At 45.9% G+C, this 144,179-nt stretch overlaps 3 protein-coding genes across 3 annotated transcripts; 1 reads left to right on the forward strand and 2 right to left on the reverse strand.

Moving 5' to 3' along the window:
• The first annotated feature begins 22,317 nt into the window (after window positions 1-22,317).
• Window positions 22,318-81,123, forward strand: LOC125516229 (cellulose synthase-like protein E6). Its single transcript, XM_087529233.1, has 7 exons — window positions 22,318-22,619; window positions 42,584-42,594; window positions 78,823-78,966; window positions 79,072-79,182; window positions 79,775-79,987; window positions 80,070-80,645; window positions 80,731-81,123. The coding sequence occupies exons 5-7, from the start codon at window positions 79,814-79,816 to the stop codon at window positions 81,121-81,123; spliced, it is 1,143 nt and encodes a 380-aa protein (XP_087385359.1). The 5' UTR covers window positions 22,318-22,619; window positions 42,584-42,594; window positions 78,823-78,966; window positions 79,072-79,182; window positions 79,775-79,813.
• A 13,987-nt stretch (window positions 81,124-95,110) lies between these two features.
• LOC147964240 (uncharacterized) lies at window positions 95,111-98,289 on the reverse strand. The gene is made up of 2 exons (XM_087529891.1): window positions 97,500-98,289; window positions 95,111-95,193 (listed from the first exon to the last, which is right to left on the reverse strand). The coding sequence occupies exons 1-2, from the start codon at window positions 98,287-98,289 to the stop codon at window positions 95,111-95,113; spliced, it is 873 nt and encodes a 290-aa protein (XP_087386017.1).
• A 23,447-nt stretch (window positions 98,290-121,736) lies between these two features.
• Window positions 121,737-124,915, reverse strand: LOC147964241 (uncharacterized). Its single transcript, XM_087529892.1, has 2 exons — window positions 124,126-124,915; window positions 121,737-121,819 (listed from the first exon to the last, which is right to left on the reverse strand). Exons 1-2 carry the CDS (start codon window positions 124,913-124,915, stop codon window positions 121,737-121,739), a joined length of 873 nt encoding a protein of 290 aa, XP_087386018.1.
• Window positions 124,916-144,179: the final 19,264 nt, after the last annotated feature.

Here is a 144,179-nt window from a genome sequence, read left to right on the forward strand (position 1 = left end):
TGGTAGACCAGTTCCAACTGCTGTCTCAGTTGTACGTCTGGTTGGAGCGGCTGAGTATTTAAACTCGAGGACACACAGTCCCGGACACCCAGTCAAGGACACTTAGTCCAAGACACCCAGTCATCACCGTATTCTCCTTGAACTAAGGTCACACAGACCTCGTTCAATCACTCGTGGTAAGTCTTTAGGCGACTTCCAAACCTTCACAAACTTGGTCACTGGCGATCCACAATTCCTCTTGGATGCTCTAGACCATGACGCCTAACCGTCTGGAAGAAGCACAGTCTTCAAAGGTAAAAAGCGTTGGATCCACTCAGGATCAATCTCTTCAGTGATGCTCAATCACTTGGGGTTTGTAGGTGTTTGGGTTTTGGGTTTTTGGTTTTTCCTCACTTGATGATTTTCGCTCAAAGTCCTCGGAGGATGGGTTGCTCTAAATTGACAAGTGTCAGTTTCTTTCGGAGCAGCCAACCGGCTAGTGGTTGTAGGGGGCGGCTATTTATAGCCTAGGGAGCAGCCCGGCATGATAAGACATAAATGCCCTTCAATGATATGACCGTTAGGTGGATAGATATTTTGGAACAGCTAGCGCATAGCACAGCAACGGTCGGAATTTTGAGTACCAAAATCCTCAGGGCTATCATGTTCCTCACCGTGTAGGCAATCCGCACTGACGAATTCCTAACTCCTCAGTCAGGACAAATTCCTCAGAGACCAGAAGAACTTCGTCTCTGTCACTGAAGAAATTGACTGAACTGTATGAGATTTCCAATGGCTTCACTCGAAGGGATTGGTAGGTTTAGGATTTTGAGTTGAGCATCACATGAAATTTTTTCCTTAGTATTTCCTCGACCCCCTTTAACAGTACGGTGTTTCCTATGACTCAAGAAAGAGAAAAACAAAAGTATCAAAACGAAAGTCTTCAAGCTTCATATTCCTCGCATGAATATCAAGTCTTCACGGACACACCAATTTCTTCACTTTCAAAGTCTTCATGAAAGTCTTCAGAAATACCAAAATCTTCAGTCGAAGATATTCATTTTTAGGGGTCGACTTTTCCTGTAAATATCAAACTCCTCATAGACTTATAGACCTGTGTACACTCACACACGCATTAGTCCCTTAACCTATAAGTCTTCAATACACCAAAATCACTAAGGGGCACTAGATGCACTTACACTATGTCAAGAACAATGAAATCTACAGGCACATAGTTCCTATTTGCTACAATAAGAACATCATTAATTCTTCCCATAGGTTTCTTAATAGTGGAATCCGCAAGGTGCAAGTTTAAAGAACAATCATCAAAATCACGGAAACCTAGCAAATCACACAAAGTTTTCGGAATCGTGGAAACACTAGCACCCAAATCACACAAAGAATAGCACTCATGATCTTTAATTTTAATTTTAATAGTAGGTTCCACTCATCATAAAGTTTTCTAGGGATAGAAACTTCCAACTCAAGTTTTTCTTCATAAGATTGCATCAAAGCATCTACGATATGTTTAGTAAAAGCTTTATTTTGACTATAAGCATGAGGAGAATTTAGCACGGATTGCAACAAGGAAATACAATCTATCAAAGAGCAATTATCATAATTAAATTCCTTGTAATCCAAAATAGTGGGTTCATTGATATCTAAAGTTCTAATCTCTTCCATCCCACTTTTAACGATTTTTGCATCAAGGTCTAAAGACTCCGAATTTTTGGAACGCCTTCTAGGTAAAGGTGGCCCATCTTTAGTCCCATTATTATCAAGATTCATATTGAAAAACGAAGATTTAATAGGGGACACATGAATAACTCTTAGATCTTCATCCTTATTATCATGAAAACTAGAAGGACACGCTTTCACAAAGCAATCTTTCTTAGCACGCATCCTAGCGGTTCTTTATTTGCACTCATCAATGGAAATTCTCATGGCTTTGAGAGACTCATTGACATCATGCTTAGGTGGAGTAGATCTAAGTTTCAAATAATCAACATCAAGAGAAATTCTATCCATGTTCCTAGCCAACTCATCAATCTTAAGGAATTTTTCTTCAATCAAAGCATTGAAACTCTTTTGCGATGTAATAAATTCTTTAATATTAGATTCAAAATCAGAGGGCATCTTATTAAAATTTCCATAAGAATTCTTGTAGGAATTACTATAATTATTAGAGGAATTATTAGGAAACGGCCTAGAATTAACATTACCTCTATACGCGTTATTACCAAAATTGTTCCTACCAACAAAATTCACATCCATAGATTCATTATTATTCTCAATCAAGGTAGACAAAGGCATATCATTAGGATCAGTAGGAGCACTCTTATTAGCAAACAATTTCATAAGTTCATCCATCTTTCCACTCAAAACATTAATTTTTTCTATCGCATGCACTTTTTTACTAGTAGATCTTTCAGTGTGCCATTGAGAATAATTAACCATAATATTATCTAGGAGTTTGGTAGCTTCTCCTAAAGTTATTTCCATAAAAGTGCCTCCCGCGGCCGAATCTAAAAGATTTCTAGAAGCAAAATTCAATCCGACATAAACTTCTGTATAATCATCCATAAATTCAAACCATGTGTAGGGTAATTACGTATCATTAATTTCATCCTCTCCCAAGATTGTGCAACATGTTCATGATCAAGTTGCTTAAAATTCATAATATCATTTCTAATAGAGATGATTTTAGCGGGAGGAAAATACTTAGAAATAAAAGCATCTTTGCACTTATTCCATGAATCAATACTATTTTTAGGTAAAGACGAAAACCAAGCTTTAACATGATCTCCAAGGGAAAAAGGAAATAGCTTCAATTTAACAATATCATTGTCCACATCTTTCTTATTTTGCATATTGCACAAATCAACAAAGCTATTTAGATGGGTAGCGGCATCTTCATTAGGAAGGCCGGCGAATTGATCTTTCATGACAAGATTCAACAAAGCAGCATTAACTTCACAAGATTCAGCATCGGTAAGAGGAGCAATCGGAGTGCTAAGAAAATCATTGTTGTTGGTATTGGTAAGTCACACAATTTAGTATTATCTTGAGCCATCGTGACAAGCAAGAAATCCAACACACGAGCAAACAAGAAACATGCAAAAGGCAAATAGAAAAAGAGAAGGGGAACGGAAAAAGAGGGCAAATAAAACGGCAAGGGTGAAGTGGGGGAGAGGAAAACGAGAGGCCAATGGCAAATAATGTAATGCGAGGGATAAGCTTTTGTGATGGGTACTTGGTATGTATTGACTTGTGCGTAGACTCCGGCAACGGTGCCAGAAATGGCTCACTGTCAGGAGTCAAATCTTGACTTGACTTGGCGCGAATCTCCCCGGCAACAACGCCAGAAATCCTTCTTGCTACCTCTTGAGCACTGCGTTGGTTTTCCCTTGAAGAGGAAAGAGTGATGCAGTAAAGTAGCGTAAGTATTTCCCTCAGTTTTTGAGAACCAATGTATCAATCCAGTAAGAGATCACGCTCGAGTCCCACGCACCTACACAAACAAATAAGAACCTCGCAACCAACGCGATAAAGGGGTAGTCAATCCCTTCACGGTCACTTATGAGAGTGAGATCTGATAGATATGATAAGATATTTTTTTGGTATTTTTATGATAAAGAGAAATAAAGATGCAAAGTAAAATAAACGGCAATAGAAATAGCTAAGTGTTGGAAGATTAATATGATGGAGGATAGAACCAGGGGCCATAGGTTTCACTAGTGGCTTCTCTCAAGAGCATAAGTATTACGGTGGGTAAACGAATTACTATCGAGCAATTGATAGAATTGAGCATAGTTATGAGAATATCTAGGTATGATCATGTATATAGGCATCACGTCTGTGACAAGTAGACCGAAATGATTCTGCATCTACTACTATTGCTCCACACATCGACCACTATCCAGCATGCATCTAGAGTATTAAGTTCATAAGAACAGAGTAATGCTTTAAGTAAGATGACATGATGTAGAAGGATAAACTCATGCAATATGATATAAACCCCATCTTTTTATCCTCGATGGCAACAATACAATACGTGTCGGTTCCCTTTCTGTCACTAGGATCGAACACCGAAAGATTGAACCCAAAGCTAAGCACTTTTCCCATTGCAAGAAAGATCAATCTAGTAGGCCAAACCAAACTAATAATTCGAAGATATTTGCAAAGATAAACCAATCATACATAAAAGAATTCAGAGAAGAATCAAATATTGTTCATAGATAATCTGGATCATAAACCCACAATTCATCAGATCTCGACAAACACACCGCAAAAGAAGATTACATCGAATAGATCTCCAAGAGAATCGAGGAGCACTTTGTATTGAGATCCAAAGAGAGAGAAGAAGCCATCTTACTAATAACTATGGACCCGTAGGTCTGAAGTAAACTACTCACACATCACTGGAGAGGCCACGGAGTTGATGTAGAGGCCCTCCGTGATCAATGCCCCCTCCAGCGGAGCTCCGGAAAAGGCCCCAAGATGGGATCTCTTGGGTACAGAAGGTTGCGGCGTTGGAATTAGGTTTTCGTGGTGCTCCTGGATGTTTGGGGGGTACGTGGATATATATAGGAGGAATAAGTACGTCGGTGGAGCAATGAGGGACCCACGAGGGTGGAGGACGTGCCCAGGGGGGGGGGGGTAGGCGCGCCCCCTGCCTCGTGGCTTCCTCGGTTGTTTCTTGATGCACACTCCAAGTCTCCTGGATCACGTTTGTTGAGAAAATCACGTTCCCGAAGGTTTCATTTCGTTTGGACTCCGTTTGATATTCCTTTTTGGCGAAACTCTAAAATAGGCAAAAAAACAACAATTTGGGCTGGGCCTCTAGTTAGTAGGTTAGTCCCAAAAATGATATAAAAGGGTAAAATAAAGCCCACTAACATCCAACATAGATAATATAATAACATGGAGCAATCAAAAATTATAGATACGTTGGAGACGTATCAATCCCTCTTTGTGAAAATTGTTCAAGCTTGCGAGGCAAATTGCCAGTATTTTACTCAAAGAAGAAATGTTGCGGGCTTAAAGGGATTTAGTGCATATAAAAAAATCTCTGCAGCTATGCGGGTGATTGCATATGGCGTTCCGGCTGACTATGCCGATGAGTACCTTCACATTGGTGAAGGTACTACAATTGAGTCAGTGCGTAGATTTGCAAAAGTGATCATTCATGTCTTTGGTCCTGAGTATCTTCGGGCACCCAACGAGGATGACACGAAGAAATTGATGGCATCTAACGAGAGGAGAGGTTGGCCTGGCATGCTAGGTAGCATTGATTGTATGCATTGGACTTGGAAAAATTTCCCAAAGGCATGGCAAGGAATGTATTGTGGCAAGTCTCGTGATGCAACAATTGTGCTAGAGGCCGTAGCATCTGAGGATTTATGGATTTGACATTGCTTCTTTGGTATGCCGGGCACTCTCAATGATATCAATGTGTTGCAACAGTCTCATTTGTTTGCTACGCTTGTGTAACGCCCACGATGCACCTATATCTCCCACGTGTCGAAGCATGACTTAGAGGCATAACCGCATTGTAAGCAATGTCGCAAGTGAGGTAATCTTCACAACAACCCATGTAATGAATAAGGGAAAGAGATACATAGTTGGCTTACACTCGCCATGTCACACAGTAGCATAGATATCATTACATTCATCCAGATACAATCAAGGTCCGACTACGGAACCAAAATAAAGAACAACCCCAAATGCGACAAAGTCCCCGATCGCCCCAACTGGGCACCACTACTGATCGTCTGGAAAGGAAACGTAGTATATATCGTCCTGAGTCCTCATCGAACTCCCACTTGAGCTCAGTCGAATCTCCTGGAGCGGTATCATCGGTCCCTGCATCTGGTTTTGGAAGGAATCTGTGAGTCACGGGGACTCAGCAATCTCACACCCTCGCGATCAAGACTATTTAAGCTTATAGGAAGGGTAAAAGGTATGAGGTGGAGGTGCAGCAAGCACTAGCATATATGGTGGCTAACATACGCAAATGAGAGCGAGAAGAGAAGGCAAAGGCACAGTCGAGCAACTGTGATCAAGAAGTGATCCTAGAACAACCTACGTTCAAGCATAACTTGAGACCGTGTTCTCTTCCCGGACTCCACCGAAAAGAGACCATCACGGCCACACACTCAGTTGATTCATTTTAATTAAGTTAAGTTTAAGGTTTTCTACAACCGGACATTAACAAATTCCCATCTGCCCATAACTGCGGGCACGGCTTTCGAAAGTTCAAATCCCTGCAGGGGAGTCCCAACTTAGCCCATCACAAGCTCTCACGGTCAACGAAGGATATTCCTTCTCCCAAGACAATCCGATCAGACATGGAATCCCGGTTACACGACATCTCGACAATGGTAAAACTAAACCAGCAAAGCCACCCGAATGTGCCGACAAATCCCGATAGGAGCTGCACATATCTCGTTCTCAGGGCACACCGGATTGTCCAAACTTCTGGTAGGCCAGCCCAGAGTTGCCCCTGGTGGCCACCGACGGCTGACAGGTTGGACCAACATTCAGAGGAGCACTGGCCCGAGGGTTTAAATAAAGATGACCCTTGAGTCCGCGGAACCCAAGGGAAAAAGAGGCTAGGTGGCGAATGGTAAAACGAATGTTGGGAATTGCTGGAGGAGTTTTATTCAAGGCGAACTGTCAAGGGGTTCCCATTATAACCCAACCGTGTAAGGAACGCAAAATCAAGGAACATAACACCGGTATGACGGAAACTAGGGCAACAAGAGTGGAACAAAACTCCAGGCATAAGGCCGAGCCTTCCACCCTTTACCAAGTATACAGATGCATTAAAGTAGACAAGATATAATAATGATATCCCAACAATAAACATGTTCCAACAAGGAACAAACTCCAATCTTCACCTGCAACTAGCAACGCTATAAGAGGGGCTGAGCAAAGCGGTAACATAGCCAAACAACGGTTTGCTAGGACAAGGTGGGTTAGACCTTTGACATGGCAATATGGGTGGCATGATAAGCAAGTGGTAGGTATCGTAGCATAGGCATAGCAATAGAGGAGCATCTAGCAAGCAAAGATAGAAGTGATTTTGAGGGTACGGTCATCTTGCCTGCAAAGTTCTCTGAGTTCACGTTAGCTTGATCCTCGTAAGCGTACTCGACGGGCTCCTCAATCACGTACTCGTCTCCCGGCTCTACCCAAGCAAGAACACAAGCAAAGGGAGACACAATCAACCATGTGCAATGCACAAGCAACAATGATGCAAAACAATGCATGACATGCGAGATGTAATATGCGATGCATATGCATGCTTCGGAAAGGAAAGATTGAACATGGCCTCAACTTGGAAAACCAAGAGTGCCACTGGAAATGGGGAGTTGATTTCGGTCGAAATCGATATAGATATCACCGGAATCGGATGCATGGTTTGCAAATGGCAAGCAAAACAAATATGACACCGATCTGCGGTTAACAGCATGAGTCCATCTAAATGCATTAAGAACAACTTGCTACAACACTCTAATATAGCAACAAAATACATGGCAGGGATCCACTCAAGATGCTTGACAAAATATGAACACTGAGCTACGGCTAAATCACTCAATAGTAGGTTCAAACAAGCATGGAAAAAGTGCAAAAGATATCAGGTTACAGACTTAGTGAAATTAACAACAAGCCAGGAATTTAACATTAGGAAGCACTCTTTAGAGCAAGATAACAACATGCTATAGGAACTTATCATGGCAAAGCAAGGCATGGCATGAAGCTACTCAAAGCATACAACAAAAGTCCCTTATTGACCATAAGCCAAAAGGGATCAGAAAATACAATGGCAACCATGTGAGCATAACAATTATCGTTAACAGATTCAGACTTAGTAGAAAACTGGAACATGGCAAAACAGATATTGAGTAGGCATGTTTACGAGCTCGATGCACTCACCACAAGGCATTGCATGACAAACTAAGCATACACCCAGCAAGTAGACATGTCATAGAAGCTAAAAATGGCAAGAACAACATCATAGCATGCACGGATCAACCACAACAAGCTCGGCAAAAATGCTTAACACGTAAACATTCTGCCAGGAACATTTTATAGCAAAAGTAGAGCTCGATCGACTCAAGCTTGGGTGCTCCATAATTGCAAACAAAGACATGAATGGATAGAGGACAACAATATCTAGAAAACATCCTTACTGATCATGCTCAAAAGAGGCATGGATCACTCTGTAGCAACATGAATACATGGCATAAAAATATTAACAGGGCAAAGACTTAGAATATTTTTAAGTCCCTGAAATCAGCAACATCAAGAGAGCTACTTTGCGTGCTTGTGCTAGTCACCACATAGATCACAAAAATACATGACATACACCCCTGTAAAGATGGCATGGCAAACTTCAAAACACATGTAGGGCTCAAGTTCATAGGAGGCACCAAACAATCATGGCAAAAATGACAAATGTCCAATTACTAATATGAATCTGAAACTAACAGAAACTAGCACTCTTCCAACAGCATTTAGGGCATCAAGATGAGCTCAAATGAACATGTTGCAATGAGACAAAATGAAGTACTCGTCGAGACGAACAATTTGATATGCTACACGCCCAAAATGGAGCCACGGTTGCAGAGTTATGATGCGATGAACTTATGCAAAAATATTAGGGTTAGGGCAAAAGTCAACCCTAGCGGATCTCAGATCCAGATCGGCACGGACTTCGAGGCGCTCACCGGAGTTGTGGTCGCGATGGCCGGAGCTTCGAGGGGGCCGGAGGAGAGGCCAGGGTGGAGAGGAGCTCGCCGGACGACGAGGTGGCCACGGTGGAGCGGCGAGGCGGCGCGGTGGTGAGGCGCGGGCCGGCCGCGGCGCTGCTCAGCTCCGGCCGGCGAGGAGCGCGGCGGCGGCGCGGCGATCGGAGCGGATCGGGGCGGCGCGGGCGCGAGGAGGAAGACGGCGGGCGCGCGGGCGCGAGGGCGGCGAGGAGATGGGCTCGGGGGCTCGCTGCGGGCCGAGCGGGCCTCGGCGGCGGCGGGCACCGGCCAGGGACACGTGGTAGCGCACTATTGGCGTGGGGCAGCGGCAGCGGCTTTGCCCGGCGCGGCCCGGACGTTGTCCGGCGCGCGGAGAGGAAGGGGGCTAGGTTAGGGTGCGAAATGACCCGGGATTTTTGGTGGAGGGGCCTTTTTATAGGTAGGAGGAGCTAGGAGGCTCCAAATTGAGCACGGTTTTTGGCCACGCGATCGTGATCGAACGCTCTAGATGATGGAAGGGGTTTAGGTGGGTTTTGGGCCACTTTGGAGAGGTGTTGGGCTGCAACACACACGAGGCCTTATCGGTCCTTCGGTTAACCGTTGGAGTATCGAACGAAGTCCAAATGGTACAAAACTTGACAGGCGGTCTACCAGTAGTAAACCAAGGCCGCTTGGCAAGTCTCGGTCTAATCCAAGAACGTTTAATACCCACACACGAAAAGAGGTAGAAAGGGACACCGGAGGACATAGGAGCGTCGGAATGCAAAACAGACAATGGGGAAAATGCTCGGATGCATGAGACGAACACGTATGCAAATGCAATGGACATGATGACATGATATGAGATGCATGACAAAGACAAAAGCACACGAAGACAAAAACCCGACAACGAGGAAATAACATAACTTAGTGCCGGAAACGACAAGAGTTGGAATACAAATATGGCAAGTTACATGCGGGGTGTTACAACACTCCACCACTACGAAATGATCTCGTGCCGAGATCTAGGACTGGAAAAACTCTGGGTACTCAGAATGGAGGTGATCCTCGCGTTCCGAGGTGGCTTCACGGTCGGAATGATGTGACCACTTGACTTTCAGGAATTTGGTAGACTTGTTGCGAGTCTTGCGCTCAGTTTCTTCAAGAATAGCAACGGGATGCTCATGATAAGACAGGTCTTCCTGGAGGTCAATCTCTTCGAAGAAGACGGTGCGGTCAGGAGTCTTGAAACACTTGCGGAGCTGAGAGACATGAAACACGTTGTGCACATTTGCAAAGTTGGACGGAAGCTCAAGTTGATAGGCGAGATCACCTCTTTTGCCAATGATCTTGAAAGGACCCACGTATCTCGGGGCAAGCTTCCCTTTGATACCGAAGCGACGAGTACCTTTCATTGGAGAGACGCGAAGGTAGACATGGTCTCTGATCTCGAAAGCCAAGTCACGATGCTTGCTATCACAGTAACTCTTCTGGCACGATTGCGCAGCTTTGAGATTTTAACGAATGACTTTGCACATTTCCTCATCCTCTGTGATCAAGTTATTGCCAAGGAGTTGACGTTCACCAGTCTCTGACCAGTTAAGAGGAGTACGACACTTGCTGCCATAGAGAATCTCGAATGGGGCCTTGCCTGAACTCGCTTGGAAGCTGTTGTTGTAGGAGAACTCGGCATATGGAAGACAATCTTCCCACTTCATACCAAAAGAAATGACACATGCCCTAAGCATATCTTCAAGAATCTAATTTACTCGCTCGACTTGGCCACTAGTTTGAGGATGAAAGGCTGTGCTGAAGCGAATGTTGGTGCCCATGGCCTTGTGAAAAGAATCCCAGAACTTAGAGGTGAAGATGCTGCCATGATATGAAGATATCAACTGCGGAATGCCGTGCAGAGAGACAATCCTGGAGGTATATAGCTCTTCCAACTGAGCTGTTGTGATAGATTCTTTGATAGGAAGAAAATGAGCCACTTTAGTGAGTTTGTCGATGACAACGAAGATAGCATCTTTTCCACGCTTGGACTTTGGAAATCCAGTCACGAAGTCCATCTCAATATGGTCAAACTTCCATTCTGGAATGGCAATGGGTTGGAGGAGACCAGCTGGTCGTTGGTGTTCTGCTTTCACTCTTCTGCAGACATCACATTCATTCACGAACTGAGCAATCTCGTGCTTCATTCGAGTCCACCAATGCGACTGCTTGAGGTCCTGGTACATCTTTGTACTTCTAGGGTGAATAGAGAGGAGTGAATTGTGAGCCTTGTTCATAATGACTTTACGAAGGTCACCCTTAGGCACAACAATGCGATCCTCGAAGAATAGAGTATCCTTGTCATCAAGACGATAGCACTTGTACTTGGGTTGACTCTTGGCAATGCCAATCTTCACCTTCTTCACCATAGCATCAAGAAGTTGAGCCTCGCGAATCTGATCTTCCAAAGTAGGAGAGACTTGGAGGTTGGCAAGAAATCCTTGAGGAACAACTTGTAGATTGAGTTTGCGGAAAGCTTCACAAAGCTCTGGTTGGTAAGGCTTGATAATCAAACTGTTGCAGTAAGCCTTCCTGCTCAATGCGTCAGCAATTACATTGGCCTTGCCTGGAGTATATTCGATACTCGGATTATACTCTTGAATCATTTCAACCCAACGAGTCTGCCTGGGGTTGAGGTTTGGCTGAGTGAAGATGTACTTGAGACTCTTGTGATCAGTGAAGATGTCCACTTTTCTTCCCAATAAGAGATGTCTCCAAGTTAACAGAGCATGAACAACTGCCGCCAACTTGAGGTCATGAGTGGGGTAGTTCTTTTCGTTGGGCTTCAACTGGCGAGAGGTATAGGCCACAACTTGCTTCTCTTGCATCAACACTGCACCAAGACCTTGAAGGGAAGCCTCACAGAAAACCTCGAACGGTTCTGATTCATCAGGAGGAGTCAGAACTGGAGCAGTGACTAACTTCTCTTTGAGGGTGTTGAAAGCATGTCACATTCAGGCGACCAGACGTACTTCACATGCTTCTGCAGGAGGTTGGAAAGAGGCTTCATGATCTTTGAGAAGTTCTCAATGAACCTTCGGCAATAGCTTGCGAGCGCAAGGAAGCTGTGGAGTTGCTTCATGTTCTGAGGTGGTTTCCAATTCACAATTTTAGACACCTTCTCAGGATTAAAGCTATGCCCTTGACAGAGATGATATGCCCAAGGTAGAGAACCTCATCGAGCCAAAACTCGCACTTAGAAAACTTCGCATAGAACTGATGTTCTCTGAGTTTATCCAGCACCAATCTCAAGTGCTTAGCATGATCCTCCTTGTTCTTGGAAAAGACCAAAATGTCATCGAGGTAGACCAAGACGAAGTCATTTGTGTAGGCATTGAAGATGAAGTTCATCATGCGGGAGAATGTTGGAGGAGCATTGATGAGGCCGAAAGACATGACAGTGTATTCATATGAACCATAGCTTGTTCTGAATGTTGTCTTGGGGATATCTTCTTCACGAATGCGAATCTGATGATAGCCCATACGGAGATCAAGCTTGGAGAATACTTGAGCACCTTTGAGTTGTTCAAAGAGCTCATTGATGTTGGGAAGTGGGTACTTGTTCTTTATGGTCTTCTTGTTTAATGGACGGTAGTCGACACAAAGTTGGTACGTTCCATCCTTCTTCTTGACAAAAAGAACACCACAACCCCATGGAGAAGAACTTGGTCGGATGAGACCCATACGGTCTTGAATATCGAGTTTCTTCTTCAGCTCCTTCAACTCTTCAGGTCCAAGCTTGTAAGGACGTTTGCAAAAAGGTTCCGTGCCAGGCTCAAGATCGATGACGAATTCAACTGGCCGATGCGGAGGCATTCCTGGAAGCTCTTCTGGAAAGACGTCTTGATACTCACAAACGACCGGAATCTGAGAGATGGCATCCAGCTCACCCTTATCGTTAAGAGAAAATAGTCGGATGGTATCATCACGAGCAGCAAAGACGATTACATCCTCAGACGAATGTGTCAATTGAATCTGTCTGGCAGCACAATCAAGCTGAGCCTTGTGCTTAGAAAGCCAGTCCATTCCGAGAATAAGATTAATATCCGAGTTACCAAGGACCATTGGAGAAGACAGAAACTTATAGTCGCCCAACATGATAGAAACTTCTGGAACCACGTAGCTTGCATGCAAGCATTTACCCGGTGAGACAACTGCTAACGGTCTATGCATATCTTGGAAAGCCAACTCATGCTTAGATGCAAATGGTCTCAAGATGAAACAATGCGAAGCACCAGTGTCAAAAAGAACTTTTGCAGGAATATCGTTAACAGGAAGGTTACCCATAATCACATCTGATGAGTCCTCTTCCTGAGCTGCGTTCATCATGTTGACCTTTGCAAACTTGGGATTATGCTTGACCACTGCAATGCTAGCAGATCTCACGGGAGGAGGAGGAGGAAGACGCCTCTGATTGAAGCATTTGTTAGCATAGTGACCCTTCTGCTGACACTTGTTGCACGTGACCTCCGAGAGCAGACGGTGATACAGAGCACTTGATCTTGGAGCATGAGACGAAGTCTTGTTCTGAAAGCCTGGGTTGGGTGGGTGGGAAGATCCATTGCCACCTTTGCTCTTCTGCTGATAAGGCTGACGGAATGGAGGAGGAGGAGGCAACCAATACTTTTGCTGCTTGGTTGCCACTTGAGTTGAGGAAGAAGGAGTTGCATCCCTGACTCGTTTCTTGGAAGCATCGCACTTGAGTTGAGCAGTCTCTTGTTTTAGTGCCATATTGTAAAACTCATCATACTTCTGCGGCTCGAAAAGCACAAGAGCTAGTTGAAGATCTTCTCTGCGGCCACCTCTGGACTGATAAATCATGCTCTTCTCATCAGGGACATCTTGCTTAGCGAAACGAGCGAGCTTCTGGAACATGATGTTATACTGGTAAACAAACAAGCTGCCTTGCTTCAGGTTGCGGAATTCCTCACGCTTGCTCTCAACAACACTCTGAGGAATGTGGTGAGCTTTGAAGTCTTGACGGAATTCATCCCAGGTAATCACACGACCTCCTCTGGAATCTTTGTATTGCTGATACCACTCTGCAGCTTGGTCTTTGAGTTGGAATGAAGCAAACTTGACAAAGTCCTCAGGCCTGACGTTGCTGCACTCGAAATGCTTGCAGATATCCATGAGCCAAGCATCAGCGTATGTTGCCTCGACACAGTTGCTGAAGGTCTTTGGCTGGTTTGCGAGGAATTGGTTGAGTGTAGCAAACTGATTCTGATTGTTGCCATGGCCTTGGTTCCCTTGGTTGCGCTCTTGCAAGAGTTGCATGATTAGCTACGTGTTTGCATTGGTAGCGGCCATCACAACTTGCCATGCCTCCGGAGGTGGAGGTGGTGGTGGCGGTTCAGGATTCTGACGCGTTGGAGGAGCCATCCTAAAGAGGGTGACATCCGTTAGCATCTTGATAGACATATATTTAAGCTGAATCAAATGGATCGAAATTGCAACATATAATCTTAACATCTGAACAAAATGAACGAATGCATTCCAATTGAAATGGTCACACTTCCATAAATTGAGAAGCCACTAAGATAGAGGTAGAAGAATAAAACAACAAGGTACGGACAAGAACAAACACTTGGTAAGGATTACCCAATCACAAACCAAATATCCGCGGAAGAAATACTAGAGCTACAAGAATTCCCACCTATGAAACTCCCAAACCTTTCCGGTTATGCAACCAGGTGTTGGGGATACAGGGGAAGCATAATATCTCACCCAAAGCTAGCAAATCGTACATCCAGCTGTATCCATCCTTCAACACATAACCAAGAAAACTTCGGAAATCATTTACCTCAACCTTCGAAAAGCATCCGTTATACGAGTTATGACGATACTCCCGAACTCCCACCCCAGTACTGGGTCGCGTCGAGGTTATCTCACCAACAACTGCATAAAAGAGATTTTCGATGTCGGCGGAACTCAGGTATTCCAGAATTGCAACGATAAAATTGTGACGGCAACACCTCGGAGCTCAACTCCCCGGGACACTGCCACAACCCCTAAATGTCAGGAGGCACCAAGAATAATGTTCTCGTCACAAAACCATCGGAAAGATTCCAAGATACCCGCGTGATCCTAAAATTTTTTTAGTGAAATTTTGAGAAGAGAAGAGTCAAAACTCTACGTCAGGATGCCTCACCAGAGCGACGAAGGGACTGCGGAGTAAAAAGAATCCTACTCTCCGATATATATAATCCTAAATGACTCAAAACATTTTTCTAGACTCAACAACGCCAGTGATTCGATCAAGCAGGGGGCTCCTAAGGTCGGGGAAGGCTCTAATTACCAACTTGTAACGCCCACGATGCGGCTATATCTCCCATGTGTCGAAGCACGACTTAGAGGCATAACCGCATTGTAAGCAATGTCGCAAGTGAGGTAATCTTCACAACAACCCATGTAATGAATAAGGGAAAGAGATACATAGTTGGCTTACACTCTCCATGTCACACAATAGCATAAATATCATTACATTCATCTAGATACAATCAAGGTCCGACTATGGAACCAAAATAAAGAACAACCCCAAATGCGACAAAGTCCCCGATCGCCCCAACTGGGCACCACTACTGATCGTCTGGAAAGGAAACGTAGTATCGTCCTGAGTCCTCATCGAACGCCCACTTGAGCTCAGTCGAATCTCCTGGAGTGGTATCATCGGTCCCTGCATCTGGTTTTGGAAGGAATCTGTGAGTCACGGGGACTCAGCAATCTCACACCCTCGTGATCAAGACTATTTAAGCTTATAGGAAGGGTAAAAGGTATGAGGTGGAGCTACAGCAAGCACTAGCATATATGGTGGCTAACATACGCAAATGAGAGCGAGAAGAGAAGGCAAAGGCACGGTCGAGCAACTGTGATCAAGAAGTGATCCTAGAACAACCTACGTTCAAGCATAACCCGAGACCGTGTTCTCTTCCCGGACTCCGCCGAAAAGAGACCATCACGGCCACACACTCAGTTGATTCATTTTAATTAAGTTAAGTTTAAGGTTTTCTACAACCGGACATTAACAAATTCCCATCTGCCCATAACCATGGGCACGGCTTTCGAAAGTTCAAATCACTGCAGGGGAGTCCCAACTTAGCCCATCACAAGCTCTCACGGTCAACGAAGGATATTCCTTCTCCCAAGACAATTCGATTAGACTCGGAATCCCGGTTACAAGACATCTTGACAATGGTAAAACTAAACCAGCAAAGCCACCCGAATGTGCCGACAAATCCCGATAGGAGCTACACATATCTCGTTCTCAGGGCACACCAGATTGTCCAAACTTCCGGTAGGCCAGCCCAGAGTTGCCCCTGGTGGCCACCGACGGCTGACAGGTTGGACCAACACTCAGAGGAGCACTGGCCCGGGGGTTTAAATAAAGATGACCCTTGAGTCCGCTGAACCCAAGGGAAAAAGAGGCTAGGTGGCGAATGGTAAAACCAATGTTGGGCATTGCTGGAGGAGTTTTATTCAAGGCGAACTGTCAAGGGGTTCCCATTATAACCCAACCGTGTAAGGAACGCAAAATCAAGGAACATAACACCGGTATGACGGAAACTAGGGCGGCAAGAGTGGAACAAAACACCCGGCGTAAGTCCGAGCCTTCCACCATTTACCAAGTATATAGATGCATTAAAGTAGACAAGATATAATAATGATATCCCAACAATAAACATGTTTCAACAAGGAACAAACTCCAATCTTCACCTGCAACTAGCAACGCTATAAGAGGGGCTGAGCAAAGCGGTAACATAGCCAAACAACGGTTTGCTAGGACAAGGTGGGTTAGAGGTTTGACATGGCAATATGGATGGCATGATAAGCAAGTGGTAGGTATCGTAGCATAGGCATAGCAATAGAGCGAGCATCTAGCAAGCAAAGATAGAAGTGATTTCGAGGGTACAGTCATCTTGCCTGCAAAGTTCTCCAAGTTGATGTTAGCTTGATCCTCGTAAGCGTACTCGACGGTCTCCTCGATCACGTACTCGTCTCCCGGCTCTACCCAAGCAAGAACACAAGCAAAGGGAGAAACAATCAACCACGTGCAATGCACGAGCAACAATGATGCAAAACAATGCATGACATGCGGGATGTGATATGCGATGCATATGCATGCTTCGGAAAGGAAAAATTAAACCTGGCCTCAACTTGGAGAACTAAGAGTGCCATTGGAAAGGGGAGTTGATTTCGGTCGAAATCGATATAAAGATCACTGGAATCGGATGCACGGTTTGCAAATGGCAAGCAAAACAAATATGGCACCGATCTGCGATTAACAGCACGAGTCCATCTAAATGCATCAAGAACAACTTGCTACAGCACTCTAATATAGCAACAAAATACATGGCAGGGATCCACTCAAGATGCTTGACAAAAGATGAACACTGAGGTATAGCTAAATCACTCAATAGCAGGTTCAAACAAGCATGGCAAAAGTGCAAAAGATATCAGGTTACAGACTTAGTAAAATTAACAACATGCCAGGAATTTAACATTAGGAAGCACTCTTTAGAGCAAGATAACAACATGCTACAGGAACTTATCATGGCAAAGCAAGGCATGGCATGAAGCTACTCAAAGCATACAACAAAAGTCCCTTACTGACCAAAAGCCAAAAGGGATCAAAAAATACAATGGCAACCATGTGAACATAGCAATTATCGTTAACAGATTCAGACTTTGTAAAAAACTGGAACATGGCAAAACAGATATTGAGTAGGCATGTTTACGAGCTCGATGCACTCACCACAAGGCATTGTATGACAAACTAAGCATACACCCAGCAAGTAGACATGGCATAGAAGCTAAACATGGCAAGAACAACATCATAGCATGCACGGATCAACCACAACAAGCTCGACAAAAATGCTTAACACGTAAACATTCTTCCAGGAACATTTTATAGAAAAAGTAGAGCTCGATTGACTCAAGCTAGGGTGCTCCATAATTTCAAACAAAGACATGGATGGATAGAGCACAACAATATCTACAAAACATCCTTACTGATCATGCTCAAAAGAGGCATGGATCACTCTGTAGCAACATGAAGACATGGCATAAAAATATTAACGGGGCAAAGACTTAGAATATTTCTAAGTCCCTGAAATCAGCAACATCAAGAGAGCTACTTTGCATGCTTGTGCTAGTCACCACAGAGATCACAAAAATACATGGCATACACCTCTGTAAAGATGGCATGGCATACTTCAAAACACATGTAGGGCTCAAGTTCATAGGTGGCACCAAACAATTATGGAAAAAATGACAAATGTCCAATTACTGATATGAATCTGGAACTAACAGAAATTAGCACTCTTCCAACAGCATTTAGGGCATCAAGATGAGCTCAAATGAACATGATGCAATGAGATGAAATGAATTACTCGTCGAGACGAACAATTTGATATGCTACACGCCCAAAACGGAGCCACGGTTGCAGAGCTATGATGCGATGAACATTTGCAAAAATATTAGGGTTAGGGCAAAAGTCAACCCTAGCGGATCTCAGATCCAGATCGGCACGGACTTCGAGGCGCTCGCCGGAGTTCCTGTTCGCCGGATTTGTGGTCGCGATGGCCGGAGCTTCGAGGGGGCCGGAGGAGAGGCCAGGGTGGAGAGGAGCTCGCCGGACGGCGAGGTGGCCGCGGTGGAGCGGCGAGGCGGCGAGGCGCGGGCCGGCCGCGGTGGTGCTCGGCTCCGGCCGGCGAGGAGCGCGGTGGCGGCGCGGCGACCAGAGCGGATCGGGGCGGCGCGGGCACGAGGAGGAAGACGGCGGGCACGCGGACGTGAGGGCGGCGAGGAGATGGGCTCGGGGGCTCGCTGCGGGCCGAACGGGCCTCAGCGGCGGCGGGCGCCGGCCAGGGACACGTGGCAGCGTGCTATTGGCGCGGGGCGGCGGCGGCGGCTTTGTCCTACGCGGCCCGGACGTTGTCCGGCGCGCGGAGAGGAAGGGGGCTAGGTTAGGGTGCGAAATGACCCGGGATTTTTGGTGGAGGGGCCTTTTTATAGGTAGGAGGAGCTAGGAGGCTCCAAATTGAGCACGGTTTTCGGCCACGCGATCGTGATCGAACGCTCTAGATGATGGAAGGGGTTTAGGTGGGTTTTGGGCTACTTTGGAGAGGTGTTGGGCTGCAACACACACGAGGCCTTATCGGTCCTTCGGTTAACCGTTGGAGTATTAAACGAAGTCCAAATGGTATGAAACTTGACAACGTTTAATACCCACACACGAAAAGAGGTAGAAAGGGACACCAGAGGACATAGGAGCGCCGGAATGCAAAACGGACAACGGGGAAAATGCTCGGATGCATAAGACGAACACGTATGCAAATGCAATGCACATGATGATATGATATGAGATGCATGACAAAGACAAAAGCACACGAAGACAAAAACCCGACAACGAGGAAATAACATAACTTAGTGCCGGAAACGGCAAGAGTTGGAATACAAATATGGCAAGTTACATACGGGGTGTTACAGCTTGCTAGTGGTGATGCTCCTGCTTGCAACTACACCATCAATGGACATGAATACATAAAAATGTACTACCTTGCAGATGGTATATACCCTCTTTGGCGCACCTTTGTCAGGAGCATCAAAGATCCCAAAACTAAAAAATATTGTGAATTTGCAAGGGTGCAAGAGACAGCCCGAAAAGACATTGAAAGAGCATTCGGAGTTTTGCAATCTAGGTTTGCCATTGTTCGTGGTCCTGCTCTTTTTAGGATAAGAGAACCTTGAAAAATATCATGACATGTTGTGTTATCCTTCACAATATGATTCTCGAAGATGAGAGAGGAATGTACTTGCAATTCTTCTACGACAATGTGGGTAGCCGTGTCAAATCAGCTAGAGACCCTAACCGCATTAGAGCCTTTCTTCAGACATACAAAGAGATTAAAAATGCAAACATCCACTTTCAACTTCAGGAGGATCTCATTAAGCACCATTGGCAAAGGGCTGGACAGTAACTCATTTTTGTATTCATTTGTATTTGTATTTGTGACAAGTTTTGTATTGCATTATTTAAGTTTGCTTCGGTGATTTGAATAATTATTTGTAATGTAGATGATTGTTGTATTATGTTGGTATTGAATAATTATTTAGTTTGCTTTCGTGATTTGAATAATTATTTTGTAGTGTGGATGTTTGTTTTTATTTTTGTGTTGTGGATTTGATATTTGCGGGCCGGTGGGATGCGGCATGCAGCGGCGCAAGAGCAGACCCCGCAAAGCCAACCCGTAAAAAAAGCATATTCTGCGAATGTACTTTTATACGGGTCCGTTTGGGGGGTCTGCATCTGCGGCCGTCCGCGCCGACCCGCAAAGGCCGTTTTCGCGAACTGCAAACGCGTTTTGCGGGCGGGCGAGATGCATGGTCAAGCGTCTCCAAGCCTTGCTGGTCTTGCTTGAAGGAATCACCACGTTTCCACCCTTGTCTGTAATTATTGTACAATAATAAAAAATCAATATATTATATCCAGTCAATATATTATGATAATATTTTAATAGATCTACTAATATTGATTTAGTTGTCTAAACTCTTTTTTTTAATAATTTTGGTCAAATATGAAGTCGTTGGATTTAAGAGACAAGACTAAGCAGTCTCGTATACATGATGAAATACATGTGGAGTCACTATATTTGGAACAATAGCATTTGATTGGGACTTAATAGAAAATATAAAATGGACTCAGATTGTAAAGAAAATCCAGCTAGATGAGACTTAATAGAAAATATAAAATATATAGCTAGCCAATTACTAGTACGCTACAAGATGGCATACTATGGCATATGGTTATTTCAAAATTGTAGATCTATGTTGTTCTTTCATATATACACAACAAAACAGCTTTAAGCGTGACGAAAACTTTGGTTATGACTAAGGTTGTGAAAATGATTGAGCTGCTGGTGATGCCTATTTACCTTGTTATTCAAAAGAAAAGCTTTTTAAAGCAAAAAAAATGCATTAACAAGTCGGCTGTGCGACTATATGACGCACACCACCCACTAGGTTAAAAAATCAACACTGAACACATTGCACAATTTATATTTCAGTCTGTACTCCTTCATTTCTTTTTTGGTCTGCATATAAAATTCTATGAAGGCACATTTTACAAAGTTTGACCAACTTTGTAGTAAAAAAATATCAACATTCATATTACAAAATCGGTATCATTAGATGCATTATGACATAAATTTTCATACCATATAGTTTTCATATTCTAGATGTTGATATTTTTAATATAAATTTGGTCAAACTTTGCATTGTTTAACTTCAAACAAAGCTTATAAGCAGAGTAAAAAAACCCGGAGGAAGTATCAAGGTTACCTGATTTTACGTTATGCTGTATGTCCCTATCTAAGACCTTAAGATAGCGACGTACGATATACACCCCAGCCGGCGGCTTTCAACAAAAAATTCGTTGTTGTCACCTCAAAGCTAAGAGATTGCATTCGATGGCTTAAGAAAATTCAAATATCCATTGTTTACTGACTGAAATCAAAGCTAACAGGATGCATGGTTGGTTTGTCTCACGCAGAAACTCGCCCGACCACACAATTACCTCGCGGTCCGCAAAGTCGTTGGATTCTGCATGAGGGCACTCCAAATTTTAAGTTTTATTTTCTGAAACTTGAGATTTTGTCACTCGCTTGTGTCGGGTTTCAATAGTTGAACCTAATGAAGTTTTAAAAACTCGCTAAAACTTACTCAAAACGGATCTTATCTGAAAGCCCTTGCCCCCTTGTCACGAGGAACACGAATATACGAACAAAACTTAATTTAGACTTTTGATTAAAAATATATAAAAATTAAAAATCGAAAGCCAAAAGAAAAATGTGGTCGTGCCCCCGCACTTGCGTACCACAAATCCCCTCCCTGTCTCTTGCGTCTAAACAACTCTAAAGGCACGGATAAAACGACTTCCCTTGTTTACTCCTTTTTAACTCAAAGTTAGTCCAACTAAGAGACATAGCACGATATTATACGCATGGGGCCTTTTTGGCTCTAGGAAGCATATGCTCTCGAATAAACATTAAATTCAGAATGAATAATAATAAAACTGATTTTTTAGACTTTCGTGTTAGTGTAGCAAGTGTGCTTGATAATTCTCATGCGGAATGGGATATCAATGCTTCATCATTGAAAAAAAATCAAAACTATGTGCAAATTCAAAACTATGGGATATCAACGGTCACATTTATACACACTCATCCCTATAAAGACATACATGCACATCCTATCCCTAGAGTATCTCTGAGAGATTAAACCGATAAATCTTAAAATTGACAAAGTCACCACAGGCATAACCTTCTAGTCGATCAGACCGTCGTCTCCCACTAATCAAAGACCACGGAGAAGTCTGAAACAAATTCAAAAAAAAATGTGGACATCTATGTCAAGTATAGAACTTTGAACCCAGTGGGCTGACTCCACCACAAAGAACTCTTGTATTGTTTTTGACATGTACACTAAGATTGAAAGATACGCCATGCTTGGCATTAACACAGTTACAATTGTCATTTGGATTTGGAGAAGGTACGGAGACAGGCTACCTGGTGTGGACATCTTTGTATGCACTGCAGACCCACTTTCAGAGCCACCAAGTCTCGTCATCTCCACCATCCTATCGGTCATGGCATACAATTACCCAGCGAAAAAAATTAAGTGTGTACCTTTCTGATGACGGAGGCTCAGTCCTCACTTTCTACGCTATGTGGGAAGCCTTCTTATTTGCAAAGCATTGGCTACCATTCTGCAAGAGATATAACATTGAGCCAAGGTCATCAGCTGCTTATTTCTCAGAGTCAGATGGGCATCAAGATTTGTGCACCCCAAAAGGACGTGCTCCTCGCCCCCCTCGTCCCTCTCGTGTCGCCCTCGCGGGCGATCCAGGGGGAACCCTAGCCGCCATCCTCTCGGCCCTCCTCCGCCTCCACCTCTCCATGCCGCCGTCCGCAGCGCCGCCGGGCAAAGCTTGGCCGGCTGGGCGGTGGCGGGGCATCTCTCCCCCTTGGAGCGTCTTGGCAGCACCGGACAACCAAATCGCGAAGAGGCGTCGGGCTAGCGCGGGGTCTGGCGGCACGGCGGGCGAGCATCTTGGCGGCGGCGTGTTGCGGCGCCGGCGTGTGGCGCGGCAACTGCGGCTTGGATGCGACTCCACGGCGAGGTGGTGGCTGCGTGGTCTTCAGATCAGGTGGTCGCGGGCGCCGCCATGTCCAGGCTGGATCCATCTGGATCTAGCGCTTGGATGTTGTCGGCCGGTGCAGGGTGGTGGTCTACGCCGCTGGCCTCGTCGGACCATTGGATCCGGCGCCTAGAGATCTACGATGGCTGTCCTTCTTGATCCTCCTTCCTGGTGGGTTGAGCCCCATGGCACTTGCATCTCTGCTGGTCTCGGTTCATCTCGCTGTCAGATCCGGAATAGTCGGAGGTTTGGTGGTATAGGTCCGGCTGGTCCGGCCCAGCATCGGCGGCGTCCCTCGATGCCGTTACCCTTCCTGGAGGCGAAGCCGAGGTCCCTCCTATCCACATCCAAATCCCTCCCGGACGAAAGTCCAAAATTAAGTCTGGATTGGGCGGCGGCGGCGCCCTGCGCGTCGTAACCTCCATGGAGGCGCCGTCTTGGGAGGCTCAGATGGTCGGGCGAGAGATGCTATGGGTGGTGGGCGCCGCGTGGATCCAGCAGCGGCGACGGTGTGAGCTCCGGGGGAAACCCTAGATCTGGGTCTACCGGATCGGACGATGATGGCACCTCGATGCCGTTGTCCCTCCCGGGGCATCGTTTTGGAGCACACGCTGGCTGGGGGGGACAAGAGGAGGAGCGGTGTTACATTTACCGCGAGGCCGACGGCGGATCCTGGCGGCATGGCATCGCGGAGGTTCGGCGACGGGCGTGTTTGGAGATGGACTCGCACAGGAGGAAGAATCTGTCTGGCGTCATGGTGGCGTTGATGGTAGAGAGGTCTGGCAAGGTCGGTGCAACAATTTTTGTGACGCCCTTGATTTGACCGTACACTAATCATACACGCAAACGTGTACGATCAAGATCAGGGACTCACGGGAAGATATCACAACACAGCTCTAGACACAAATTAAAATAATACAGGCTTTATATTACAAGCCAGGGGCCTCGAGGGCTCGAATACAAGAGTTCGAATACACAAGAGTCAGTGGAAGCAACAATATCTGAGTACAGACATACGTTAAACAAGTTTGCCTTAAGAAGGTTAGGACAAACTGGGATATAGATCGAAAGAGGCGCGGGCCTCCTGCCTGGGATCCTCCTAAACTACTCCTGGTCGTCGTCAACGGCCTGCACGTAGTAGTAGGCACCTCCAGAGTAGTAGGAGTCATCGTCGACGGTGGCGTCTGGCTCTTGGACTCCAACGTCTGGTCACAACAACTGGGTATAGAAAGGGGAAAAAGGGGGAGCAAAGCAACCGTGAGTACTCATCCAAAGTACTCGCAAGCAAGGAGCTACACTACATATGTATGCATTGGTATCAAATGGGAAAGGGGTAGCATATGTGGACTGAACTGCAGAATGCCGGAATAAGAGGGGGATAGCTAGTCCTATCGAAGACTACACTTCTGGCAGCCTCCATCTTGAAGCAGTAGAAGAGAGTAGACGGTAAGTTAACCAAGTATCATCGCAGAGCATAATCCTACCCGGCAATCCTCTCCTCGTCTCCCTATTAGAGAGCGATCACCGGGTTGTATCTGGCACATGGAAGGGTGTGTTTTTATTAAGTATCTGGTTCTAGTTGTCATAAGGTCAAGGTACAACTCCGGGTCGTCCTTTTATCGAGGGACACGACTATTCGAATAGATCAACTTCCCTGTAGGGGTGCACCACATTTACCAACACGCTCGATCCTCTTTGGTCGGACACACTTTCCTGGGTCATGCCCGACCTCGGAAGATCAACACATCGCAGCCCCATCTAGGCACAACAGAGAGGTCAGCACGCCGGTCTAAATCCTATGGCGCAGAGGTGAGCAGACCTAGCAACCTCCATTACAAAGGAAGTTGCGTTACGCGGTCCAACCCGGCGCACGCCGCTCAGTCGCTGACGTCATGAAGGCTTCGGCTGATACCACGACGTCGAGTGCCCATAACTGTTCCCGCGTAGTTGGTTGCTGCGTATAGGCCAGTGGCCAGACTCAGATCAAATACCAAGATCTCGTTAAGCGTGTTATCTTGAAGTAACCGCGAACGCCGACCAGGGCCAGGCCCACCTCTCACCTGGGTGGTCTCAATCTGCCCTGTCACTCTGCCACAAAGATCCACACAGAGGACCATCGGGAAAGTATGTCCTTTCAGTTCCCAATTCATGAATCAACCATGGGTACTCAACGAGCCGACCCGACTTTAGTCAGAACATGTATCATGTGCAATATGTATAGTATATACCCATGATCAACACCCGACGTGATCACGACCCGATAGTATAGCATGGCAGACTGACAAGAATGTAGGGCCACTGATGATAAACTAGCATCCTATACTAAGCATTTAGGGTTGCAGGTAAGGTATCAACAGCTGTAGCAACAATGACAGGCTATGCATCAGAATAGGATTAACGGAAAGCAGTAACATGCTACACTACTCTAATGCAAGCAGTAGAGAGAGAAATAGGCGATATCTGGTGATCAAGGGGGGGCTTGCCTGGTTGCTCTGGCAAGAAAGAGGGGTCGTCAACAACGTAGTCGATCGGGGCACCAGCAGCGGCGTCAGTCTCGTAGTCTACCGGAGAGAAGAGGGGGAAGAAACAATGAATACAATGCAAACAGATGCATAACGATGCATGACATGACAATGAGCGGTGCTAGGTGTGCCCTAACGCAGTAGGAGATGATACCGGCGAAGGGGGGAAATATTCGGGAAAATACCCCCGGTGTTTCGCGTTTTCGGACAGATGAATCGGAGGGGAAAGTTGCTTGTTCGCTATTCTAGGTATATGCGACGGACGAACGAGCTGCGTATCAGGATTCGTCTCGTCGTTCTGAGCAACTTTCATGTACAAAGTTTTTCCATCCGAACTATGATTTATTTTGTATGATTTTTCAAAGTTTTAAACATTTTTCTGAAATTTCTGAATTTATTTTAATTCGAAAATAAATAGTGCAATACTTTTTATACCCAGAGGCAGCCAGCCACAGTCCATGACATGTGGGGCCCCTGGGCTGGGTTGACCCAGTCAATGATTGACTAGTCAACCAGTGAATAGTGCAAGCGGGCCCAACTGTCATACATAGAACGTGTTTAATTTGCTTTAACATGTATTTAAAAAGGAGGGCCCCACGTGTCACACAGCTAGCTAACTAATTAACTAAAGGGCCTAATCTAATCCTAAGGACATGTACAATGGTGCTATCTTAGGAGTGCCACGTAGGATAAATGATGAGGTGGAGGAGAGAGAATTTGTAAGAAAAGGCTTGTCTTCTCTTATTTAAGATAAGACAAGAGATGATCTCTTAGCACAATTTGTTTCACCATGTTTTAAGGAATTGCTAGTTATTGAAGATAAGGCTAAGATATAACTCATTGTAGACATACTTTTTTGTCATCTCTAAATTACATGCAAGACTTAAGATAAGACTGTCTTATCAACCATTGTACATGCCCTAAACCTAATACTAATCGGGCCGGGCCCAAAATAAGGGAGCCAGCGAGCCGCGGCTTCGTCCAGGCACGGCAAACGACGCAAGGGGCGGCGAGCGGCCGGGACCAGCAGGTCGCGCGGGCGGCCGGGAGAGCGGGTGGCGCGGCCGATCGGAGGGGCCCTAGGCGGCGGGGAGCCAGTGGGGCAGCGCTCACGGCGACGGCCTACAGCGGCAGCAATAAGCAGGCAACAGCAGTAGCGAAAACAGGGAGCAACAAAGCGGCAGCGCGCGAGAGGCTGAGCGTCAGTGGGCACGACCAGTGCGGGCTTGGCGCGCGAGCGCACGGCCGGGGCGCGAGGAAGGGAGGCGCGCTGGGGCGTGGTGAGGGCGAGCTTACGGGGAACTCGGCCATGGCGGTGCGGCGTTGCGCGGCGGCATCTAAGGCGATGAATCAAATCGGGGAAACAGGGGAAACGGGAGAGGAGCTCACCGCGAGCCAGAAGAGGTGCTCGAGGAAGGCTGAGGTGGACCAGAGAGGCGCTGGTGACGGCGAGGTTGGGACGGCCGGACGAAGAAGAAGATGATGACGCCTTGTACGCAGCTCCCCTGATTGCTCCAATGGCCGGAACGGACGCTGTTGACCGCGACGGACCTCCAGGACGTGCCCCCCGCACGTCGGAGGGGCCGATGGACGCGTCAATCAACGGAGAGGCAGCGGTCACCGCGGATCTTCCGAGCTCGAAATCAAGCAGTAGAGGTAGGGGCGAAGGGGGTTGAGGGGGGAAAGGAAGGGGGTGCTCTAGGGTTTCGGTCGACATCTATATAGGTCATGGAGAGGGCGCCATCCATGGCCAAGGCGCCATGGATGCACGCCACGACCTCTCTGCCTCCTGTAGCTAGAGGCAGAAGGAGGCCTGCGTGGGCTGGGCCTGCTATGGTGCTAGATGGGCCAAATCTTCCAGTAGAGTAGGTCCTCCTCTTTTCTATTTTCCTTTAGCTAGTCTTTTCTGTTTTTCTTTATTTGTTTACTATTCTTCATTTTAATTGAGTGACTAAATGAATTTAGTCAAATGTGAAACTTCACACAAAAATCCAGGGCAATATTGTTGAGCTACACACAAGTCTGTAGAATATTTGGAAAAGGATAATTATTTTTAGAATTCGAAATGGCCGGGTTATGTGCTATTGCACCACTTATTAATTTGTTAAGGGCATTTTAATAATTCAAATGAGGTTGATTAATTCACCACAATTTCTTATTGAATATTTTCAACACAACGGACATTTTTGTTTTACCGTTTGAAGAAATAAAATTTTGTCTTGCAATTTAAATTTGAATTTGGGTTAGATTTGGAACAAAGTGATGATTAAAAAAATAATTGTGATGACTTGGCAGTCATTAGCACGAGGTTATTGTAGCATGATTATCGGGGTGTTACAAATCTCCTCCACTACAAAAAATCTCGTCCCGAGATTTAAGAGGTAGAGTAAGGGGGAAAGGTCTGGTTACGAAATTCTAACGGATCTTCTCAATCTTGGCTGCTCTTCTCGAAGAGATCGATCCAATACATTGATGTCTTCACTCCACTACTTCAGGTCATCATGATGAATTCGGCATCCTTTCTTCGGGAACTCCATCGTACTTATGAAAGAATAAAGGGTGGTTATTCTGGAAGAACGGACCTTTGCAAGGTTGACTAGCTGGTAGCTAACATCGGGGAGGGTGGCGGAAAGTAACTCTCGAACTGAAACTTAAGAAAATTTCGAGAGCAAAGTAAGAAGGTACCATAAGAATTTTCAAGCGGATAGACAGTCGTTGTGTGCCTAATCAGAAGGTGAAAGGGCTTCAGGGCAACGAGAATAAGTATTGCGTCTGATACCAGAATAGATCACTAGGAAGGTGGCTCGCGAATTACATACGAAACCAAGCGCAAGGGATAACTTTGAAACAGGTATGTACAGGAGAGTCAGGTTTCGATCCTGTGGAACTGTGGGTTATGGGCCCACCATGTGGGTTAAAAGTAGGGAGGGCGCTGTCTTCTTGCACGATCATGATAGCAAGGCATGTCAGAGAAGAGACTGTCAGTTATGTCGGCAACAACATCGGTACCAAGGGCGAGGGACGAAGAGAACCATTTTTCTGCTTGTTGAACGAGGTGGACCAATAGGCAAAGTTCTCGTCCATCGGCAGATACCCGAATTCCATCAACAAAAGCAACAGGGTCTTACTGACACCGTTGTACACTAAGGTTTTTACATAAGCAGAAGAATGTTACTACTTAGATCATATAGATCACAAGAAAGGTTAAACAAAACAAAGGAAAGGAAAGTGTGATCATCAGATTAAACAAACCAATGGAAAGGAAATTTTGTTTAAACACAAGTAATAGGAGTATATCATTCCCAAGGTTAAGCGGGGCATGATTTATGTGCCAGGAGATCAAAGACATGACCAATTAGATAAAGGGGTAAGAAGAATTATGATATGTAGCCATACAACGGTGTTTGGATAACTGAGCAAGAAACATTTAGCATTGGGCTTCAAATGTTCTTGTTGAAAATCGGAGTACCACAGACATGCTTCAAGATAGCATTGACATGGTCATGGGGTAAAGGTTAGACTTTGGATTCACAAAGGATCCATCAGGAACAACTTATAGAATAAGTCTTACAATTTCCTCATGGAAGAATGGATAACCTTGCTGAAAAGGAATCTATAACAACGGGGCCTCGGGCCAGGTGTGCTAGGCACGACATCACCTTACTGGGTCACATAAAGACCACGTGATAACTCTTGGAAGTATGTTCCAACCATCATATCTAACCGAGATTCAGATCCGATTAGTGTCAGGATACCTCAGACTTAGGATGCTTGAGAAGAAAAGGTGCAACACAAATTGACAGGATGACATTGTAAGATCCTCGGGAAATGAATTATGGAAGTGAGTTCCGAAACAAGAGTTCATCATTAACCAAGGAGAAGGTGAGGAGGTGGTTGATGGACTCGGCGACATTTCAATGAGATTAACAAAAGATGGATTTCCACAATTATTTGAACAAGGAGGTAACACTTGTCAGACCAAATGATATAATGATGTATGCTTGAGGAAAACATACACAATTAAACATTGATTGAAAGGTGCACCCGAAATATGGGCTTAGGTAGCATGATCAATGTTAGAATGGTGATTCGATAACCAATGGTCTAAGATTGAAATATCGACCATTAACTTGAAAGCAATAGGGTTGCTAGAAGTTTTGAAGTCGCACCTGATAGTTCAATTGTCAGTTTTTCGGTTAGAAACAACACGGGAACTGTCGGTGTCAAAACCGGCGGATCTCGGGTAGGGGGTCCCGAACTGTGCGTCTAAGGCGGATGGTAACAGGAGGCAGGGGACACGATGTTTTACCCAGGTTCGGGCCCTCTTGATGGAGGTAAAACCCTACGTCCTGCTTGATTTATTCTTGATGATATGGGTATTACAAGAGTTGATCTACCACGAGACCGGAGAGGCTAAACCCTAGAAGCTAGCCTATGGTATGATTGTATGTTATCCTACGGACTAAAACCCTCCGGTTTATATAGACACTGGAGAGGGTTAGGGTTACACAAGGTCGGTTACAAAGGAGGAGATATACATATCTGTATTAACTAGCTTGCCTTCCACGCCAAGTGGAGTCCTATCCGGACACGAGACGAAGTCTTCAATCTTGTATCTTCATAGTCCAACAGTCCGGCCAAAGGATATAGTCCGGCTGTCCGGAGACCCCCTAATCCAGGACTCCCTCAGTAGCCCCTGAACCAGGCTTCAATGATGATGAGTCCGGTGCGCAGTGTTGTCTTCGGCATTGCAAGGCGGGTTCCTCCTCTGAATACACCACGGAAAAATTTGAATACAAGGATAGTGTCCGACCCTGCAAAATAAGTTCCACATACCACCGTAGAGAGAATAATATTTCCACAAATCTAATCTGCTGACACGTTTTGGCAACATGACATTATGCCATGGCCAGGTGATCATTCGAACCGTTTTCCAGCCCCGCACATAACGCGAGGCAGTTTCTTGACACGTCTTGTCAAAGCAGAGATCGTGTCCCCCTTATTATGGAATTCTCATCAATACGGGCATGGGTAACCCAACCGCGCCATCAATTATGGCGCTTGGGGGATAAGCGAGTTTTACCAGGCTAGTGGGGGCGCATAGTTTCGGCCGCCCTTATAAGGGGATAAGGCTTAACCTTTATCTACCCACGCCTTCTTCCTCCTTGCTCATCCATTCTTGCGCACTGGAGCTCCAACGCCCAAGTCCACATCCTTCCCCTCAACCTTCTCCAAACATGTCCGGAGCGGGAGGCAAATGGATGGCTTCCGCCGTTACGGAGGGACACATCAAGAAGCTGCACGGAGCCGGATACTTAGCCGCGAATATCGCGCATCGGCTGCCCATTGCGGGGCAGATCGTTCCTACCCTGAAACCTCACGAGAGGGTAGTTTTCCTCCACCACTTCCTCCGCGGACTGGGGTTTCCCCTCCATCCATTCGTCCGCGGTCTCATGTTCTACTACGGGCCGGACTTCCATGATCTGGCCGCGAAGTTCATCCTCAACATTTCGGCGTTCATCGTCGTGTGTGAGGCTTTCCTCCGCATCCGGCCCCACTTCGGCCTGTGGTTAAAGACCTTCAATATCAAGCCGAAGGTGGTGGGAGGCCAACAAGCGGAATGCGGCGGAGCCATGGTGGGCAAGATGCCCAATGTTACATGGCTTGAAGGCTCCTTTGTGGAGACCATAAAGGGGTGGCAATCGGCGTGGTTCTACATCACCGAGCCACACAACACCAACTGGGTGGTGGCCCCTGAGTTTCGATCCGGAATCCCCACGCGGCTCACCTCCTGGAAAGAGAAGGGCCTATCCTGGGTTCATCGGTGGAGCTGGACGGACTCCAAAAATGTATCCGGAATATGGCAAGCAAGAAGCTCAAGCTTGTCAACATAGTCCAGGTCATGCTCTTCCGCTGGATCCTCCCGTGTCAACAATGGGATTTCAACTTGTGGGAGTTCGACCCGGCCCAGCACCAGACTTTGAGCGAGCTCTTCGACACGACGCACAAGGACGTCTGGAGGATGCTGTTCAAGGGTGCCGAGGTCCCTCCCCCTCTCACCAAGGACCGCGGGCTAAGCGCGAAGCGCCCTGCGAATCCGGTAAGTTTTGTACATCTGGTAGGATTTTTTTAATTCCCATAGCTTAACCACGCGTGGGGTCTGAGCTCCCATGCCTTTGACAGGACTGGGTGGGGGCATCAGAGAAGATCGACTGTCCGACCCCTCTGCCCGAAGACACCGCGGACGCTCTCCTGACAGAGATGCTGACTCCGGCTCCATACAAGGTGCCGGAGAAGACCAAGAAGAAGGCCAAGGGAACCCGAAATAGTTCCTGGCACCAGGTGATATCGGGCTCATCGTCGAATGACTCCACGACGCACTCCTCCCCCGAAGACGAGAAGGAAGATGAAGATGCTCCCCCTTCAGCCGGGGGAGATAAGAAAAGAGGCCTCCCCAACCGGGGGGCCGAAAGGTCCAAGAAGGGAAGGACTCTCCTTCCAGACTACTCCACCACCGCCGCCGAAGACGAGGACGAGTGGCTGCTCAGGGCCAAGCCCCTGGCGAAGTCATAAGGATTCGGATACCAGAGTAACTCATAGCATACCTTTGATGCACTGCTTCTCCTAACGTCGAATATGATTATGCAGACCGCCCCAAGCCCGTATCGATGTATCTTCGTCGGGTGGCTCCTTGGACTCGTCGGATATGGATAGCGATCCACTTCCGACCGCCACCTCCCCTTGCCCTACGGATAATGACGAGGTGCTATCTCGAGAGGCACCGGGTCGAGGGGAGACAGTTCCGAAGGCGCCTCAAGGCGACCTTCCGGACTCCGGGAGCAGAGGGGGTAAGGCTCCCGAGGGCTCCGAGTTCGGCCTTCAGCCGAATACTGCGCCGGAACCCCCAGTGGTTCCGGACTCGGGCAGGCGGCCTCCTTCCAAAAGGGGCAAGACGCCCATGCCGGTGACCTCTGTCCATCCAGAGGCACCGGACAATCTGCTAGGAGTGCTTCACAGCGCTTCCATCGACGAAGAGCACCGCACTATTAGTGCGGTGATCCAGAAGGTTCAGTCCGCCAAGAGCGGACTGACTGAAGCCTGTGCCAGCCTTCTAACAGGCTTTGAGGTAAGTATTTGAAATATAGGAAAAATATTACCTCTTAGACAGTAGCCCCTGATGCTCTGTTCGGTGTTCACAAAGAAAAGCCGAATAGAGGATCAAACAATATCGCAGGAGTCTAATATAAATATGTCTATATGCGTATGCAGGCTTCGCTGCTGGCCTTTGCCGCACTGACTGCGGAGGTCGCCGCACTGAAGCAGGACCTCGAAGGGTCCAAGAAAGAGCTCGGCCTTTCCAAGAGGCAGCTCGAGGAGAACAAAGGTAAGTAGTACCTAGTCTATGGGTATAATAAAAAGAATGCGATTGCAAAATGACATGATCATCGTAAATTTTCCAGGGGCCACGACCGAGGTGGCGACCCTGAAGCAAGCGCTATCCGAGGCCGAAAACAAAGTGGCCAAGAAGCGCACTGAGTGGGAAAGGCAGGAGGCTCGGGTGGGCGAGGTGCAGCAAGAGCTCCACGCTCTCGTGACGAAGCACAAGGCGTTGGAGCTTGACTTGAAGACGCGAGAGTCCGAGCTTGTCGCGGCCCTCGAGAGCGCAAAGAATGCCAAGGCTGAGGCCCAAAAGGCCCTCCAGGAGATTGATGCGATGAAGAAGATAGCGGTGGGTAAGGCATTCAATATGCAAAGCAAGCATGTGAAAGTAAATTACTTGTTACTTACCCTAGTCCGGCGCTCTCCAGGAGCATTCACAGATTTGCCCCGCAGCGTGCCGGATGCCGCATAGTTTTACCAGGCCGTGGAGGGAAGCTCAACGGAGAAGCTATTCTGGTCTCAGTATACTGAGACCGAACACCCGATGCCTCTGAGCGACCAGCTGAAGCAACTGGTCGAGCTGCACAAGGCGGCCGAACAGGCCATGAAGGGCTTTATAGTCCGGATGTGGCCTGGTGACGCCCTTCCCAACAGCTACTTCAGCCTGGTGAGGCGGCTTGTGGATGCCTGCCCACGGCTGGAAGTCATCAAGCGGTCCGTCTGCATGAAGGTGCGCGCCGGGCTTTCGACCGTGCGAAGGTGCACTGGGCCAAGATGGACGCCGTGAAGCTGGTGAAGGAAGGGCCACCGCAGGGCAAGGAGCATCGCCACCCCGAGATGTACTATGAGGGTGTCCTGAAGGGTGCCCGTCTTGTAGCGGACGAGTGTGCGAAAGATGTAATATTTGAGTAAACTAGCTCGTGTAATCCTGTATTATGAAAACTTGTTCATATGCGCTATGCAACACTTGTTTGAATTTAAAATATTGCCTTCTGTTCGGCTGTTTATCAAATCTGGGAGATGGCTAGTCGTCGGCTTTTGCCCCCACGCCACGAGTGCTGGGGTGTTCGGGATAAACCTGAGCACTCTTGTTCCCATTGTTGGATCCTTCGAGGGAGGTGCTCAGCACAACGAACAAGGCAATCGGACTATAATGCGTTATCACTCTCACTTAGCCATAGAATTCTATAATTTTAAATTTCGGCGAAGCCCCTTGTATTCGGAAGGCCAAATTCGGGGCGCGATACAGGCCTTAAGCTGGACAGGGCCGACTCGTCGCTCTAAGCGGCATAAGTCTATAGGGACTTGAAACCTCTCGAACAGCGACCAGTCTCTCTCCTTATCATGACAATCAGTTTTAGCTTTCTCTACTGAGGTGCTTAGCCCAGCAGAACCGGGGCACAATCGCAGTAGTTCTTACAGTGCTACCTTAGCCGATATAGCGGAACGTAAGGTACCAAAACATGGGAGCCGGTCAAACCCAACTATTGACCCAAGACATGATTTGGAGCTGGTGCATATAATGCTATAATTTCGGGGTGCCGCACTGTCGAAAGTGTTCAGACTTCTCACGCCGCATTATGGGGTATGCTTAAGCCCCTGGCGTATTGGCCGTACCAGAGTGTACGGGTGCTACATGTCATGAATGAACATATATATATATATGTAAAGGAAGAATGCAATAATAGTCTTAATGCTATGCATTGTTTTATTCAAAAAGGTGCGTTAGGGCAGAATGATACAAGTAATGCGATAAGCTAAAAAGTAGGACTATTTGACATGTCCCTTCCAAGGGCGAGCTGAGGAATAGTATTAAAACAAGTATTTCACTCGGTATCGTAATCCACCTGGGAGTTCCGTGGTGTGACATAGCTCTCTGCCTCCTTGGTTGCTGCATCATGTGTTCGGCAATCATGCTATCGGACAGGGTTTCCAGGGGTTGAAGTCCTGAAAGAGAAAAATAACAAAGCGGGAAGCCCCTAGTGCGGTTTAAGCCGCGTCTTGGGGCGTGCCGTAGTCGTGCCCCCCTCCCCACCTGTGCCCATGGTATTTTTAAAGCGTAATTATGTACGCGTGGCACGGATTTCACCGTTTGGCTGGGACCGGGGTGAGGGCCACATTGATATGCGTGAAGGAAATATGCCCTAGAGGCAATAATAAAGTTATTATTTATTTCCTTATATATCATGATAAAAGTTTATTATTCATGCTAGAATTGTATTAACCGGAAACATAATACATGTGTGAATACATAGACAAACAGAGTGTCACTAGTATGCCTCTACCAGGCTAGCTTGTTAATCAAAGATGGTTATGTTTCCTAACCATGGACAAAGAGTTGTCATTTGATTAACAGGATCACATCATTAGATGAATGATCTGATTGACATGACCCATTCCATTAGCTTAGCACCCGATCGTTTAGTATGTTGCTATTGCTTTCTTCATGACTTATACATGTTCCTATGACTATGAGATTATGCAACTCCCGTTTGCCGGAGGAACACTTTGTGTGCTACCAAACGTCAGAACATAACTGGGTGATTATAAAGGAGCTCTACAAGTGTCTCCAAAGGTACATGTTGGGTTGGCGTATTTCGAGATTAGGATTTGTCACTCCGATTGTCGGAGAGGTATCTCTGGGCCCTCTCGGTAAAGCACATCACATAATCCTTGCAAGCATTGCGACTAATGAGTTAGTTGCGGGATGATGGATTACGGAACGAGTAAAGAGACTTGCCGGTAACGAGATTGAACTAGGTATTGGATACCGACGATTGAATCTCGGGCAAGTAACATACCGATGACAAAGGGAACAACGTATGTTGTTATGCGGTCTGGCCGATAAAAGATCTTCATAGAATATGTAGGAGCCAATATGAGCATCCAGGTTCCACTATTGGTTATTGATCGGAGACGTGTCTCGGTCATGTCTACATTGTTCTCGAACCCATAGGGTCTGCACGCTTAAGGTTTCGATGACAGTTATATTATGAGTTTATGCATTTTGATGTACCGAAGTTTGTTCCGAGTCCCGGATGTGATCACGGACATGACGAGGAGTCTCGAAATGGTCGAGACATAAAGATTGATATATTGGAAGCCTATATTTGGATATCGGAAGTGTTCCGGGTGAAATCGGGATTTTACCGGATTACCGGGAGGTTACCGGAACCCCCCGGGAGGTATATGGGCCTTAGTGGGCCTTAGTGGAAGAGAGGAGAGGTGGACAGAGATGGGCCGCGCGCCCCTCCCCCCCTTGGTCCGAATAGGACAAGGAGAGGGGGCCGGCCCCCCTTCCTCCTCTCTCCTCTTTCCCCCCTCCGCGAATCCTATTCCAATTAGGAAGGGGGGGGAGTCCTACTCCTGGAGGGAGTAGGACTCCTCCTGGCGCACCTCCTCTTGGCCGCCCCCCCCCTTTTGAGCCTTTATATATGGAGGCAGGGAGCACCCCTAGAGACACAAGTTGATCCATGTGATCATATTCTTAGCCGTGTGCGGTGCCCCCTTCCACCATAGTCCTCGATAATATTGTAGCGGTGCTTAGGCGAAGCCCTGCGACGGTAGTACATCAAGATCGTCACCATGCCGTCGTGCTGACGGAACTCTTCCCCGACACTTTGCTGGATCGGAGTCCGAGGATCGTCATCGAGCTGAACGTGTGCTAGAACTCGGAGGTGCCGTAGTTTCGGTGCTTGATCGGTCGGGCCATGAAGACGTACGACTACATCAACCAAGTTAACGCTTCCGTTGTCGATCTACAAGGGTACGTAGATCATACTCTCCCCTCTCGTTGCTATGCATCACCATGATCTTGCATGTGCGTAGGAATTTTTTTGAAATTACTACGTTCCCCAATAGTGGTATCAGAGCCTAGGTTTTATATGTTGATGTTATATGCACGAGTAGAACACAAGTGAGTTGTGGGCGATATAAGTCATACTGCTTACCAGCATGTCATACTTTGGTTCGGCGGTATTGTTGGATGAAGCGGCCCGGACCGACATTACGCGTACGCTTACGCGAGACCGGTTCTCCCGACGTGCTTTGCACATAGGTGGCTTGCGGGTGACAGTTTCTCCAACTTTAGTTGAAGCGAGTGTGGCTACGCCTGGTCCTTGCGAAGGTTAAAACAACACCAACTTGACAAACTATCGTTGTGGTTTTGATGCGTAGGTAAGATTGGTTCTTTCTTAAGCCCGTAGCAGCCACGTAAAACTTGCAACAACAAAGTAGAGGACGTCTAACTTGTTTTTTCAGGGCATGTTGTGATGTGATATGGTCAAGACATGATGCTAAATTTTATTGTATGAGATGAGCATGTTTTGTAACCGAGTTATCGGCAACTGGCAGGAGCCATATGGTTGTCGCTTTATTGTATGCAATGCAATCGCCCTGTAATGCTTTACTTTATCACTAAGCGGTAGCGATAGTCGTAGAAGCATAAGATTGGCGAGACGACAACGATGCTACGATGGAGATCAAGGTGTCGCGCCGGTGACGATGGTGATCACGACGGTGCTTCAAGGATGGAGATCACAAGCACAAGATGATGATGGCCATATCATATCACTTATATTGATTGCATGTGATGTTTATCTTTTATGCATCTTATCTTGCTTTGATTGACGGTAGCATTATAAGATGATCTCACATTAAATTTCAAGATAAAAGTGTTCTCCCTGAGTATGCACCGTTGCCAAAGTTTGTCGTGCCCAGACACCACGTGATGATCGGGTGTGATAAGCTCTACGTCCATCTACAACGGGTGCAAGCCAGTTTTGCACACGCAGAATACTCAGGTTAAACTTGACGAGCCTAGCATATGCAGGTATGGCCTCGGAACATTGAGATCGAAAGATCGAGCGTGAATCATATAGTAGATATGATCAACATAGCGATGTTCACCATTGAAAACTACTCCATTTCACGTGATGATCGGTTATGGTTTAGTTGATTTGGATCACGTGATCACTTAGATGATTAGAGGGATGTCTATCTAAGTGGGAGGTCTTGAGTAATATGATTAATTGAACTTAAATTTATCATGGACTTAGTCCCTGATAGTATATTGCTTGTTTATGTTAATTGTAGATAAATGGCCCATGCTGTTGTTCCGTTAAATTTTAATGCGTTCCTTGAGAAAGCAAAGTTGAAAGATGATGGTAGCAATTACACGAACTGGGTCCGTAACTTGAGGATTATCCTCATTGCTGCACAGAAGAATTACGTCCTGGAAGCACCGTGGGGTGCCAGGCCTGCTGCTGGAGCAACACCAGATGTTATGAACGTCTGGCAGAGCAAAGCTGATGACTACTCGATAGTTCAGTATGCCATGCTTTACGGCTTAGAATCGGGACTTCAACGACGTTTTGAACGTCATGGAGCATATGAGATGTTCCAGGAGTTGAAGTTAATATTTCAAGCAAATGCCCGGATTGAGAGATATGAAGTCTCCAATAAGTTCTATAGCTGCAAGATGGAGGAGAACAGTTCTGTCAGTGAGCATATACTCAAAATGTCTGGGTATAATAATCACTTGATTCAGATGGGAGTTAATCTTCCAGATGATTGCGTCATTGACAGAATTCTCCAATCACTGCCACCAAGCTACAAGAGCTTTGTGATGAACTATAATATGCAAGGGATGAATAAGACTATTCCCGAGCTCTTCGCAATGCTGAAAGCTGCGGAGGTAGAAATCAAGAAGGAGCATCAAGTGTTGATGGTCAACAAGACCACTAGTTTCAAGAAAAAGGGCAAAGGGAAGAAGAAGGGGAACTTCAAGAAGAAAAGCAAGCAAGTTGCTGATCAGGAGAAGAAACCCAAGTCTGGACCTAAGCCTGAAACTGAGTGCTTCTACTGCAAGCAGACTGGTCACTGGAAGCGGAACTACCCCAAGTATTTGGCGGATAAGAAGGGTGGAAAGGTGAACAAAGGTATATGTGATATACATGTTATTGATGTGTACCTTACTAGAGCTCGCAGTAGCACCTGGGTATTTGATACTGGTTCTGTTGCTAATATTTGCAACTCGAAACAGGGACTACGGATTAAGCGAACACTGGCAAAGGACGAGGTGACGATGCGCGTGGGAAATGGTTCTAAAGTCGATGTGATCGCGGTCGGCACGCTACCTCTACATCTACCTTCGGGATTAGTATTAGACCTAAATAATTGTTATTTGGTGCCAGCGTTGAGCATGAACATTACATCTAGATCTTGTTTAATGCGGGACGGTTATTCATTTAAATCAGAGAATAATGGTTGTTCTATTTATATGAGTAATATCTTTTATGGTCATGCACCTTTGAAGAGTGGTCTATTTTTGATGAATCTCGATAGTAGTAACACACATATTCATAATGTTGAAGCCAAAAGATGCAGAGTTGATAATGATAGTGCAACTTATTTGTGGCACTGTCGTTTAGGTCATATCGGTGTAAAGCGCATGAAGAAACTCCAAACCGATGGACTTTTGGAACCTCTTGATTATGAATCACTTGGTACTTGCGAACCGTGCCTTATGGGCAAGATGACTAAAACACCGTTCTCCGGTACAATGGAGAGAGCAACAGATTTGTTGGAAATCATACATACAGATGTATGTGGTCCGATGAATGTTGAGGCTCGTGGCGGATATTGTTATTTTTGTTGGGGAACGTTGCAGAAAACAAAAATTTTCCTACTCGTTTCACCAAGATCATCTAGGAGTTCATCTAGCAACGAGTCATTGGATGCATCTACATACCTTTGTAGATCGCGCACGGAAGCGTTCAAAGAATGGTGATGATGTAGTCGAACACGGCGTGATCCAAATCACCGATGACCAAGCGTCGAACGGACGGCACCTCCGCGTTCAACACACGTACGGGATGGGAGACATCTCCTCCTTCTTGATCCAGCAAGGGGGAGGAGAGGTTGATGAAGATCCAGCAGCACGACGGCGTGGTGGTGGATGCAGGGCGTCACAGTAGCAGGGCTTCGCCTATACTACGAGAGAGAGACGTAACGGGGAGAGAGGGAGGCGCCAGGGGCTGGTGTATGAAGTCCCTCCTCTCCCCCACTATATATAGGAGGGACAAAGGGGGGGTGGTGCGCAGCCTAGGAGATCTGATCTCCTAGGTGCGGCGGCCAGGGGGAGGTTTCCCTCCCCCCCAAGGCACCTCGGGGTGCCTTCCACTAGGTGGACTCCTCCCCCATGGAAACCCTAGGTGCATGGGCCCAGTGGGGCTGGTGCCCTTGGCCCATGTAGGCCAAGGCGCACCCCCTACATCCCATGTGGCCCCCCGGGACAGGTGGCCCCACCCGGTGGGCCCCCGAGACCCCTCCGGTGGTCCCGGTACAATACCGATAACCCCGAAACTTGTCCCGATGGCCGAAACAGCATTTCCTATATATAATTCTTTACCTCCGGACCATTCCGGAACTCCTCGTGACGTCCGGGATCTCATCCAGGACTCCGAACAACATTCGGGTTTCTGCATATACATATCTTCATAACCCTAGCGTCACCGAACCTTAAGTGTGTAGACCCTACGGGTTCGGGAGACAAGCAGACATGACCGAGACGATCTCCGGTCAATAACCAACAGCGGGATCTGGATACCCATGTTGGCTCCCACATGCTCCACGATGATTTCATCGGATGAACCACGATGTCGAGGATTCAATCAACCCCGTATGCAATTCCCTTTGTCAATCGATATGTTACTTGCCCGAGATTCGATCGTCGGTATCCCAATACCTCGTTCAATCTCGTTACCGGCAAGTCACTTTACTCGTACCATAATGCATGATCCCGTGACCAGACACTTGGTCACTTTGAGCTCATTATGATGATGCATTACCGAGTGGGCCCGGTGATACCTCTCCGTCATACGGAGTGACAAATCCCAGTCTTGATCCATGTCACCCAACAGACACTTTCGGAGATACCCGTAGTAGACCTTTATAGTCACCCAGTTACGTTGTGACGTTTGGTATACCCAAAGCACTCCTACGGTATCCGGGAGTTACACGATCTCATGGTCTAAGGAAAAGATACTTTGACATTGGAAAACTCTAGCAAACGAACTATACGATCTTGTGCTATGTTTAGGATTGGGTCTTGTCCATCACATCATTCTCCTAATTATGTGATCTCGTTATCAATGACATCCAATGTCCATAGTCAGGAAACCATGACTATCTATTGATCAACGAGCTAGTCAACTAGAGGCTTACTAGGGACATGTTGGTGTCTGTTATTCACACATGTATTACGATTTCCGGATAACACAATTATAGCATGAATAAAGACAATTATCATGAACAAGGAAATATAATAATAACGCTTTTATTATTGCCTCTAGGGCATATTTCCAACAGTCTCCCACTTGCACTAGAGTCAATAATCTAGTTACATTGTGATGAATCGAACACCCATAGAATTCTGGTGTTGATCATGTTTTGCCCTAGGGAGAGGTTTAGTCAACGGATCTGCTACATTCAGGTCCGTATGTACTTTACAAATCTCTATGTCTCCATTTTGAACATTTTCACGAATGGAGTTGAAGCGACGCTTGATGTGCCTTGTCTTCTTGTGAAACCTGGGCTCCTTGGCAAGTGCAATAGCTCCAGTGTTGTCACAAAAGAGTTTGATTGGCCCCGACGCATTGGGTATGACTCCTAGGTCGGTGATGAACTCCTTCACCCATATTGCTTCATGTGCTGCCTCCGAGGCTGCCATGTACTCCGCTTCACACGTAGATCCCGCCACGACGCTCTGCTTGCAGCTGCACCAGCTCACTGCTCCACCATTCAACATCTACACGTATCCGGTTTGTGACTTAGAGTCATCCAGATCTGTGTCGAAGCTAGCGTCGACGTAACCCTTTACGACGAGCTCTTCGTCACCTCCATAAACGAGAAACATTTCCTTAGTCCTTTTCAGGTACTTCAGGATATTCTTGACCGCTGTCCAGTGTTCCTTGCCGGGATTACTTTGGTACCTTCCTACCAAACTTACGGCAAGGTTTACATCAGGTCTGGTACACAGCATGGCATACATAATAGAACCTATGGCTGAGGCATAGGGGATGACACTCATCTCTTCTATTTCTTCTGCCGTGGTCGGACATTGAGCTGAGCTCAATTTCACACCTTGTAATACAGGTAAGAACCCCTTCTTAGAATGATCCATATTGAACTTCTTCAATATCTTATCAAGGTATGTGCTTTGTGAAAGACCTATGAGGCGTCTTGATCTATCTCTATAGATTTTGATGCCTAATATATAATCAGCTTCTCCAAGGTCCTTCATTGAAAAACTCTTATTCAAGTAGGTCTTGATGCTGTCCAAGAGTTCTATATCATTTCCCATCAAAAGTATGTCATCCACATATAATATGAGAAATGCTACAGAGCTCCCACTCACTTTCTTGTAAACGCAGGCTTCTCCATAAGTCTGCGTAAACCCAAACGCTTTGATCATCTCATCAAAGCGAATGTTCCAACTCCGAGATGCTTGCACCAGCCCATAAATCGAGCGTTGGAGCTTGCACACCTTGTCAGCATTCTTAGGATCGACAAAACCTTCCGGCTGCATCATATACAATTCTTCCTTAAGGAAACCATTAAGGAATGCCGTTTTGACGTCCATTTGCCATATTTCATAATCATAAAATGCGGCAATTGCTAACATGATTCGGACGGACTTTAGCTTCGCTACCGGTGAGAAAGTCTCATCGTAGTCAACCCCTTGAACTTGTCGATAACCCTTAGCGACAAGCCGAGCTTTATAGATGGTCACATTACCATCCGCGTCTGTCTTCTTCTTAAAGATCCATTTATTTTCTATGGCTCGCCGTTCAACGTGCAAGTCATTCAAAGTCCATACTTCATTTTCATACATGGATCCTATCTCGGATTTCATGGCTTCTAGCCATTTTTTGGAATCCGGGCCTGCCATCGCTTCTTCATAGTTCGAAGGTTCACCGTTGTCTAACAACATGATTTCCAAGACAGGGTTGCCGTACCACTCTGGCGCGGAACGTGTCCTTGTGGACCTTCGAATTTCAGTAGGAGCTTGATCAGAAGCATCTTGATCATTATCATTAACTTCCTCTCTAGTCGGCGCTGACACCTCAGGAACATTTTCTTGAGTTGCGCCATTTTCCGGTTCAAGAGGTAATACTTCATCAAGCTCTACTTTCCTCCCACTTACTTCTTTCGAGAGAAACTCTTTCTCCAGAAAGAGTCCGTTCTTGGCAACAAAGATCTTGCCTTCGGATCTTAGGTAGAAGGTATACCCAATAGTTTCTTTAGGGTATCCTATGAAGACGCATTTTTCCGACTTGGGTTCGAGCTTCTCAGGTTGAAGTTTCTTGACATAAGCATCGCATCCCCAAACTTTTAGAAACGACAGCTTAGGTTTCTTCCCAAACCATAATTCATACGGTGTCGTCTCAACGGATTTCGACGGAGCCCTATTTAAAGTGAATGCGGCAGTCTCTAAAGCATAGCCCCAAAAGGATAACGGTAAATCGGTAAGAGACATCATAGATCGCACCATATCTAGTAGAGTGCGATTACGACGTTCGGACACACCGTTACGTTGAGGTGTTCCAGGCGGCGTGAGTTGTGAAACTATTCCACATTTTCTTAAGTGTGTGCCAAACTCGTGACTCAAGTATTCTCCTCCACGATCTGATCGTAGAAACTTGATTTTCCTGTCATGTTGATTCTCAACCTCACTCTGAAATTCCTTGAACTTTTCAAAGGTTTCAGACTTGTGTTTCATTAAGTAGATATACCCATATCTACTTAAATCGTCAGTGAGCGTGAGAACATAACGATAGCCACCGCGAGCCTCAACACTCATTGGACCGCACACATCAGTATATATGATTTCCAATAAGTTGGTTGCTCGCTCCATTGTTCCTGAGAACGGAGTCTTGGTCATCTTACCCATGAGGCATGGTTCGAACATGTCAAATGATTCATAATCAAGAGACTCTAAAAGTCCATCTGCATGGAGCTTCTTCATGCGTTTGACACCTATGTGACCAAGGCGGCAGTGCCACAAGTATGTGGTACTATCATTATCAACTTTACATCTTTTGGTACTCACATTATGAACATGTGTAGTAATACGCCCGAGATTCATTAAGAATAAACCATTCACCATAGGAGCATGACCATAAAACATATCTCTCATATAAATGGAACAACCATTATTCTCAGATTTAAATGAGTAGCCATCTCGAATTAAACGAGATCCCGATACAATGTTCATGCTCAAAGCTGGCACTAAATAACAGTTATTGAGGTTTAAAACTAATCCCGTAGGTAAATGCAGAGGCAGCGTGCCGACGGCGATCACATCGACCTTGGAACCATTCCCGACGCGCATCGTCACCTCGTCCTTTGCCAGTCTCCGTTTATTCCGCAGCTCCTGCTGTGAGTTACAAATATGAGCAACGGCACCGGTATCAAATACCCAGGAGTCACTACGAGTACTGGTAAGGTACACATCAATTACATGTATATCAAATATACCTTTGGCGTTGCCGGCCTTCTTGTCCGCTAAGTATTTGGGGCAGTTCCGTTTCCAGTGACCCTTCCCTTTGCAATAAAAGCACTCCGTCTCAGGCTTGGGTCCATTCTTTGGCTTCTTCCCGGCAACTTGCTTGCCGGGCGCGGCAACCTCCTTGCCGTCCTTCTTGAAGTTCTTTTTACCCTTGCCTTTCTTGAACTTAGTGGTTTTATTGACCATCAACACTTGATGTTCCTTCTTGACTTCTACCTCCGCTGATTTCAGCATTGAGAACAACTCAGGAATGGTCTTTTGCATCCCCTGCATGTTGAAGTTCATCACAAAGCTCTTGTAGCTTGGTGGAAGCGACTGGAGGATTCTGTCAATGACCGCATCATCCGGGAGATTAACTCCCAGCTGAGACAAGCGGTTATGTAACCCAGACATAGTGAGTATGTGCTCACTGACAGAACTATTTTCCTCCATCTTACAGCTGAAGAACTTATCGGAGACTTCATATCTCTCGATCCGGGCATGAGCTTGAAAAACCATTTTCAGCTCTTCGAACATCTCATATGCTCCATGTCTCTCAAAACGCTTTTGGAGCCCCGGCTCTAAGCTGTAAAGCATGCCGCACTGAACGAGGGAGTAGTCGTCAACACGTGTCTGCCAAGCGTTCATAACATCTTGGTTCTGTGGGACGGGTGGATCACCTAGCGGTGCTTGTAGGACATAATCTTTCTTGGCAGCTATGAGGGTGATCCTCAGGTTCCGGACCCAGTCCGTATAGTTGTTGCCATCGTCTTTCAGCTTGGTTTTCTCTAGGAACGCGTTGAAGTTGAGGACTACGTTGGCCATTTGATCTACAAGACATATTGCAAAGATTTTAGACTAAGTTCATGATAATTAAGTTCATCTAATCAAATTATTAATGAACTCCCACTTAGATTAGACATCCCTCTAGTCATCTAAGTATTACATGATCCGAGTTAACTAGACCGTGTCCGATCATCACGTGAGACGGACTAGTCAATGTCGGTGAACATCTTCATGTTGATCGTATCTTCTATACGACTCATGCTCGACCTTTCGGTCTTCTGTGTTCCGAGGCCATGTCTGTACATGCTAGGCTCGTCAAGTTAACCCTAAGTGTTTTGCATGTGTTCCGAGGCCATGTCTGTACATGCTAGGCTCGTCAACACCCGTTGTATGTGAACGTAAGGATCCATCACACCCGATCATCACGGCGTGCTTAGAAACGACGAACTTTAGTAACGGTGCACAGTTAGGGGAGAACACTTCTTGAAATTGTTATGAGGGATCATCTTAATTACTACCGTCGTTCTAAGTAAACAAGATGCAAAACATGATAAACATCACATGTAATCAAATAATTAACGTGACATGATATGGCCAATATCACATAGCTCCTTTGATTTCCATCTTGGGGCTCCATGATCATCTTGTCACCGGCTTGACACCATGATCTCCATCATCATGATCTCCATCATCATGTCTCCATGAAGTTGCTCGCCAACTATTACTTCTACTACTACGGCTAACGCGTTTAGCAATAAAGTAAAGTAATTTACATGGCGTTTCTTAATGACACGCAGGTCATATAAAAGAATAAAGACAACTCCTATGGCTCCTGCCGGTTGTCATACTCATCGACATGCAAGTCGTGATTCCTATTACAATAGCATGAACATCTCATACATCACATATAGATCATTCATCATTCATCACAACTTTGGCCATATCATATCACAAACCACTTGCTGCAAAAACAAGTTAGACGTCCTCTAATTGTTGTTGCAAGTTTTACGTGGCCGAATTAGGGTTCTAGCAAGAACGTCTTCTTACCTACGTTAAAGCCACAACGTGATTTGTCAAATTCTATTTACCCTTCATAAGGACCCTGTTCATCGAATCCGCTCCAACTAAAGTGGGAGAGACAGACACCCGCCAGCCACCTTATGCAACTAGTGCATGTTAGTCGGTGGAACCGGTCTCACGTAAGCGTACGTGTAAGGTTGGTCCGGGCCGCTTCATCCCACAATACCGCTGAAGCAAGAAAAGACTAGTAACGGCAAGAAAGTTGACAAATCTACGCCCACAACAAATTGTGTTCTACTCGCGCAAGAAGAACTACGCATAGACCTAGCTCATGATGCCACTGTTGGGGAACGTTGCAGAAAACAAAAATTTTCCTACTCGTTTCACCAAGATCATCTAGGAGTTCATCTAGCAACGAGTCATTGGATGCATCTACATACCTTTGTAGATCGCGCACGGAAGCGTTCAAAGAACGGTGATGATGTAGTCGAACACGACGTGATCCAAATCACCGATGACCAAGCGCCGAAAGGACGGCACCTCCGCGTTCAACACACGTACGGGACGGGAGACGTCTCCTCCTTCTTGATCCAGCAAGGGGGAGGAGAGGTTGATGAAGATCCAGCAGCACGACGGCGTGGTGGTGGATGCAGGGCGTCACAGTAGCAGGGCTTCGCCTATACTACGAGAGAGAGACGTAACGGGGAGAGAGGGAGGCGCCAGGGGCTGGTGTATGAAGTCCCTCCTCTCCCCCACTATATATAGGAGGGCCAAAGGGGGGGTGGTGCGCAGCCTAGGAGATCTGATCTCCTAGGTGCGGCGGCCAGGGGGAGGTTTCCCTCCCCCCAAGGCACCTCGGGGTGCCTTCCACTAGGTGGACTCCTCCCCCATGGAAACCCTAGGCGCATGGGCCTAGTGGGGCTGGTGCCCTTGGCCCATGTAGGCCAAGGCGCACCCCCTACATCCCATGTGGCCCCCCGGGACAGGTGGCCCCACCCGGTGGGCCCCCGAGACCCCTCCGGTGGTCCCGGTACAATACCGATAACCCCGAAACTTGTCCCGATGGCCGAAACAGCATTTCCTATATATAATTCTTTACCTCCGGACCATTCCGGAACTCCTCGTGACGTCCGGGATCTCATCCGGGACTCCGAACAACATTCGGGTTTCTGCATATACATATCTTCATAACCCTAGCGTCACCGAACCTTAAGTGTGTAGACCCTACGGGTTCGGGAGACAAGCAGACATGACCGAGACGATCTCCGGTCAATAACCAACAGCGGGATCTGGATACCCATGTTGGCTCCCACATGCTCCACGATGATTTCATCGGATGAACCAGGATGTCGAGGATTCAATCAACCCCATATGCAATTCCCTTTGTCAATCGATATGTTACTTGCCCGAGATTCGATCGTCGGTATCCCAATACCTCGTTCAATCTCGTTACCGGCCAGTCACTTTACTCGTACCGTAATGCATGATCCCGTGACCAGACACTTGGTCACTTTGAGCTCATTATGATGATGCATTACTGAGTGGGCCCGGTGATACCTCTCCGTCATACGGAGTGACAAATCCTAGTCTTGATCCATGTCACCCAACAGACACTTTCGGAGATACCCGTAGTAGACCTTTATAGTCACCCAGTTACGTTGTGACGTTTGGTATACCCAAAGCACTCCTACGGTATCCGGGAGTTACACGATCTCATGGTCTAAGGAAAAGATACTTTGACATTGGAAAACTCTAGCAAACGAACTATAGGATCTTGTGCTATATTTAGGATTGGGTCTTGTCCATCACATCATTCTCCTAATGATGTGATCTCGTTATCAATGACATCCAATGTCCATAGTCAGGAAACCATGACTATCTTTTGATCAAAGAGCTAGTCAACTAGAGGCTTACTAGGGACATGTTGGTGTCTGTTATTCACACATGTATTACAATTTTCGGATAACACAATTATAGCATGAATAAAGACAATTATCATGAACAAGGAAATATAATAATAACGCTTTTATTATTGCCTCTAGGGCATATTTCCAACAATTTTCTCACCTTCATAGATGATTTAAGCAGATATGGGTATATCTACTTAATGAAGCATAAGTATGAAACATTTGAAAAGTTCAAAGAATTTCAGAGTGAAGTTGAAAATCATCATAACAAGAAAATAAAGTTTCTGCGATCTGATCGTGGAGGAGAATATTTGAGTTACGAGTTTGGTCTACATCTGAAACAATGCGGAATAGTTTCGCAACTCACGCCACCCGGAACACCTCAGCGTAATGGTGTGTCCGAACGTCGTAATCGTACTTTACTTGATATGGTGCGATCTATGATGTCTCTTACAAATTTACCGCTATCATTTTGGGGTTATGCTTTAGAGACGGCCGCATTCACGTTAAATAGGGCACCATCAAAATCCATTGAGACGACACCTTATGAACTATGGTTTGGCAAGAAACCAAAGTTGTCGTTTCTTAAAGTTTGGGGCTGCGATGCTTATGTGAAAAAGCTTCAACTTGATAAGCTCGAACCCAAATCAGAGAAATGTGTCTTCATAGGATACCCAAAGGAGACTGTTGGGTACACCTTCTATCACAGATCCGAAGGCAAGACATTCGTTGCTAAGAATGGCTCCTTTCTAGAGAAGGAGTTTCTCTCGAAAGAAGTGAGTGGGAGGAAAGTAGAACTTGATGAGGTAACTGTACCTGCTCCCTTATTGGAAAGTAGTACATCACAGAAACCTGTTTCTACGACACCTACACCAATTAGTGAGGAAGCTAATGATAATGATCATGAAACTTCAGAACAAGATACTACTGAACCTCGTAGATCAACCAGAGTAAGATCCGCGCCAGAGTGGTACGGTAATCCTGTTCTGGAAGTGATGCTACTAGATCATGATGAACCTACGAACTATGAAGAAGCGATGGTGAGCCCAGATTCCGAAAAATGGCTTGAAGCCATGAAATCTGAGATGGGATCCATGTATGAGAACAAAGTATGGACTTTGGTTGACTTTCCCGATGATCGGCAAGCAATTGCGAATAAATGGATCTTCAAGAAGAAGACTGACGCTGACGGTAATATTACTGTCTACAAAGCTCGACTTGTCGCAAAAGGTTTTCGACAAGTTCAAGGGGTTGACTACGATGAGACCTTCTCACCCGTAGCGATGCTTAAGTCTGTCCGAATCATGTTAGCAATTGCCGCATTTTATGATTATGAAATTTGGCAGATGGATGTCAAAACTGCATTCCTGAATGGATTTCTGGAAGAAGAGTTGTATATGATGCATCCGGAAGGTTTTGTCGATCCAAAGGGAGCTAACAAAGTGTGCAAGCTCCAGCGATCCATTTATGGACTGGTGCAAGCCTCTCGGAGTTGGAATAAACGCTTTGATAGTGTGATCAAAGCATTTGGTTTTATACAGACCTTTGGAGAAGCCTGTATTTACAAGAAAGTGAGTGGGAGCTCTGTAGCATTTTTGATATTATATGTGGATGACATATTACTGATTGGAAATGATATAGAATTTCTGGATAGCATAAAGGGATACTTGAATAAGAGTTTTTCAATGAAAGACCTCGGTGAAGCTGCTTACATATTAGGCATAAAGATCTACAGAGATAGATCAAGACGCTTAATTGGACTTTCACAAAGCACATACCTTGACAAGATTTTGAAGAAGTTCAAAATGGATCAAGCAAAGAAAGGGTTCTTGCCTGTGTTACAAGGTGTGAAGTTGAGTCAGACTCAATGCCCGACCACTGCAGAAGATAGAGAGAAAATGAAAGATGTTCCCTATGCGTCAGCCATAGGCTCTATCATGTATGCAATGCTGTGCACCAGACCTGATGTGTGCCTTGCTATAAGTCTAGCAGGGAGGTACCAAAGTAATCCAGGAGTGGATCACTGGACAGCGGTCAAGAACATCCTGAAGTACCTGAAAAGGACTAAGGATATGTTTCTCGTATATGGAGGTGACAAAGAGCTCATCGTAAACGGTTACGTTGATGCAAGCTTTGACACTGATCCGGACGATTCTAAATCGCAAACCGGATACGTGTTTACATTAAACGGTGGAGCTGTCAGTTGGTGCAGTTCTAAATAGAGCGTCGTGGCGGGATCTACGTGTGAAGCGGAATACATAGCTGCTTCGGAAGCAGCGAATGAAGGAGTCTGGATGAAGGAGTTCATATCCGATCTAGGTGTCATACCTAGTGCATCGGGTCCAATGAAAATCTTTTGTGACAATAGTGGTGCAATTGCCTTGGCAAAGGAATCCAGATTTCACAAGAGAACCAAGCACATCAAGAGACGCTTCAATTCCATCCGGGATCTAGTCCAGGTGGGAGACATAGAGATTTGCAAGATACATACGGATCTGAATGTAGCAGACCCGTTGACTAAGCCTCTTCCACGAGCAAAACATGATCAACACCAAGGCTCCATGGGTGTTAGAATCATTACTGTGTAATCTAGATTGTTGACTCTAGTGCAAGTGGGAGACTGAAGGAAATATGCCCTAGAGGCAATAATAAAGTTATTATTTATTTCCTTATATATCATGATAAAAGTTTATTATTCATGCTAGAATTAACCGGAAACATAATAAATGTGTGAATACATAGACAAACAGAGTGTCACTAGTATGCCTCTACCAGACTAGCTTGTTAATCAAAGATGGTTATGTTTCCTAACCATGGACAAAGAGTTGTCATTTGATTAACAGGATCACATCATTAGATGAATGATCTGATTGACATGACCCATTCCATTAGCTTAGCACCCGATCGTTTGGTATGTTGCTATTGCTTTCTTCATGACTTATACATGTTCCTATGACTATGAGATTATGCAACTCCCGTTTGCCGGAGGAACACTTTGTGTGCTACCAAACGTCACAACGTAACTGGGTGATTATAAAGGAGCTCTACAAGTGTCTCCAAAGGTACATGTTGGGTTGGCGTATTTCGAGATTAGGATTTGTCACTCCGATTGTCGGAGAGGTATCTCTGGGCCCTCTCGGTAATGCACATCACATAAGCCTTGCAAGCATTGCGACTAATGAGTTAGTTGCGGGATGATGGATTACGGAACGAGTAAAGAGACTTGCCGGTAACGAGATTGAACTAGGTATTGGATACCGACGATCGAATCTCGGGCAAGTAACATACCGATGACAAAGGGAACACCGTATGTTGTTATGTGGTCTGGCCGATAAAAGATCTTCATAGAATATGTAGGATCCAATATGAGCATCTAGGTTCCGCTATTGGTTATTGACCGGAGACGTGTCTCGGTCATGTCTACATTGTTCTCGAACCCGTAGGGTCCGCACGCTTAAGGTTTCGATGACAGTTATATTATGAGTTTATGCATTTTGATGTACCGAAGTTTGTTCTGAGTCCCGGATGTGATCACGGACATGACGAGGAGTCTCGAAATGGTCGAGACATAAAGATTGATATATTGGAAGCCTATATTTGGATATCGGAAGTGTTCCGGGTGAAATCGGGATTTTACCGGATTACCGGGAGGTTACCGGAACCCCCCGGGAGGTATATGGGCCTTAGTGGAAGAGAGGAGAGGTGGCCAGAGATGGGCCGCGCGCCCCTCCCCCCTTGGTCCGAATAGGACAAGGAGAGGGGGCCGGCCCCCTTCCTCCTCTCTCTCCTCTTTCCCCCCCTCTGCGAATCCTATTCCAATTAGGAAAGGGGGGAGTCCTACTCCCGAAGGGAGTAGGACTCCTCCTGGCGCGCCTCCTCTTGGCCGCCCCCCCTTTTGAGCCTTTATATACGGAGGCAGGGAGCACCCCTAGAGACACAAGTTGATCCACGTGATCATATTCTTAGCCGTGTGCGGTGCCCCCTTCCACCATAGTCCTCGATAATATTGTAGCGGTGCTTAGGCGAAGTCCTGCGACGGTAGTACATCAAGATCGTCACCACGCCGTCGTGCTGACGGAACTCTTCCCTGACACTTTGCTGGATCGGAGTCCGGGGATCGTCATCGAGCTGAACGTGTGCTAGAACTCGGAGGTGTCGTAGTTTCGGTGCTTGATCGGTCGGGCCGTGAAGACGTACGACTACATCAACCAAGTTAGCGCTTCCGTTGTTGATCTACAAGGGTACGTAGATCATACTCTCCCCTCTCATTGCTATGCATCACCATGATCTTGCGTGTGCGTAGGAATTTTTTTGAAATTACTACGTTCCCCAACAATGCGAGCTCGGAACGTGCCAGGCGGTCCAGTTGCCGATTACTCCGGGCGCGCTTGAAGGTGTCCGGGTCCTTAATCGCCGAACTAGTGGACATCCTTAAGAGGCTGCTTTGCGCTTCTGCTGCGAGGGCCGCAGTGTGCTCCTCCGTGCGGAGAGAGCGCTTTGTGTTTCCATTGACTGTTATGACCCCCTGAGGTCCTGGCATCTTGAGCTTGAGATATGCATAATGCGGTACCGCATTGAATCTCGCAAATGCGGTTCGCCTGAGCAGTGCATGGTAGCCACTGCGGAACGGGACTATGTCGAAGATTAACTCTTCGCTTCAGAAGTTATCCGTAGATCCGAAGACCACTTCCAGTGTTACTGAGCCTGTGCAATGGGCCTCTACACCTGGTATGACGCCTTTAAAGGTCGTTTTGGTGGGTTTGATCCTTGAGGGGTCTATACCCATTTTGCACACTGTGTCCTGATAAAGCAGGTTCAGGCTGCTGCCGCCATCCATAAGGACTCGAGTGAGGTGAAATCCGTCAATGATTGGGTCTAAGACAAATGCGGCGAATCCGCCATGACGGATACTAGTGGGGTGGTCTTTGCGGTCGAAGGTGATCGGGCAGGAAGACCATGGGCTGAACTTTGGGGCGACTCGCTCCAACGCATATACGTCCCTGAGCGCGCGCTTCCGCTCCCTCTTGGGGATGTGGGTTGCGTATATCATGTTCACCGTCCGCACTTGTGGGGGGAACCTCTTCTGTCCTCCGGTGTTCGGCTGCCGGGGCTCCTCCTCGTCATCTCTATGTGACCCCTTATTTTTGTTTTCGGCATTTATCTTGCCGGCCTGCTTGAACACCCAACAATCCCTGTTGGTGTGGTTGGCTGGCTTGTTGGGGGTGCCATGTATTTGGCACGAGCGATCGAGTATACGGTCCAAACTGGACGGGCCCGGAGTGCTTCTTTTGAATGGCTTTTTCCGCTGACCGGGTTTAGAGCCTTTGAATCCGGCATTAACTGATGTATCCTCGGTATTGTCACTGTTAATGCGGTGCTTATGTTTGTTGCGACGTGACCTGCCATTGCCATCCTTGGTATCCTAAGTACCATGGTTCTTTGATATGTTATTGCAGCGAGCCAGCCAGCTGTCTTCTCCTGCACAAAAGCGGGTCATGAGTGTCGTGAGGGCTGCCATAGATTTTGGCTTTTCCTGGCAAAGGTGTCGGGCGAGCCATTCGTCGCGGATGTTGTGCTTGAAAGCTGCTAGGGCCTCTGCATCCGGACAGTCAACGATTTGATTTTTCTTTGTTAGGAACCGTGTCCAGAATTGCCTGGCCGATTCCTCTGGCTGCTAAATTATGTGGCTCAAGTCATCGGCATCTGGTGGTCGCACATAAGTGCCCTAAAAGTTGTCGAGGAATGCGGCTTCCAGATCTTCCCAACAGCCAATGGACTCTGCTGGCAAGCTGTTGAGCCAATGACGAGCTAGTCCTTTAAGTTTGAGTGGGAGGTATTTGATGGCGTGTAGGTCATCACCGCGGGCCATGTGGATATGCAGGAGGAAATCCTCGATCCATACCGCAGGATCTGTTGTGCCGTCGTATGATTCTATATTTACGGGGTTGAAACCCTCTGGGATTGATGATCCATTACTTCATCTGTTAAGCATAAGGGGTGTGCGGCGCCTCTGTACTGGGCTATATCACGACGCAGCTCAAATGAGTCCTTCCCGCTGTGTTCGGCCCGGCTGGACTTACTTTTACTGTATCCGGCGTGACGATTATCATCTCGCATAGTGGCGCACCCTCGTTATCCGTAGATTGATCTTGCGTGTTTTGCTTTGTCCTCCAATACGTCTCGCAGGTCTGGCGTATTTCCCCATGCCTTTTTATTTGAATGGCGTCGGGGTGCGGGCTGAGCTTTTGGCTGGAATGCCTCTCTGTCGCGGCCACGAGGTGGCCGATCAGCCGCGTCATACACCGGGGATGGTGCTTCCTCCTCCAGTCGGGGTAGCAACCTGCACTTTGGGTAACTCTTGGAGGGGCGTTCGAGTTTATATTCGTCGGTCGCCAGGACTTCGGTCCATCTGTCGGCTAGCAAATCTTGATCAGCTTGAAGCTGTTGTTGCTTTTTCTTAAGGCTATTTGTCGTGGCTATAAGCCGGCGCTTGAAGCGCTCTTGATCAACGGGATCCTCAGGCACGACGAATTCGTCATCGTCGAGGCTTGCCTCATCTTCGGAGGGAGGCATGTAATTATCATCCTCCGCCTCTCCATCTGCCGCTCTCTCTGGAGGGCTGGCTTCTCCATCCTACTGCCCTAAATCTTGCTGGAGGGGATTGTTGTCGTCTTCGGCACTGTCCGGAGTGCTATTATCTCCTGTGCCGATATCACCGCTTTTGCCTTGGCGGGACTTAGAGCGGCGCCGCTGACGCCGGCGCTTGGGTTGCTTCTTCGAGGGGTCATCCTCCGTTGTCTCGTCACCATTGCCTTCTTTGGGTGTGTCCACCATGTATATATCGTATGATGAGGTGGTTGTCCAGTGCCCTGTGGGCAGTGGTTCCTCTTCGTCTCCCGCATCATCGTCCATACCGTCGATGTCTTCGGAGTCGAAGTCGAGCATGTCGGTTAAGTCGTCGACAGTGGCTACTAAGTGGGTGGTGGGTGGGTGGCTAATTTCTTCGTCATCCGCATTCCAATCCTGCCGGACATAGTTTGGCCAGGATCCTCCTGACAAGGAGAGAGACCTTAATGAGTTCAGTATGTCGCCAAAGGGTGAGTGCTGAAAAATATCCACGGAGGTAAACTCCATGATCGGCGCCCAATCGGATTCGACAGGAACGGGCGCAGGCGGTTCGGAGTCCGTGGCCGGAGAAGGATCCGGCAGTTTAGCAACACGGCTCTCGTGAAGGGTAAGGTCGATATTCGGCTCGATCGCCGCAAAGGATACGGCCTCCGTGGCGGGGTCTATCCACCCGTCCATGGATGGCGCAACTGGCTCCGAATTGAGGGTCGGAGCGGCTGCTGGTGCGATTTCTTGAACACTGTCCGATGGTAGAGCTAGATCATACTCATCGTGACCGCGTGGCGCACAAGGCAAGGGCTCGAATCCGTCGAAGATCAAGTCTCCGCAGATATTGGTTGTGTAGTTTAAGCTTCCAAACCTGACCTGGTGGCCAGGGACGTAACTTTCGATCTGCTCCAGATGGCCAAGCGCGTTGGCCCGCAGTGCGAAGCCGCCGAACACAAAGATCTGTCCGGGGAAAAAAGTCTCACCCTGGACTGCATCGCTATCGATGATCGTAGGATCCATCAAGCCTAACGGCGACGACACAGAGGAACTCTCAATGAAAGCACCAATGTCGGTGTCAGAACCGGCGGATCTCGGGTAGGGGGTCACGAACTGTGTGTCTAAGGCGGATGGTAACAGGAGGTAGGGGACACGATGTTTTACCCATGTTCGGGCCCTCTTGATGGAGGTAAAACCCTACGTCCTACTTGATTTATTCTTGATGATATGGGTATTACAAGAGTTGATCTACCATGAGATCGGAGAGGCTAAACCCTGGAAGCCAGCCTATGGTATGATTGTATGTTGTCCTACGGACTAAAACCCTCCGGTTTATATAGACACCGGAGAGGGCTAGGGTTACACAATGTCAATTACAAAGGAGGAGATATACATATCCGTATTGCCTAGCTTGCCTTCCACGCCAAGTAGAGTCCTATCCGGACACGAGACGAAGTCTTCAATCTTGTATCTTCATAGTCCAACAGTCCGGCCAAAGGATATAGTCCGGCTGTCCGGAGACCCCCTAATCCAGGACTCCCTCAGGGACCAAGCAGTGAATGGATATGGCAAGGAGTATCACCTGTATCAAGAATTCTTAAGAGGTGGTGAAATTCTCACGACATTCTTGACATAAAAGATGGTAATACTCCAAGGTAAAGAATAAATGCTGGGTAGCAAGGATCTCGAGGTATATCAGGAAACACGAACTAGTTTGTGTTGAACGGAAGGCAATAAGGTGGTCGATGATAACCCAAATCATCGAGGGAAAGGATGGTACTTCTCATCAAGAATCCAATTGATATCCTGGAAGGAGTCAAAATGTTGACGATGATCACGACATACTTGTCGAGGGGTTTCATCAGGTTATAATCGATCATCGATGACATCAAGCAAAAGGAAGGGTGAAGCGAAAGTTATCAGGACCATGGGTATGAAACAAACTCAAAATCAAGTTTGCTATTCAAGGAGAAATGATATGACAAGGACGATCGACGTAAGATTAGCTCACTGTCGAAATTTGTGCTCCGTGAAGAAGGACCTGGTAGCCAGTTAAAAATTAGCCCAATAATGGTATAGCCGATCAGGCTAGGAATGACGTGATGGAGTATTAAACGTCTCAACAACAAAGTACTAGGAGTATTGAATCACAGTGTTGATTCGATTCACTAATCCGTGTTCTCGATTGATGACAACCCAGAACCCGTGGAGGGACTATTACGGGGAAAGCTACTACTTCATCAGAAATGCATAACATGTAGTGCAATGGGGTGAAATCCTCGAGATACCAGGGGTAATACTCGAAGGTAGATCAAAATAGTGGTTGGGCAGGCGTACCGATCTGAGAAGCCAAGTATTTTACTCGTCCGAGAAATGGGATCAAAGAAAGACAATATGGTTGAAACCACGATTGCAAAGGATCAATTCATAGACACAAGATGATATTATATCAAGGAAACAGTTATTATTACAAGAAGCTTACATGATAGGATCTACATCATGTCCATGGGCATGAAGATAAGTTCAAGGTCGACTTCCACTTCTTCAATGTATAACATTCCATTCACTTCTCGCTTTTCGAAAATGGCATTAGTTGTTGAAAGTTTTACCTAGTGCAGTACGAGATAAGTATGACCCGTGAAATCTTTCGGGTTTGCACAGATTAGGGAAGGCATTGGTTCAACCCATCGGGTATCTTAGGAACATATACTACAAACTTCAAGAGCAATTAACTCAAGCTCGGAAGTAGAGCATGGCTGACAAAGCAGAAGATACAGATTGCCAAAGACATTATGTATCATGGGAATAACTGTTGGGGAACGTAGTAATATCAAAAAAATTCTATGCACACACATGATCATGGTGATGCATAGCAACGAGAGGGGAGAGTGTAGTCCATGTACCCTCGTAGACCGAAAGCGAAAGCATTAGCACAACACGGTTGATGTAGTCGTACGTCTTCACGATCCGACCGATCAAGTACCGAACGTACAGCACCTTCGAGTTAAGCACATGTTCAGCTCGATGACGTCCCTCGAACTCCGATCCAGCCGAGCTTTGAGGGAGAGTTCCGTCAGCACGACGACGTGGTGACGATGATGATGTTCTATAGACACAGGGCTTCGCCTAAACACCGCTATGATATTATCGAGGTGGACTATGGTGGAGGGGGCACCACACACGGCTAAGAGATACAAGAGATCAATTGTTGTGTCTAGAGGTGCACCTACCCCCGTATATAAAGGAGGAAGGGGGAGAGGCGGCCGGCTAGGAGGAGGCGCGCCACTCCCTCCTTTCCTAGTTGGAGTAGGAGAAGGGAGAAGGAGGAGGGAGAGAAGAAGGAAAGGGGGCGCCGCCCCCTCCTTGTCCAATTCGTACTAGAGGGGGAGGGGGCGCGCGGCCTTCCCTGGCCGCCCCTCCTCTTCTCCACTAAGGACCATCTTGGCCCATTAAACCCCTGGGGGGGGGGGGTTCCGGTAACCCCCGGTACTCCGGTAAAATCCCGATTTCACCCGGAACACTTTTGATATCCACATATAGGCTTCCAATATATCAATCTTTATGTCTCGACCATTTCGAGACTCCTCGTCATGTACATGATCTCATCCGGGACCCCGAACAACCTTCGGTACGTCAAATCACATAACTCACAATACATATCGTCATCGAACGTTAAGCGTGCGGACCCTACGGGTTCGAGAACTATGTAGACATGACCGAGACACGTCTCCGGTCAATAACCAATAGCGGAACCTAGATGCTCATATTGGCTCCTACATATTCTACGAAGATCTTTATCGGTCAAACCGCATAACAACATACGTTGTTCCCTTTGTCATCGGTATGTTACTTGCCCGAGATTCGATCGTCGGTATCTTCATACCTAGTTCAATCTCGTTACCGGAAAGTCTCTTTACTCGTTTTGTAATACATCATCCCGCAACTAACTCATTAGTTGCAATGCTTGCAAGGCTTATAGTGATGTGCATTACCGAGTGGGCCTAGAGATACCTCTCCCACAATCGGAGTGACGAATCCTAATCTCGAAATACGCCAACCCAACAAGTACCTTCGGAGACACCTGTAGAGCACCTTTATAATCACCCAGTTACGTTGTGACGTTTGGTAGCACACAAAGTGTTCCTCCGGTAAACGGGAGTTGCATAATCTCATAGTCATAGGAACATGTATAAGTCATGAGAAAAGCAATGGCAGAATACTAAACGATCGTGTGCTAAGCTAACGGAATGGGTCAAGGTAATCACATCATTCTCCTAATGATGTGATCCCGTTTAATCAAATGACAACTCATGTCTATGGTTAGGAAAATTAAGCATCTTTGATTCAACGAGCTAGTGAAGTAGAGGCATACTAGTGGCACTCTGTTTGGCTATGTATTCACACATGTACTAAGTTTCCGGTTAATACAATTCTAGCATGAATAAACATTTATCATGAAATAAGGAAATAAATAATAACTTTATTATTGCCTCTAGGGCATATTTCCTTCAGTCTCCCACTTGCACTAGAGTCAATAATCTAGTTCACATCGCCATGTGATTCAACACCAATAGTTCACATCACCATGTGATTAACACCCATAGTTCACATCGTCATGTGACCAACACCCAAAGGGTTTACTAGAGTCAATAATCTAGTTCACATCTCTATGTGATTAACACCCAAAAGAGTACTAAGGTGTGATCATGTTTTGCTTGTGAGAGAAGTTTAGTCAACGGGTCTGCCACATTCAGATCTATATGTATTTTGCAAAAATCTATGTCAACAATGCTCTGCACGGAGCTACTCTAGCTAATTGCTCCCACTTTCAATATGTATCCAGATTGAGACTTAGAGTCATATGGATCAGTGTCAAAACTTGCATTGACGTAACCTGATAACCCACAAGTATAGGGGATCAATTGTAGCCTCTTTCGATAAGTAAGAGTGTCGAACCCAACGAGGAGCTAAAGGTAGAACAAATATTCCCTCAAGTTCTATCGACCACCGATATAACTCTACGCACGCTTAACGTTCGCTTTACCTAAAACAAGTATGAAACTAGAAGTACTTTGTAGGTGTTTTTGGATAGGTTTGCAAGAATATAAAGAGCACGTAAATAAAAGGTAGGGGCTGTTTAGGTAAAGACACAACTAAGTTAGTTTTAGTAAAGAGCTTTTTGTTACGAGAAAGTTATTTGTCCCTAGGCAATCGATAACTAGATCGGTAATCACTATTGCAATTTTATATGAGGGAGAGGCATAAGCTAACATACTTTCTCTACTTGGATCATATGCACTTATGATTGGAACTCTAGCAAGCATCCGCAACTACTAAATATCATTAAGGTAAAACCCAACCATAGCATTAAAGCATCAAGTCCTCTTTATCCCATACGCAACAACCCCCTTACTCGGGTTTGTGTTTCAGTCACTCACGCAACCCACTATAAGCGAATCATGAACGTATTGCAACACCCTGCAGCGGGGATCCCTCACGCTTGTGCGACACGGAGAGCACCATAGGACAGCCCCAATAATAAAACATGCAACTCAAACCAATCTTGATCATCAAATAGCCCATAGGACAAAACGGATCTACTCAAACATCATAGGATAGCCATACATCATTGGGAAATACTATATAGCGTTGAGCACCATGTTTAAGTAGAGATTACAGCGGGTAAGAGAGAGGTTACACCGCTGCATAGAGGGGGGAAGAGTTGGTGATGATGGCGGTGAAGTTGTTGGTGAAGATTGCGGTGATGATGATGGCCCCCGGTGGCACTCCGGTGCCACCGGAAGTGAGGGGGAAAGAGCCCCCTCCTTCTTCTTCTTCCTTAACCTCCTCCTTAGATGGGAGAAGGGTTTCCCCTCTTGTTCTTGGTATCCATGGCATGGAGGGGCGAGAGCCCCTCCGAGATTGGATCTGTCTCTCTGTCTCTCTCTGTTTCCGCGTTCTCAGATTCTTCCCTTTCACCGTTTCTTATATTCCCGGAGATCCGTAACTCCGATTGGGCTGAAATTTTAACACGATCTCTATCCGGATATTAGCTTTCTTGCGGCGAAACAAGGGCATCAACTGCCTTACGGGGTGGCCACGAGGGTCAGGGGCGCCCCCCTGCCTCGTGGCCCACTCGAGCATCGTCTCGCGTGGATTTTTCTTCCCAAAAATCATAAATATTCCAAAAAAAATCTCCGTCAGTTTTTATCCCGTTTGGACTCTGTTTGATATGGATATTCTGTGAAACAAAAAACATGCAACAAACAGGAACTGGCACTGGGCACTGGATCAATATGTTAGTCCCAAAAATAGTATAAAAAGTTGCTAAAAGTATATGAAAGTTGTAGAATATTGGCATGGAACAATCAAAAATTATAGATACGACGGAGACGTATCGTAACCCTTTACGGCGAACCTTTTGTCACCTCCATAATCGAGAAACATATCCTTATTCTACTAAGGATAATTTTGACCGCTGTTCAGTGATCTACTCCTAGATCACTATTGTACTCCCTTGCCAAACTCGGTGTAGGGTATACAATATTCTGGTACACAGCATGGCATACTTTATAGAACCTATGGCTGAGGCATAGGGAATGACTTTCATTCTCTTTCTATCTTCTGCCGTGGTCGGGCTTTGAGTCTTACTCAATTTCACAGCTTGTAACACACGCAAGAACTCTTTCTTTGACTGTTCCATTTTGAACTACTTCAAAATCTTGTTAAGGTATGTATTCATTGAAAAAACTTATCAAGCGTCTTGATCTATCTCTATATATCTTGATGCTCAATATGTAAGCATCTTCACCGAGGTCTTTCTTTGAAAAACTCCTTTCAAATACTCCTTTATGCTTTCCAGAAAATTCTACATTATTTCCGATCAACAATATGTCATTCACATATATTTATCAGAAATGCTGTAGTGCTCCCACTCACTTTCTTGTAAATACAGGCTTCACCGCAAGTCTGTATAAAACTATATGCTTTGATCAACTCATCAAAGCGTATATTCCAACTCCGAGATGCTTGCACCAGTCCATAGATGGATCGCTGGAGCTTGTACTTTTTGTTAGCACCTTTAGGATCGACAAAACCTTCTGGTTGTATCATATACAACTCTTCTTTAAGAAATCCATTAAGGAATGTAGTTTTGACATCCATTTGCCAGATTTCATAAAATGTGACAAATTGTTAACATGATTCGGACAGACTTAAGCATCGCTACGAGTGAGAAAATCTCATCATAGTCAACACCTTGAACTTTGTCAAAACCTTTTTCGACAAGTCTAGCTTTGTAGATCGTAACACTACTATTAGCGTCCGTCTTCCTCTTGAAGATCCATTTATTTTCTATGGCTTGCCGATCATTGGGCAAGTCAACCAAAGTCCACACTTTGTTCTCATACATGGATCCCATCTCATATTTCATGGCCTCAAGCCATTTTGCGGAATCTGGGCTCATCATCGCTTCCTCATAGTTCGTAGGTTCGTCATGGTCAAGTAACATGACCTCCAGAACAAGATTACCGTACCACTCTGGTGTGGATCTTACTCTGCTTGGCTTACGATGTTCGATAGTAACTTGATCTGAAGTTACATGATCATCATCATTAGCTTCCTCACTAATTGGTGTAGGAGTCAGAGGAACAGATTTCTGTGATGAACTACTTTCCAATAAGGGAGCAGGTACAGTTACCTCATCAAGCTCTACTTTCCTCCCACTCACTTCTTTCGAGAGAAACTCCTTCTCTAGAAAGGGTCCATTCTTAGCAATGAATGTCTTGCCTTCGGATCTGTGATAGAAGGTGTAACCAACTGTCTCCTTTGGGTATCCTATGAAGACACATTTCTCCGATTTGGGTTTGAGCTTATTAGGATGAAACTTTTTCACATAAGCATCGCAACCCCAAACTTTAAGAAACGACAACTTTGGTTTCTTGCCAAACCACAGTTCATATGGTGTCGTCTCAATGGATTTAGATGGTGCCCTATTTAACGTGAATGCAGCTGTCTCTAATGCATAACCCCAAAACGATAGTGGTAAATCGGTAAGAGACATCATAGATTGCACCATATCTAATAAAGTACGGTTACGATGTTCAGACACACCATTATGCAATGGTGTTCCAGGTGGCGTGAGTTGCGAAACTATTCCGCATTGTTTCAAATGAAGACCAAACTCATAACTCAAATATTCTTCTCCACGATCAGATCATAGAAACTTTATTTTCTTGTTACGATGATTTTCCACTTCACTCTGAAATTATATGAACTTTTCAAATGTTTCAGACTTATGTTTCATCAAGTAGATATACCCATATCTCCTCAAATCATCTGTGAAGGTCAGAAAATAACGATACCCGCCGCGAGCCTCAACACTCATCGGATCGGATACATCAGTATGTATTATTTCCAATAAGTCAGTTGTTCGCTCCATTGTTCCGGAGAACAGAGTCTTAGTCATCTTGCCCATAAGGCATGGTTCGCAAGCATCAAGTGATTCATAATCAAGTGATTCCAAAATCCCATCAGCATGGAGTTTCTTCATGCGCTTTACACCAATATGACCTAAATGGCGGTGCCACTATTAAGTTGCACTATCATTATTAACTTTGCATCTTTTGGCTTCAATTTTATGAATATGTGTATCACTACGATCGAGATTCAATAAACTATTTATATTGAGTGTATGACCATAGAAGGTTTTATTCATGTAAATAGAACAACAATTATTCTTTGATTTAAATGAATAACCGTATTGCAATAAACATGATCGAATCATATTCATGCTCAATGCAAACACCAAATAACATTTATTTAGGTTCAACACTAATCCCGAAAGTATAGGGAGTGTGCAATGATGATCATATCAATCTTGGAACCACTTCCAACACACATCGTCACTTCACCCTTAAGTAGTCTCTATTCATTCTGCAACTTCCGTTTCAAGTTACTAATTTTAGCAACTGAACTAGTATCAAATACTGAGGGGTTTCTATAAACACTAGTAAAGTACACATCAATAACATGTATATAAAATATACCTTTGTTCACTTTGCCATCCTTCTTATCCGCCAAATATTTGGAGCAGTTCTGCTTCCAGTGACCATTTCCTTTGCAGTAGAAGCACTCATTTTCAGGCTTGGGTCTAGCTTTGGGATTCTTCACGGGAGCAGCAACTTGCTTGTCGTTCTTTTTTAAGTTCCCCTTCTTCCCTTTGCCCTTTTCTTGAAACTAGTGGTCTTGTTAATCATCAACACTTGATTCTTTTTCTTGATTTCTACCTTCATCGATTTCATCATCATGAAAAGCTCGGGAATCATTTTTATCATCCCTTGCATACTATAGTTCATCACGAAGTTCTACTAACTTGGTGATGGTGACTAGAGAATTCTGTCAATCACTATCTTATCTGGAAGATTAACTCCCACTTGATTCAAGCGATGTAGTACCTAGACAATCTGAGCACATGCTCACTGCTTGAGCTATTCTCCTCCATCTTTTAGCTATCGAACTTGTTGGAGACTTCATATCTCTCAACTCGGGTATTTGCTTGAAATATTAACTTCAACTCCTGGAGCCTCTCATATGGTCCATGACGTTCAAAACGTCTTTGAAGTCCCGATTCTAAGCCGTTAAGCATGGTGCACTAAACTACCAAGTAGTCATCATATTGAGCTAGCCAAACGTTCATAACGTCTGTATCTGCTCCTGCAATAGGTCTGTCACCTAGCGGTGCATCAAGGACATAATTCTTCTGTGCAGCAGTGAGGATAAACCTCAGATCACGGATCCAGTCCGCATCCTTGCTACTAACATCTTTCAACTTAGTTTTCTCTAGGAACGTATCAAAAATAAAACAGGGGAGGTAAACGCGAGCTATTGATCTACAACATAGATATGCTAATACTACCAGGACTAAGTTCATGATAAATTAAAGTTCAATTAATCATATTACTTAAGAACTCCCACTTAGATAGACATCCGTCTAATCCTCTAAGTGATCACGTGATCCAAATCAACTAAACCATGTCCGATCATCACGTGACATAGAGTAGTTTTCAATGGTGAACATCACTATGTTGATCATATCTACTATATGATTCACGCTCGACCTTTCGGTCTCCAGTGTTCCGAGGCCATATCTGCATATGCTAGGCTCGTCAAGTTTAACCTGAGTATTCCGCCTGTGCAACTATTTTGCACCTGTTGTATTTGAACGTAGAGCCTATCACACCCGATCATCATGTGGTGTCTCAGCACGAAGAACTTTTGCAACGGTGCATACTTAGGGAGAACAGTTATACCTTGATAATTTAGTGAGAGATCATCTTATAATGCTACCGTCAATCTAAGCAAGATAAGATGCATAACAGATAAACATCACATGCAATCAATATAAGTGATAATATGGCCATCATCATCTTGTGCTTGTGATCTTCATCTCCGAAGCACCGTTATGATCACCATTGTCACCGGCGCGACACTTTGATCTCCATCGTAGCATCGTTGTCGTCTTGCCAACTTATGCTTCCATGACTATCGCTACCGCTTAGTGATAAAGTAAAGCATTACAGGGCGATTGCATTGCATACAATAAAGCGACAACCATATGGCTCCTGCCAGTTGCCGATAACTCGGTTGCAAAACATGATCATCTCATAAAATAAAATATAGCATCATGCCTTGACCATATCACATCATAACATGCCCTGCAAAAACAAGTTAGATGTCCTCTACTTTGTTGTTGCAAGTTTTACGTGGCTGCTATGGGCTGAGCAAGAACCATTAATAGATATCACAACGATAGTTTGTCAAGTTAGTGATGTTTTAACCTTCTCAAGGACCGGGCATAGCCACACTTGGTTCAACTAAAGTTGGAGAAACTGACACCCGCCAGGCACCTGTGTGCAAAGCACATCGCTAGAACCAGCCTCGCGTAAGCGTACGCGTAATGTCGGTCCGGGCCGCTTCATCCAACAATACCGCCGAACCAAAGTATGACATGCTGGTAAGCAGTATGACTTATATCGCCCACAACTCACTTGTGTTCTACTCGTGCATATAACATCTACGCATAAAACTAGGATCGGATGCCACTGTTGGGGAACGTAGTAATTTCAAAAAAATTCTACGCACACACAGGATTATGGCGATGCATAGCAACGAGAGGGGAGAGTGTTGTCCACATACCCTCGTAGACCGAAAGCGGAAGCGTTAGCACAACGCGGTTGATGTAGTCGTACGTCTTCACGATCCGACCGATCAAGTACCGAACGTACGGCACCTCTGAGTTAAGCACACGTTCAGCTCGATGGCTGATACGTCTCCAACGTATATATAATTTTTGATTGTTCCATGCTATTATATTATCAATCTTGAATGTTTTATATGCATTTATATGCTATTTTATATGATTTTCGGGACTAACCTATTAACCTAGAGCCCAGTGTCAGTTTCTGTTTTTTTCCTTGTTTTAGAGTATCGCAGAAAAGGAAAATCAAACGGAGTCCAATTGACCTGAAACTTCGCGGAACTTATTTTTGGAAGGGAAGCAACCCGGGAGACTTGGAGTCCACGTAAGGGAAGCAACAAGGAAGCCACGAGGCAGGGGGGCGCGCACACCCCCCTGGGCACGCCCTCCACCCTCGTGGCTCCCCTGACGTACTTCTTCCACCTATATATCTCCATATACACTAAAACGATCGGGGAGCACAATAGATCGGGAGTTCTGCCGCCAGAAGCCTCCGTAGCCACCGAAAGCCAATCTAGACCCGTTCCGGCACCCTGCCGAAGGGGGAAACCCCTCTCTGGTGTCCATCTTCATCATCCCGGTGCTCTTCATGATGCGGAGGGAGTAGTTCTCCCTCGGGGCTGATGGTATGTACCAGTAGCTATGTGTTTGATCACTCTCTCGTGTTCTTGAGGTGGTACGATCTTGATGTATCGCGAACTTTGCTATTATAGTTGGATCCTATGATGTTTCTTCTCCCCCTCTACTCTCTTGTAATGGATTGAGTTTTCCCTTTGAAGTTATCTTATCGGATTGAGTCTTAAAGATTTGAGAACACTTGATGTATGTCTTGCCGTGCATATCTATGGTGACAATGGGATACCACGTGATTCACTTGATGTATGTTTTGGTGATCAACTTGCGGGTTCCGCCCATGAACCTATGCATTGGGGTTGGCACACATTTTCGTCGTGATTCTCCGGTAGAAACTTTGAGGCACTCTTTGAGGTTCTATGTGTTGGTTGAATAGATGAATCTGAGATTGTGTGATGCATATCATATAATCATACCCACGGATACTTGAGGTGACATTGGAGTATCTAGGTGACATTAGGGTTTTGGTTGATTTGTGTCTTAAGGTGTTATTCCAGTACGAACTCTAGGGCTGTTTGTGACACTTATAGGAATAGCTCAACGGATTGATTGGAAAGAATAACTTTGAGGTGGTTTCGTACCCTACCATAATCTCTTCGTTCGTTCTCCGCTATTAGTGACTTTGGAGTGACTCTTTGTTGCATGTTGAGGGATAGTTATGTGATCCAATTATGTTATTATTGTTGAGAGAACTTGCACTAGTGAAAGTATGAACCCTAGGCCTTGTTTCCTAGCATTGAAATACCGTTTACGCTCACTTTTATCATTAGTTACCTTGCTGTTTTTATATTTTCAGATTACAAAAACTATTATCTACCATCCATATACCACTTGTATCACCATCTCTTCGCCGAACTAGTGCACCTATACAATTTACCATTGTATTGGGTGTGTTGGGGACACAAGAGACTCTTTGTTATTTGGTTGCAGGGTTGCTTGAGAGAGACCATCTTCATCCTACGCCTCCTACGGATTGATAAACCTTAGGTCATCCACTTGAGGGAAATTTGCTACTGTCCTACAAATCTCTGCACTTGGAGGCCCAACAACGTCTACAAGAAGAAGGTTGTGTAGTAGACATCAAGCTCTTTTCTGGTGCCATTTCCAAGGAGGTGAGTGCTTGAAGGTATATCTTTAGATCTTGCAATCGAGTCTTTTAGTTTCTTGTTTTATCACTAGTTTAGTTTATAAAAGAAAATTACAAAAAATGGGATTAAGTTTGCCTCATACGCATCATCTTTTTAATATCTTTCGTGAGTATGATGGAAAGGAAAATTGTGCCAAAGTGTTAGAAGAAGAATGCATTAAAATGGTTTGCACTAAATATTTGAATGATGAGCATGATTGCAATGTTGTTAGTATGAATTCCTTGAATATCCATGATGCTAATGATATGCAAAGCCACAAGCTTGGGGAAGTAATGTTTGATGAAGATGATATTTTTTGTCCCCCAAGTTTTGATGAGAAAATTCATTATGATGAAAGCATGCCTCCTATTTATGATGATTATATTTATGAAAGTGGATTTGGAGAGGTCATGACTTTATTTAGTGATGTATCCATTATTTCGGAAGAGGTTTCAATTGGTTATGATGAGAACGAAGTTGCTACTTATGATGATTATTGTGATGAAACTGATGCTATAAAGAGTAGTGATTATTATATTTATAAAACTTGTCATGAATATGAGTACCCTTTCTCTGAACATAAATCTTTTAATGTGGAAATAATTTATAGTATTCAAGTCTCTTATGATACTCCCACTATTCCGAATGAGAAGAATTTTGCTTATGTGGAGAGCAATAAAATTTCTATGCTTGTAGATCCAGAAAAGAATGCTTTAGGGGTTGGTTATATTGTTGAATTCATTCATGATGCTACTGAAAATTATTATGAGGGAGGAACATATGCTTGTAGGAATTGCAATAATATCAAGTTTCCTCTCTATGTGCATAAAGTTTTGAAGTTATGCTTGTTTTGCCTTCCTATGCTAGTTGATTATTGTTCCCATAAGTTGTTTGCTCACAAAATACCTATGCATAGGAAGTGGGTTAGACTTAAATGTGCTAGTAATATTCTTCATGATGCTCTCTTTTTGTTTCAATTCTTATCCTTTATGTGAGCATCATTGAAATCATCATGCCTAGCTAGGGGCGTTAAACGATAGCGCTTGTTGGGAGGCAACCCAACTTTATTTTTGTTACTTGCTTTTTGCTCCTGTTTAGTAATAAATAATTTATCTAGCCTCTGTTATGATTGAGTTTTTATGTTTTAATTAGTGTTTGTGCCAAGTAAAACCGTTGGGAAGACTTGGGGAAAGTCTTGTTGATCTTGCTGTAAAAAACAGAAACTTTAGCGCTCACGAGAATTGCTGCCACTTTTATTTGGAGAGTGATAATTAGTTAATTATTCTTGCAGACGATTAATAGATAAATTCCTCACGTCCAGAAATTTATTTGGGAATTTTATGAGTTCCAGAAGTATACGTTTGATTCAGATTACTACAGACTGTTCTGTTTTTGACAGATTCTGTTTTCATCGTGTTGTTTGCTTATTTTGATGAATCTATGAGTAGTATCGGAGGGTATGAACCATAGAGAAGTTGTAATACAGTAGATATTACACCAATATGAATTTATAATGAGTTCATTACAGTAACTTATGACGGTGATTTCTTTCTTATACTAACGGAGCTTACGAGTTTTCTGTTAAGTTTTGTGTTGTGAAATTTTCAAGTTTTGGGTAAAGATTCGATGGACTATGGAATAAGGAGTGGCAAGAGCCTAAGCTTGGGGATGTCCAAGGCACCCCAAGGTAATATTCAAGGACAACCAAGAGCCTAATCTTGTGGATGCCCTGGAAGGCATCCCCTCTTTCGACTTCGTTCATCGGTAACTTTACTTGGAGCTATATTTTTATTCGCCACATGATATGTGTTTTGATTGGAGCGTCATTTTATTTTCTTTTGTTTTGCTTGCTGTTTCGATTAAATAACAAGATCTGAAATTCTTAAATGTTAGAGAGTCTTCATATAGTTGCATAATTATTCAAGTACTCATTGATCTTCACTTATATCTTTCGAAGTAGTTTGTTGTTTGCTCTTGTACTTCAATTATATCTTTTAGAGCATGGTGGTAGTTTTATTTTGAAGAAATAGATGAACTCTCATGCTTCACTTAGATTATTTTGAGAGTCTTAAATATCATGGTAATTTGCTTAAATAATCCTAATATGCTAGGTATTCAAGATTAATAAAAACTTTCATATAGAGTGCATTGAATACTAAGAGAAGTTTGATACTTGATGATTGTATTGAGATATGGAGGTAATAATATCAAAGTCGTGCTAGTTGAGTAGTTGTAAATTTGAGAAATGCTTGTGTTGAGGTTTGCAAGTCTCGTAGCATGCACGTATGGTAAATGTTGTGTAACAAATTTGAAACATGAGGTGTTATTTGATTGTCTTCCTTATGAGTGGCGGTCGGGGATGAGCAATGGTCTTTTCCTACCAATCTATCCCCCTAGGAGCATGCGCGTAATGCTTGATTTTTGATGACTTGTAGAATTTTGCAATAAGGATGTGAGTTCTTTATGACTAATGTTGAGTCCATGGATTATACGCACTCTCACCCTTCCATCATTGCTAGCCTCTTCGGTACCGTGCATTGCCCTTTCTCACATTGAGAGTTGGTGCAAACTTCGCCGGTGCATCCAAACCCCGTGATACGATACGCTCTGTCACACATAAACCTCCTTATATCTTCCTCAAAACAGTCACCGTACCTACCTATTATGACATTTCCATAGCCATTCCGAGATATATTGCCATGCAACTTTCCACTGTTCCGTTCATTATGACACGCATCATCATTGTCATATTACTTTGCATGATCATGTAGTTGACATCGTATTTGTGGCAAAGCCACCATTCGTATTTTTTCATACATGTCACACTTGATTCATCGCAATCCCGGTACGCCGCCGGAGGCATTCATATAGAGTCATACTTTGTTCTAGTATCGAGTTGTAAATAAATAGAAGTGTGATGATCATCGTTAATAGAGCATTGTCCCCAAAAAAAGCCAAAAAAAGAGAAAGGCCAAATGAAAAAAAGAAAGGCCATATACATATAAGGGACAATGCTACTATCCTTTTTCCACACTTGTGCTTTAAAGTAGCACCATGATCTTTATGATAGAGAGTCTCTTGCTTTCTTACTTTCATTTACTAGTGGGAATCTTTCATTATAGAACTTGGCTTGTATATTCCAACAATGGGCCTCCTCAAGTGCCCTAGGTCTTCGTGAGCAAGCAAGTTGGATGCACGCCCACTTAGTTTCTTTTGTTGAGCTTTCATACATTTATAGCTCTAGTGCATCTGTTGCATGGCAATCCCTACTCCTTGCATTGACATCAATTGATGGGCATCTCCCTAGCCCATTGATTAGCCTCGTTGATGTGAGACTTTCTCCTTTTTTGTCTTCTCCACATAACCCCCATCATCATATTCTATTCCACCCATAGTGCTATGTCCATGGCTCGCGCTCATGTATTGCGTGAAGGTTTATGAGTTTGAGATTACTAAAGTATGAAACAATTTCTTGGCTTGTCATAGGGGCTGTGCATGATGAGAGCATTCTTGTGTGACGAAAATGGAGCATGAACAAACTATATGGTTTTGTAGGGATGAACTTTCTTTGGTCATGTTATTTTGAGAAGACATGATTGCTTAGTTAGTATGCTTGAAGTATTATTGTTTCTATGTCAATATTAAACTTTTGTCTTGAATCTTATGAATCTGAACATTTATGCCAAAATGAAGAGAATTACTTAGAGAAATATGTTAGGAAGCATTCCACATCAAAAATTCTGTTTTTATCATTTAGCTACTCGAGGACGAGCAGGAATTAAGCTTGGGGATGCTGATACGTCTCCAACGTATCTATAATTTTTGATTGTTCCATGCTATTATATTATCAACCTTGGATGTTTTATATGTATTTAGGTGCTATTTTATACGATTTTTGGGACTAACCTATTAACCTAGAGCCCAGTGCCAGTTTCTGTTTTTTCCTTGTTTTAGAGTATCGCAGAAAAGGAAAATCAAACGGAGTCCAATTGGCCTGAAATTTCACGGAACTTATTTTTGGATCGGAAGCAACCCAGAAGACTTGGAGTGTACGAAAGGGAAGCAACGAGGAAGCCACGAGGTAGGGGGCACGCCCTCCACCCTCGTGGGCCCCTCGTGGCTCCCCTGACGTATCTCTTCCGCCTATATATATCCATATACCCTAAAACAATCGGAGAGCACAATAGATCGGGAGTTCCGCCGGCAGAAGCCTCCGGAGCCACCGAAACCCAATCTAGACCCGTTCTGGCACCCTACCGGAGGGGGCAATCCCACTCCGGTGGCCATCTTCATCATCCCGGTGCTCTCCATGATGAGGAGGGAGTAGTTCCTCCTCGGGGCTGAGGGTATGTACCAGTAGCTATGTGTTTGATCTCTCTCTCTCTCGTGTTCTTGACGTGATACGATCTTGATGTATCGCGAGCTTTGCTATTATAGTTGGATCTTATGATGTTTTCTCCCCCCTATACTCTCTTGTAATGGATTGAGTTTTCCCTTTGAAGTTATCTTATCGGATTGAGTCTTTAAAGATTTGAGAACACTTGATGTATGTCTTGCTGTGCGTATCTGTGGTGACAATGGGATACCACGTGATTCACTTGATGTATGTTTTGGTGATCAACTTGCGGGTTCCGCCCATGAACCTATGGATAGGGGTTGGCACACGTTTTTGTCGTGATTCTCTGGTAGAAACTTTGGGGCACTCTTTGAGGTTCTATGTGTTGGTTGAATAGATGAATCTGAGATTGTGTGATGCATATCGTATAATCATACCCACGGATACTTGAGGTGACATTGGAGTATCTAGGTGACATTAGGGTTTTGGTTGATTTGTGTCTTAAGGTGTTATTCTAGTATGAACTCTAGGGCTGTTTGTGACACTTATAGGAATAGCCCAACAGATTGATTGGAAAGAATAAATTTGAGATGGTTTCGTACCCTACCATAATCTCTTCATTCGTTCTCCGCTATTAGTGACTTTGGAGTGACTCTTTGTTGCATGTTGAGGGATACTTATGTGATCCAATTATGTTATTATTGTTGAGAGAACTTGCACTAGCGAAAGTATGAACCCTAGGCCTTGTTTCCTAGCATTGCAATACCGTTTATGCTCACTTTTATCATTAGTTACCTTGCTGTTTTTATATTTTCAGATTACAAAAACTATTATCTACCATCCATATACCACTTGTATCACCATATCTTCGCCGAACTAGTGCACCTATACAATTTACCATTGTATTGGGTGTGTTGGGGACACAAGAGACTCTTTGTTATTTGTTTGCAGGGTTTCTTAAGAGAGACCATCTTCATCCTACACCTCCTACGGATTGATAAACCTTAGGTCACCCACTTGAGGGAAATTTGCTACTGTCCTACAAACCTCTGCACTTGGAGGCCCAACAAAGGCCTGCATGGGCTGGGCCTGCTATGGTGCTAGATGGGCCAAATCTTCTAGTAGAGTAGGTCCTCCTCTTTTCTATTTTCCTTTAGCTAGTCTTTTCTGTTTTTCTTTATTTGTTTACTACTCTTCATTATAATTGAGTGACCAAATGAATTTAGTCAAATGTGAAACTTCACACAAAAATCCAGGGCAATATTATTGAGCCACACACAAGTCTATAGAATATTTGGAAAAGGATAATTATTTTTAGAATTCAAAATGGCCGGGTTATGTGATGTTGCACCACTTATTAATTTGTTAAGGGCATTTTAATAATTCAAATGAGGTTGGTTAATTCACCACAATTTCTTATTGAATATTTTCAACACAACGAACATTTTTGTTTTACTGTTTGAAGAAGTAAAATTTTGTCTTGCAATTTAAATTTGAATTTGGGTTTGATTTGGAACAAAGTGATGATTAACAAAATAATTGTGATGACTTGGCAGTCATTAGCAGGAGGCTACTCTAGCATGATTATCAGGGTGTTACAGTTTTGCTCTGATGATGGACTGAGGGATGATGGAGGTGACAGCCCTTGTAGCGTGCGGTGCTCACTGGGAGTGTGCCTGACCGGTGTGGGACCCAATCTAGGTAGTGGCTTGGCGGGGAGACCCGGCTTTAGATGTTAGGCTTTAGTGCAATGTCTATTTGGTATTAGGCCCGAACATTCAACACGCCTTCATCAAGGAGATAGGAGTAGCAACGGTGTTGTCAGGATGGTGGCTTCAGCCTTATTGATGTATCACCTTGTATGGTCTTTATGAATAATTAACAATATGGCTGCATGCATCGTCCAGATGCAGAGGCCGGGGTACATCCTCCTTTTCTAAAAAAAGAATAGTCATTTTTTGGAACATAGACGCACGGCGCATCCGGCTTTAAATTAATAAAGCCACAAGGCAGCATCCACATCAGTTCAACCTTACAACCAAACTAACATAAGTTCAGCGGGCTCGCAGTCCCGATAATGATAAAGCTAACAATTCACACGGGCGAAGATATAACATAGCTTAGTTCGCAACTAGATAAATAGAACGCAAAAGAGTTAAGCTTGCAGCGCTGGTGATCTTGATCTCGTCATGCACCGCTTGATCTTCTCCAAAGTCTCGATCATGCGTCCCTCGTCACGCTGCTTCCCCAATGGCGCACAAGCCTGTAAGAAAGTATGGCATTTGAAAAGAATCTCAATGGGGTGAGCAGGGAACATGTGTTCGATAGTAATTTTGTTCCGCACGGTCCACATTGACCAAAGCATCGCCCCTACTCACCGCCACACCACCCGAGCATTCGTACCCCTCTGCGCGGTTAGTATGGTAAGAAGGTCGTTGCTAGGTTGCGGATTCCAGTTCTGGTTAAAAGCCTCTTTGGCTGCACTCCACGCAAATCTAGCGAGACAACATCTGAAGAAGACGTGATTAGCATCCTCCCCCAGCCCACAGATGGTGCATGTCTCATTTGTCGGTCCGTTGCGCTTGGCCACGTTATCCGATGTAGGGAGGCGATTACGGAACATTGGCCACATAAAGATCTTAATCTTGAGGGGAATGCCAGCCTTCAACAGCCCCTTAGCCATGTCCAACTCATTCCCCTCCGTGAGCTTCTCGTATAAGGATTTGACCGAGAATTTCTGAGAGGCCGTCAGCTTCCACGAGATCTCGTCATTATCCTTGTTGAGAGTCCTCCCCTTGAGCTCAGCAACTAATGCATTCCAGGCAGCCGCCTCTCCCATCTCCAACAGCCTGAAAAAGGAAATCACCGGAGGGTGCACTCTAAGTGCATCAGCGACCAAAATGTTTGTGTCTATGGCCAGCTGATACAGCTCCGGGTGAGATTGCCACAACGGGGATTGTCCCCTCTAGCTGTCCAGCCAAAATCGCGCGGACGCTCTGTTGTTGACAGAGAATTGGTCCCCAACCGTAAAGGCATGTCTCATCGCTTGAATGCCATTCAAAAAGGTCAATCCCTTGGCCTTGGCCTTAAACAGGTTGCCGTCCGGGAAGTATTTTGCCCGAAGAATGTCCGCCCAGAGACCCTTCTCGTTTTGGGCTAGCCGCCACCACCACTTGGTTAGCAGGGCAACGTTCATCAGTTTCGAATTTGTGATCCCCAAACCACCGAACTTCTTCGGCCTGCAGACCGCCGCCCACTTTAACAAGTGATATTTGCGTTTCGTCCCAGTTCCTTCCCAAAAGAACCGGGCGCGCGGCGTGTCAAGTTTAGCATGCACTCCATTGGCCAGGAGGAACATGCCCATTGTAGACAGAGGAAGAGAGGATAAGCTAGAGTTGGTCAAAATTAACCTAGCGGTCGAGGACATAAACCTTCCTCTCCAAGGACTAACTCGATTCACCACTTTGCCATATAGTGGCGCCCATTCAGCTATAGTCAGGCCCTTGTGCATTATCGGCAGTCCAAGATACTTGATCGAGAACTTGCCAATCTTGCAATTGAGCAAGTTTGCGACCCTCCTACTTTCGTGCTCCTCCATCCCTATGGTGATCACTTCGCTTTTGAGAAAATTAATCTGAAGGCCCGACAAAATTGCAAAAACGATCAACAGTAACTTAATCGAGGCAATGTTATGGTCATCCGGCTCGAATAACAACATCGTGTCATCTGCATATTGTAGATGTGTCACACCGCTTGGAATAAGATGAGAGATTAGCCCTTTGATGTGCCCTGCATCTCTTGGCTTGCTAATCATCGCTGCAAGCACATCCACAACAAAATTAAATATCAAAGGCGAGCTCGGGTCCCCCTGCCTGAGGCCACGCTTGTTGCGGAAGAAATTGCCTATCTCACCGTTGATGGTCACCGCCGTGTGCCCACTGCTCACGAGGTGCATGATACGGTGAACAAAACCCCCCTCAAAACCCTTTTTGATGAGGACCTCTCGCACGAACTCCCAGTTCACGCGATCGTAGGCCTTTTCGAAATCTAACTTAAGAAGGACGCCACGCGACTTGGTACGTTTAAGCTCGTGAACGATTTCCAGAAGCGCTAAAGGTCCTTACAGGATGTTACGGTGCTTCAGAAAACTTGTCTGACTAGGGCTAATCAGCCGTTGAGCTACGGGCGCCAGGCGAGAGGCGTAAGCTTTCGCACAGATCTTGAACGGGACATTTATCAGGGTGATTGGTCTGAAGAGTTTAATATTGTCAGCCCCTTTAACTTTGGGGATCAAGCTGATGGCCCCGTAGTTTAATCTAGCCAGGTCAACAGTACCTAACGCGAACCCATTCACTATACCATACAAAATGTGTTTAAGGTTAGGCCAGATCTTTTTGAAGAACTCTACCGGCCACCCGTCCGGACCAGGAGCCGTGTCCGTTTTCATATCGTGTAAAGCTCGATCAATTTCCTCCGGGAGGAATGAGAGAACGAGCCCGTCGTTCTCCTCCTGAGTGACACGTTCGGATGGGTCCCAAAGGTCATCACGGAGGCAAAGAGCCTTTTCCTCGGCCGTCCCCAAAAGACCGATGAAAAACTCATAAATGTGGGCGACAATGCGATCGTTGGTAACTAAGAGACCTTGATCAGATTGTAACTGAAGGATCGTACTTTTACGTTTCCTACCGTTAGCGTAGGCATGTAAATAATCAGTGTTAGTGTCTCCTTTGGTGACCCACTTGATACCGCCCCTACGGCGCCAATACTCCTCTTCAGCTCGGAGGATGGCTAATACTTTGCGTTCTAGGTCGTAACGAGCGGCCCATTCCCCCTCCGAGAAGGGCCGCTGATCAACCTCCCAGTCCATCGCGGCTATTGCCTCAACAATGTTAGCCCGCTCTTTCTTAGTCTCACTGCCGTGGTTAGCCCCCCACCCATGAAGGAAAGCCCAGAGTTTGCTAGCCGCCGTGATCTAGAACTCAGCTGGTCCGCATTGTGGCCCAAGCTGGGCGCAGATCGTAGACCAACGATCCGCAACCATCTGAGCAAACCCCTCGGACTCAAACCATGCCATTTCGAAGTAGAACCGTGGGCTACGCCTAATGAATTCCTCCCCGGAGGAGAATATCAACGGGACATGGTCCGAGCCGATACGTGTTTCGGCAACTAGTGTGCATAAGGGAAATAGAACCTCCCATTCGGGAGTAAAGGAAACCCTATCTAACACACTCCAAACCGTCCGCGTTTGTTTGTTAGTCCACGTAAATCTCGCACCGGTCCGAGCCGCCTCACGCAAAGCCATTGCCGCAATGGCACCATTGAACATGGACACCCCAGTCCAATCAATGTTGGTGTTGCTTTTGTCCGCCCCGAACGGATTAGATTGAAGTCACCACCCACCACAAGTGACAAAATTATTGATCGTTTGCCCCCTACCAAGTTGGTTAACTCCATTAAAAAATCTGACGAACGCGAATGGTCTGCAGGTCCGTATACGCACACAACGACCCACGAGAGGCCCGTGACACGATGACGCACGGTAGCCGCAAGAAAAAAATACACCTACATCCCATTGCAATACATCACAAATATCAAGGTTACAACCCATAAGAATGCCACCCGAGTGCCCCGACGAGGGCACCCAGTGCCAAGAGAAACGTTGCAGCGGGTCGAAAGAAAGGAGCTCACGAGACGAGAAGTCATATTTAAACATTTCCTGAAGCGCAACTACGTCGATCCTCTCCTTGGAAATATATTCCTTGAGCTGTGTACGTCTCCCACCGTGGCCACACCCACGGATATTCCAAAATAGATAACGCATTTATATGATTCGATTACGCAGACGCACCCCCCTGGATGTCACCGCCTTCGCCACTCGCTTCCGCGCCGGGATCCAGCTGGAAGAAGGTAGGTCAGAGGCATCCCTCGCCTCTGTCTCCTCATCGGGCCCTGCCTCGCAGCCAGCCTCTACCGGCATGATGGCAAGTTGATTGAGTCAGCACAGCGCGCGACCCCACCCGCGAGCATGGCCTGCGCTTCCTCCCGCGTGTGCACCAGTGAGATGATCTCACTACACGGAGCACTAATCGCAACTCCACTATCGTCTAAGATGTTCGCAAGATGTTCATCCGAAAAAGCGTTCAGAATGCGGTAAGATGGTAAGGAATTACCTGCAGCCTCCAAATTCTTGTCAGCAAGCCGAAGTTTGGCGCTCTCCAGTGAGGTCAGCTCCCCAAGCTTGGCCTTGGCTCGTGCGCTGGGCGCCCGCTGTGCAACAGGAGTCGCCTTGGAACGCCTGGCCTTGGTGCCCACTTCTGCCGCACCCAGCGCCGCCCCTAATTCGCCACCTATGGTTGCCGCCGCTCTCGTCTCCCCCGCCTCTACTGCCACCTGCTTATTGGCCGGCTTTCTGCCCGCCGTCTTCTTTGCCTGACGCCCCGCACTGTTGGAGCCACGCTTGTTGGCGGGGGTCAGGTCACAATCCACGACACACCCAGAGTCCGCCCCTGTTGCCACAGCCAGAGATGGCACGGGGACAATAGTCATTTATCAAGGTAAGCAGATATTACAAACGTCTTCTTTCTTTTGTTTTTCTGAAACACATGCCAAATGACTATTTAACAGGGAATGAATTGACACACCCACAGACGTGACAAAATCAATATATTATTAATATTAGTGCTCAACATTTGTCGTGGCAACTAATGAAACTATTTCATTTATTTTGAGCAGGACACGTATGACGAAATGACTGAGCGCATAGATACGGCTGTCATACCATGCAAAATTCGTAGCGAGATCAGAGCAAATCATAAAGGGTTTTATGAATGAAATCCAGAAATCACCTCAAAAAATCACCAGTCAATTGTGCAGGTAGATTTCGTACCCCAATTGGAGTAAAGGTTTCCAGCATTCTGGAGTAAATAACTTACAGGTATTGGGGGGTGTTCGAGGTTCTAAAGTTGTTTCTTTTGTTAGATTCTGATAGATGGCAAAGACCAAAAGGCAGTTGATAGTGAAGGAAATGTGCTTCCAACCCTTGTTTACATGGCACGTGAGAATAGTTATAATTATTAAGCTCATTATCTTGTACTGACCATTCTTGACGAACATAATATTTGCACCATATTCTAATTCACAACCTTGAAGTCTTTGATAAACAGTATTGCTGGACAAGAGTAACCAAAATGTTATGGTGTACTTTCTTTCCTTTGAGAAAATTGTAGCATAAAGTTGACACCCTGATAATTCAATTTTCCAGCATTGTATCAATAGTCCACAATAGAATTTTCCCAAGTACTACCCCCTACCTAAATATAAGACGTTTTTGCAGTTTAAATTAAACTGCAAAAACGTCTTATATTTAGTTACGGAGGTAGTATTTGGGAGTATGAGAGTTGAGGAAATGTAAGAACCTCCACTTTTACAGACTTTTTGTGAAAAAGTGTGGTGAATATATGAGTATCTTGGTTTTACATATAGACAAAAACTCATTCATGAATGCTAGACACTAGTACTACCAAGTACTAACTACCAGTCTTGTCTGTATGGTATCCAGTCTTGTCCGTATGGTACAATGTTATCATCCAATTAGATGAGCAGTTTATACCATGAACTGTTGTAATACCTTCATCATAATGGACTTAACTAAAATGTGTCAATTTTTTCCATCGAAACGCAGATAAGGGTATCATCAGTGATAAGCAACAACCCTGTCATCATGAATGTGGACTGTAATACGTATTCCAGCAACAGCAATACGGTCAGAGATGCATTGTGCTTTTTCCTTGACGAAGAAATGGGTCACAAGCTCGGATTTGTGCAGTATCCTCAGAACTATGACAACATGACCAAGAATAATATATATGGTAACTCTCTCCATGTCATCAATGAAGTCAGCATCATTAAACTGTAACTTGAGTACCATTGTCATGTTCGCCATAATATTTCCACTAACATAGCTACTCAATTTAAAGGTGGAGATGGGTGGTATGGACAGTTTGGGTGGACCTCTGTATGTTGGCACTGGATGTTTCCACAGAAGGGAGATCCTTTGTGGCAGGAGGTTCACCAAAGAATATCAAGAAGACTGGAACGGAGGGATCAAGGGCAGAATACAAGATACTAGCATAGATGAGATTGAAGAGAAAGCAAAGTCTTTAGCAACCTGCACATCTGAACATGACACGCAATGGGGAGATGAGATTGGGTTGAAATATAATTGCCCCATGGAGGATGTAATCACTGGATTGGCGATACATTGCAGAGGATGGGAGTCAGTCTACAACAATACTACAAGACCAGCGTTTATGGGTCTAGGTCCAACGACACTTGCTCAGACACTATTGCAACACAAGAGATGGAGTGAGGGTAGTTTCTCAATCTTTCTATCAAAATACTGCCCCTTCTTGTTTGGGCATGGAAAAACCAAGTTAAGACATCAAATGAGCTACTGCATCTATGGGCTATGGGCACCCAATTCACTCCCTACCCTGTATTATGTTATCATCCCTTCACTAGCCCTCCTCAAAGGCATCCCCCTTTTCCCCAAGGTAATGATTCATAATATGAGCAAAGCGTCACCTTGGTTGCATGTGTTTTCTATTAAAACTAATGCAGTATTTACGTGTCCTTCAGATTACGAGTCCACGGATCGCACCCTTCATATATGCCTTCTGTGTGAAGAACATGTACAGCCTATATGAGGCATTATCATGTGGAGGCACATTGAAAGGATGGTGGAACGGACAAAGGATGTGGTTGGTTAAGAGAATAACCTCGTTTCTCTTTGGAGCCATTGACATTGTTCGGAAGCTACTAGGGCTATCAAAGATGACATTTGCGGTTACACCAAAGGTAAGCAGTGAAGATGAATCCAAGAGGTATGAGCAAGAAATTATGGAATTCGGGTCATCGACTCCGGAATATGTGATCATCGCAACTATTGGCCTCTTTTGGCTTATACCATTCACAGTAACATTAGCTTCTTTTGGCTTTGTGATGTTGGACTTTCTGGTGCCAATAGTTTAAGTCCCCACAGGAGGCATCAGTGTCTAATAAAGTACTCAAGTTGGTAGGCTTTATGGTTCTCTTGAAATATATTTCATCTAAGAAACTTCATGTGTACTTGTGTTTATATGTGGCACCGCCTTGGTGGGCGGACGCAATTTGTCCAAGCCCTTCGACTCGAGATTAGACCAAATTACCCTTGCAAAAATTAAAAATACCCAAATGGAAAATGTTAATAATACTAATACAATCAACAAGAGATCTAACTCTATTTATTGCAGGAAATATCTAAGTCAATACTACTCCTCTAGCAATAGTAAAATCCTGGTATGGGACTTGTATATAATCAAGGCTTTAGATGGACCTATGAATACAAAGGATCCAACCATTCGTATAACTGAATGAAGAATGAGTTTTCTAGATTTAGCAAGGTGGCTAGGGCATGGACTTTTTGTAAACCCCTCTATTTTTATCCACAATGCTTAATCAACAACTACACTCTAAGATGCCACAACACTCCCTCTCTTATATCCTGTCATTTCTTAGATCTTGCTAATGAGGGAATTCATTAATTTGAAACTCTTCACAACAGCTGAGTAAAATTGTAGCATTAGATTTGTGAAAATATTTTTTCCATATTTTCCTAACCAGCATATTCGTATGAATATTAAATATGAAAGTAACTTGTTGAAGAGTATGCAATGTCAAAACCACCATCTATTTTGGTACGAATTAATTTTTAACATGTGTCCATGTGAGCGTAATATTAGTGCACTTTTACAATACATTTTACTTGGGAGTAACTTGTATAGGACCGGACTTTTAGAGTGAATACATAAGATCTAGCCATTTGGGCTGCTGAAAGGTGGAGACAAAGCAAGGAGTGACCAGAATGTACATATCACATATGAATCCCTTGGTTCTGTCGCAATAACGTTTAGGTCTTTCGCTTACTTAGTTTTGTTTAAAATATGAATGACTGTAAGGTGTCTGGTGTATATTGTAATGTGCCAGCCTTCACAAAAGAAGGTAAGATGGATGAAGCAAGTTTATCATAAGGTAAAGGAAGACGACTCCAACCTTCGACATGTATCTAAGAACATTAAAACTATTATCTGATTGCTCTTCTTTAATGCGCAGCACTGTCTTTCAGATAATTTAAACAGGAAATATAAAGCAAATGATTAGTAAGTGCAGTTTTATGTAGAAAACCATAGAGGGGCAAATCTTTAAAAAAACCCATTCATCAAAATTTGTACACATATGGCTACACTAAGAAATTTGGGAGAAAGAGAAAAATTAAAGGATTACACGTGAATATTTAATTGCGATATGTAGAACTTCTTCACATTGATTCTTGTTTTTACCTCAACAAAAAACTCTTTACCCCTTGGGAAGATGACTAGAACATTCTTTCACAACAACTGAGTTCCATTCTCCCAAGTAACCAAGGAAGACAAGTCCAAACCCGCCCTTTCCATTCTCTTGGCTGGAGTTATTTGTAATATGCTTTAGTTCTTTGTAAGAGAACTCTCGGTTCTCAAGTAACGCCAATTCATCTTCATAACAAGTAACCTTTCGCTTAGCTGAATACATGCATAGAGTAATTAAAGGCAAGAACTTTTCCTTTCATATAACAAACACTACTAGGAAAAGGCATTGCTAGTGGCGCACCGGATTTGCCTTCTAATGGCGCACTATCGGTGCGCCACTCGCATCACGCCATTAGAATTAAATTCTAATGGCGCACCACCGGTGCGCCATTAGTATCTGATGTTCTAATGGTGCACCACGTAGTGCGCCATTAGTATAGCCTGCAGTGCGCCATTAGAATGCCTCCCAGGGGGTCATATGTACCCATGTGCTTTGGCATTCTAATGGCGCACCAGCAGTTAATGCGCCATTAGTGTGATGATCACAGTGCGCCATTAGTGTCTTGTGTGGTGCGCCATTAGTATGAATATTAGGTTTTTTTTTTGCTTTTCTGATTTTTGCACAGGTTACAAAATATATTATTGGACAGAATATAGACAGCAGCACACAGCAACATCAGATTCATCGAATACAATAGAAGATTAGTCTCCGAATACAATTCATCATATTAGTCTCCAAATTCAAAAGACCAAACAAAGATAAAACATTACAAGTCTCAAGACCGCGAGTATCGAGTTTGCCTTCACATTACAAGTCGATATCGATCATCTAAACTACCATCACATAGAAGAGAGCTGTGGTCATCACGATGAGCATCATCGCGATCAAACTGGTCTTCATCCGGTTCCTCCAACGCTCCCTCCTCTCTCCCTCTAGATAGCGGGCGTATCTACATTCGGCCTCCGCCCTAGTGGTGTACCCTTTGTAACTGTTACCGCTGAAACGGTGAACCTGTCTCCAACACTCCTCCCAGTCGTCGTAGACTCCGGGAACCTTACCCTTGTACACGACATACGACGGCATCTCTATGCACAAGCCAAACAACAGACAATACATAAGCAATATGTAAGTATGCAACAAAAGGATCGGAAGAGAAAAGCAAGACATTAATAGCACGATTCATGGTCCTACTAATAAATAGCATCGATTACATCTAAGTTGAACGACTGTCCAAACCAAAGAGACATACGAATTCATTAAAGTATAATTACAACATGACCCAATCAATGTTTCAGAACTACACATCACTACTTTCGACTCGACTCATCGGACAGGAACGTGGATGAAGCCGCCGTCTGTCGTGATGGTCATGAAATCGCGGTCGTTGTCACCCTGCATTTGTAGCATTTCATCTATCTCACTGTTGGACGGTTGATATCTGAGGAAGAACTGCCCCGAGGTATGAAGGACATCTTGATGGATGATGTCCGCAAACTCCGACTGGATGCGAAAGAATTCTTGTCTGAGGTCCGCGTCCTGGACTGCCGACAAGCTCGCGGCCCAATCTTTGAGATTATCTGGTAGCAGAAGTTGATGATGGTCCCTTACGATCGCCCGCATGTGATGGAAGGCGTAGTAGGCATCCTTCTAACCGCCAGGCGGCTGCTTGACGCAGCAGAACTTCGTATTGTGTGAGAACATGTGCTTGCCGTACTTACGAACTGCCCTGGTGAAGGTGCCTCCAGATTTGGCGTAGGCGGGGAGAACATCATCAAGAACTTTCTTGACATTTGTGTAGTCTATCTTGGAGTTACGGTTCGGGTCTAAATACGTGGCCATGGAATATTTCGGGCTTAAGAGGATGAGTGTGCAATGTGTGTCACTGCACAGAACACGGAATGTTAGAAAAAAAAGAACGATCGAAATCTAAGAAATCATATGTTACGGGGCGGTTAAGGGATGACTTACTCAGGAAAGTAAGCCACAAGGAAGTTATCCTTATCTGGGTTTGCCAGAATGACGCCTTCGAGGTGTGAACTCGCAACTTGGCGGTCCCCAGTGCTGCTCAAGTGCTTGGCACGCATGTAGAAGGGGTCGACTATCACGATGTCCGGGGTCTTGTCTCTAATGATCTGCATCTCCATACTCAGCGAAAACAGCCGAACGAAGGTGTACTACAGCGGATGAAGGTTAAACTAGCAAAGATGTCATCAAACCGCAGGACGATCGTACCCCCGATGTCGCCATCCACAAAGCCCTTGCCCTCTGGCACCTTGGCCACGAAAACCGGGTATGCCACATCCTTCTCTCTGAGACGCCTTTTGCTTCTTTCCCGACAGTGGGCAGTCTTTCCAATTTTTCAACAGCTCGTCTATTTCCTCGCCGCTCCTCGTACACGGGCGTTTTCGGGGTTCGGTTTCACCATCGAACAGATCCTTGCGTTTCCTCCACGAGTCATCGTCGCGAAGCCACCTTCGATGTCCCATGAACACGGTTTTCGAAGACCCGGGATCTCTATCTAGCTGGCGATACGTTGTGTCATCCATGCACCTTACGCATCCAGAAAATTCGTGGACTACCTGCCCCGCGAGATATCCGTAACCGAGATAGTCGTGCACCGTCGTGAGCAGTGCGGCTCTCATAGGGAAATATTCTTTCTCTGCGGCGTCCCACGTATTGGCTGGCGTTTTCCACAGCGTGTCTAGCTCCTCCTTCAGCAGCCCCAGATACAGATTGATGTCATTCCCGGGTTGTTTCGGCCCTTCAATTAGCATACTCATGTGAATGTACTTCCTCTTCATGCACAACCAGGGGGGAAGGTTGTACATCTACACAAACACAGGCCAGGTGCTATCTGTGCTTCTCTGGCTGCCAAACGGATTGACTCCATCGGTGCTCGCGCCCAGCACGATGTTCCTTGGATCCTTCCCAAATTTTGGGTATTCGAAGTTCAACGCTTGCCACTGGCTCGCATCCTTAGGGTGACTCAGCATCTTGTCTTTTTTATTTATCTCCGGATCATTTCCGTCATCTTCCCGCTTCTTCTCCTCCCTATCCGCGTGCCAACGCAGGAGCTTTGCTAGCTTAGGGTCCGCGAAATACCGCTGCAGACGAGGAGTGATTGGAAAGTACCACACCGATTTTCGAGCAGCTTTCTTCCTCTTCTTGTATCGAGTGATGCCGCACACCAGACATATGGTAGACTCCGCGTGCTCGTCCTGATAAATGATACAATTGTTCATGCATACATGGTATTTCACGTGCGGTAAATCCAGAGGACACACGATTTTCTTCGCCTCCTCGAAACTGGTCGGGCACTTGTTCCCCTTGGGAAGACGTTCGTGCCAGAATGACATGTTCTCGTCGAAGCATGCGTCGGTCATTTTGTGTTTTACCTTCATCTCCAGAGCCATGAGCGTTACTTTCAGGCGGGTATCCTCGGGCCTGCATCCTTCATACAATGGAGTAACCGCGTCTATCTCCAGTTGATCCAGCTTGGCTTTCTCTCAGGCGGCAGCTCTTGCGTTATCCGTCTTCTTGAGAAGCAGCTCTTGAATATGAGGGTCCTGCACCCAGCCTCCATCGTCGTCTGCTCCGGCATCTTCATCTTCATGATCATGCCCTTCGTCTTGATCTTCCTCATCATCATGTACGACATCTTCTACATGATGACTGTGTACAGCATCACCGTCGTGATCATGTCCTGGAGATTCTTCGTCTTCTCGCCCGCCCTCGCCGCGGTGGTACTTGTCTTGTTGCCCTTCCTCATTTCTTGCCCGGCCCCCATGGACGACTTCATAGTCATCTTCATCACCTTGCCACCGATAGCCATCCATGAAACCACGCAAGAGCAGGTGGTCCCGCACCTGCCCGGAATCCGGGTCCGCAATAAGGCTCTTCAGCTTGCATCTTCGACACGGACATCTTATCTCCGTCTCGTTCTTTTGAAGCATCTCGGCCTTCGCGGAGCTCAAAAACCTATTCACGATGCCTTCAGTCATCGTGCGGACCATGGTCGCCTGCGGGGTAGAGCAAAACGATATTTTAGAACCAAGAAAAAATTTGGCATGACCTTCCCTAAAAATAGGACCAAAAAGAATGCATAGTGCCAAAATTCTCGCCGAAACGGAAATGAATCAAAACATTCCGGCAAAATATTGGCAACTATCGCATTTCAAATACCGGTACCTTCAAACACAAACATATATGCAACACCACAAACATAGATAGATCTAGCTAGGCCACAAAAAGTGCATGTGCACGCGTTGTTGGAGCGAGCTAGGGAGAAAAAAAGTAGATCTACATCATGAAGATAGCTTTCCCCTTACTTACCTATCAAAAAAAGGTAATTTCACCACTTAATTTTGATGAATCTATGGTGGAAATGAGGTGAGGAGGAGGAGATGGCCGAAAGCTTGGAGAAGGAGGTGGAGGGAATGAAGTGGGAAAAGTGAGTGGGTAGGTGTGGGGCTGTCCAAAATATCTTGTTGGGGTCCTAGGTTACTAATGGCGCACCACCAGCAAATGCGCCATTAGTAACCCTGGTTACTAATGGCGCACCTGCAGGTGGTGCGCCATTAGTAGTTTTGCAAAAAAGTAAAAATATATATATATACTAATGGCGCACCGGGTAATAGTGCGCCATTACTAGTTTAAACTAGTAATGGCGCACTGTGAAACGATGCGCCATTAGTAATTTTGCAAAAAAAGAATAATTTTTTTTACAGTAATAGCGCACTGTCTGCTTGGTGCGCCATTACTACTTAGAACTAGTAATGGCGCACTTCGACCTGATGTGCCATTACTATGTATGGAAAAATGGAAAAAATAATAATTTAATACTAGTGGCGCACCCTGTTTCTGGTGCGCCATTAGTGTCTTTCACACTAATGACGCATCACCAACCGGTGCGCCATTAGTATATAGTAGTGGCGCACTGCTTCCATGGTGCGCCATTAGTATCAATCCTATCTATAGCCCTTTTCCTAGTAGTGAAAAGCCAAAATAAAATTAAAATATGAAAGTGTGGAAGGCACAAAAAAGAAACCATTGCCACAAAATATGACCAGTTTGAACACTTGGCACAACAAAAATAAGATAATAAATAGTGCAATGGCAGCAGCAATTGGTACAACTATTACAGCGAGAAGTGTTCCATTGTTTTTCTTTCGACCTGATCTGTAGGCAGTACCATTGCTACAAAGATTTGCATTATCACCAACCTTGGTAATTCAAAATATACAAGATTAATCGCAATATAATGTGATTCCATAGTGTTTTGAATAAAGAGGGATGTCTGACTATGAATGCTGGAAGGAATCAGTACTTCTCTATAAATATACTAATCAATAACCTAATAATAAACTAGTCAAATGTAATACTACCTCCATCACGGTTTAGAAGGCGCACTTGGAAATTCTCTAAGACCTAGGTGGTTATCTATTGGTTATGAGACGGGCTAAAAAATAGCATTCACACTACGCATGCATATAAAAATAGTATATCAGAGTACTAATTAGCTACTAGAAATAAATGCAATGCGCCCTAAACCTTGTCTATTGTGGAAACGCACGCAAATTTAACTGTGCCTTCTAAACCGTGACGGAGGGAGTACTAACATTTTTAAAGGTCCTTTCATAAGAATGCTTCCCAATAAAATGAAACTAGTTAAATGCACAGGGACAAATAAAACTGATATATAAGATTCTTCCATGCCTTTCTAGAGAAATCCAACCATAAGCATATTACTTTCTTCACTAGAGTTACCGGTCCTTGTTGTAGTATCAATTACAGTTGATGACTGATGATGAGATAACTTATCTTTCCAATTAACCAGAAGTACTATACTTTATTGAATGAACAGTCAAATAAATTGAAAAACATTAGGCCCAAATAGCAAAGTGTAATTTTTCAGTTAGTATGATAAATTTTTCAGTTAGTATGATATTGAAGCATCATTTACAATGATATTAATGACATCATCCGAAAACATTGCATTACTTATTTACATGTTAGTATGTATATTTTTCTTCAAAAATATATATTCAAATTTAGTTAACTTTCGAAAGCAAAACATACATTAGTGACAAGGACCCATTTTGGGACCTTTGTAAAAGGTTGCAAGGAATTTCTCTACTCATATCATTGCTGGACAAATCTTTATCTTTACCTAATATTAAAAGGAGGATTGTTTCTTCACTTTTTTGTCCATGGTGGGACCATCAAATTTTTCGTCCGTTTTGTTGCTGGCCTGGCTGCTACGAAAGAAAAAAGGAAAGAAAAAAGGAAAAATATTGAACCGGAAAAAACAAATGCCATGAGGGAGATTCGAACCGAGGAATACTAGGTTGATTCTTGTGGTGGCGACCAGCCCAACTGGGCCCCTGGATGTGACTAAATAAAGCGCCTGCTTCGTTTTGATACGGAACTGGGCGTGCGGAAATAAGGTGTAAGAATTGCGAGCAGTTTTTTTAATTATTACTTTTTTACTTACTATCATCCACTACAACGTGGTCCATGACTGCTCGAGGGTGGGTGGCATGTTGACATCCATGTTTATGTATGTTCTTCACAATCCGTAGCTGCCATATTTCCGTTTGTTCTTTATTATGCAAACTGTTGCTTTCTTAGGTAGATCTATTCATTTTCTGATCTGTGTTTGACTCTTTCAAATGAAGTGCACTAAGTTGCTGTACTAGCTATGTGGTTCGTTTTTCCCTAATGTGTATTTGAATAATTGAATATGTTTAACTATAACAGTTGCGGTATGAGGAAGACCTGCATGAAAAAAGTGATTGATTAAATACATGGTATATGTTGTTTTTCTCACTAATTAGTTTTTCTTCTTTATTTACATTCTTCATTTTTAGAAGAGATTTAATAACAGTTGCGGTATGAGGAAGACCTGCATGAAAAAAGTGATTGATTAAATACATGGTATATGTTGTTTTTCTCACTAATTAGTTTTTCTTCTTTATTTACATTCTTCATTTTTAGAAGAGATTTAATCAGATGTTTCACATCATTTTATGTGTTATTGTTATTAGGCTAGGGCCATATGATATTTTATGTAGTTTTCTTATAAAGAATACTTTTATATTTTTGGCTTCTTTCCGCCGCCATTATGAATATCTAGATGTACTGAATAATACATATTTCAATTCTAGAAAAATATCATAAAAAAATATGTGTTTCAATTCCAATCTTTCTGTCTCAGTGGTAACAACTAATCAAACTTTTGCTAGCTTTAAGAATAATTATATTATTATTTTTCAATTCAACCATAGCTGACATAATTTGCCTTCTTCACTGTAACAAAAAATGTAGGTACATATTTATCAGTTTATATGTATTCTATGCTTTAGGACGGAGATTACGTATGGGGATAACTTTTTTCATAGTGACACACCGTAAGGTCTTTCGAAAGTAGCGTGCTAGAGTGTGATGATCAAGCTCATTGCTCTTGAGATTGTCATGTTCGTCGTGAGGTGGACAATGTGACCATGATGAAGAGAATGCTAACATAGATGGGTCACTGGAGTGTGCGAGTATTTTTTACTCCCGTTGCAACACACGGACATATGTGATATCTATATCTATATCTATACCTATGTATCTATATCTATATCTATATCTATATCCATATCCATATCTATATCTATATCTACTAATAAAGCAAGGTGATATTTTTGGTTTCGTCCCGCATATGTGATTTTGTATATGCGCAAGGTGGTACTAATTTAACTCGCGCGTCTGGCAAAAATAATTTTTGGGCCAAGTAGCCGCACAACTGGGCTTTTCTAGAGTTCAAAGAATAACTGGACCATGTAGATGCGTTGTTGGGTCTTCTCTTATGGCCCGTGAGAGGCTGCAAAAACAAGTTAAGACCGGGACTCGAACCAAGGACCTCTTCTAACGTGCTTGGAGGCAACAACCAACTAGGGTAAGCTTGCTTGATGCTTAATAGTCCCACCCCGCGTGTAAACATATTGAGACCGGTTAATATACCAACCAACTCAAAAACCAACATAATGGTGGTGAAACAGAGGCGAGCTAATTAAGCGGATGAAATTAAAGAAAAGATTCTAGGCTCAAAGGAAGGATTGAGGGGATTGTCAAAAAAGGAAAGGAAGGATTGAGAGGGCTATACGAAATAGAATATTTAACCAGATATCTTTAATGTAAAGAAATGATTGTGTGAAACGGGTGGATCCTTATATGGAAGACTTAATCATGGTAATTAAAGGACGTGTGTTTTGCTTTGGACTAAGTGTGGCAAAGAAAATATGGACGTGGCCAAACACTACTATTTTTTAGTGTTCAGTATTTGTATATTAATGCGTGCATTCTTTTAAGATTTGCGTGTTTAAGAGCTTAGATTTATTTTATTTTTTATGAGAGAAGAGCTTATATTTATGATTGTACTTGCCCGTTTGAACATCCTATTAATACTTACAAGTCCGTGAAAATTATAAGTTGGTGGGGGGAGAGAGACATGTGAAGCGATGTGCTAGAGTATGTTGTCAACTCATTGTTGTGTGATTAATCACCATTGACAATGGTGATGAAAAGGAGAATTAACAACAACGATAGGTCTCTAGGAATGTACAAGAATTAGCTTCTCCCATTGCAATGCACGGACCGGCAACAACTGCCGGTCACCAGCCACCTAGCACATGCCAGCACGAACTATGCAACCATCAAGTAATATGTTTCAAACAGAGATCAAAGATAACCAATTACATTTTACTTGAATATGATAAGGAATTACACACTTTAAGTGCATTTGGAATTAGTACATAACTTGCTATTGTATGGGTCCATGGATTTTGGTAAGCGCTAAATATCAAATGAACTATGATTGTTTTTTCTCATATTATTCCAACTATTTTAAAAAAATTAATTATGTCTCCCGTTGCAACGCACAAGCATTTGTGCTAGTCCCTATAAAGAAAAAGACATTGTATATGTACCATTGCAAGAAAAATGTTCACAAGCATTACATAGGTTCTCGAAGCCCAAGGGTCAGGCTATGGGTAGGGAGTTGGCTGAGTGACTCACGGTCAACTTCATCCGAGAAGTCAAACATCCGGACTGGTTGTCAAACCTTGTCAAGGTGCCCAAAAGGGATAAATCTGGGCACCTCTACGTCGATTTAAAATATGTGCAGAAGATGAAGTGGCAGGCATACGATCAGGAGGCAACTCCCTTCATCACTCCTTACAGTCCTTCCTGCCAAGTCACCATGCCCTTCGGGCTGAAGAGTACAGGGGCCATGTGCCCACGTATCAGCGGATAATCTAGGCATGTCTACAGATGTAGATTGGCACAACTGCGTGTAGGCGTATATTGACGACATGGTCATCGGGACCAAAAGAATTGACACGCTCAGCGATGACTTGCATGAGATGTTTACAAATCTTCGCGCACTCAACATCAGGCTTAGTACTCCCTTTGGTCCTTTTTACTCTGCATATTAGAATTTTTTGAAGTCAAACTTCACAAAGTTTGACCGTATTTATGTGAAAAAATATCAACATCTGCCATGCTAAAGTTATACAATATGAAACTTTAAATCATGACACATCTATTGATATTGATTTCAGATTGTGAATGTTGGTACTTTTTTCTATAAAGTTGGTCAAACTTTACGAGGCTTGACTTCAGTCAAATCTTATATGCGAACTAAAAAGGACCGGAGGGAGTACGGACAAGTGTGTTCTCGGCTTACCGGTTGGGAAGCTCTACGGATTCATCAACTCCCGTTGTGGAATCAGAGCGAACCCCTGCAGTATCTGGGCGTTAGCAAGGCTCACACCTACCGAGAAGCTCAAGGAAATCGTGTTCAAAAAAAAAGAAGCTCAAGGAAATCCGAGAGCCAGCCGCCAAGACTAGGGATTCCGGCCCCGGTCAGGCGGTGTCCATGGATATAGGGCCAGACGACGAAATCACCGGGGGCTGGAGGCCACAGATCATCTCCCCGGTTGCGAGATCCTGACGGTCATCACCTTGTGGATCGGGCCCATCCTTAGACTAGTCACAATAGGGAGTAACTTAGACTAGTAACATCACATTTTACTAGGCTATGTTACTACCTCCACAGTGGGTAGTAACATATGTGTTGTCATGTTATGGTTCATTTATTAGCTTATAGACTCATATTGCCTTGATATGTGTGATGTTACAGTAACTAGCTAAGTTACCATCATCACCTCTCTCATCATTAAATATGTGCCATATAAGCAAAATTATCGTGAAAAGTGTGATGTTACTAATGATATTACTCCCACTATGGCCAGCCTTAGGCACAAGGTTACTAGAGTTGTCCAATGTGGCACTTCTCCTGAGGAGGACCAACACCTATTTGCATGAGATCCACGCTGGCACCTGCAATTGCCTCGTGGCCCCTCAGACAATGGTAAGCGAGCCTTCTCACTATTTTTGGCATCAAAAACTTTTTAGAATTAGTTATAGCTGCCCAAAATCGTTTTTTATGTTTGTAAGAGAGCTGTCAAATTCATTGATTATAAGAGGAATTTACGAAGAGAGTAAAACGCTCTCGCGAGTGCGGGCGACCGGCCGCGTCCCCGGCACCTCCCTCCTCGAGACCTCCCCCATTCCTCCCTTCCCGCCACCGTCGCCGGTGTTCGGCCCTAGCCCTGGCCCAGGTGGTGCAGGCGGCAGCTGTCCCTGGCCTTTGCGGGGTGGAGTGGAGCCATAGGGCGCACCGGGGCGGCAGTCGTCCGCTGCGTCGACGGGGTGGCCTATCGCGATCGCCAGTGATCTGCTGGGCGGCGGTGCTGCTATTGGTGGCGGGGTGGCACGATCTGGCGGCTCCCGCTCAACCCAGATCCGGGCCTTTTGGGCCCCATCTGGGTCTGGGCGGGCCAACGGCAGGGCTTGTCATCGGCGTGTCTTCCAGGAGTCGGAGGAGCGGCGTTGGGCTGGTGGGTGGTGGCGGCACTGGCGCCGGCCTGCTGCAACGTGGTGGTGTAGGCTTTGCGGGCCTGGGATGGCCTGGTATATATGCTCTTCTTGTTGCGTCCAGACGGTGACCGCAAGGTGCTAGAGGCATGTGCCTCCCGCACATCGGCGGTGAAGGTGGTACCCTCCGTGCGGCTCCGGTGCTGCCGCTCCCGATTCCAGGCGCCCCCTCTCCCCGTCCTCTAGGCCTTGTGGTGGTGATCTCGGTGAGGCAGCGTGGGTGACATCAAGACCGCGGTGGCGCATTCTGGTGGATGGTATGTTGGCTGGTTGGCTCTAGATCGGTTGGGCAGTGGAGTTTGGGGTCCCTGTCGGTTCATCCAGCACCGACGCGATGACGCCTGTGGGTGCCGCCATTCCTTCCTGAAGGGTGTCGGTGGTGTCCATCCCCCACTCCCCTCCGTGTGTCGGGGAAAACCCTAGAACACGTTCGGGCAGCAGTGTCATCGACAACACATTCCTTCTTGGAGGTGTTGCTTGGTACGCGGTGGTTCGGAGCCTTGGACTGTGGTGGGACGATTCCGGAGAGCGCAGCGGTGGTGGGTCATCCGCGCTTTGTCGAGTTGTTGTTGTTGTTGTTGTTGTTGTTGTTGTTGTCATTTGTTTCTTCATTCGCTCTGTTTTCTTTTGGTTTGATGTGCTGGTCGCCCAAACAGTTGCTATGTGATCGGTGTTGGTTGCTTTATAATATAAAGTGGGGGAAACCTTTTTTGGATAACAGGACCAAAAACAGGTCCCTAAACAAGTACACTAAGGAGGCACTTGCCAAAATAAGAAAGTGCAAAATAAAATAAAAGAAAAGCCCTTAGCCAGGATCAAATCGAATAGAAGCACCCACTAAAGTCGACATGACTACTTCGTCATGGATTAAGTTTACAAACATTTCGACATTGAGTACTCATTTATGAAAGCGGATTGAAATTCAGACAACCAGGGAGGGCACGCAGACACCATATCAGAATCGAACAAAATGTGTAGTGTGAGAGACTCACGAGGGTGAATATTCAGTGATACCATGCTCCCATGATACCATTCAAAAAAAATTAGTTTTAAATGTTTCAAAAAAGTACTGAAAAAAATCATGAATATTCACAAGGAATGTGTATACAACCACTACTTCAAATTCGAAATGCACACTGACAAACAAAAAAGACTAATCCAGATATGAATAGTATCTTTTTTTTGCGAGAAAATTTCTGATCTATTCACCTTCAATTATGGCAGTACAACAAACACCAGAAATAATAAAAATTACATCCAGATTCGTAGACCACCTAACTACGATTACAAGCATTGAAGCGAGCCGAAGACGCGCCGCCGTCATCACCCCTCCCTCGTCGGAGCCAGGCAAAACTTCTTGTAGTAGACAGTCGGGAAGTCGTCCTGCTAAGGCCCCATAGGACCAGCGCACTAGAACAACAACCGCCGCTGAACAAAAAAGACTAATCCAGATGTGAATAGTATCTTGCTTTTGTCCTTTTGTGACACCATTCATGCTAATTTTGTCATTTTTGTTTCTCAATGTGTATTTCGAATTTGGATATGACTTTTAAGGGTTGTAGTCACATAGGTTGTGAACATTCACAAAAAAGAATTAGAATTTTTTGAAACATCTAAAATTAATGTTTTAAAGTTGGTATCATGGGAGCATTCAAGGTGTTGTATCACCAGATACTCTCCCAGATTCACACAACTGCAGCTGCTCAGAGGTCAGAACATGAACCATGTCCAGAGCTAAACACGAAACATCACACCTTCGATCACAGTTCATGGGCATTTTGTCCCCGGGAAGTCAAGTCAATGTGTGATTCAATGGCACAAGTTTCTATCACAAATTAGGTCTAGATATATCCATTTCAGTGGGAAGTATTTCCGGACGAAGGTAATACTATATACTATATAGTATGAAACAAAGGTGAATTACAAGTTTCGGATAGAACACCATGGACACTCGCTTTATGTAACATACGTAGGATTCTCTTCTTTTTACCGAAAAGACTTTCGTCCCGCTTTATAAATAAAGCAAACCGTCAAGAGCACACATACAAGGACTAGTTCAGAACACACACACCCAAGTCTTACAAGAGAAAGTACAAATGTTCTGCTGAGGGCATAGCTCAACAAGCCCTAACAAAAAAGAAAACAAGGGGAGCCTGGTGGACATTGTGTATATTAAAATAAGCAAAGAAGCCTTTTTTTTCTGGACCCCAAGTCACAATTAAAACAAAATCTGTCTATCTGCTATTGAGGAAATGCGGCTCATACAATTCATCCTTTATCATTGACATAGACATCATTGAAGAATTTGCCAGTATCCTTGCTGCACGCATGACATTTCTGTAAAGTTACAAGGAACACAAAATGAATCAAGATGGCAATAATTAATTGCTGGAATAAATATCGACAGAACTAAGTACAATGGTAAACTAATAGTATGTTGCACTCAGAAGTCTAATTATATAAGTGTTCTAGAAAAAATATTAAATTCTTTCATATAAAAGAAAACAAGTTTCTGTACTATAAGTCTATAACTTGTATATTCTACTAAAGCAAGCATCTGGCTACATGCCAACCAAGTACAAAGCCAATGATAAAGCCCAAAAGCTCACTGGTATTTTGTGTGTGTGTGTGTGTTGTCAGATTAATTTGATAACAATAATGCTAGACGACTTACGGATAATTTCTTACTGATTAAACTTACGGCTGACATTGAGGCAGGCCGTGTAATCATGGGAGGATTTTTCGGAGAAGTTAGTTTTGAGGGGAATAAAGAAATAGGACGAGTAGGGTCCATAAGTTTAATGTGTAAGTCTAGCATTATTGCATGGATAATGAACTTGATATATTGGAGGAAATATTAATTATGATGTAAGTAGATGATTAGTAATTAACACAATGCCACTATTAAAATTATGAAATTTTGAGAACCATGAATAGCTAAGATAGGTCCACAGTGAGAGGCCCGCAATAGACCGAACTCATGATGTTTGGAATCATATAATGCGGTCCCAAAAGCTCACTGATTTTTTTGTGTGTGTCTCTTGAGATTAATTTGGATAACAATAATGCTCAACGATTTACGGATAATTTCTTACTAATTAAACTTACGGGCTGACATTGAGGCAGGCCGTGTAATCATGGGAGAATTTTTTGGTGAAGTTAATTTGAGGGGAATAAAGAAATAGCAAGCGTAGGGTCCATAAGTTTAATATGTAAGTCTAGCATTATTGTATGGATAATGAATTTGATACATTGGTGGAAATCTTAATTATGATGTAAGTAGATGACTAGTAATTAACACAATGCCACTATTAAAATTATGAAATTTTAACAATGAATAGCTAAGAGAGGTCCGCAGTAGACCGAACTCATGATGTTTGGAATCATATAATGCGGTTAAACATAGGTGTGGGGACCCTAACAACATAGTGAGATAAAAGTACAAAAGAAATAACATGTGCTAATTGAACCATGTAAACTAGAATTCCCACTTACAATAACAAGTTAGCAAACATTGAACAACTTTCTTTTGGAAAAGCATCGAACTAGCTGTGTGATAATTACAAAGGAAGGTGACAATATAACTAGGATGTGATAAAAATATTTACCACTTCATATTTTTGACGATGATAACAACGATGGTGGATAATTAGTATATATGTGTGTCCTTGATATACCAGACTTGGTGTGTTTCTTCGCGCACATCCTGTCAACCTGGAATGTCTTGACATCTAGTGCGAAACATTCATAGCCTGGGCACTCCAACGACGAGCTGTCATAGAATTTGTTTTCTTTCCCTACCAGTATGACATACCTCTCTGATGCACCTGTGATATTATGTTTGTACCTTGAATCCAGTGAGATCGTATTCCCTATCAGCCACCGGTTTGGCGTGTAATTACTTTGTCTAATGCTATAATAGCAGTCGGATCTGTTCTCTCCTATATGGAACGCCCCAAGCCTGCCTTCCCCCGCCTCCACAATGTTGCACGTAACCGTAAATAGTCCGAGTGGAAGGCCAACAGTGGAGAACTGCATACCTTGGGAGTTAAGCACGAGCAAGACACTCGAAAGGTCTATCTTCCAGTAGAAGCATCCATAAGCACACCGGCGCTGGGATAACACATGGCGTGCTGCATTCCCAAAGTGATAATATTTAGAGTCTGGCAAATCATTCCAATTGTGGTATCCAGCAGTTCGCCATCGTCTGGTGTTTGAAGAGAACACAAAGGCGACTGGTTTAGTCAGGCAACTTGCTACCCAGATCACTTGAAATGAAATCTCTTCATCTACCACTCCTACTACCTCCTCGCTGCCATGGGGAGCGAGGAAGGGTTCGCTTAGCTCACAAAGTGGATCCTCCACCGACGCCACTAAGTCACCAGGAATTGGAGGAAGGAAGAGGTATCGTCGGTGCAAGGGGTCGCACACCACTAGCTCGCCGAATGCAGGGCGGCGTTGCTCACCAGTGCGGCGGCGATTGAGGAGGACACGGCCATCACTGATGTCCTGGACGGTCCAGCGGGCGGGAGGAGGGAGAAAGGAGAAGGAGAAGTCGGCAGTGAAGGCGGTGGCGAGGGCAGCAGACGCGGAGGGGTGAGGTGGGGTGGCAGGATGGAATCCCGCCGTATCTAGAAACCCTAGGATGGGCGGGGTGTGGAGCTTGCGGAAGCGCCGTAGGAAAGAACGGTCGGCGGTGAGTCGGTGGAACGACGTGCAAGTAGCGGATGTGCGGATAAGATCGGCCGGGGTTGGTAGTCGGAGGAAGATCTCCGGCAGGATGTCGGCCAGGCGGTCGTCGGTGATCATTATCGGTGTGGAGACCACCATCTTGGAAGAAAAAGGGTTTGGCGATCATCCATCAAGAACCACTTAATGTGGAGGGAATTAACGGTGTTGGATGATCTCGATCGAAGCTGCAGGGAGCTGCCGTTTCCTTGATTGAAGCAGTTTTATTTGTTACAAACACATATATAGGCAGCAGTAGCCAGTAGGTGGTTGTTCCACATCGAAATGCGGTCAGCCCAGCTGCCGTTTAAAATGGAAGTTTTCTTGTCAGCGTGCGCTTGTATTTCGATATAACTAAAAAGTGCAAAATCAAGTGGCAACCTCCGCCTTGTCCGGCCGGCCGGCACAATAGTGACGTGTTTACTGCTCCGTGGTCCGGGCAGCTCACGTCCGGCGTCAATCGGCGCCGCCTGCTCCTCTAGTGGAAGTGGAACCATTAATTTTGTGTTGCATGCAGTGAAGAGTCGTTCTTAGTTCAGTCCTGTGTAATTATTCAATGAAAGCTTCCTCGGCTACATAGATCATTAGGAGATCGGTTATTTGATGACGCTCCCAACGGCTCCTGTACGGACAGGCGTTGCGAGCGTCTCTGGCGATGGTGGCGACGGTGGTGGTGTTTCTGCGCAGGGCCTGGCCGCCGACGACCACGGAGGTGCTGCTCAGGCTCCGGCGGTGGACTCGGAGGCGGGCTGGGCGGCGGCTCGCGCCCCAGCCCCCAGGCGGGCGGCTGCGTCCTCCTTGGGCGTCGTTGGGTGGTCGGGAAGCCGCTTTTGGGCGCTGGCGGAGGACGAGTCGGACTGCGACGAGGAGGCGGAGTTAGGCGACGCGGTGGCGTCGGGGGCAGGTGGCCGTGCGGCCTGCTCCATTGGCGACTTCGTGTCGCGGGCCGAGGAGCTCGGGGGCTCTCTCAAGGCCGGGCGCCGGCGTGCTTTTGCGCCCGGGGGCCGTGGCTCACGGCGGGCCGATGCGGCCGCGCACAGGGCGGCTCGCTCTGTGTGGCGACGCGAGGGCCGCGGCAACCCTGCTGCTCCTGATGCGGGGCTGCTCCTGCAGCATGCGGCAGACCTGTCGTGTCCGGCGTCAGCGTCCCTCGTGGCGGCGGCGGCGCGGACGGAGCTGGGCGTGGTCAGCCCTAGGGTTGGGGCGGACCAGCCAGCGGTCCAGACGGGCCAGCCCACTCGGGTGGTGGACGGCCCAACTGCGGAGGTGGCGCGGGCTGGGGCCCAGTCCCCTGACGCGCTTGTGGTGCAGGGAAGTGTTCCTGTCCCCAGGACCCAGCCCGGCCCACAGGGGGAGATCCAGCCCAAACAGCCCAGCCCCGAGCGGCCACATAAATGGCTCTGGATCCCCCGTGGAACCCTAAATCCCTCGCTAGGTTTTCCAGCCACCGCTGCGGAGGTGCGGCGCTTCGGTCGTTTCGCCCATTTCCTCTCACTCACTCCACTCCCTCCCCCACTGCGGCGCTCCTTTGCAGAAGTAGTGGCGATGGGCTCCAAGCAGGATCGCCGGGGGGGAAAACCTCCCATGGAGCCGCCGCGGGGCCGCAACCGTGGCCGCGCTGACAACGAGGGGGGTTGGGGGCCGCCGCCTGCGTGGTGGCTCAAGGAACAGGAAAGGAAGAAAAAGAAGAAGGCGGAGTACAAGCAACGCGGCCTCGAGCTCAAGCGCAAGGGGATGCAACCAGCGCCGGGCGGCGACTGGGGCGGCGACTCCCACGCAAAGAAGAAATCCAAGCCTGCGGGGGCGACGGCCTCCAAGCTGCCTCTCCCGCCCAGATCTGAGGCGCCGGGCTCATCCAAGGGTACGGAGGCGAAGCCAATCCCTATCGAGGAAGCCGACGGACCTGAGTGCTTTCGCTGCGGTCGCACGGGTCACTTCCAGAACCTCTACACCTTCAAGCCTCTGTGCGTGGTGTGCACCATGGAGGGGCACACGTCGGCGCAGTGCCCGACCCGCGGCAAGCCTTTGCTCCTCCAAACCATGGGGCACGCCATCTCCGGCGAGGGCTTCTTTTGCCTCCAGTACCCGGATGATTCGAGGGAGGAGCCACAGATCCAGCTGGGGGCCAACGCGGCTGTGCTCTCCATGCCTTCCGGTGCGCTCACCCAAGCGATTCTGCAACTGGAGCTGCCACACCTCTTCGAGGGCGAATGGGACTGGCAGATCTCACCTATGGAGGGCGGGGCGTTCTCGGTGGTCTTCCCTGATCCGGTGATGCTCCGGATGGCAACAAGGAGCGGCAAGTTGTTCCTCTCCCTCAACAACCTCATGGTGGACATCCGCGATGCGGTCCTCGACGCCCCCAAGGGAATGGCGATGCCAGAGGTGTGGGTCAAATTGGGAGGAATCCCACCCAAGCAGCGGCGCTCCGACCTGCTCATGGCGGCCACCACCATGCTCGGTCGTCCCCTGCTGATAGATGAGGAGTCCCTCATGAAGGAAATATGCCCTAGAGGCAATAATAAAGTTATTATTTATTTCCTTATAATCATGATAAATGTTTATTATTCATGCTAGAATTGTATTAACCGGAAACATAATACATGTGTGAATACATAGACAAACAAAGTGTCACTAGTATGCCTCTACTTGACTAGCTCGTTAATCAAAGATGGTTATGTTTCCTAACCATGAACAATGAGTTGTTATTTGATTAACGAGGTCACATCATTAGTTGAATGATCTGATTGACATGACCCATTCCATTAGCTTAGCACCCGATCGTTTAGTATGTTGCTATTGCTTTCTTCATGACTTATACATGTTCCTATAACTATGAGATTATGCAGCTCCTGTTTGCCGGAGGAACACTTTGGGTGCTACCAAACGTCACAACGTAACTGGGTGATTATAAAGGAGCATTACAGGTGTCTCCAAAGGTAGATGTTGGGTTGGCGTATTTCGAGATTAGGATTTGTCACTCCGATTGTCGGAGAGGTATCTCTGGGCCCTCTCGGTAATGCACATCACATAAGCCTTGCAAGCATTGCAACTAATGAGTTAGTTGCGAGATGATGTATTACAGAACGAGTAAAGAGACTTGTCGGTAACGAGATTGAACTAGGTATTGGATGCCGACTATCGAATCTCGGGCAAGTAACATACCGATGACAAAGGGAACAACGTATGTTGTTATGCGGTCTGACCGATAAAGATCTTCGTAGAATATGTAGAAGCCAATATGGGCATCCAGGTCCCGCTATTGGTTATTGACCGGAGACGTGTCTCGGTCATGTCTACATTGTTCTCGAACCCGTAGGGTCCGCACGCTTAAGGTTACGATGACAGTTATATTATGAGTTTATGCATTTTGATGTACCGAAGGTTGTTCGGAGTCCCGGATGTGATCACGGACATGACGAGGAGTCTCGAAATGGTCGAGACGTAAAGATTGATATATTGGAAGCCTATGTTTGGATATCGGAAGTGTTCCGGGTGAAATCGGGATTTTACCGGAGTGCCGGGAGGTTACCGGAACCCCCCCGGGAACCATATGGGCCTAGATGGGCTTTAGTGGAAAGGATAAAGGGGCAGCCCAAGGTGACCGCGCGCCTCCCCCCTCCCCCTAGTCCTATTAGGACTAGGAGAGGTGGTCGGCCCCCCTTCTCTCTCTTTCCCCCTCGGGGAATCCTAGTCCAACTAGGATTGGGGGGGAGTCCTACTCCGGGAAGGAGAAGGACTCCTCCTGCGCCCTCCTCCTAGCCGGCGCCCCCTCCCCCTTGGCTCCTTTATATACTGAGGTAGAGGCACCCCAGAAACACACAAGTTGATCCACGTGATCTATTCCTTAGCCGTGTGCGGTGCCCCCAGCCACCATATTCCTCGATAATACTGTAGCAGAGTTTAGGCGAAGCCCTGCTGCTGTAGTGCATCAAGATCGTCACCACGCCGTCGTGCTGACGGAATTCTTCCCCGACACTTTGCTGGATCGGAGTCCGGGGATCGTCATCGAGCTGAACGTGTGCTCGAACTCGGAGGTGCCGTAGTTTCGGTGCTTGATCGGTTGGATCGCGAAGACGTACGACTACTTCCTCTACGTTGTGTCAACGCTTCCGCAATCGGTCTGCGTGGGTACATAGACAGCACTCTCTCCTCTCGTTGCTATGCATCACATGATCTTGCGTGTGCGTAGGAATTTTTTTGAAATTACTACGAAACCCAACAGTGGCATCCGAGCCTAGGTTATTTATGTTGATGTTATATGCACGAGTAGAACACAAGTGAGTTGTGAGCGATACAAGTCATACTGCCTACCAGCATGTCATACTTTGGTTCGGCGGCATTGTTGGACGGGACGACCCGGACCAACCTTACGCGTACGCTTACGCGAGACCGGTTCCCCCGACGTGCTTTGCACACAGGTGGCTTGCGGGCGACTGTCTCTCCAACTTTAGTTGAACCAAGTATGGCTACGCCCGGTCCTTGCGAAGGTTAAAACGGAGTCTATTTGACAAACTATCGTTGTGGTTTTGATGCGTAGGTGAGATTGGTTCTTGCTTAAACCCGTAGCAGCCACGTAAAACTTGCAACAACAAAGTAGAGGACGTCTAACTTGTTTTTGCAGGGCATGTTGTGATGTGATATGGTCAAGACATGATGCTGAATTTTATTGTATGAGATGATCATGTTTTGTAACCGAGTTATCGGCAACTGGCAGGAGCCTTATGGATGTCGTTTTATTGTATGCAATGAAATCGCGATGTAATGCTTTACTTTATTACTAAGCGGTAGTGATAGTCGTGGAAGCATAAACTTGGCGAGACGACAACGATGCTACGATGGAGATCAAGGTGTCATGCCGGTGACGATGGTGATCACGATGGTGCTTTGGAGATGGAGATCACAAGCACAAGATGATGATGGCCATATCATATCACTTATATTGATTGCATGTGATGTTTATCCTTTTATGCATCTTATCTTGCTTTGATTGACGGTAGCATTATAAGATGATCTCTCACTAAATTATCAAGAAGTGTTCTCCCTGAGTATGCACGTTGCGAAAGTTCTTCGTGCTGAGACACCACGTGATGATCAGGTGTGATAGGTTCTACGTTCAAATACAACGGGTGCAAAACAGTTGCACACGCGGAATACTCAGGTTATACTTGACAAGCCAAGCATATACAGATATGGCCTCGGAACACGGAGACCGAAAGGTCGAGCGTGAATCATATAGTAGATATGATCAACATAACGATGTTCACCATTGAAAACTACTCCGTCTCACGTGATGATCGGTTATGGTTTAGTTGATTTGGATCACGTAATCACTTAGAGGATTAGAGGGATGTCTATCTAAGTGGGAGTTCTTTAATTAATTTGATTAACTGAACTTAAATTTATCATGAAACTTAGTACCTGATTAGTATCTTGCTTGTTTATGTTTGATTGTAAATAGATGGCTCGTGCTGTTGTTCCGTTGAATTTTAATGCGTTCCTTGAGAAAGCAAAGTTGAAAGATGATGGTAGCAATTACACGGACTGGGTCCGTAACTTGAGGATTATCCTCATTGCTGCACAGAAGAATTACGTCCTGGAAGCGCCGCTGGGTGCCAGGCCTGCTGCAGGAGCAACGCCGGATGTTATGAACGTCTGGCAGAGCAAAACTGATGACTACTCGATAGTTCAGTGTGCCATGCTTTAAGGCTTAGAATCGGGACTTCAACGACGTTTTGAACGTCATGGAGCATATGAGATGTTCCAAGAGTTGAAGTTAATATTTCAAGCAAATGCCCGGATTGAGAGATATGAAGTCTCCAATAAGTTCTATAGCTGCAAGATGGAGGAGAACAGTTCTGTCAGTGAGCATATACTCAAAATGTCTGGGTATAATAATCACTTGATTCAATTGGGAGTTAATCTTCCAGATGATTGCATCATTGACAGAATTCTTCAATCACTGCCACCAAGCTACAAGAGCTTCGTGATGAACTATAATATGCAAGGGATGAACAAGACTATTCCCGAGCTCTTCGCAATGCTGAAAGCTGCGGAAGTAGAAATCAAGAAGGAGCATCAAGTGTTGATGGTCAACAAGACCACTAGTTTCAAGAAAAAGGGCACAGGGAAGAAGAAGGGGAACTTCAAAAAGAACGGCAAGCAAGTTGCTACTCAAGAGAAGAAACCCAAACCTGGACCTAAGCCTGAAACTGAGTGCTTCTATTGCAAGCAGACTGGTCACTGGAAGCGGAACTGCCCCATGTATTTGGCGGATAAGAAGGATGGCAAGGTGAACAAAGGTATATGTGATATACATGTTATTGATGTGTACCTTACTAGAGCTCGCAGTAGCACCTGGGTATTTGATACTGGTTCTGTTGCTAATATTTGCAACTCGAAATAGGGACTACGGAATAAGCGGGCACTGGCAAAGGACGAGGTGACGATGCGCGTGGGAAACGGTTCCAAAGTCGATGTGATCGCGGTCGGCACGCTACCACTACATCTACCTTCGGGATTAATATTAGACCTAAATAATTGTTATTTGGTGCCAGCGTTGAGCATGAACATTATATCTGGATCTTGTTTGATGCGAGACGGTTATTCATTTAAATCAGAGAATAATGGTTGTTCTATTTATATGAATAATATCTTTTATGGTCATGCACCTTTGAAGAGTGGTCTATTTTTGATGAATCTCGATAGTAGTGATACACATATTCATAATGTTGAAGCCAAAAGATGCAGAGTTGATAATGAGAGTGCAACTTATTTGTGGCACTGCCGTTTAGGTCATATCGGTGTAAAGCGCATGAAGAAACTCCATTCTGATGGACTTTTGGAACCACTTGATTATGAATCACTTGGTACTTGCGAACCGTGCCTTATGGGCAAGATGACCAAAACACCGTTCTCCGGTACTATGGAGAGAGCAACAGATTTGTTGGAAATCATACATACAGATGTATGTGGTCCGATGAATATTGAGGCTCGTGGCGGATATAGTTATTTTCTCACCTTCATAGATGATTTAAGCAGATATGGGTATATCTACTTAATGAAACATAAGTCTGAAACATTTGAAAGGTTCAAGGAATTTCAGAGTGAAGTTGAAAATCATCGTAACAAGAAAATAAAGTTTCTACGATCTGATCGTGGAGGAGAATATTTGAGTTACGAGTTTGGTGTACATTTGAAAAATTGTGGAATAGTTTCGCAACTCACGCCACCCAGAACACCACAGCGTAATGGTGTGTCTGAACGTCGTAATCGTACTTTACTAGATATGGTGCGATCTATGATGTCTCTTACTGATTTACCGCTATCGTTTTGGGGATACGCTCTAGAGACGGCCGCATTCACGTTAAATAGGGCACCATCAAAATCCGTTGAGACAACGCCTTATGAACTGTGGTTTGGCAAGAAACCAAAGTTGTCGTTTCTGAAAGTTTGGGGCTGCGATGCTTATGTGAAACAGCTTCAACCTGATAAGCTCGAACCCAAATCGGAGAAATGTGTCTTCATAGGATATCCAAAGGAAACTATTGGATACACCTTCTATCACAGATCCGAAGGCAAGACTTTTGTTGCTAAATTCGGAAACTTTCTAGAGAAGAAGTTTCTCTCGAAAGAAGTGAGTGGGAGGAAAGTAGAACTTGACGAGGTAACTGTACCTACTCCCTTATTGGAAAGTAGTACATCACAGAAAACTGTTTCAGTGACACCTACACCAGTTAGTGAGGAAGCTAATGATAATGATCATGAAACTTCAGATCAAGATACTACTGAACCTCGTAGATCAACCAGAGTGAGATCCGCACCAGAGTGGTACGGTAATCCTGTTCTGGAAGTCATGCTACTAGATCATGATGAACCTACGAACTATGAAGAAGCGATGGTGAGCCCAGATTCCGCAAAATGGCTTGAAGCCATGAAATCTGAGATGGGATCCATGTATGAGAACAAAGTATGGACTTTGGTTGACTTGCCCGATGATCGGCAAGCAATTGAGAATAAATGGATCTTCAAGAAGAAGACTGACGCTGACGGTAATGTTACTGTCTACAAAGCTCGACTTGTCGCAAAAGGTTTTCGACAAGTTCAAGGGGTTGACTACGATGAGACCTTCTCACCCGTAGCGATGCTTAAGTCTGTCTGAATCATGTTAGCAATTGCCGCATTTTATGATTATGAAATTTGGCAGATGGATGTCAAAACTGCATTCCTGAATGGATTTCTGGAAGAAGAGTTGTATATGATGCAACCAGAAGGTTTTGTCGATCCAAAGGGAGCTAACAAAGTGTGCAAGCTCCAGCGATCCATTTATGGACTGGTGCAAGCCTCTCGGAGTTGGAATAAACGCTTTGATAGTGTGATCAAAGCATTTGGTTTTATACAGACTTTCGGAGAAGTCTGTATTTACAAGAAAGTGAGCGGGAGCTCTGTAGCATTTCTGATATTATATGTGGATGACATATTACTGATTGGAAATGATATAGAATTTCTGGATAGCATAAAGGGATACTTGAATAAGAGTTTTTCAATGAAAGACCTCGGTGAAGCTGCTTACATATTAGGCATAAAGATCTATAGAGATAGATCAAAACGCTTAATTGGACTTTCACAAACAACATACCTTGACAAAATTTTGAAGAAGTTCAAAATGGATCAAGCAAAGAAAGGATTCTTGCCTGTGTTACAAGGTGTGAAATTGAGTAAGACTCAATGCCCGACCACTGCAGAAGATAGAGAGAATATGAAAGATGTTCCCTATGCATCAGCGATAGGATCTATCATGTATGCAATGCTGTGTACCAGACCTGATGTGTGCCTTGCTATAAGTCTAGCCGGGAGGTACCAAAGTAATCCAGGAGTGGATCACTGGACAGCGGTCAAGAACATCCTGAAATACCTGAAAAGGACTAAGGATATGTTTCTCGTATATGGAGGTGACAAAGAACTCACCGTAAAAGGTTACGTTGATGCAAACTTTGACACTGATCCGGATGATTCTAAATCGCAGACCGGATACATGTTTACATTAAACGGTGGAGCTGTCAGTTGGTGCAGTTCTAAACAAAGTGTCGTAGTGGGATCTACATGTGAAGCGGAGTACATAGCTGCTTCGGAAGCAGCAAACGAAGGAGTCTGGATGAAGGAGTTCATATCCGATCTACGTGTCATACCTAGTGCATCGGGTCCAATGAAAATCTTTTGTGACAATACTGGTGCAATTGCCTTGGCAAAGGAATCCAGATTTCACAAAAGGACCAAACACATCAAGAGACGCTTCAATTCCATCCGGGATCTAGTCCAGGTGGGAGACATAGAAATTTGCAAGATACATACGGATCTGAATGTTGCAGACCCATTGACTAAGCCTCTTCCACGAGCAAAACATGATCAGCACCAAGGCTCCATGGGTGTTAGAATCATTACAGTGTAATCTAGATTATTGACTCTAGTGCAAGTGGGAGACTGAAGGAAATATGCCCTAGAGGCAATAATAAAGTTATTATTTATTTCCTTATAATCATGATAAATGTTTATTATTCATGCTAGAATTGTATTAACCAGAAACACAATACATGTGTGAATACATAGACAAACAAAGTGTCACTAGTATGCCTCTACTTGACTAGCTCGTTAATCAAAGATGGTTATGTTTCCTAACCATGAACAATGAGTTGTTATTTGATTAACGAGGTCACATCATTAGTTGAATGATCTGATTGACTTGACCCATTCCATTAGCTTAGCACCCGATCGTTTAGTATGTTGCTATTGCTTTCTTCGTGACTTATACATGTTCCTATAACTATGAGATTATGCAGCTCCCGTTTGCCGGAGGAACTCTTTGGGTGCTACCAAACGTCACAACGTAACTGGGTGATTATAAAGGAGCATTACAGGTGTCTCCAAAGGTAGATGTTGGGTTGGCGTATTTCGAGATCAGGATTTGTCACTCCGATTGTCGGAGAGGTATCTCTGGGCCCTCTCGGTAATGCACATCACATAAGCCTTGCAAGCATTGCAACTAATGAGTTAGTTGCGAGATGATGTATTACAGAACGAGTAAAGAGACTTGCCAGTAACGAGATTGAACTAGGTATTGGATGCCGACGATCGAATCTCGGGCAAGTAACATACCGATGACAAAGGGAACAACGTATGTTGTTATGCGGTCTGACCGATAAAGATCTTCGTAGAATATGTAGGAGCCAATATGGGCATCCAGGTCCCGCTATTGGTTATTGACCGGAGTCATGTCTCGGTCATGTCTACATTGTTCTCGAACCCGTAGGGTCCGCACGCTTAAGGTTACGATGACAGTTATATTATGAGTTTATGCATTTTGATGTACCGAAGGTTGTTCGGAGTCCCGGATGTGATCACGGACATGACGAGGAGTCTCGAAATGGTCGAGACGTAAAGATTGATATATTGGAAGCCTATGTTTGGATATCGGAAGTGTTCCGGGTGAAATCGGGATTTTACCGGAGTACCGGGAGGTTACCGGAACCCCCCGGGAACCATATGGGCCTAGATGGGCTTTAGTGGAAAGGAGAAAGGGGCAGCCCAAGGTGGCCGCGCGCCTCCCCCCTCCCCCTAGTCCTATTAGGACTAGGAGAGGTGGCCGGCCCCCCTTCTCTCTCTTTCCCCCTCGGGGAATCCTAGTCCAACTAGGATTGGGGGGGGGGTCCTACTCCCGGAAGGAGAAGGACTCCTCCTACGCCCTCCTCCTAGCCGGGGCCCCCTCCCCCTTGGATCCTTTATATACTGAGGTAGAGGCACCCCAGAAACACACAAGTTGATCCACGTGATCTATTCCTTAGCCGTGTGCGGTGCCCCCAGCCACCATATTCCTCGATAATACTGTAGCGGAGTTTAGGCGAAGCCCTGCTGCTGTAGTGCATCAAGATCGTCACCACGCCGTCGTGCTGACGGAATTCTTCCCCGACACTTTGCTGGATCGGAGTCCGGGGATCGTCATCGAGCTGAACGTGTGCTCGAACTCGGAGGTGCCGTAGTTTCGGTGCTTGATCGGTTGGATCGCGAAGACGTACGACTACTTCCTCTACGTTGTGTCAACGCTTCCGCAGTCGGTCTGCGTGGGTACATAGACAGCACTCTCTCCTCTCGTTTCTATGCATCACATGATCTTGCGTGTGCGTAGGAAATTTTTTGAAATTACTACGAAACCCAACACCTCATTCATCCAGGGCCTGTCCGTATGCGTTTCGCTTGCTGTAATCCCCGTAAACTGAGCGGAGTGGTCCAGATCTGGTTCAATGGCGAGGGTTTCAACATCACCATCGAGCCCGAGTTTCCCCCGGAGCAAATCGCGGTGCCTGCCTTGCCCTCTCCAAATCCTCCTTCTCCAAATGATAAAGGTACGGATGGGGCGGGGCGTGACGGCAACCTGGGCGGCGACAAGGAGGCAGATGCAAGCATGGAGGATGATTCCATCGATACGGCGGCATGGGAGAAGCTGGGCATTGCTGACAAGGGCGGGGCGACGAACCGGGTGCCGTTTCCTTCGACGGAGCTGCCGCTGGCAGGGGGTCCATGGAGTTGGACCTCTCCATCCCCAACCAGTATGGCTCAAACCTGGGCTCGGTCACGTCCCCCCCGATGCGGTCGGTGGTGGAGCCTGGTGCGGGCCAGATGGAGGAGCCGCTGGGGGAGGCGCGCACTCCTATCGCGGTGTCCATGGAGTCGTTGCCGCTCGCCTCGCGCTCTCCATCTCAAGGTGGCCGCAGCTCCAACAAGCTCGGTGCGGTGAAACAGCTCAAGAAGGTGGCCGTGCGCAAGGTTAGCGCGGAGGCCGGACGTACGGCGGAGCTCCAGGGCGCATCGGCGACTCCCCGGCAGGCGGTGATGGCGCTGGCTGTGCCCACCTCCGATCCGATCGCGCTGGAGGCGGCCAAGACGGTGACTGTCCCGAAGGCCAAGCGTTCCAAGGCCGTCGTGGATGGGCAGGTGGCCCCTGTTCGGGTTAGCGCGGGGGCCAAGGGAGCCAAAGGGTACATGTCTTCGCTCCAACACGCCCAACTCCTCCAAGCATAGAAGAATCTGGAAACCTCAGGTAATCCCCTTCCCCGCTTTACGATTTTGGATTCTTTCTCGGACGAGCACCTAGGCGAGGTGTTGGTGGAAAGTGGGGTTGAACCGATGGGAGAGGGCGGGGTTAGCAAGCTAATCTCGCTGGTGAGCGCTAAAGAGCTGGCTCAAGCGGCACTCGCAGCGGCGGCTGCTCAACACGCGGAGCGTCTGGCTGTCGAGGATGAGCCCTCGACGTCGCTAAGACTCCGACCCAAAGGAGAGTCAGCAACAGGGGTTGCTGCTCCTCCCTCGCCTCGCTGCGGCAAGGTGAGGCGTGTGACCAAGGCGATCACCTCTAGGGGTGTGCGCCTGCGAAACCATGTCATATAGATGCGGATGCTCATTTGGAACATCCGTGGCTTCGGCCACTCGGGACGGCGCACCCAACTTAGAGACTACATCAAGAAAGAAGGGATAGATATAGTAGGGCTCCAGGAAACCATTAAAGTCGATTTTCGTCACCAAGATATCGTAGCCATAGACCCTCTGGAGCGTTTCATTTGGCAGCACAGCCCGGCCATTGGGCATTCGGGTGGCATGCTGCTAGGCTTTTGCAGTGCCATCTATGAGGTGTTGTCCTGGGAGGTAGGCACCTTTTTTATTGCAGCCAATATTCGCGTGAGAGCTTCGCTACGCGAGCTCGTGATCCTGCAAGTCTATGGACCAGCAGATCACTCATGTTCGGCAGAGTTTCTGGGAGAACTCGAAGCCAAGGTGCTGGCAGTCGCCGCATCCCAAGTCCCGCTTCTAGTGGGTGGAGATTTTAACCTCATCCGATCGAGCGCGGACAAAAACAACGACAACATCAACTGGTCAAGGGTGACCATGTTCAATAGCGCAATTGCGTCAATGTCACTTAGGGAAGTGGCAAGGACGGGGGCAAGGTACACTTGGACCAACACGCAACTAGCCCCGGTGCGATCCGTCTTGGATCGCGCTTTCATGTCTCCGGAATGGGAAGTGGTGTTCCCATTATGCTCGCTCCTCGCGGAAACAAGGATCGGCTCGGACCATGTTCCACTCATCTTATCTTCAGGGGAAGATAGGATACGTCGCAGCCCACGTTTCTTCTTTGAAACAGCATGGTTCGAGGTCCCTGACTTTGACAACATCTTTCGGGAAAGATGGTTGAGGTGTGTTCAAGCCACGGGCCAGCAGCGCGGCCCTATGGAGTTTTGGACAGCGGTCGGGGGACGCCTGCGTGCAAGCCTCAAGGGATGGGGCACGAACCAGGGGCGAGACGAGAAAGTTTTGAGGGCGAGACTTCTCGACGAGATTGCAATTCTCGATACTCAAGCAGACTCGCGTCCTTTCTTGGAGCAAGAATGGGCGCACCGATACGCCTTGGAAGGGAAAGTCAAGGCGTTGCTTCGATCCGAGGAGGAATATTGGAGGCGTAGAGGAGGCCTTAAGTGGACACTCAAGGGCGATGCGAACACTGGTTACTTCCACGCGTACGCGAATGGCCGACGTAGGAAATGCCTAATCCTTAGACTACAGACGGAGCAGGTGCTCCTCCTCCAGCAATCGGAGATTAGCAAACACATCTACGACTTTTACATCAGCCTGATGGGGACCGACGAGCCTCAGCGCGCTAGGCTGAGTGAGGACGCTTGGCTCCCAGCTCAAAAGGTCTTAGAGTCGGAGAACGAAGAGCTGGGGCTCGCGTTTCTCCCCAAGGATATTGACGATGCTCTCCAAAGCATGAAAATAGACACGGCCCCGGGGCCCGATGGGTGGCCGGTGGCATTGTTTAAACACTTCTGGCCAGTGTTGCGCGATCCCATCTTCGCGGTGTGCAATGGCTTCATGCGTGGTTTTGTGGACATTGCTAGGTTAAACTACGGCGTGCTCTCGCTAATCCCGAAAGTGTCTGGTGCGGATAATATCCGCCAGTACAGACCAATAGCGCTCATTAATGTGCCTTTCAAAATATGCGCCAAGGGATGTGCCACTAGGCTTACTCCGATCGCACACCGCACAATCAGTCGTTCCCAATCTGCCTTCATACGCGGTAGGAACATTTTGGAGGGACCATTAGCGTTGCAAGAGACCCTCCACGAACTTAGGCGCACGCGCGAGCCGGCGATTTTACTAAAATTAGACTTCCAAAAAGCTTACGACCGCGTCAACTGGGATTTTCTCAGACAAATCCTGACGAGCCGAGGCTTCTCGCCGGTATGGGTGCACCGAGTCATGCAGTTGGTCTCGGGGGGCCAAACTGCGGTCTCGGTGAACGAAGAAGTAGGGCACTTCTTCCGGAACAAGCGTGGCCTACGCCAGGGTGATCCCATGTCACCGCTCTTGTTCAACTTTGTGGCAGATGCACTTGCGACCTTGCTACGGAAAGCAACGGAGGCAGGCCATATCAAAGGGGTGTTGGGACACCTCATCCTAGGGGGGATATCGCACCTACAATACACCGACGACACGCTTCTGTTGTTCCAACCGGACCTTCACAGCGTGGCCACGATCAAAGCCCTGTTGATTAGCTTTGAACTTATGTCGGGGCTCAAGATCAACTTCCACAAATGCGAAGTGATGCCCATGGGGCTCAAGCCGTCCGAAAGTAGACGTATCGCGGACCAGCTCAATTGCAAACTAGGCAAACTCCCGTTCACCTACCTTGGCCTCCCGTTGGATGCCAAACGTATCTCGATTGATGGCTGGGCTCCACTCTGGACCAAGGTGGGGGGGGCGGGTTTGTCCGTGGAGGGGGAAGTTCCTCTCCTCTGCAGCTCGTCTAGTTCTCACAAACGCGAGCCTGTCCTCGCTGCCGTAGTTCGCGATGGGGCTGTTCCTCTTGGCCGAAGGGGTGCATGCCAAAATGGACACACCACGGTCCCGTTTCTTTTGGGAAGGTGCGGGACCCAAACGCAAGTACCATATGGTCAGATGGGACGCGGTGTGCAGACCCAAGGACCTAGGGGGGCTAGGGATCACAAACACTCGGATCCTCAACATTGCACTTATGTGCAAATGGATTTGGAAGTTGTCGCAGGGGGCGACCGGTCTGTGGATGGACCTGCTGCGCGCTAAATATTTCCCCAACGGGAACTTTTTCGAAGGCAGGCCGCGGGGCTCACCCTTCTGGAACGACCTACAAGCGGTGCGCCCGGCCTTTGCCCTTGGCGCCAAGTTCGTCGTAGGAAATGGCCGCTCGGCCCGCTTCTGGCTTGACCTATGGCTGGGAGCGCAGCCCCTTTGGGCCCAATTTCACCACTTAATTTTGATGAATCTATGGTGGAAATGAGGTGAGGAGGAGGAGATGGCCGAAAGCTTGGAGAAGGAGGTGGAGGGAATGAAGTGGGAAAAGTGAGTGGGTAGGTGTGGGGCTGTCCAAAATATCTTGTTGGGGTCCTAGGTTACTAATGGCGCACCACCAGCAAATGCGCCATTAGTAACCCTGGTTACTAATGGCGCACCTGCAGGTGGTGCGCCATTAGTAGTTTTGCAAAAAAGTAAATATATATATATATACTAATGGCGCACCGGGTAATAGTGCGCCATTACTAGTTTAAACTAGTAATGGCGCACTGTGAAACGATGCGCCATTAGTAGTTTTGCAAAAAAAGAATAATTTTTTTTACAGTAATAGCGCACTGTCTGCTTGGTGCGCCATTACTACTTAGAACTAGTAATGGCGCACTTCGACCTGATGTGCCATTACTATGTATGGAAAAATGGAAAAAATAATAATTTAATACTAGTGGCGCACCCTGTTTCTAGTGCGCCATTAGTGTCTTTCACACTAATGACGCATCACCAACCGGTGCGCCATTAGTATATAGTAGTGGCGCACTGCTTCCATGGTGCGCCATTAGTATCAATCCTATCTATAGCCCTTTTCCTAGTAGTGAAAAGCCAAAATAAAATTAAAATATGAAAGTGTGGAAGGCACAAAAAAGAAACCATTGCCACAAAATATGACCAGTTTGAACACTTGGCACAACAAAAATAAGATAATAAATAGTGCAATGGCAGCAGCAATTGGTACAACTATTACAGCGAGAAGTGTTCCATTGTTTTTCTTTCGACCTGATCTGTAGGCAGTACCATTGCTACAAAGATTTGCATTATCACCAACCTTGAATAAAGAGGGATGTCTGACTATGAATGCTGGAAGGAATCAGTACTTCTCTATAAATATACTAATCAATAACCTAATAATAAACTAGTCAAATGTAATACTACCTCCATCACGGTTTAGAAGGCGCACTTGGAAATTCTCTAAGACCTAGGTGGTTATCTATTGGTTATGAGACGGGCTAAAAAATAGCATTCACACTACGCATGCATATAAAAATAGTATATCAGAGTACTAATTAGCTACTAGAAATAAATGCAATGCGCCCTAAACCTTGTCTATTGTGGAAACGCACGCAAATTTAACTGTGCCTTCTAAACCGTGACGGAGGGAGTACTAACATTTTTAAAGGTCCTTTCATAAGAATGCTTCCCAACAAAATGAAACTAGTTAAATGCACAGGGACAAATAAAACTGATATATAAGATTCTTCCATGCCTTTCTAGAGAAATCCAACCATAAGCATATTACTTTCTTCACTAGAGTTACCGGTCCTTGTTGTAGTATCAATTACAGTTGATGACTGATGATGAGATAACTTATCTTTCCAATTAACCAGAAGTACTATACTTTATTGAATGAACAGTCAAATAAATTGAAAAACATTAGGCCCAAATAGCAAAGTGTAATTTTTCAGTTAGTATGATAAATTTTTCAGTTAGTATGATATTGAAGCATCATTTACAATGATATTAATGACATCATCCGAAAACATTGCATTACTTATTTACATGTTAGTATGTATATTTTTCTTCAAAAATATATATTCAAATTTAGTTAACTTTCGAAAGCAAAACATACATTAGTGACAAGGACCCATTTTGGGACCTTTGTAAAAGGTTGCAAGGAATTTCTCTACTCATATCATTGCTGGACAAATCTTTATCTTTACCTAATATTAAAAGGAGGATTGTTTCTTCACTTTTTTGTCCATGGTGGGACCATCAAATTTTTCGTCCGTTTTGTTGCTGGCCTGGCTGCTACGAAAGAAAAAAGGAAAGAAAAAAGGAAAAATATTGAACCGGAAAAAACAAATGCCATGAGGGAGATTCGAACCGAGGAATACTAGGTTGATTCTTGTGGTGGCGACCAGCCCAACTGGGCCCCTGGATGTGACTAAATAAAGCGCCTGCTTCGTTTTGATACGGAACTGGGCGTGCGGAAATAAGGTGTAAGAATTGCGAGCAGTTTTTTTAATTATTACTTTTTTACTTACTATCATCCACTACAACGTGGTCCATGACTGCTCGAGGGTGGGTGGCATGTTGACATCCATGTTTATGTATGTTCTTCACAATCCGTAGCTGCCATATTTCCGTTTGTTCTTTATTATGCAAACTGTTGCTTTCTTAGGTAGATCTATTCATTTTCTGATCTGTGTTTGACTCTTTCAAATGAAGTGCACTAAGTTGCTGTACTAGCTATGTGGTTCGTTTTTCCCTAATGTGTATTTGAATAATTGAATATGTTTAACTATAACAGTTGCGGTATGAGGAAGACCTGCATGAAAAAAGTGATTGATTAAATACATGGTATATGTTGTTTTTCTCACTAATTAGTTTTTCTTCTTTATTTACATTCTTCATTTTTAGAAGAGATTTAATAACAGTTGCGGTATGAGGAAGACCTGCATGAAAAAAGTGATTGATTAAATACATGGTATATGTTGTTTTTCTCACTAATTAGTTTTTCTTCTTTATTTACATTCTTCATTTTTAGAAGAGATTTAATCAGATGTTTCACATCATTTTATGTGTTATTGTTATTAGGCTAGGGCCATATGATATTTTATGTAGTTTTCTTATAAAGAATACTTTTATATTTTTGGCTTCTTTCCGCCGCCATTATGAATATCTAGATGTACTGAATAATACATATTTCAATTCTAGAAAAATATCATAAAAAAATATGTGTTTCAATTCCAATCTTTCTGTCTCAGTGGTAACAACTAATCAAACTTTTGCTAGCTTTAAGAATAATTATATTATTATTTTTCAATTCAACCATAGCTGACATAATTTGCCTTCTTCACTGTAACAAAAAATGTAGGTACATATTTATCAGTTTATATGTATTCTATGCTTTAGGACGGAGATTACGTATGGGGATAACTTTTTTCATAGTGACACACCGTAAGGTCTTTCGAAAGTAGCGTGCTAGAGTGTGATGATCAAGCTCATTGCTCTTGAGATTGTCATGTTCGTCGTGAGGTGGACAATGTGACCATGATGAAGAGAATGCTAACATAGATGGGTCACTGGAGTGTGCGAGTATTTTTTACTCCCGTTGCAACACACGGACATATGTGATATCTATATCTATATCTATACCTATGTATCTATATCTATATCTATATCTATATCCATATCCATATCTATATCTATATCTACTAATAAAGCAAGGTGATATTTTTGGTTTCGTCCCGCATATGTGATTTTGTATATGCGCAAGGTGGTACTAATTTAACTCGCGCGTCTGGCAAAAATAATTTTTGGGCCAAGTAGCCGCACAACTGGGCTTTTCTAGAGTTCAAAGAATAACTGGACCATGTAGATGCGTTGTTGGGTCTTCTCTTATGGCCCGTGAGAGGCTGCAAAAACAAGTTAAGACCGGGACTCGAACCAAGGACCTCTTCTAACGTGCTTGGAGGCAACAACCAACTAGGGTAAGCTTGCTTGATGTTTAATAGTCCCACCCCGCGTGTAAACATATTGAGACCGGTTAATATACCAACCAACTCAAAAACCAACATAATGGTGGTGAAACAGAGGCGAGCTAATTAAGCGGATGAAATTAAAGAAAAGATTCTAGGCTCAAAGGAAGGATTGAGGGGATTGTCAAAAAAGGAAAGGAAGGATTGAGAGGGCTATACGAAATAGAATATTTAACCAGATATCTTTAATGTAAAGAAATGATTGTGTGAAACGGGTGGATCCTTATATGGAAGACTTAATCATGGTAATTAAAGGACGTGTGTTTTGCTTTGGACTAAGTGTGGCAAAGAAAATATGGACGTGGCCAAACACTACTATTTTTTAGTGTTCAGTATTTGTATATTAATGCGTGCATTCTTTTAAGATTTGCGTGTTTAAGAGCTTAGATTTATTTTATTTTTTATGAGAGAAGAGCTTATATTTATGATTGTACTTGCCCGTTTGAACATCCTATTAATACTTACAAGTCCGTGAAAATTATAAGTTGGTGGGGGGAGAGAGACATGTGAAGCGATGTGCTAGAGTATGTTGTCAACTCATTGTTGTGTGATTAATCACCATTGACAATGGTGATGAAAAGGAGAATTAACAACAACGATAGGTCTCTAGGAATGTACAAGAATTAGCTTCTCCCATTGCAATGCACGGACCGGCAACAACTGCCGGTCACCAGCCACCTAGCACATGCCAGCACGAACTATGCAACCATCAAGTAATATGTTTCAAACAGAGATCAAAGATAACCAATTACATTTTACTTGAATATGATAAGGAATTACACACTTTAAGTGCATTTGGAATTAGTACATAACTTGCTATTGTATGGGTCCATGGATTTTGGTAAGCGCTAAATATCAAATGAACTATGATTGTTTTTTCTCATATTATTCCAACTATTTTAAAAAAATTAATTATGTCTCCCGTTGCAACGCACAAGCATTTGTGCTAGTCCCTATAAAGAAAAAGACATTGTATATGTACCATTGCAAGAAAAATGTTCACAAGCATTACATAGGTTCTCGAAGCCCAAGGGTCAGGCTATGGGTAGGGAGTTGGCTGAGTGACTCACGGTCAACTTCATCCGAGAAGTCAAACATCCGGACTGGTTGTCAAACCTTGTCAAGGTGCCCAAAAGGGATAAATCTGGGCACCTCTACGTCGATTTAAAATATGTGCAGAAGATGAAGTGGCAGGCATACGATCAGGAGGCAACTCCCTTCATCACTCCTTACAGTCCTTCCTGCCAAGTCACCATGCCCTTCGGGCTGAAGAGTACAGGGGCCATGTGCCCACGTATCAGCGGATAATCTAGGCATGTCTACAGATGTAGATTGGCACAACTGCGTGTAGGCGTATATTGACGACATGGTCATCGGGACCAAAAGAATTGACACGCTCAGCGATGACTTGCATGAGATGTTTACAAATCTTCGCGCACTCAACATCAGGCTTAGTACTCCCTTTGGTCCTTTTTACTCTGCATATTAGAATTTTTTGAAGTCAAACTTCACAAAGTTTGACCGTATTTATGTGAAAAAATATCAACATCTGCCATGCTAAAGTTATACAATATGAAACTTTAAATCATGACACATCTATTGATATTGATTTTAGATTGTGAATGTTGGTACTTTTTTCTATAAAGTTGGTCAAACTTTACGAGGCTTGACTTCAGTCAAATCTTATATGCGAACTAAAAAGGACCGGAGGGAGTACGGACAAGTGTGTTCTCGGCTTACCGGTTGGGAAGCTCTACGGATTCATCAACTCCCGTTGTGGAATCAGAGCGAACCCCTGCAGTATCTGGGCGTTAGCAAGGCTCACACCTACCGAGAAGCTCAAGGAAATCGTGTTCAAAAAAAAAGAAGCTCAAGGAAATCCGAGAGCCAGCCGCCAAGACTAGGGATTCCGGCCCCGGTCAGGCGGTGTCCATGGATATAGGGCCAGACGACGAAATCACCGGGGGCTGGAGGCCACAGATCATCTCCCCGGTTGCGAGATCCTGACGGTCATCACCTTGTGGATCGGGCCCATCCTTAGACTAGTCACAATAGGGAGTAACTTAGACTAGTAACATCACATTTTACTAGGCTATGTTACTACCTCCACAGTGGGTAGTAACATATGTGTTGTCATGTTATGGTTCATTTATTAGCTTATAGACTCATATTGCCTTGATATGTGTGATGTTACAGTAACTAGCTAAGTTACCATCATCACCTCTCTCATCATTAAATATGTGCCATATAAGCAAAATTATCGTGAAAAGTGTGATGTTACTAATGATATTACTCCCACTATGGCCAGCCTTAGGCACAAGGTTACTAGAGTTGTCCAATGTGGCACTTCTCCTGAGGAGGACCAACACCTATTTGCATGAGATCCACGCTGGCACCTGCAATTGCCTCGTGGCCCCTCAGACAATTGTAAGCGAGCCTTCTCACTATTTTTGGCATCAAAAACTTTTTAGAATTAGTTATAGCTGCCCAAAATCGTTTTTTATGTTTGTAAGAGAGCTGTCAAATTCATTGATTATAAGAGGAATTTACGAAGAGAGTAAAACGCTCTCGCGAGTGCGGGCGACCGGCCGCGTCCCCGGCACCTCCCTCCTCGAGACCTCCCCCATTCCTCCCTTCCCGCCACCGTCGCCGGTGTTCGGCCCTAGCCCTGGCCCAGGTGGTGCAGGCGGCAGCTGTCCCTGGCCTTTGCGGGGTGGAGTGGAGCCATAGGGCGCACCGGGGCGGCAGTCGTCCGCTGCGTCGACGGGGTGGCCTATCGCGATCGCCAGTGATCTGCTGGGCGGCGGTGCTGCTATTGGTGGCGGGGTGGCACGATCTGGCGGCTCCCGCTCAACCCAGATCCGGGCCTTTTGGGCCCCATCTGGGTCTGGGCGGGCCAACGGCAGGGCTTGTCATCGGCGTGTCTTCCAGGAGTCGGAGGAGCGGCGTTGGGCTGGTGGGTGGTGGCGGCACTGGCGCCGGCCTGCTGCAACGTGGTGGTGTAGGCTTTGCGGGCCTGGGATGGCCTGGTATATATGCTCTTCTTGTTGCGTCCAGACGGTGACCGCAAGGTGCTAGAGGCATGTGCCTCCCGCACATCGGCGGTGAAGGTGGTACCCTCCGTGCGGCTCCGGTGCTGCCGCTCCCGATTCCAGGCGCCCCCTCTCCCCGTCCTCTAGGCCTTGTGGTGGTGATCTCGGTGAGGCAGCGTGGGTGACATCAAGACCGCGGTGGCGCATTCTGGTGGATGGTATGTTGGCTGGTTGGCTCTAGATCGGTTGGGCAGTGGAGTTTGGGGTCCCTGTCGGTTCATCCAGCACCGACGCGATGACGCCTGTGGGTGCCGCCATTCCTTCCTGAAGGGTGTCGGTGGTGTCCATCCCCCACTCCCCTCCGTGTGTCGGGGAAAACCCTAGAACACGTTCGGGCAGCAGTGTCATCGACGACACATTCCTTCTTGGAGGTGTTGCTTGGTACGCGGTGGTTCGGAGCCTTGGACTGTGGTGGGACGATTCCGGAGAGCGCAGCGGTGGTGGGTCATCCGCGCTTTGTCGAGTTGTTGTTGTTGTTGTTGTTGTTGTTGTTGTCATTTGTTTCTTCATTCGCTCTGTTTTCTTTTGGTTTGATGTGCTGGTCGCCCAAACAGTTGCTATGTGATCGGTGTTGGTTGCTTTATAATATAAAGTGGGGGAAACCTTTTTTGGATAACAGGACCAAAAACAGGTCCCTAAACAAGTACACTAAGGAGGCACTTGCCAAAATAAGAAAGTGCAAAATAAAATAAAAGAAAAGCCCTTAGCCAGGATCAAATCGAATAGAAGCACCCACTAAAGTCGACATGACTACTTCGTCATGGATTAAGTTTACAAACATTTCGACATTGAGTACTCATTTATGAAAGCGGATTGAAATTCAGACAACCAGGGAGGGCACGCAGACACCATATCAGAATCGAACAAAATGTGTAGTGTGAGAGACTCACGAGGGTGAATATTCAGTGATACCATGCTCCCATGATACCATTCAAAAAAAATTAGTTTTAAATGTTTCAAAAAAGTACTGAAAAAAATCATGAATATTCACAAGGAATGTGTATACAACCACTACTTCAAATTCGAAATGCACACTGACAAACAAAAAAGACTAATCCAGATATGAATAGTATCTTTTTTTTGCGAGAAAATTTCTGATCTATTCACCTTCAATTATGGCAGTACAACAAACACCAGAAATAATAAAAATTACATCCAGATTCGTAGACCACCTAACTACGATTACAAGCATTGAAGCGAGCCGAAGACGCGCCGCCGTCATCACCCCTCCCTCGTCGGAGCCAGGCAAAACTTCTTGTAGTAGACAGTCGGGAAGTCGTCCTGCTAAGGCCCCATAGGACCAGCGCACTAGAACAACAACCGCCGCTGAACAAAAAAGACTAATCCAGATGTGAATAGTATCTTGCTTTTGTCCTTTTGTGACACCATTCATGCTAATTTTGTCATTTTTGTTTCTCAATGTGTATTTCGAATTTGGATATGACTTTTAAGGGTTGTAGTCACATAGGTTGTGAACATTCACAAAAAAGAATTAGAATTTTTTGAAACATCTAAAATTAATGTTTTAAAGTTGGTATCATGGGAGCATTCAAGGTGTTGTATCACCAGATACTCTCCCAGATTCACACAACTGCAGCTGCTCAGAGGTCAGAACATGAACCATGTCCAGAGCTAAACACGAAACATCACACCTTCGATCACAGTTCATGGGCATTTTGTCCCCGGGAAGTCAAGTCAATGTGTGATTCAATGGCACAAGTTTCTATCACAAATTAGGTCTAGATATATCCATTTCAGTGGGAAGTATTTCCGGACGAAGGTAATACTATATACTATATAGTATGAAATAAAGGTGAATTACAAGTTTCGGATAGAACACCATGGACACTCGCTTTATGTAACATACGTAGGATTCTCTTCTTTTTACCGAAAAGACTTTCGTCCCGCTTTATAAATAAAGCAAACCGTCAAGAGCACACATACAAGGACTAGTTCAGAACACACACACCCAAGTCTTACAAGAGAAAGTACAAATGTTCTGCTGAGGGCATAGCTCAACAAGCCCTAACAAAAAAGAAAACAAGGGGAGCCTGGTGGACATTGTGTATATTAAAATAAGCAAAGAAGCCTTTTTTTTCTGGACCCCAAGTCACAATTAAAACAAAATCTGTCTATCTGCTATTGAGGAAATGCGGCTCATACAATTCATCCTTTATCATTGACATAGACATCATTGAAGAATTTGCCAGTATCCTTGCTGCACGCATGACATTTCTGTAAAGTTACAAGGAACACAAAATGAATCAAGATGGCAATAATTAATTGCTGGAATAAATATCGACAGAACTAAGTACAATGGTAAACTAATAGTATGTTGCACTCAGAAGTCTAATTATATAAGTGTTCTAGAAAAAATATTAAATTCTTTCATATAAAAGAAAACAAGTTTCTGTACTATAAGTCTATAACTTGTATATTCTACTAAAGCAAGCATCTGGCTACATGCCAACCAAGTACAAAGCCAATGATAAAGCCCAAAAGCTCACTGGTATTTTGTGTGTGTGTGTGTGTTGTCAGATTAATTTGATAACAATAATGCTAGACGACTTACGGATAATTTCTTACTGATTAAACTTACGGCTGACATTGAGGCAGGCCGTGTAATCATGGGAGGATTTTTCGGAGAAGTTAGTTTTGAGGGGAATAAAGAAATAGGACGAGTAGGGTCCATAAGTTTAATGTGTAAGTCTAGCATTATTGCATGGATAATGAACTTGATATATTGGAGGAAATATTAATTATGATGTAAGTAGATGATTAGTAATTAACACAATGCCACTATTAAAATTATGAAATTTTGAGAACCATGAATAGCTAAGATAGGTCCACAGTGAGAGGCCCGCAATAGACCGAACTCATGATGTTTGGAATCATATAATGCGGTCCCAAAAGCTCACTGATTTTTTTGTGTGTGTCTCTTGAGATTAATTTGGATAACAATAATGCTCAACGATTTACGGATAATTTCTTACTAATTAAACTTACGGGCTGACATTGAGGCAGGCCGTGTAATCATGGGAGAATTTTTTGGTGAAGTTAATTTGAGGGGAATAAAGAAATAGCAAGCGTAGGGTCCATAAGTTTAATATGTAAGTCTAGCATTATTGTATGGATAATGAATTTGATACATTGGTGGAAATCTTAATTATGATGTAAGTAGATGACTAGTAATTAACACAATGCCACTATTAAAATTATGAAATTTTAACAATGAATAGCTAAGAGAGGTCCGCAGTAGACCGAACTCATGATGTTTGGAATCATATAATGCGGTTAAACATAGGTGTGGGGACCCTAACAACATAGTGAGATAAAAGTACAAAAGAAATAACATGTGCTAATTGAACCATGTAAACTAGAATTCCCACTTACAATAACAAGTTAGCAAACATTGAACAACTTTCTTTTGGAAAAGCATCGAACTAGCTGTGTGATAATTACAAAGGAAGGTGACAATATAACTAGGATGTGATAAAAATATTTACCACTTCATATTTTTGACGATGATAACAACGATGGTGGATAATTAGTATATATGTGTGTCCTTGATATACCAGACTTGGTGTGTTTCTTCGCGCACATCCTGTCAACCTGGAATGTCTTGACATCTAGTGCGAAACATTCATAGCCTGGGCACTCCAACGACGAGCTGTCATAGAATTTGTTTTCTTTCCCTACCAGTATGACATACCTCTCTGATGCACCTGTGATATTATGTTTGTACCTTGAATCCAGTGAGATCGTATTCCCTATCAGCCACCGGTTTGGCGTGTAGTTACTTTGTCTAATGCTATAATAGCAGTCGGATCTGTTCTCTCCTATATGGAACGCCCCAAGCCTGCCTTCCCCCGCCTCCACAATGTTGCACGTAACCGTAAATAGTCCGAGTGGAAGGCCAACAGTGGAGAACTGCATACCTTGGGAGTTAAGCACGAGCAAGACACTCGAAAGGTCTATCTTCCAGTAGAAGCATCCATAAGCACACCGGCGCTGGGATAACACATGGCGTGCTGCATTCCCAAAGTGATAATATTTAGAGTCTGGCAAATCATTCCAATTGTGGTATCCAGCAGTTCGCCATCGTCTGGTGTTTGAAGAGAACACAAAGGCGACTGGTTTAGTCAGGCAACTTGCTACCCAGATCACTTGAAATGAAATCTCTTCATCTACCACTCCTACTACCTCCTCGCTGCCATGGGGAGCGAGGAAGGGTTCGCTTAGCTCACAAAGTGGATCCTCCACCGACGCCACTAAGTCACCAGGAATTGGAGGAAGGAAGAGGTATCGTCGGTGCAAGGGGTCGCACACCACTAGCTCGCCGAATGCAGGGCGGCGTTGCTCACCAGTGCGGCGGCGATTGAGGAGGACACGGCCATCACTGATGTCCTGGACGGTCCAGCGGGCGGGAGGAGGGAGAAAGGAGAAGGAGAAGTCGGCAGTGAAGGCGGTGGCGAGGGCAGCAGACGCGGAGGGGTGAGGTGGGGTGGCAGGATGGAATCCCGCCGTATCTAGAAACCCTAGGATGGGCGGGGTGTGGAGCTTGCGGAAGCGCCGTAGGAAAGAACGGTCGGCGGTGAGTCGGTGGAACGACGTGCAAGTAGCGGATGTGCGGATAAGATCGGCCGGGGTTGGTAGTCGGAGGAAGATCTCCGGCAGGATGTCGGCCAGGCGGTCGTCGGTGATCATTATCGGTGTGGAGACCACCATCTTGGGAGAAAAAGGGTTTGGCGATCATCCATCAAGAACCACTTAATGTGGAGGGAATTAACGGTGTTGGATGATCTCGATCGAAGCTGCAGGGAGCTGCCGTTTCCTTGATTGAAGCAGTTTTATTTGTTACAAACACATATATAGGCAGCAGTAGCCAGTAGGTGGTTGTTCCACATCGAAATGCGGTCAGCCCAGCTGCCGTTTAAAATGGAAGTTTTCTTGTCAGCGTGCGCTTGTATTTCGATATAACTAAAAAGTGCAAAATCAAGTGGCAACCTCCGCCTTGTCCGGCCGGCCGGCACAATAGTGACGTGTTTACTGCTCCGTGGTCCGGGCAGCTCACGTCCGGCGTCAATCGGCGCCGCCTGCTCCTCTAGTGGAAGTGGAACCATTAATTTTGTGTTGCATGCAGTGAAGAGTCGTTCTTAGTTCAGTCCTGTGTAATTATTCAATGAAAGCTTCCTCGGCTACATAGATCATTAGGAGATCGGTTATTTGATGACGCTCCCAACGGCTCCTGTACGGACAGGCGTTGCGAGCGTCTCTGGCGATGGTGGCGACGGTGGTGGTGTTTCTGCGCAGGGCCTGGCCGCCGACGACCACGGAGGTGCTGCTCAGGCTCCGGCGGTGGACTCGGAGGCGGGCTGGGCGGCGGCTCGCGCCCCAGCCCCCAGGCGGGCGGCTGCGTCCTCCTTGGGCGTCGTTGGGTGGTCGGGAAGCCGCTTTTGGGCGCTGGCGGAGGACGAGTCGGACTGCGACGAGGAGGCGGAGTTAGGCGACGCGGTGGCGTCGGGGGCAGGTGGCCGTGCGGCCTGCTCCATTGGCGACTTCGTGTCGCGGGCCGAGGAGCTCGGGGGCTCTCTCAAGGCCGGGCGCCGGCGTGCTTTTGCGCCCGGGGGCCGTGGCTCACGGCGGGCCGATGCGGCCGCGCACAGGGCGGCTCGCTCTGTGTGGCGACGCGAGGGCCGCGGCAACCCTGCTGCTCCTGATGCGGGGCTGCTCCTGCAGCATGCGGCAGACCTGTCGTGTCCGGCGTCAGCGTCCCTCGTGGCGGCGGCGGCGCGGACGGAGCTGGGCGTGGTCAGCCCTAGGGTTGGGGCGGACCAGCCAGCGGTCCAGACGGGCCAGCCCACTCGGGTGGTGGACGGCCCAACTGCGGAGGTGGCGCGGGCTGGGGCCCAGTCCCCTGACGCGCTTGTGGTGCAGGGAAGTGTTCCTGTCCCCAGGACCCAGCCCGGCCCACAGGGGGAGATCCAGCCCAAACAGCCCAGCCCCGAGCGGCCACATAAATGGCTCTGGATCCCCCGTGGAACCCTAAATCCCTCGCTAGGTTTTCCAGCCACCGCTGCGGAGGTGCGGCGCTTCGGTCGTTTCGCCCATTTCCTCTCACTCACTCCACTCCCTCCCCCACTGCGGCGCTCCTTTGCAGAAGTAGTGGCGATGGGCTCCAAGCAGGATCGCCGGGGGGGAAAACCTCCCATGGAGCCGCCGCGGGGCCGCAACCGTGGCCGCGCTGACAACGAGGGGGGTTGGGGGCCGCCGCCTGCGTGGTGGCTCAAGGAACAGGAAAGGAAGAAAAAGAAGAAGGCGGAGTACAAGCAACGCGGCCTCGAGCTCAAGCGCAAGGGGATGCAACCAGCGCCGGGCGGCGACTGGGGCGGCGACTCCCACGCAAAGAAGAAATCCAAGCCTGCGGGGGCGACGGCCTCCAAGCTGCCTCTCCCGCCCAGATCTGAGGCGCCGGGCTCATCCAAGGGTACGGAGGCGAAGCCAATCCCTATCGAGGAAGCCGACGGACCTGAGTGCTTTCGCTGCGGTCGCACGGGTCACTTCCAGAACCTCTACACCTTCAAGCCTCTGTGCGTGGTGTGCACCATGGAGGGGCACACGTCGGCGCAGTGCCCGACCCGCGGCAAGCCTTTGCTCCTCCAAACCATGGGGCACGCCATCTCCGGCGAGGGCTTCTTTTGCCTCCAGTACCCGGATGATTCGAGGGAGGAGCCACAGATCCAGCTGGGGGCCAACGCGGCTGTGCTCTCCATGCCTTCCGGTGCGCTCACCCAAGCGATTCTGCAACTGGAGCTGCCACACCTCTTCGAGGGCGAATGGGACTGGCAGATCTCACCTATGGAGGGCGGGGCGTTCTCGGTGGTCTTCCCTGATCCGGTGATGCTCCGGATGGCAACAAGGAGCGGCAAGTTGTTCCTCTCCCTCAACAACCTCATGGTGGACATCCGCGATGCGGTCCTCGACGCCCCCAAGGGAATGGCGATGCCAGAGGTGTGGGTCAAATTGGGAGGAATCCCACCCAAGCAGCGGCGCTCCGACCTGCTCATGGCGGCCACCACCATGCTCGGTCGTCCCCTGCTGATAGATGAGGAGTCCCTCATGAAGGAAATATGCCCTAGAGGCAATAATAAAGTTATTATTTATTTCCTTATAATCATGATAAATGTTTATTATTCATGCTAGAATTGTATTAACCGGAAACATAATACATGTGTGAATACATAGACAAACAAAGTGTCACTAGTATGCCTCTACTTGACTAGCTCGTTAATCAAAGATGGTTATGTTTCCTAACCATGAACAATGAGTTGTTATTTGATTAACGAGGTCACATCATTAGTTGAATGATCTGATTGACATGACCCATTCCATTAGCTTAGCACCCGATCGTTTAGTATGTTGCTATTGCTTTCTTCATGACTTATACATGTTCCTATAACTATGAGATTATGCAGCTCCCGTTTGCCGGAGGAACACTTTGGGTGCTACCAAACGTCACAACGTAACTGGGTGATTATAAAGGAGCATTACAGGTGTCTCCAAAGGTAGATGTTGGGTTGGCGTATTTCGAGATTAGGATTTGTCACTCCGATTGTCGGAGAGGTATCTCTGGGCCCTCTCGGTAATGCACATCACATAAGCCTTGCAAGCATTGCAACTAATGAGTTAGTTGCGAGATGATGTATTACAGAACGAGTAAAGAGACTTGTCGGTAACGAGATTGAACTAGGTATTGGATGCCGACTATCGAATCTCGGGCAAGTAACATACCGATGACAAAGGGAACAACGTATGTTGTTATGCGGTCTGACCGATAAAGATCTTCGTAGAATATGTAGAAGCCAATATGGGCATCCAGGTCCCGCTATTGGTTATTGACCGGAGACGTGTCTCGGTCATGTCTACATTGTTCTCGAACCCGTAGGGTCCGCACGCTTAAGGTTACGATGACAGTTATATTATGAGTTTATGCATTTTGATGTACCGAAGGTTGTTCGGAGTCCCGGATGTGATCACGGACATGACGAGGAGTCTCGAAATGGTCGAGACGTAAAGATTGATATATTGGAAGCCTATGTTTGGATATCGGAAGTGTTCCGGGTGAAATCGGGATTTTACCGGAGTGCCGGGAGGTTACCGGAACCCCCCGGGAACCATATGGGCCTAGATGGGCTTTAGTGGAAAGGAGAAAGGGGCAGCCCAAGGTGACCGCGCGCCTCCCCCCTCCCCCTAGTCCTATTAGGACTAGGAGAGGTGGTCGGCCCCCCTTCTCTCTCTTTCCCCCTCGGGGAATCCTAGTCCAACTAGGATTGGGGGGGAGTCCTACTCCGGGAAGGAGAAGGACTCCTCCTGCGCCCTCCTCCTAGCCGGCGCCCCCTCCCCCTTGGCTCCTTTATATACTGAGGTAGAGGCACCCCAGAAACACACAAGTTGATCCACGTGATCTATTCCTTAGCCGTGTGCGGTGCCCCCAGCCACCATATTCCTCGATAATACTGTAGCAGAGTTTAGGCGAAGCCCTGCTGCTGTAGTGCATCAAGATTGTCACCACGCCGTCGTGCTGACGGAATTCTTCCCCGACACTTTGCTGGATCGGAGTCCGGGGATCGTCATCGAGCTGAACGTGTGCTCGAACTCGGAGGTGCCGTAGTTTCGGTGCTTGATCGATTGGATCGCGAAGACGTACGACTACTTCCTCTACGTTGTGTCAACGCTTCCGCAGTCGGTCTGCGTGGGTACATAGACAGCACTCTCTCCTCTCGTTGCTATGCATCACATGATCTTGCGTGTGCGTAGGAAATTTTTTGAAATTACTACGAAACCCAACAGTGGCATCCGAGCCTAGGTTATTTATGTTGATGTTATATGCACGAGTAGAACACAAGTGAGTTGTGAGCGATACAAGTCATACTGCCTACCAGCATGTCATACTTTGGTTCGGCGGCATTGTTGGACGGGACGACCCGGACCAACCTTACGCGTACGCTTACGCGAGACCGGTTCCCCCGACGTGCTTTGCACACAGGTGGCTTGCGGGCGACTGTCTCTCCAACTTTAGTTGAACCAAGTATGGCTACGCCCGGTCCTTGCGAAGGTTAAAACGGAGTCTATTTGACAAACTATCGTTGTGGTTTTGATGCGTAGGTGAGATTGGTTCTTGCTTAAACCCGTAGCAGCCACGTAAAACTTGCAACAACAAAGTAGAGGACGTCTAACTTGTTTTTGCAGGGCATGTTGTGATGTGATATGGTCAAGACATGATGCTGAATTTTATTGTATGAGATGATCATGTTTTGTAACCGAGTTATCGGCAACTGGCAGGAGCCTTATGGATGTCGTTTTATTGTATGCAATGAAATCGCGATGTAATGCTTTACTTTATTACTAAGCGGTAGTGATAGTCGTGGAAGCATAAACTTGGCGAGACGACAACGATGCTATGATGGAGATCAAGGTGTCATGCCGGTGACGATCGTGATCACGATGGTGCTTTGGAGATGGAGATCACAAGCACAAGATGATGATGGCCATATCATATCACTTATATTGATTGCATGTGATGTTTATCCTTTTATGCATCTTATCTTGCTTTGATTGACGGTAGCATTATAAGATGATCTCTCACTAAATTATCAAGAAGTGTTCTCCCTGAGTATGCACGTTGCGAAAGTTCTTCGTGCTGAGACACCACGTGATGATCAGGTGTGATAGGTTCTACGTTCAAATACAACGGGTGCAAAACAGTTGCACACGCGGAATACTTAGGTTATACTTGACAAGCCAAGCATATACAGATATGGCCTCGGAACACGGAGACCGAAAGGTCGAGCGTGAATCATATAGTAGATATGATCAACATAACGATGTTCACCATTGAAAACTACTCCGTCTCACGTGATGATCGGTTATGGTTTAGTTGATTTGGATCACGTAATCACTTAGAGGATTAGAGGGATGTCTATCTAAGTGGGAGTTCTTTAATTAATTTGATTAACTGAACTTAAATTTATCATGAAACTTAGTACCTGATTAGTATCTTGCTTGTTTATGTTTGATTGTAAATAGATGGCTCGTGCTGTTGTTCCGTTGAATTTTAATGCGTTCCTTGAGAAAGCAAAGTTGAAAGATGATGGTAGCAATTACACGGACTGGGTCCGTAACTTGAGGATTATCCTCATTGCTGCACAGAAGAATTACGTCCTGGAAGCGCCGCTGGGTGCCAGGCCTGCTGCAGGAGCAACGCCGGATGTTATGAACGTCTGGCAGAGCAAAACTGATGACTACTCGATAGTTCAGTGTGCCATGCTTTAAGGCTTAGAATCGGGACTTCAACGACGTTTTGAACGTCATGGAGCATATGAGATGTTCCAAGAGTTGAAGTTAATATTTCAAGCAAATGCCCGGATTGAGAGATATGAAGTCTCCAATAAGTTCTATAGCTGCAAGATGGAGGAGAACAGTTCTGTCAGTGAGCATATACTCAAAATGTCTGGGTATAATAATCACTTGATTCAATTGGGAGTTAATCTTCCAGATGATTGCATCATTGACAGAATTCTTCAATCACTGCCACCAAGCTACAAGAGCTTCGTGATGAACTATAATATGCAAGGGATGAACAAGACTATTCCCGAGCTCTTCGCAATGCTGAAAGCTGCGGAAGTAGAAATCAAGAAGGAGCATCAAGTGTTGATGGTCAACAAGACCACTAGTTTCAAGAAAAAGGGCAAAGGGAAGAAGAAGGGGAACTTCAAAAAGAACGGCAAGCAAGTTGCTACTCAAGAGAAGAAACCCAAACCTGGACCTAAGCCTGAAACTGAGTGCTTCTATTGCAAGCAGACTGGTCACTGGAAGCGGAACTGCCCCATGTATTTGGCGGATAAGAAGGATGGCAAGGTGAACAAAGGTATATGTGATATACATGTTATTGATGTGTACCTTACTAGAGCTCGCAGTAGCACCTGGGTATTTGATACTGGTTCTGTTGCTAATATTTGCAACTCGAAATAGGGACTACGGAATAAGCGGGCACTGGCAAAGGACGAGGTGACGATGCGCGTGGGAAACGGTTCCAAAGTCGATGTGATCGCGGTCGGCACGCTACCACTACATCTACCTTCGGGATTAATATTAGACCTAAATAATTGTTATTTGGTGCCAGCGTTGAGCATGAACATTATATCTGGATCTTGTTTGATGCGAGACAGTTATTCATTTAAATCAGAGAATAATGGTTGTTCTATTTATATGAATAATATCTTTTATGGTCATGCACCTTTGAAGAGTGGTCTATTTTTGATGAATCTCGATAGTAGTGATACACATATTCATAATGTTGAAGCCAAAAGATGCAGAGTTGATAATGAGAGTGCAACTTATTTGTGGCACTGCCGTTTAGGTTATATCGGTGTAAAGCGCATGAAGAAACTCCATTCTGATGGACTTTTGGAACCACTTGATTATGAATCACTTGGTACTTGCGAACCGTGCCTTATGGGCAAGATGACCAAAACACCGTTCTCCGGTACTATGGAGAGAGCAACAGATTTGTTGGAAATCATACATACAGATGTATGTGGTCCGATGAATATTGAGGCTCGTGGCGGATATAGTTATTTTCTCACCTTCATAGATGATTTAAGCAGATATGGGTATATCTACTTAATGAAACATAAGTCTGAAACATTTGAAAGGTTCAAGGAATTTCAGAGTGAAGTTGAAAATCATCGTAACAAGAAAATAAAGTTTCTACGATCTGATCGTGGAGGAGAATATTTGAGTTACGAGTTTGGTGTACATTTGAAAAATTGTGGAATAGTTTCGCAACTCACGCCACCCAGAACACCACAGCGTAATGGTGTGTCTGAACGTCGTAATCGTACTTTACTAGATATGGTGCGATCTATGATGTCTCTTACTGATTTACCGCTATCGTTTTGGGGATACGCTCTAGAGACGGCCGCATTCACGTTAAATAGGGCACCATCAAAATCCGTTGAGACAACGCCTTATGAACTGTGGTTTGGCAAGAAACCAAAGTTGTCGTTTCTGAAAGTTTGGGGCTGCGATGCTTATGTGAAACAGCTTCAACCTGATAAGCTCGAACCCAAATCGGAGAAATGTGTCTTCATAGGATATCCAAAGGAAACTATTGGATACACCTTCTATCACAGATCCGAAGGCAAGACTTTTGTTGCTAAATTCGGAAACTTTCTAGAGAAGAAGTTTCTCTCGAAAGAAGTGAGTGGGAGGAAAGTAGAACTTGACGAGGTAACTGTACCTACTCCCTTATTGGAAAGTAGTACATCACAGAAAACTGTTTCAGTGACACCTACACCAGTTAGTGAGGAAGCTAATGATAATGATCATGAAACTTCAGATCAAGATACTACTGAACCTCGTAGATCAACCAGAGTGAGATCCGCACCAGAGTGGTACGGTAATCCTGTTCTGGAAGTCATGCTACTAGATCATGATGAACCTACGAACTATGAAGAAGCGATGGTGAGCCCAGATTCCGCAAAATGGCTTGAAGCCATGAAATCTGAGATGGGATCCATGTATGAGAACAAAGTATGGACTTTGGTTGACTTGCCCGATGATCGGCAAGCAATTGAGAATAAATGGATCTTCAAGAAGAAGACTGACGCTGACGGTAATGTTACTGTCTACAAAGCTCGACTTGTCGCAAAAGGTTTTCGACAAGTTCAAGGGGTTGACTACGATGAGACCTTCTCACCCGTAGCGATGCTTAAGTCTGTCTGAATCATGTTAGCAATTGCCGCATTTTATGATTATGAAATTTGGCAGATGGATGTCAAAACTGCATTCCTGAATGGATTTCTGGAAGAAGAGTTGTATATGATGCAACCAGAAGGTTTTGTCGATCCAAAGGGAGCTAACAAAGTGTGCAAGCTCCAGCGATCCATTTATGGACTGGTGCAAGCCTCTCGGAGTTGGAATAAACGCTTTGATAGTGTGATCAAAGCATTTGGTTTTATACAGACTTTCGGAGAAGTCTGTATTTACAAGAAAGTGAGCGGGAGCTCTGTAGCATTTCTGATATTATATGTGGATGACATATTACTGATTGGAAATGATATAGAATTTCTGGATAGCATAAAGGGATACTTGAATAAGAGTTTTTCAATGAAAGACCTCGGTGAAGCTGCTTACATATTAGGCATAAAGATCTATAGAGATAGATCAAAACGCTTAATTGGACTTTCACAAACAACATACCTTGACAAAATTTTGAAGAAGTTCAAAATGGATCAAGCAAAGAAAGGATTCTTGCCTGTGTTACAAGGTGTGAAATTGAGTAAGACTCAATGCCCGACCACTGCAGAAGATAGAGAGAATATGAAAGATGTTCCCTATGCATCAGCGATAGGATCTATCATGTATGCAATGCTGTGTACCAGACCTGATGTGTGCCTTGCTATAAGTCTAGCCGGGAGGTACCAAAGTAATCCAGGAGTGGATCACTGGACAGCGGTCAAGAACATCCTGAAATACCTGAAAAGGACTAAGGATATGTTTCTCGTATATGGAGGTGACAAAGAACTCACCGTAAAAGGTTACGTTGATGCAAACTTTGACACTGATCCGGATGATTCTAAATCGCAGACCGGATACATGTTTACATTAAACGGTGGAGCTGTCAGTTGGTGCAGTTCTAAACAAAGTGTCGTAGTGGGATCTACATGTGAAGCGGAGTACATAGCTGCTTCGGAAGCAGCAAACGAAGGAGTCTGGATGAAGGAGTTCATATCCGATCTACGTGTCATACCTAGTGCATCAGGTCCAATGAAAATCTTTTGTGACAATACTGGTGCAATTGCCTTGGCAAAGGAATCCAGATTTCACAAAAGGACCAAACACATCAAGAGACGCTTCAATTCCATCCGGGATCTAGTCCAGGTGGGAGACATAGAAATTTGCAAGATACATACGGATCTGAATGTTGCAGACCCATTGACTAAGCCTCTTCCACGAGCAAAACATGATCAGCACCAAGGCTCCATGGGTGTTAGAATCATTACAGTGTAATCTAGATTATTGACTCTAGTGCAAGTGGGAGACTGAAGGAAATATGCCCTAGAGGCAATAATAAAGTTATTATTTATTTCCTTATAATCATGATAAATGTTTATTATTCATGCTAGAATTGTATTAACCAGAAACACAATACATGTGTGAATACATAGACAAACAAAGTGTCACTAGTATGCCTCTACTTGACTAGCTCGTTAATCAAAGATGGTTATGTTTCCTAACCATGAACAATGAGTTGTTATTTGATTAACGAGGTCACATCATTAGTTGAATGATCTGATTGACTTGACCCATTCCATTAGCTTAGCACCCGATCGTTTAGTATGTTGCTATTGCTTTCTTCATGACTTATACATGTTCCTATAACTATGAGATTATGCAGCTCCCGTTTGCCGGAGGAACTCTTTGGGTGCTACCAAACGTCACAACGTAACTGGGTGATTATAAAGGAGCATTACAGGTGTCTCCAAAGGTAGATGTTGGGTTGGCGTATTTCGAGATCAGGATTTGTCACTCCGATTGTCGGAGAGGTATCTCTGGGCCCTCTCGGTAATGCACATCACATAAGCCTTGCAAGCATTGCAACTAATGAGTTAGTTGCGAGATGATGTATTACAGAACGAGTAAAGAGACTTGCCAGTAACGAGATTGAACTAGGTATTGGATGCCGACGATCGAATCTCGGGCAAGTAACATACCGATGACAAAGGGAACAACGTATGTTGTTATGCGGTCTGACCGATAAAGATCTTCGTAGAATATGTAGGAGCCAATATGGGCATCCAGGTCCCGCTATTGGTTATTGACCGGAGTCATGTCTCGGTCATGTCTACATTGTTCTCGAACCCGTAGGGTCCGCACGCTTAAGGTTACGATGACAGTTATATTATGAGTTTATGCATTTTGATGTACCGAAGGTTGTTCGGAGTCCCGGATGTGATCACGGACATGACGAGGAGTCTCGAAATGGTCGAGACGTAAAGATTGATATATTGGAAGCCTATGTTTGGATATCGGAAGTGTTCCGGGTGAAATCGGGATTTTACCGGAGTACCGGGAGGTTACCGGAACCCCCCGGGAACCATATGGGCCTAGATGGGCTTTAGTGGAAAGGAGAAAGGGGCAGCCCAAGGTGGCCGCGCGCCTCCCCCCTCCCCCTAGTCCTATTAGGACTAGGAGAGGTGGCCGGCCCCCCTTCTCTCTCTTTCCCCCTCGGGGAATCCTAGTCCAACTAGGATTGGGGGGGGGGGGTCCTACTCCCGGAAGGAGAAGGACTCCTCCTACGCCCTCCTCCTAGCCGGGGCCCCCTCCCCCTTGGATCCTTTATATACTGAGGTAGAGGCACCCCAGAAACACACAAGTTGATCCACGTGATCTATTCCTTAGCCGTGTGCGGTGCCCCCAGCCACCATATTCCTCGATAATACTGTAGCGGAGTTTAGGCGAAGCCCTGCTGCTGTAGTGCATCAAGATCGTCACCACGCCGTCGTGCTGACGGAATTCTTCCCCGACACTTTGCTGGATCGGAGTCCGGGGATCGTCATCGAGCTGAACGTGTGCTCGAACTCGGAGGTGCCGTAGTTTCGGTGCTTGATCGGTTGGATCGCGAAGACGTACGACTACTTCCTCTACGTTGTGTCAACGCTTCCGCAGTCGGTCTGCGTGGGTACATAGACAGCACTCTCTCCTCTCGTTTCTATGCATCACATGATCTTGCGTGTGCGTAGGAAATTTTTTGAAATTACTACGAAACCCAACACCTCATTCATCCAGGGCCTGTCCGTATGCGTTTCGCTTGCTGTAATCCCCGTAAACTGAGCGGAGTGGTCCAGATCTGGTTCAATGGCGAGGGTTTCAACATCACCATCGAGCCCGAGTTTCCCCCGGAGCAAATCGCGGTGCCTGCCTTGCCCTCTCCAAATCCTCCTTCTCCAAATGATAAAGGTACGGATGGGGCGGGGCGTGACGGCAACCTGGGCGGCGACAAGGAGGCAGATGCAAGCATGGAGGATGATTCCATCGATACGGCGGCATGGGAGAAGCTGGGCATTGCTGACAAGGGCGGGGCGACGAACCGGGTGCCGTTTCCTTCGACGGAGCTGCCGCTGGCAGGGGGTCCATGGAGTTGGACCTCTCCATCCCCAACCAGTATGGCTCAAACCTGGGCTCGGTCACGTCCCCCCCGATGCGGTCGGTGGTGGAGCCTGGTGCGGGCCAGATGGAGGAGCCGCTGGGGGAGGCGCGCACTCCTATCGCGGTGTCCATGGAGTCGTTGCCGCTCGCCTCGCGCTCTCCATCTCAAGGTGGCCGCAGCTCCAACAAGCTCGGTGCGGTGAAACAGCTCAAGAAGGTGGCCGTGCGCAAGGTTAGCGCGGAGGCCGGACGTACGGCGGAGCTCCAGGGCGCATCGGCGACTCCCCGGCAGGCGGTGATGGCGCTGGCTGTGCCCACCTCCGATCCGATCGCGCTGGAGGCGGCCAAGACGGTGACTGTCCCGAAGGCCAAGCGTTCCAAGGCCGTCGTGGATGGGCAGGTGGCCCCTGTTCGGGTTAGCGCGGGGGCCAAGGGAGCCAAAGGGTACATGTCTTCGCTCCAACACGCCCAACTCCTCCAAGCATAGAAGAATCTGGAAACCTCAGGTAATCCCCTTCCCCGCTTTACGATTTTGGATTCTTTCTCGGACGAGCACCTAGGCGAGGTGTTGGTGGAAAGTGGGGTTGAACCGATGGGAGAGGGCGGGGTTAGCAAGCTAATCTCGCTGGTGAGCGCTAAAGAGCTGGCTCAAGCGGCACTCGCAGCGGCGGCTGCTCAACACGCGGAGCGTCTGGCTGTCGAGGATGAGCCCTCGACGTCGCTAAGACTCCGACCCAAAGGAGAGTCAGCAACAGGGGTTGCTGCTCCTCCCTCGCCTCGCTGCGGCAAGGTGAGGCGTGTGACCAAGGCGATCACCTCTAGGGGTGTGCGCCTGCGAAACCATGTCATATAGATGCGGATGCTCATTTGGAACATCCGTGGCTTCGGCCACTCGGGACGGCGCACCCAACTTAGAGACTACATCAAGAAAGAAGGGATAGATATAGTAGGGCTCCAGGAAACCATTAAAGTCGATTTTCGTCACCAAGATATCGTAGCCATAGACCCTCTGGAGCGTTTCATTTGGCAGCACAGCCCGGCCATTGGGCATTCGGGTGGCATGCTGCTAGGCTTTTGCAGTGCCATCTATGAGGTGTTGTCCTGGGAGGTAGGCACCTTTTTTATTGCAGCCAATATTCGCGTGAGAGCTTCGCTACGCGAGCTCGTGATCCTGCAAGTCTATGGACCAGCAGATCACTCATGTTCGGCAGAGTTTCTGGGAGAACTCGAAGCCAAGGTGCTGGCAGTCGCCGCATCCCAAGTCCCGCTTCTAGTGGGTGGAGATTTTAACCTCATCCGATCGAGCGCGGACAAAAACAACGACAACATCAACTGGTCAAGGGTGACCATGTTCAATAGCGCAATTGCGTCAATGTCACTTAGGGAAGTGGCAAGGACGGGGGCAAGGTACACTTGGACCAACACGCAACTAGCCCCGGTGCGATCCGTCTTGGATCGCGCTTTCATGTCTCCGGAATGGGAAGTGGTGTTCCCATTATGCTCGCTCCTCGCGGAAACAAGGATCGGCTCGGACCATGTTCCACTCATCTTATCTTCAGGGGAAGATAGGATACGTCGCAGCCCACGTTTCTTCTTTGAAACAGCATGGTTCGAGGTCCCTGACTTTGACAACATCTTTCGGGAAAGATGGTTGAGGTGTGTTCAAGCCACGGGCCAGCAGCGCGGCCCTATGGAGTTTTGGACAGCGGTCGGGGGACGCCTGCGTGCAAGCCTCAAGGGATGGGGCACGAACCAGGGGCGAGACGAGAAAGTTTTGAGGGCGAGACTTCTCGACGAGATTGCAATTCTCGATACTCAAGCAGACTCGCGTCCTTTCTTGGAGCAAGAATGGGCGCACCGATACGCCTTGGAAGGGAAAGTCAAGGCGTTGCTTCGATCCGAGGAGGAATATTGGAGGCGTAGAGGAGGCCTTAAGTGGACACTCAAGGGCGATGCGAACACTGGTTACTTCCACGCGTACGCGAATGGCCGACGTAGGAAATGCCTAATCCTTAGACTACAGACGGAGCAGGTGCTCCTCCTCCAGCAATCGGAGATTAGCAAACACATCTACGACTTTTACATCAGCCTGATGGGGACCGACGAGCCTCAGCGCGCTAGGCTGAGTGAGGACGCTTGGCTCCCAGCTCAAAAGGTCTTAGAGTCGGAGAACGAAGAGCTGGGGCTCGCGTTTCTCCCCAAGGATATTGACGATGCTCTCCAAAGCATGAAAATAGACACGGCCCCGGGGCCCGATGGGTGGCCGGTGGCATTGTTTAAACACTTCTGGCCAGTGTTGCGCGATCCCATCTTCGCGGTGTGCAATGGCTTCATGCGTGGTTTTGTGGACATTGCTAGGTTAAACTACGGCGTGCTCTCGCTAATCCCGAAAGTGTCTGGTGCGGATAATATCCGCCAGTACAGACCAATAGCGCTCATTAATGTGCCTTTCAAAATATGCGCCAAGGGATGTGCCACTAGGCTTACTCCGATCGCACACCGCACAATCAGTCGTTCCCAATCTGCCTTCATACGCGGTAGGAACATTTTGGAGGGACCATTAGCGTTGCAAGAGACCCTCCACGAACTTAGGCGCACGCGCGAGCCGGCGATTTTACTAAAATTAGACTTCGAAAAAGCTTACGACCGCGTCAACTGGGATTTTCTCAGACAAATCCTGACGAGCCGAGGCTTCTCGCCGGTATGGGTGCACCGAGTCATGCAGTTGGTCTCGGGGGGCCAAACTGCGGTCTCGGTGAACGAAGAAGTAGGGCACTTCTTCCGGAACAAGCGTGGCCTACGCCAGGGTGATCCCATGTCACCGCTCTTGTTCAACTTTGTGGCAGATGCACTTGCGACCTTGCTACGGAAAGCAACGGAGGCAGGCCATATCAAAGGGGTGTTGGGACACCTCATCCTAGGGGGGATATCGCACCTGCAATACACCGACGACACGCTTCTGTTGTTCCAACCGGACCTTCACAGCGTGGCCACGATCAAAGCCCTGTTGATTAGCTTTGAACTTATGTCGGGGCTCAAGATCAACTTCCACAAATGCGAAGTGATGCCCATGGGGCTCAAGCCGTCCGAAAGTAGACGTATCGCGGACCAGCTCAATTGCAAACTAGGCAAACTCCCGTTCACCTACCTTGGCCTCCCGTTGGATGCCAAACGTATCTCGATTGATGGCTGGGCTCCACTCTAGACCAAGGTGGGGGGGGGCGGGTTTGTCCGTGGAGGGGGAAGTTCCTCTCCTCTGCAGCTCGTCTAGTTCTCACAAACGCGAGCCTGTCCTCGCTGCCGTAGTTCGCGATGGGGCTGTTCCTCTTGGCCGAAGGGGTGCATGCCAAAATGGACACACCACGGTCCCGTTTCTTTTGGGAAGGTGCGGGACCCAAACGCAAGTACCATATGGTCAGATGGGACGCGGTGTGCAGACCCAAGGACCTAGGGGGGCTAGGGATCACAAACACTCGGATCCTCAACATTGCACTTATGTGCAAATGGATTTGGAAGTTGTCGCAGGGGGCGACCGGTCTGTGGATGGACCTGCTGCGCGCTAAATATTTCCCCAACGGGAACTTTTTCGAAGGCAGGCCGCGGGGCTCACCCTTCTGGAACGACCTACAAGCGGTGCGCCCGGCCTTTGCCCTTGGCGCCAAGTTCGTCGTAGGAAATGGCCGCTCGGCCCGCTTCTGGCTTGACCTATGGCTGGGAGCGCAGCCCCTTTGGGCCCAATTTCAGGACTTGTACTTCCTGGCGGTCAACCCGGAGATGACGGTAGCGACGGCCCTCACCTCCAACCCTCCCGCGGTCCACTTCCGTAGAGAGCTAACGGGCCCTGAACAAGCACACTTAGAGGAGCTGCTTGGCCTGACACAATCGGTGACGCTGTCCACTTCCGCTGACACGGTCACATGGGCTCTCACCCCGTCCGGAAAGTTCACGGTCAAATCCCTGTACCGCAGGCTGTGCCAAGATCAGGGACCGGCCTTCCCAATGCCGACGGGTTTGTGGAACGCTCGTATTCCGCTTAAAGTCAAGGTGTTCTTTTGGCAACTTTTCCGCAATAGACTCCCCACATCGGCCAATGTTGCAAAACGCAACGGCCCGTCTTCCGGCTTATGCGCCATTTGCAACATCATGGAAGATGCGAATTATGTGTTCTTCCATTGCCCTCTAGCGCGTTTTGCCTGTAGTGCAGTTCGTGAGGCCACCAACACCAATTGGGACCCACAATCGGCCGCCGACCTGGCGGCCATAGTTGCGTCGATGACTGGTGGCAGTAAACACGTGCTTTGGAGCTCCCTCGGTGCCTTAGCCTGGGCTATGTGGCTTACAAGGAACAAACTTGCCATCGAAGGAATCTTCCCATCACACCCTGCTAATATTCTTTACAAATGCAACATTCTTATGCAGCAGTGGAGTCCGTTGGTGAAGCACAAGGATGCTGAGAGGATGAAGCAAGCTCAAGATCGTCTTCGCCAAGTCTACGTTCTGGCTAGGGAGCCGTCCGCCGCTTCTACGACGTGAAGTGGTTTCTTTTGTCTCGCGAGCGAGCCTGCGTGCTCTATGCTCATGGCCTTTGGCCTGTAATGAACTCGCTATGATTACTTTGGCCTACGGCCTGCCGTGACCTCGCTGTGCCTGCGCGCCAGCGTGACCTGAGCCTCCGTGCTCGTTCCATTTGTCCTAAACCTCGTCTGTAAACACTGCCTAAGTTGTGGGCTTTATTAAGTTAAAGCCGGACGCTTCTAGCGTCTACGTTCTAAAAAAAATCATTAGGAGATCAAAACTTTATGCCAAGTTAAGGTAAGAAAAAAAATCACTGAAGGTCCTCATACTCGTTGCGTTGGCCAATTTAATCCCCGTACTTTTAAATACCTAAAATACAGTCATTAAACTTGTCTCAGGTGGTCATATATGGTCCATTGTATGATTTCTTGTACGTATGCGCTGATCTGGCAGTTGACTGACTTGTCCACGCGTGCGTTGACCGCCAACTCATTAGCACCTGGTCTTGATCGATCGATTCAGGGGAATGCGGAGGGTGTTTTGCAAAATCGCCGTATCTAACGTTTTTCCCCCCGTCTGGTCGGTCGCCCGTCGGAGCCGCGCGGCAGTGAGCGTTGCATCGTACGTACGCTGTTTCCAACGGCCGGTTAGCCAAGATCATGGGTGCATGGGGTGGTTGCAATCTTATCCCTATCTCTACTCATCATGCATGCATGCATGCATGCATATGGGCTGCGTGGGTGGTATTTGCTTAATTTGAGCACTACGATCGATCAACCCATGCATGCATCCGTCCATCCAATTGGTTGTGCACGTATGACCCATGCATGTACTATCGAATCCCGGGCGCCACCCAACCTCACTGCAGGTTTGAATTCTCAACGCCGGCGACGAGCAAGTGCTCAGACGACCACGTCCGCGTTAGAGACGTAGGCACGTAGCCGTGCAGTGTGTGCCGCCGGAGCAAGCATGCATGCATGTTGGCACACTCCCGACCAGGCGGGCGTTGAGTACGGCGATTTTCAGATCTTGGATGCAGGGAGGAGCGGGTGCGGTCCGACCAGACGGGGGGAGAAATGTTAAATATGGTGATTTTGGAAAACACCCCCTGCATTCCTCCGAATCGATTGATCAAGACCAGGTATTGATGAGTTGACGGTCAACGCACACGGACAAGCTAGTCAACTGTCAAATCAGCACGTACGTACAAGAAATCGTACAATGGACCATATATGACCACCTAAGACAAGTTTAGTGATTGTATTTTGTGGGGATGGCATTTTTGTCCATAGGTATGGGTACCCGCGGGTACCCTGCCCGAAAATAGTGGGCATGGGTGAGACTTTCTGCCAGTTTATATCCATGGGTAATGGGTATCCATACCCGTAAAATGCATGGGTAGAGTATGGGTATGAGATTATACTCAGAGGTAACCTAATGAATACCTAGAAAAAATAATAAAAAAATTAAACCCTATAATATCTGGATAAATCTACAGTAATTAGCATTGCAAGTTACAAACTTGATTTTTTTTCAAAGTTAGTTTGTAATGGAGATTAAGGCATTTGTGTGTCAATCGTCATTATGAAATTTTAATGTCAGTGTGAGCCAGATTGTGATGGCCGAGTACCTAACTTTAGTTTTAGGCCCTTTTCTTGTCTTACCTTTATCATGCCAATGTTATATATTGTACCCATACCCGATGGGTATGGGCATGGTTACCAATTTATGCCCATAGATATTGAAATGGGTGGTATAGAAAAAAAATTGGGTATGGGTTTGGGCACAAAAAGTTTGTACCCGCCCATACCCTCCCATTGCCATCCCCAGTATTTTGGGTATTTGTAAGTACGGGAATTAAATTAACCAACGCGACAAGTATGAGGACCTCCAGTGAATTTTTCTCTTAATGTAAATACTACTTCCTCCGTTCCTAAATATGTATTAATAATATAGCTGCAAGCATCGTTCAGAGTCCGGGGTAATTCTCCTTTTTTTAAAGGTCCTTTTAGAGATTCTAATATAGACTACATACGAAGCAATGAGTCTATCTACAATTCTACACTATAAAATATGACTGTATTCATTCGTATGTAGTCAATATTTGAAGCAATGAGTTTGGCTTCCAACTCACAGAAGGGGCGAGCGAGCTGGGCCGGCCCATGAACGCGGGTGGCTACAACCTCTTTTTCCTGTTTTTTCTACGTCTTGTACGTTTTTGTATTTTTATTTATACTTTAAAATATTCAAAAAATTATATATTGCAAAAAATACTCTTCAAAAAACAATTTAAAAATGTTGAAAAAGTATTTGAAAAATATTAAACACGTATTTAAAAAATGATGAACTAGTATTTCAAGAAATGTTGATCATGTATATAAAAAAATGTTAATCAGGCATTTGAAAAACAATTTAACAAGTATCTGAAAAATGTTAATCAAGCATTTGAGAAATGTTAAATGTGTATATAAGAGATGTTGACCATGTATTGAAAAAATGATGATTATGTATATAAAAATGTTAATAAAGCATTTGAAAAAAAAGTTGAACAAGTGTTTGAAAACTGTTAATCAAGCATTTGGAAATGTTAAATGTATATAGAGAAAATGTTGACCATGTATTAAAAAGTGATGGATTTTTTTATCATGTACATAAAAATGTTAATCAAGCATTTAAAAAAATGTTGAATAAGTATTTGAAAAATGGCGATCAAGAATTTGAAAAAGAAAGCTGTTGCATCCGCGCTCTAGGCTGGCCCACTCGGTCTCCCCTTCAGCGAGGGTGCCTGTCCATCTCGCTGAAGGCGAGACATAATCGCGCCCGAGGAGAGCGGGCGGAGATGTGTGCAGGCCTAATTGACCTTGATCGTACACTTGGGCCAAAAGTGAAGATGTGGGCTACCGAGCGAGGACGCATTTGTTTAAAGCAATCAAAAAAGAGAGTGACTCTACAAAGTATTTGAAGAAAGTAGATGAAAATTTAGAGAAAAGGCGTGCATGCACGAGATCAGAATCGAATTAAGCGTGTAAGGTGTGCCACAACAGCTCAGAGGTCAAAGTGGAAGTACCAGATGACTCACGTACTAGATGACACAACTCTATATCCTTGGCTTCTGACGGATACCATTGAATCGATACACAACATGTTCTAATTCAAATATTACATATGTTATAATGAATTTGTGATTCACCCAAAAATATGCAATGAAGTGTTTTTCTTCTAGCCCTGCGTTCATCATTTACGGGTAGTTTTTACCACTGACATA

Source organism: Triticum urartu, chromosome 6A, assembly GCF_056163025.1.
Source record: "Triticum urartu cultivar PI428250 chromosome 6A, HENAU_Tu73, whole genome shotgun sequence".
NCBI lineage: Eukaryota > Viridiplantae > Streptophyta > Magnoliopsida > Poales > Poaceae > Triticum > Triticum urartu.

Bases quoted from the DNA above. Each gene is read 5' to 3' on its own strand.
- LOC125516229 (XM_087529233.1), top strand. From the start codon at position 79,814: ATGAATGTGGACTGTAATACGTATTCCAGCAACAGCAATACGGTCAGA. The intron at 79,988-80,069 runs GTCAGCATCATT...CTCAATTTAAAG, and splicing joins CTCTCCATGTCATCAATGAA to GTGGAGATGGGTGGTATGGA. The intron at 80,646-80,730 runs GTAATGATTCAT...CGTGTCCTTCAG, and splicing joins GCATCCCCCTTTTCCCCAAG to ATTACGAGTCCACGGATCGC.
- LOC147964240 (XM_087529891.1), bottom strand. From the start codon at position 98,289: ATGGTGGTCTCCACACCGATAATGATCACCGACGACCGCCTGGCCGAC. The intron at 95,194-97,499 runs GTATGCAGTTCT...TTTCGTGTTTAG, and splicing joins GCTCGTGCTTAACTCCCAAG to CTCTGGACATGGTTCATGTT.
- LOC147964241 (XM_087529892.1), bottom strand. From the start codon at position 124,915: ATGGTGGTCTCCACACCGATAATGATCACCGACGACCGCCTGGCCGAC. The intron at 121,820-124,125 runs GTATGCAGTTCT...TTTCGTGTTTAG, and splicing joins GCTCGTGCTTAACTCCCAAG to CTCTGGACATGGTTCATGTT.